The sequence below is a fragment of the Tachypleus tridentatus genome, chromosome 6, assembly GCF_004210375.1.
Source record: "Tachypleus tridentatus isolate NWPU-2018 chromosome 6, ASM421037v1, whole genome shotgun sequence".
Taxonomy (NCBI): Eukaryota; Metazoa; Arthropoda; class Merostomata; order Xiphosura; family Limulidae; genus Tachypleus; species Tachypleus tridentatus.
Window position 1 is genome coordinate 49,749,658 of NC_134830.1, and position 112,575 is coordinate 49,862,232.

General features: G+C 36.1%; 1 protein-coding gene across 1 annotated transcript; it reads left to right on the plus strand.

Moving 5' to 3' along the window:
- Positions 1-5,359: 5,359 nt before the first annotated feature.
- Positions 5,360-90,049, plus strand: LOC143252453 (dual oxidase-like). The gene is made up of 31 exons (XM_076504581.1): positions 5,360-5,724; positions 18,570-18,659; positions 26,275-26,436; positions 27,810-27,997; positions 35,538-35,742; positions 37,220-37,386; positions 45,812-45,872; positions 53,587-53,683; positions 55,174-55,252; positions 55,507-55,603; positions 57,374-57,546; positions 59,171-59,346; positions 60,347-60,465; positions 61,635-61,772; positions 64,928-65,032; positions 66,413-66,618; positions 67,045-67,230; positions 67,523-67,745; positions 69,750-70,022; positions 71,021-71,063; positions 71,305-71,468; positions 72,082-72,312; positions 74,839-74,932; positions 75,587-75,636; positions 77,910-78,070; positions 82,984-83,104; positions 83,470-83,699; positions 84,163-84,327; positions 84,694-84,849; positions 85,859-85,987; positions 89,794-90,049. Exons 1-31 carry the CDS (start codon positions 5,655-5,657, stop codon positions 89,917-89,919), a joined length of 4,485 nt encoding a protein of 1,494 aa, XP_076360696.1. The 5' UTR covers positions 5,360-5,654; the 3' UTR covers positions 89,920-90,049.
- Positions 90,050-112,575: the final 22,526 nt, after the last annotated feature.

Below are 112,575 nucleotides of genomic sequence, written 5' to 3' on the forward strand. Positions count from 1 at the left end.
TTAAATTAAATAAACAAAGACTATCATAAAATCTGTATCACTAAAGTAGAAAGAAAACATAGTACCTATATATTATACTTTCTTCCTTTCTTTGTTTCAAAGATAACAGTTAAAAATAATTTTACAACCAATAAACTTTACACTCGTGACATGGTCAGCGAGCACATTAAATTTATTCCTGAAAACAAGCAGATGTTAGATGAATGAAAAAAAACTTTTAATAATGAATTTTTCTATTTACAACACAACATTATCCTTTAAAAAGGAATTACAATAGACTAACATTAAAATAATCTTTCATATTTCAGTTTCTTTTCTAGGTAGAAGTATAACACAATCTGTATGCGAAAACGGCTCGTTTGGGTTGAGAAAATATTTTACGTAGAAGAGCGAACAACGTTTCGACCTTCTTCGGTCATTGTAAGGTTCACTGACTTGCATAAAAGGCCCGGCATGGCCAGGTGGGTTAAGGCGTTCGAATCGTAATCCGAGGGTCGCGGGTTTAAATCGCCGTCGCACCAAACATGCTCGTCCTTTCAGCCGTGGATGCGTTATATTGTGACAGTCAATCCCACTATTCGTTGGTAAAAGAGTAGCCCAAGAGTTGGCGGTGGGTGGTGATGACTAGCTGCCTTCCCTCTAGTCTTATACTGCTAAATTAGGGGTGGCTAGCGCAGATAGCCCTCGTGTAGCTTTGCGCGAATTTTAAGAACAAACAAAAAACAAAATAAACTTGCGTAAAAATATTATTTAAAAATGACAAATATACAATAACTCTTTAACACTAAACATATGAAAGAAAATACTGTTACATTGAATAACAACATTTACTTGATTGTTTATGTTAATATTGTAAAGTTAGCGTCATTTGTAAACGTTTCTCATAGTGAAGGCAATTTGTAGAAATAAACTCGTTTGTTATGCTTAGAATTATTCTTACCAGATAATGTAAAAGAAGCCACTGATAAAACAAACAGTGTTACAACAATGTGAACTAAATAATTTTAAAAGAGCCTGCCAATAAAACAACAACATTACAACAATATATTATATCAGCGTATCACATATCCAGCTAATTAAAATAATCTAATCTATATAAACGCCACTGCGTGTCACGTCACGTTTGATTTCTCGAAGTAGGAGGAGTTATGAAAGTCAAAATGTATTTATCCAGATCGAATTGTTCGGTTACTGTCTGCCTGTTACAAATTTAGTGACAGGGTGAAACGGGTCACGAGGGATGCAGAGAGACTTTATAAGTGTAGTGAGAATTGATGTGATAAGCCTAAAACAGAGATGTCGTGTGGGATCACCTAGCCCAGAGCCAAGTGTATACAATTTATCATGAAAGTATCTATTTAATTTTAAACTTAAACCGATTTTGAATGAAACTATTTTTGGTGTATTAGAAGCTGCTAAACTAACCGATATTTACCACTAATTATTCAATGGTTAATCTTTATTCACTTTGTCGAGAACGCTTTCACGATCCATTTTTGGTAATGATCAACGGTATACATCGTCGCTTAGCTACAAACTATTATGGGATGTGAAAGAGTATTTTAGCCATTTCTGGTTGTTATACAGTAGTTTTCAACTATTATGGGTTGTTTTAGAGTGGTTTCAATTATTATATGATATAATCTTTTAACTATTATAGGATGTTATACAGTAGTTTTTAACTATTTAGAGGTGTCTTTTGGTCTATACATTTCGTTTTATACTTCCAATACATAGACTAAAAACAATGTTAGGTTATATTTTGTTGCTATCAGCGTTACGTAAAAACCATTGTTAGAACATATGTGTGTTTACACATAGCAGAGCCACATCGGGCTATCTGTTGAATCCACCGAGGGGAATCGAACGCTTGATTTTAGCGTTGTAACTCCGTAGACTTACCGCTGTACCAGCGGGGGACGTGATATAACTTAGTATTACCAAAATGCACTGGCCTTTCTATGTATATTACAATCTGATTTTTACCTATAATCATTATATGAACACGTCACAATCCTAATTTTGATTGGCTCACAAAGGAATTTCCCAGTGTCTGACTGCCTAAACTGCGTTTTTCTGCCTCTTTGTTGGTCAAGCTTCATTTCATAATTTTTCTTTATATTTTAGTTAGCTATGAAATGTGAGGTTAGGGTATTCTATGGATGGGGATGGTAGTAGTCGCCAAGTTATTTTTAACCGGCAAAACGCTATTTACAAATAACTTCGTGATTTCCGGTGCTTATATAATGTTTATAACGTTAACCCTCGAATGATAATACCATAGCGTGACTACACGATTGTCAAAACTCTGTCCGTCACAAAACAATTAACTCTAATTGTAGTATTTTTGTAATTATAGTATTATCTTTAAAATCATATAACATTTTAAAACGTTGTTATATAGATTTATCCAAACATTGAATTATTTAACAACACAAATGCCACGCCATTTTCAATTCAAAAATGTGTTTACTTAAATACATTAACATTTTAGATATATACATATGCACATTTTATAAAAACTGAGCAAAACGTTTATACGTCATTTAACACACTGGTGTTTTTTGTTCTTATTGTTTGATCATTGTGTCATTTTAACTTAGATTGTAGCCAATCAACGCCAGGCTTATTACATAATTTAAGTCGTGTTGCCTCTAACACAAAGCTCCCTCAGGGGCACAGCAGTATGAGTACAGACTCACACCTCTAAAACCTGGTTTCGATACCTGTAGTGAGCAGAACACGGATACCCCATTACATAGCCCTACCCTTAATTCCAAACGCTTCAATACAAAGTTTGTGTTTCTATTATACTTCGTTTTATTTGTTTTCAGCATGGTTTTATCTAATGTTGTTTTATCTGTTTTCAGCATGATTTTATCTAGTGTTGTTTTATCTATTGTCAGCATGATTTTATCTAGTGTTGTTTGTTTCCAGCATGGTTTTATCTAGTGTTGTTTTATCTGTTTCCAGCATGGTTTTATCTAGTGTTCTTTTATTTCTTTCCAGAATGGTTTTATCTAGTGCTGTTTTATCTTTTTCCAGCATGGTTTTATCTAGTGCTGTTTTATCTGTTTCCAGCATGGTTTTATCTAGTGTTTAACCAATACTAATTTACGGGTTGTTTTACCATCTTTTATCATATGTTTGTATAGTTGTTCTATCACTTTAACCAGTACTAATTTACAGGTTGTTTTACCATCTTTTATCATATATTTGTATAGTTGTTCTATCACATTAACCAGTACTGATGTACTGGTTGTGTTACCATCTTTTGTCATATATTTGTATAGTTGTTCTATAACTTTAACCAGTACTGATGTACAGGTTGTTTTACCATCTTTTATCATATATTTGTATAGTTGTTCTATCACATTAACCAGTACTGATGTACTGGTTGTGTTACCATCTTTTGTCATATATTTGTATAGTTGGTCTATAACTTTAACCAGTACTGATGTACAGGTTGTGTTACCATCTTTTATCATATATTTGTATAGTTGTTCTATCACTTTAACCACTGCTGATGTACAGGTTGTGTTACCATCTTTTATCTATGTTTGTATAGTTGTTCTATCACTTTAACCAGTACTGAGGTACAGGTTGTGTTACCATCTTTTATCATATATTTGTATAGTTGTTCTATAACTTTAACCAATACTGATTCACGGGTTTTGTTACCATCTTTTATCTATGTTTGTATAGTTGTTCTATCACCTTCAATGATAGTGTTGTTTTACTAACTTACATACGGCCTTTTTTTAACAAATTTCAGTTCCATTATAATGTCATTAATCAATGTCAATGTTATATGATAGGATTCTTAATTGTCGAACTGTTTTTACGCCTAATTCAAAATGTTATTTGTGTACTAAGTTGTGTTGTGAGATGAGATGTAACTACAATATTTTATACCAGTTTTAAACACACGTTTTTTGTCAGTATTATTTTTCAAACTTAACTGTATTCTACTGTGTTTGATGAACCTTAGTCACAGTAGTACATATTAGTTTTCGATCTGATCAAACTACCTACATAAATCTAACTAACAGTAAGTAACCTGGTAACGAGTATAGCTAATAGTATACAGTTTTCTTACACTCTTTCTTAGATCACAATGTACTGTTTCATCAGTTGGGTATAATAGTAAGTAACCTGGTAACGAGTATAGCTAATAGTATACACTTTTCTTACACTCTTTCTTAGATCACAATGTACTGTTTCATCAGTTGGGTATAATAGTAAGTAACCTGGTAACGAGTATAGCTAATAGTATACAGTTTTCTTACACTCTTTCTTAGATCACAATGTACTGTTTCATCAGTTGGGTATAATCCACTATGCTTGTTTTAATTACTGATTTTTTGTATGTATTTCTGCACCCACGTTTATAGTATTATTTCAAATTTATTTAATCTGATGTTAGTTTATTAGTGATAATCGCATTATTTATCAACGTAATCATAATATCATTAATATTATCTACGATACGGTTTAAGAATCTTAGCTACCTTTATCGTTTAGCATTCTTAGCCGTACCGTTTGTTATATTATCTTTCTTAAAAATATTTTCCTATTAAAAATCTCAACGACAGTGATTTTTAATAGCCTTAATACCTGTATTAGCCTTACTTACAGTATTGTTTTATTTGCTTTAACGTGACATTATCTGTCTTAACAACTTTATTTATAGCAGCTTTAATTAATAATTGTGTTGTTAGTTTTAGCCATATTTGTAGTATTGTTTTATCTGTTTTAACCACCGATTTTTGTTAGCCTTAATAACGGTGTTATTAGTTTAGCCATATTTGTAGTATTGTTTTATCTGTTTTAACCACCGATTTTTGTTAGCCTTAATAACGGTGTTATTAGTTTAGCCCTACTTATCTGTCTTAACCGCTGTTTTTATTAGCCCTAATCAGTTAATGTTATGTTCTCTATCCGTATGAGAGGTCACTTCTTCCCATTCTAATAATGAATTGTTTCAAATCCTGCCGTTCACTGTTCAGAAACAGATAACAGGACCTGTGAAGGCGATAACAGTCCAATAAACCTGATTAATGTACTAAAGCTGGAACAATACATGAATCTGTTGATATATCCTTGCAGTCGAAGCTATGTAATCTACTAGCTTTTACTTTTGTTTGTAAAAAAAGTTTTTATTTTTATTTCCTATTGGAAATATAGTGTGATAAAAACATTATAGAGTCATTCACTCGTGCGATATAACAGGAAAAATATACTCATTCCCTCCAACTCCCCTATACGCGTACCTCTGATGAACCTGCCCGAATCTTTTTGTTTCACAGACCTACGGCGATAATGACGTCATAAGACCAGGTAACAGTATAAGACAAGGGTGAGTTGTAGTATGGGTCACATTAAGTAGGGACGACGGCTATTAGGATGTGTTAGTATAGTTCCATTTCTACAGAGTGTGTTATTGTCTAAGTGATATATTGATGACAATGTAACACAAATTCTCTTCAAAGGGTGTTTTTGTTTTCACGAGCCTAATACACTCTCTAGGCCAAAAAGAACCAGATCTTTTGAAATTCACAAGGCTAGTACCGTGTCTTGATAGTGGCGAAAAGTGAATATTGTTTGTTGAACTCGGAACGTCGTCTTGTTTTCAAGGTGTTCACTCCCGCAATATGGAAATGGTGTTAAAACTGCTACTTCTCTGGTTGTTCACAGAAGTTTTGATGGTTGCTACTGCTAAAGGTGAGTTTCTGTGTTGACTCGGTAACACTATTAATTAAAACTGAAAAGCTAATTACCCCACGAAATATGTTAACATAGTTCATTGTGATGTTATAAAACTTGTGTCTCTGACTGCTTTATTTCAAAAACTGTTGCTGGTTGGTTGAACTGTGAGTTTCTGGGTGTGTTGCTTTATTTTGTGCGTGTGCGTATGTATACATATTTTTATTATATTTTACCAATATATAGCTTACGGAGTGTGTATGTATATGTGTTTCATTGTTTTTATATTCGTATTCTCTGCCGTGTTTATGTTTGTATTTGATGTACTACACTCACAACAATGTTAAGAATTGCAATTATCGTTTTGCACGAGTTAAGTGCACAGAGGACGTTCGACAATGACGTCTGTAGACACTTTGGAAGCTCGGTCGTGATCGCTTACTATGTTGTTTGTACTTGGCCTACTTGTATTAGTTTTGTATTTGTTACACAAGGATTCAAGCTGCCGTGTCGTCGACACCACACTAGTCTATGTGGCATGCGACTTCCGCGTTCAGTGGTAGGACTGAATAACTTAGTGGTTAATAAATGATTTACGTATCTGTTTAAATAAGGTTTTTCCAGAGTTCAGAGGTGGCCATTGGTTTCATTTTTGCATGCTGGATTAAGACTAGTAAAAGTTTTAATGTTACGTAAGCTTTGACTGTCAGTAAACACAATATATAGTTCTTTACTTCCCACTAGTAGTAAGTACTTTAACGTACGTACGTTTCGGTAACATGTAATGAAACGTCACTGTTATCAACATTACTATTTATGGACTTGAGTAACAACAATGGTGAGTTATGGATTCGGCGAAACTAGTCAGTTGCAGCGAATCGGATAGTGAATAAAAGAACCTTATAACCAGTTAGTCCATTGACTGTAATAATATGTCACGTGCTTTCCAAACAACTAAATTATTAAACTCTAATATCGCAACCGGAATTCGCGCGCGTTTGTCTTAGCGCGCTACTTCAAAAATTAATACATTTTACGCATAGTAGCGACAACTCTACAACCATTATTAAACAATATATTAGAAACCTGCCAGATATATCATGTTAAAAAAATAACAACAATAAGCGTACCAAAAACTCCAATAACGTTTACAAGACAAACAAAACGTAAAAAAAAAAAAAATCCTCCAACACTTTACATGAATGGAACAATTCTCTAGACCATAATCTCTGGAATAGTCCTAGGTTTAACATCCGACAGGTAGTCAACGTAGGTGAAACGTACAAGTAATATATTAACACAAATTTGGAAGCTCGAAAGTTGTGTAAGAAGTATGACTGGTAAAAACCAAGAAACCACACTAGACAATATAAGAAAACAAAAATCTGTAAAACATATATAAGACCAATCATCAAATATGCATATCCAGCATGGTTACATATAGCACCTAAACACACAAATAGAATACAATCATTACAAAACTCACTAATAACTTACAACACATCGTCAAAATGTATACACAAATATACAAACCATAGCCGGTGGACACTTTCATAATTCTGTAAATTAAAAATCTGTGAGCTTCATCGCTACTACCTACATGAGGGAGTAGGCCTAAATACAGTTTTCAATGTACACTTCGGAAACGGACGTCTAATAAGGCCACCTGCCCCTAGATATAAAACTTACACAAGTTTTTGGACTAATATGATTACATTTAAGAAAGTTTTTTTTTTTTTTTTTTTACATGTAAAATATTTTTGTGTTACTTAACAAATAGTGAAATGTATATGTAAAAACTGCTGGTTTGGGTTGAGATTTTTTTTTTTGTAGAGGAGCGAACAACGTTTCGATCTTTTTCGGTCATCGTCAGGTTCACAAAGAAAGAAAGAGTTAACTGACCGATAGCTGACCACATGTTTGAAGGGGGTTGTGTAACTGAGTTTAGGAATGTAGAGGGCGTGCTTAGATGTTTGATTATATTTATTAATATAGGTATAAAGTTGTTCCTTTGTATTGATTTATTTTGGGTTTGAGTTGTTGTATAAGTAAGGCTTCTTTAGTTTTGCGTTTGTTTATGTTTGTTTCTTTATTTAGTATTTGGGTGTTTTCTATGGTTATGTTGTGTTTATTTGACTTACAGTGTTTGAAAACGTGTGAAGGTGACTTTTTGTTTTCTTTGAATCTGGTGTCCATTTTTCTACTTGTTTCTCCAAAATATAGAAATCGTGGCAGTTATTTACTTTAGTTAGTTGATTTTGCCTTTTGTCTAGGTGTGTGTGTATAATGTTTTCTACAGTTTATGGAGGAAACTTCTTGATGAAGTATTGTTTTATTTTGTCTGATGAGCATAGTTTAATGGCTGTGTTTATTTGGTTTCTTAGTATGTTGAGTTTTTGTTTTCTTTCATGTGCTGAGTCCCAAGGAATGTATAGTCCAGTATGAGTGATTTTTCGGTGGATTTCTGTTTTAAATTGTGTATCGGTTCTTGTAATTTTGAGGTTAAGATATGATATTTGATTGTTTTCTTCCTGTTCACATGTGAAGTTAATGTTGGGATGTATAGCGTTAACATTCTCATACACCAACATTATTTATAAAATACAATGTGATAATTGCCACGACTTCCATATTGGAGAAACAAGTAGAAAAATTGAAACCAGATTCAAAGAACACAAAAAGTCACCTTCACACGTTTTCAAACACTGCAAATCAAATAAACACAACATAACCATAGAAAACACTCAAATACTAAATAAAGAAACAAACATAAAAACTGGATTTCGATACCCGTAGTGGGCAGAGCACAGATAGCCCATCGTGTAGCTTTATGCTTAATTCAAAACAGCACCAACAAAACCTTAAGTTTTTAAACTTTAATCCTCTAGATGGTGCTTTATATTTCAGAAAGTTTTTTTTTTTTTTGTATTCTCGTAAATTGGTTTATCTTTAATCGTGAAATGAACGAAATTTCTAACAGTACCATCTTTTAAATCATTTAATCTGATTTGTTGTTCTCTATTTCGTTCTCACTTCTATGTAAACTAATCAAATACCAATAAAGACACTTGAAGTGTATAATTCTATAAGATAACACACAGTTTTTTGTTATTTTTACAATATTTCTTGATTTGATAAACTTTTATCGTTTTTACTTTTTTATAATGGCAATTGCAGTTATTTATGTTTTTATATTTAAAGTTTTTGGTTTGTTTTCAATATCTTGCACTATTTTATTTAAATCTTTCATTCATAATCCACCTAATAGTTACGTACCTGGTTTTCAACTAACCAGTATACGTTTTCTTCTACTGTTAAGAAATTTAAAACTAGTTTGTCTTGTCGAAGGTCACTCTCCGTGATTTAACATAACTACATACTTTAATAACTGAAATTTATGAGCAAACTGTAAGGTTGTCCTTGTTCTGGTGGACAACAGACGGGGGGGGGAAACTTGTCTATAGTGAACAAATATGTATGAACAAGAATTTTTATTCTAATGGACAATAAAGTTTGTAGTGTTTTCAGCTAATAAGGAGTGATTTATATTTATTGTGATATTATATAAGGAATGTGGTAGATATAATAAGTAAACGAAACTGTATTCGTTCTGAATTAACAATAAGAAGAGAGAAAATGTTGTTTTTTTTTTATTTTAGTGAATAATTTGGGAAGTATAGCTTTTATCGTGATGTGGATTGATGACGATGGTGGGGGAGGTCAGGGAATATATGTTAAGGTGAAAGAATAAATGTTTGTGTGTAATGTGGTTAAGTTGCCAAATTCATTGGCTTATAGGAAACATCTTAATAAACCGTTGGTACGTCAACATAACAGTTTCTACGTATTAAGAGAACTTGGCAAATAGAACTGTAGATATTATGAAATAATGTACTGTTTTTATTTTTTGAATTCCGCGCAAAGCTACACGAGGGATATCTGCGCTAGCTGTCCCTAATTTAGCAGTGTAAGACTAAAGGGAAGGCAGCTAGTCATCAACATCCACCGCCAACTCTTGGGCTACTCTTTAACAACGAAAAGTGGAATTGATCGTAACATTATGACGCCCCCACGGCTGAAAGGGCGAGCATCTTTGGTGTGATGGGGATTCGAACCTGCGACCCTCGGATTGCGAGGTCGAAACAATATATAAGGGATAACTGAGCAGAATGAAAATGTGTAACGCAATAAACATGTCGCTACTACGAGTTTTTTACGAGTACTTGTAACAGTCAGTGTTTAAATAGTATCTGTTTAAAATAAAATGTGGCTTAGGTTTCAGTTCTATAAACCGGCGTATTTTTGAAAAACAAGCAAATCGACTTGTGCAACACTACACGTACGTAGTGTGGTTTTACAAGCTTCCTGTCCTAACTATTTTCTAGAGTTTATAGACACCTCTATCACTTTGTGTCAATCTCTAGCTAGCTCGAAATTCACAGATGTGTTTGTTTGCGCCGGCGTATTATGCACTGAAACTAATTTGTAAAAACTAGTAAGACCAGATTATTTTAATACATACTATGATATCGGAATCTGTTACGTGGCAACAATGTTTGTCGCCAAGTAAAACGAATTTTGTCGAACGGAAAAGATGTTTGTTTATTTTGAAAGTTTTTTGTTTGTTTTGTGGTTTTTTTGTTTGCATGTTTTTTTTCTTTCCTGACAGTCCAAGGTAACTTGATAACTAACTTTCGCTGGCGATTTATTTGGTATTTTCAGTTTTGTTTTGACGACAATTCGTTCTCCTTATGGTACAGTTATTATCCAATGTCAGGTTGTGGATCCAAGAGTTAGGGGATTCGAGATGAGATGTCGTTGATGACGCTTGGCATTTTCAGTTGTGAGCACGCTGTATAAGGGTTAGTCGATTCCATTATGTTGTCGAAAGGGGTGGACAAAACCTTTGTGGCAGTGACTTTTTACTAACTGGCTGCTACAAGTGTTCAGACTTATGACCCTGAAATCCGGGGTTCGACTTCCCGAGTTAAATACATCATATAGCCCAATGCGGTTTTTTGATCTAAAACAAACGGACGTGGTCACTTATTTCACATGCCTTTTGACGTTTTTGTAAAATTTTGTAAACTAAAAGCGCGAAGTCACTTAACGAGTACAAGTTAAAACGAAACATTAACAAACTCCTCATGAGGATTAAATCAGTCGATAAATAACAAAAATAATTACAAAGACAAGTAGTTCATATTATCTTTGCTATTTAGAATAGAGTTAACTGTAAATTACATGGAGCCATCTAAAATACACAAATTGGTAAATATTGCGAAACTGTGACGTTTGAAGCTGCTTTTAATTTAGGCCTCAAACTAGTGACTTAAGAATTCGGGCTGTAGACGTGTTTTCACTTTCTTACATTTCGCACCAAACGTTTACGGATGGACGTGAAGTGCTATTCTAATATGTTACCGATATAAAATTCGGAACGGACGAACGAAAAATAAGTTGTTTCTACACGCATATTAGGCCTAATGGATTTCGGACTTTGGAATTAAACTTCAAAAATAGTAAATTAAATTAGGCTTAACAATGAGCATTTGGACTGGACGTCTAAATTTCTAAAACGGTTCGAAAGATACGCTGAAATCTGTTAACTTTGTGTTGTGTCGTGTTATCGAACCTTCTTGTACGAGGTGGTTAGTCCCAACATTCGCACAACTTTACTTAATAAACCTTCAGTATTTAGCTGACTCATCTTACCCTTGACAATCTGTACTTCGCTTTCTACTTGAAACTGATGGCGGCATCGTTCCTCTGTCTAATGTTCCATGTATGCTTACAAAGGATGTTTTGTAATCAAACCAAATTGGGGGGGGGGGGGGACATCCTATAATCTAAGAATGGTATCTCGGTAATTTTCTACTATGCCTTGCTAGGATTAGTTGATGTACTTAATTAATACATTACCTTGTTTGTTTTTAATTTCGTGCAAAGCTACTTGAGGGCTATCTGTGCTAGTCGTCCCTAATTTAACAGTGTAAGACTAGAGGGAAAGCAGCTAGTCATCATCACCCACCGCTAATTCTTGAGCTACTCTTTTACTAACGAATAGAGGAATTAACCGTCACATTATAACGCCCCCCACGGCTGAAAGGGCGAGCATATTTGTTATGGGGATTCGAACACGTGACCCTCGGATTACGAGTTAAGTGCCTTAACCACCTGGCTATGCCGGGACGGCACATTCGTTACCTTGTACTATTTGAATGCTTTTATGTGTTATATTGGTTATTGAATTGGAACGAAAGAAACGTTTGTGTAATTGTTTCTTATTTCGTTATTAGACATATTTGTCAGATTAATGCATTTTTAAATTAAATAAAACTCTACGTGAGTGAAGTAGGGGGTGTTCTGATGTAAATACTATGTGATGAGGATGAAAGGTATTTTGTAATTTTTTTTCAAAATGTTGCTGTATAAATTCAAATATATTACCGACAGAATGTTTTGTTGTTGTTTGTGATCCATGATTTCTCTACTTGTATATGTATATACGGTGCCTGTGAAGTAACACGGTTGTGATGTGTGTGTCAAACTGAAACCTATTATCTAACCACATAGTAACCTGTACCAAGCAGAGAATTCCGCCAACAGTCTTGCACGGCAGTTATTGATATATTAGGTGTAGTATTTGACTGGCGTTTGGAAGAAACTCTACTAGTTCTATGTGTAATGTAATAGTCAACCAACCAGTTCTTTGTTTGTTTTAATATACATAGACATAAGGAAATAACTTGCTTGCGCCTTTCAATCAATGTTGGTTCGATGAATTGTTTCAAACACTATAAAACTATTAGCTTCTTCGAAAAATAATGGCGAATTTTGATATCAATTTTAATCATTTATAGGGATAAAAACAGTGTTTGTTTGTTTTTTCTGGGGTTTTATACTTCATATATACCATTCATAACTACAGCTTTCTTATATTATTAGTGATTTTATTTTTTCTAAAACTTTTATTTCCAATTTTTCAAATTCTTACAATTAATGATAGAACAATTGTCGTATCATATTTTATTTTTATTTTGTGCGTGAATTCAAACTTGTTCACAATACATCGCAAATGGCTCGCAATATCAACCAAACATGGGGGCGAAGGAACCACCTCCAAATGTACAGTACCAGAGGTGGTTCCAAAAATTTCGTAATGGAGATATGAGTTTTAAAGAAAAGGAGGGCAGAGGACATTCTTCTGCTGTTTAAATCGACCAACTGAGAACATTAGTGGGAAGAAACCCGCGCCACACTGTTCGAGAAATGGGCCAAGAATTTGATGTTGGCATTTGCACAATTTCTAACTATCTTGAGCAAATTGGAAAAGCTCGACAAGTGGATTCCACACGAACTCGGTGAAAATAGGAACATTCGCCGTTTTGAACTGTGCTCTCTACTTATTTTGTGCAAGAGAAATGATCCGTTTCTTTATTGAATTGTCACCTGTGATGAAAAATGGATCCTTTACGACAACAAAGCGATCTTCGCTGTGGCTCAACCGTGACGAGGCTCTAAAACACTTCCCAAAGCCAAAGTTGAACCAACAGCTCTACGAACTGAGTTACAAGACAATGCCTCTCGTCCTAGACTTTTTCAAGTATCAGGACAACTTTTTACAGCCCCCCACTTGCACAGTGGTATGTCTGCAGACTTGCGTCGCTAAAATCCGGGTTTCGATACCTGTGATGGGCACAGCAAAGATAGCTCATTGTGAATCTAAAAAAATATTTTTTTACAGGACAAAAGATTCAACAACAGAGCAGCAACAGAGAATGGCTTTAAAGAATTGTTTAATTCTAGAACTTCAGAGTTTTATTTTCATGACATAAATAATTTTATTTCTTTTTGGCTAAAGTAGGTAGTTTCACAAGGTTCCTATTTTGATTGATAAAGTTTTTTTAATTTCTTCTTATTAAAGTTAAAATTTAAATCCGCCATTATTTTTCGAACCACCTACTAGTTTAAGGGTAAAAAATACTTCGATCTCTAAGCCTCTGGTATGTCCGATGACCAGTAAAGGTGTTTACCACGCTACTGTTTCCGTTGGGCATCTAACACTGTACCGCTAGAGGGCGATACAATCATAGTATGCTTTGTTTTAGATATCAAAAATGTGAACTTGTGAAACTGATGATATCAAGTGTGAAAAATCTCTATGTAATAAGCACAAGTATTTTCATGTAATTCTTTTAGTTTCATTTTTGTCAGATAATCTCCTGCTTATGTGTTTATATAACTGTTCTTATTGGTGGAATCTATTTGTTTGGAATCTGAATATTTCTTTTTAGGGTCGTTCATCTCGACAAGGCCTAAACTTGTGTATATACTTTTATTTTATCTTTTAAATATTGGAGTGTTGTAACAAAATTTGCAGATACTAGACTTCGCACTTTATTTAAAAAGTTTTTCTGTAGAATAGTATAAAAATGCAGTAGAACACTGTTTAAACTACGTTAAAATAAACCCTCGCGAATCTGTAGTTTTTGTTTGTTTGGAAATAAGCATAAAGGTACACAATGGGTTAGCTGTGCTCTGCCCACCACGGGTATCGAAACCCGGTTTCTAGCGGGATAAATTTTGTAAATCTACCGCTACAACATTTTCTTTGCACCAAGGGCAAAAATTACGTAGCTTAGCAACGCGTATTATTTTTTCTTGCTGAAATTTAGCCATAAGCTTTAGGTCTACAAACGTATGCCTTCAAGAATCATAACTTATATAAGTCATCTAAGCTATGTTTGTCCAAATTTGTCATCCCCCTGGTGGGCCAGTGATACATTTACGGAGTTACAACGGGGCTAAATACCCCTTCGTGGACACGATGCAGATAGCTTGTTTTATAGCTTTGAACTAACGTAAAACAACCAATTATTTTTCATTTGAACAGTGACACTTAAGTGGAAGACAAACTGAGGACTGGAGAACAAGCTTTTGAAACATCTAAAATGGTACTATTGTCGATTGAAGTCCGAGTTTCAGCTAGAACTTGCAGTACGATCCGAGCTGCACTGAAAGTGGTAGAGTACCAATGATCAAGGTGATGAGAATTATCCTACAAACTTTAAAGTCAAGGCCTTCGTACATACGCTAAAATCAAATAAAGGGAACGGCCAGGCATGGCCAAGTGTGTTAAGGCGTGCGACTCGTAATCTGAGGGTCGCGGGTTTGCATCCCCGTCGCGCCAAACATGCTCGCCATTTCAGCCGTGGGGGGTGTTATAATGTCACGGTCAATCCCACTATTCGTTGGTAAAAGAGTAGCCCAAGAGTTGGAGGTGGGTAGTAATGACTAGCTGCCTTCCCTCTAGTTTTACACTACTAAATTAGGGACGGCTAACACAGATAGCCCTCGAGTAGCTTTGCGCGAAATTCAAAATCAAACAAACAATAAAGGGAACAAATACGTCATAATGAGAACTCCAACCAGGGGTGTAGATCCTGGGGGGATGGGGGAGATACATCCCAAATTCATTTTAGGTGGGGGGTATGATGCATACAATCATCCCCCCCCCCTACAGTTTGTCTGTTGAAATGTTTTATTGCATTACAGGCCTACAAATTGTGTGTTTATTCTCGTGTTCTTACCAATCGAATTACATAATTAGGCCTAGATGTAGACTTTTTTCAGTAGCTGAAATGTACACCTTTTAATATAAGCGTACTTCTTAGCTTTTCAGTCTAAGCGATAGTTCGTAAGTATTGGTCAGTAAGCCTAAGTATACATGCAAGGCTTGCAAGTACTATCACAGAATCTACCTACGTCTTATACGTTGTGTAAGATTAAGTAAAATTTTCATCACAACAGATTGAACAGAGCATGAAATTCGAAAATATTACTCCCAAGCGTAAACTCCTGTGATCTAGATCTGGCAGGCCATTTGCAGCTTGTAAATGCATCAATCTCAAGTGTATATTGTGCGGTTTTCCTACGTCATTTGTTTTTATGCATGTCTAGCCGGTTTTATTGTCGAACGCCTTATTCTCCTTAGCTGCCCGCTGACCATAGTGTACGTTCAGTTTACAGTTAACGACAGGTTCGGGCCGCTCGGATCCAGACGCGCCCACCATCACCCCCCTTCGCTCCCTTTAGTCTGAGACTCGATTTTACTACAGGGCTCATTAGACTTGTGTTTGTGGCCCTTATTAATCCATGAAATTTCAGATTATCACCGCCCTCTAATAAAGTGCTAGTGCTTTACGGTAAAAGAACAATATATTCTCTTATCATAGATAGTTAAAATATTGTATTTTCCTGAATAATTAGAACACAAAAGGAACGATTTCAACGGCCTGAAGCCTTTACTCGAATTGTATTGCTAGTTTTTGTTTAGGTATTTTTATTTAATAGACGTGTTTATAGACATTATATCACAACGTGTTTGCCTTTTGATGAGCTTTAACAGGAATATAATATATTTGTAATTGTTTAAGTATTTTTCGAGGAACTTGCAATTACTTGTGTTTTAACTAGCACACATTATTGTCCCAGCGATGCCCAGGCGGTCAGTCGACTCGGTAGTCACTGTGAGGTTCGCGCATTCGACTTAAATTAAATACATTGCACAGTTCAGTCCTACTTCCATTCTGTTCTATCTTCGTTCGTTGTACGTTAAAGAGTTTTTCAATATATTTAGCCTGTTGAGTCGTCTGAGAAACAGATTCCAATTATGACAAGCAAGCGTCTGAAACTTTCCGATATTAGACAGTTCTGCAAGCCAGTTACTAGTACTACAAGTGACGATGTAGATAATCCAACAATCTCAAGCAAATGAGTAGAAATTTGCCATACAGGGGGAAATATCATGTTCATCAGAGGACGAGTCTGAAAATACTTGTGCAACTATTGCATATCATGAACTACCAGATAGTTGTGAAACAAGTTTGTGCAGTAATGAAAAATCTGACACTCCACAGATACAGTGTGGAAAGCCATATCATCCAGATGCACAACTAATACCACGACGGAAAGCAAAATCTCAAAATAACAACTTCTAGGGCTAGTGGGTTGATGAGTTCCCATGGCTGCACTTCGACAATCAGACTCAAAAAGTCATATGCTTTCATTGTACCAAGGTGGGAAATAGAGGCCTTTTTTACAGGGAAATTGGAGAGGCCAGTGGAGTATACCTTCATATTCACTGGATTTTGCAACTGGAAAAAGGCAAAACAGAAATTCAACGAACACCAATCCACCTCTCAGCACAGATTCACTATATCTCCAGAAGGTTCACTTGTTGTAACTCCAGTGACTATCCAGCTACATAATGGAAAAAAGAAGCAGCAGGAAGAATCCAAAAGAAGTTTAGCCAAAATATTCAGAAGTTTACGTTTCTTACTGCGTCAAGGTTTAGCATTACGTGGACATACTGATACTGAGGGGAACTTCCTGCAGTTCATGAAGCTCCTGGAAGAGGAATATCCTGAGTTGACGGCCTACTTGTCAAAGAAAACCACATTCACATCACCCCAGGCTCAGAATGAAATAATGTAGATGTTCTGCCATCAAATACTGAGGAACATAGCACACGAAGTGCAGCAAAGTAAAATCTTTGCATTAATGGTTGATGGCACTCAAAATATTACAGGTACTGAACAGGAAGCAATATGTGTACAATACGTAGATGAGAACCTTGACGTCCATGAGACATTTCTTGGTTTTACAGTGTTTCCAATACAACTGGTGAAACAATATCCTCGACTATACTTGATGTGCTGACTAGACATTGTCAGGATTAAGAGCACAAACTTATGATGGAGCCGCTAACATGAGTGGTGCGTACAGTGGATGCCAGGCAAAAATAAAAGAGAAGCAATCGTCAGTTTTGTTTTTTCACTGCAGAGTACACAAGGCTAATTTAATAATGTAACATGCAGTTGAAGCTTGTAAATGTGTTCGAGATTTTATCCAGTGGGACATGAACTTGGTGTCTTGTTTCAGAGGTCAGGCAAATACAATCTTTGAAAATATTGTATCGTCAGACAGCCACAATGGTCCAGTTAGATACATCCGCTCACTGTGTCCAACACGCTGGTTGTGCTGCCTATCTGCAATTACATGTGCTAATGATCACTACAGTGACATTGTTGATTCTTTTCTGAATTAGCAAATGAAAAATCAGATGTAGCAGTGAAAGCACGAGGTCTGGTGGACAGATTTGACAAAGGTAAGATTTTAGGATTGTTGATGGCTCAGCATCCATTAGCTGCATTAAAGGAACTAAACCGTACATTCCAAGCAAAATCAGCGACAGTATCTGGCATGATTGAAGCATCTGCAATGATAGTTGACCAATTGCGGGTATTGCGAACAGAGGAAAATTACAACAAGATATTTGATGAAGCTGAGAAAAAGGTAACTGCCCTAGATCTGGTGCCTATTGAACTACCACGCATGGTTCTTATCTAGTGCCTTCAACTCTTTTTGTATCTGAACCTAATAAACACTATAAGAAGCAAGTCTGGATTATCAGAACAGGTAGACCATTTGTATAAATGATTTTCTGTATAAACTTAACGTTGTTTTTGCCCATATGTTTTAAGTATAACTTCAATAGACTCATGATTCCTATCAGCTAACGATTTCAAGCGTCTGGCTGTACCAGCTGATGTTTTTGTGTCACTCGTAGTTTTCTTACCTTGTGACCTGCCAGTGGGTCAACAATAAGTCTGAGGACTTGGTCTTTAAAATCCAGGTTTATATTTCTAAGTTCCGATACCCCACTGTGGAGCTACATGTTAATAATAAAAAAACAACAAAAAACATAGTGTTACAAGAAACTGACAGGTGATATATAAACATCTAAAAGTGTGACACTGGTGCATTTAGGTTAACTTTTTTTCTTTTTTCTGTCTTAGATTTCCACGATCGGCGACTGGCCCACACCGAGAAGCAGCGTTACGACGGGTGGTATAACAACCTAGCACACCCAGCATGGGGGTCAATAGGTAAGTTACTCAACCATCTTGCATATGTTAGTCAAGCGTATTTCGTAGAAACGTGGCAGGGTAAATAATCAGAAACTACGAACGTCTTGAACAATAAAGATATATTGTTTATTTTTATGCCATTGTTAACAGGTACTGCAACCTTCCTCACCGTTCGTTTATTTAAGTCTTCATGTGGGATAGTTGTAAATCTACGGACATGAGAGATAGTATAACGCGTCTCTTCTTAAGCAACAACTCGTTTATTATTTTTCAAACTAAATGACTCATAATACGATACACGGCCACTACTACTTTTGAACTGTTAACCAAAGGAAAGGCAATAAATTAGCAACATCCGCCACCTACAGTGCTACTCTTTGCTGCAGTAACTATCATGGCAATAGTTAAGTGTTGAGCATGTTCAGTGACATCTCGCGGGATCGTAAACCTTAAACCTTCGCATACACAGCCCGACACGCTAACTGATAAACCAAACTTGGGTTTTACATAGTTGAGATGAACAGTTTTATTTCAAAATTCATAGAAAATTATTTTGTCAAGACACTTTTATACCTTTTTTAGATCAAACTATTAAAACCACTTTGTTCTAGCTTGTAACGAATTCCAAATGAAGACATTAAATTATTCAAACCCCCATCTCTAAACTTATTTTTTATTTGTTGAAACAAAGCAAACACAACATACAAAGTTAGACATCTATCTAGTCTTTTAATAACATCAAGATGATTAGGCCCTAGTAGTGACGTAATGATAATGGCGTCTGTAATTCTCCGTGATGGTGACTTGTCTACTTGATTGGTTGTAATTGTGGTGTATGTTTCAATCTTTTTTCGTGTTTTAAAAACATAAGTAATTGGCTCATAATACACTATATTACAGTCCGCTACACAAATATCTTACGGGGTCAATAATTATGGCTTCCTAACTGGAACTTCCAATAACTCTCACTGTTAAGTTTTAAAGTTATCCCTCTGAATAGAACAACTTACACATAGAAGGTTCATGACCACAACCCGTCATTAATAAACGGCCACAGTTGATAACATTGGCTTCTTATCAAAATAATCTCCCTTGTTGGTAATACTTTGTCAGAACAGGCCCCCTTTTTATATCAACCAAGTAACCAAGAGGGCATTGTTGTTACCTGACTCGTATGTGAACCTTCACCTCCACATCAGCCACTTGATGACGCCTGTAGGTGGAGTAGTTGTCCACTCTTCTCGAGGACCCCGGGGTTACTTTAAGACTCGTGATTGCCCTTTTATCCTATACCTGATGGGTATCTTCTGCTGCTGGTAATGTGTTAGTTCCTGCTTCAGAAATGGGTTGCATTGTTTCACAGTTGGGTTTCTTACTGCTCCAACAATTGCTACTGGCATATTTTACTAGTGTCTGTTGTCTTACTTGGTAGTAAAATAGCTTATTGACGTCCACCTGTGCATAACGGTGACCACAGGCGTGGCTCAGTTTTTCTGACTGATAATAAATTTTCTGGGCCTCCTGTGTTCTCCAAGAGATTCTTGTTCTCTGTGTAGCAACAAGGATATGACTGTCAAGGAACGTTGCAGCAGCTAAAGGTAGAAAATCCAGAAAAACTTCCTCTGGATCTAACCTCTATTCGTGCACCCACCTTTTTAACTCATCCTCTTCCAGGTCGTACGCCCATTGCCTTCGGAAGATAATCATTTCTATGTATGTATAGACTTCGGGTATTCACTGGAGTGTTGACAAGTCCTGTACTTCACCTACTCCGAACAAAAAATGACTTATACAATAATATTCTGGTCGTGGCACTAAGGTATGGCTGTGTTTATCTATTAGTCAGGAATAAAGAATTTGACATTGTAGAAAATTCACAACTGATCACCAATAACAAACATGTTTACTAACAGTACGAAACAGCATGGGGGGAGGACTGACAGAAAGGAATTATAACCGTTAATGTATCCTTCCGTTAGACCATTATGTCCCCACCGCCCTTAAGGTGAAAGGAAAATTAAAAACTTTAGTGTTGGATTTTAGTGTTTTTAAATTTATGTTAGCTCTCGCCTGTTTAAAATCCAGTTGGTGAATAAAGCCCGGGTCACACTCATAATCAGGAAATTGTAAGCATGTTTATTTATGTGATTCCTAGCGACCAAACTAAACCGAAAGAAAATGTGGAAGTCTCAGTTTCATATTAAATAACAGTTAAAAAAAAGGCGTGGAACCGTCCTTTGCCACAGTAGTGTCAGTTAAAAAAACAACAAAAATCGATTTGGAATCATTAGCCCCTTCGCTAGTACAGCGGTATATCTTCGAATTTACAACGCAAAATCAGGGGTTCGATTCCACTCGGTGGGCTCAGGAGATAGTCTGATGTGGCTTTGCTATACGAAAACACACACATGGAATCATTAGATAGTTTTAGAGTATAACGTTTTGAAGATTATTGTTGTATAGATGTCCATAAACCTGTTTCATTGTACATGGAGATCTCTGACGAAAATTAGGAACTGTTGAATAATTAATTTAAATTGTTATTTTGGCGTCGGAAATTTTTTGTGTTCGTCATTCCAAGTTTCCCTAGGTTGTCCTTCACTTTTTAAGTAAGTGAAGCCTTTCGTTAAGGAAATATTCATGATTTTTTATTTTATTTGTTTGAGGGTGTTTTTAAGACTTTTTTTTTTTTCACCTAAAGGTGCGTGGTTCGTGCGCCTAGTGGGTCAGCGGTAATGTACACATCTAAAATTTGGGGATCGATTCCCCGTTTTGTAACTAAGAAAGAAAATAGTCATTTCACAGATAAAAGCTCAATATCAGTATAGACCTAACGTTATGGTGGACAATGTTCGATTCCCTGTTCTGGAGGAGATAATGCCTTTATTTCTCACGTCATGATTGAAGGCACGTACTAGGGTTAGATAATAGCACGTCATGATTGAAGGCACGTACTAGGGTTGTAGGTAATGACTCTTATTTTTACTTGCTCGTGTGTTCAAAGTATAGATATGCTTTGTTAAAAGTTCCAGATGTAAGAACGGAACGGCATTTTAAGGTCAACAACTTCTATCTAGATTCATACAAGGACAGGAGTTGTTGTTATATTAAAAAACAAAAACTGGACTTGACGGGTGTGTGTGTATGTCTAGTAATTGTTCTTTCTGTAATTCAGCTTCGGTGTCTAATTATTGTGTGTGTTAGACTGTCCAAGTGTAACACCGAAGTATATTATAATGAAAATGTCTTTATAATCATATGTCTGTTCTAATAGTGTCCCCCTTTCGTTTCTTGTAATGTCCTTTCTATTACAAAGAGAATAGTACGGACAATGTTAACCTTCATTTTTTTTTTTTTTCCCCTACTTATTCAGCATTTATTTTTTGTTATTGTATTTGAAACTTGGTGTTATCGTGCTGGGCTGTGTATCGAAAGGTCCAAGCTTTTACCTGTGATGTAGCTGAACATGCTTCAATCAATGCAGATACTCGGTTCAAAAAGCCTGACAAAGTCAGTTTGTGCAACTAACTGGCTGGCTTCACTTTTATCAACTAAACAGCTATACATGAACTCTGGTTCTGACCTAACGCGAGATGCTTTTGGGTTGAATTTTAATTTCTTTTGCAGGTTTTGAGGACATTTGTGATACAGATTGTTGGTACACAATTTTTTTTTTCTCTTCACTTCTATGGTTTTGTTTTGACGCCTTTTAAGTATGGGGTCACAGGTTTTCTCTGTAGTAGAACTTGGAATTTGGAGCTGCTGGGTCTGGTTCGAATCCGGACAATACAACGAAATATTATTTTAAACTGTGGGTACGTTATTATAACAGTAATGGTCATTCTTTTAGCCTATATGATGATGTATTGCTGATTAATTACATTTACTTCCGGTCAGTAATTCAGCAACAAGAACAGTTAATCGTAACTTTCCTTCCCACAGGAGTGGATTATTCTATCATTAAGAGACTGGGATGGTTTATTTTGGTCATTCAGAACGGTCGTATTTAAAACTCCTTATATTTTAGGTGCTCATTAACGTCACCTGGATTTCTTGACTAGAAACATTTAGGTTTGTTTTACCCGGTCATAACTAGACAAATATCAATATGTTAATCAATGACGGGTCAGAAGGACGAATATCGGTTATCTTCCTAGTTAGGCCCGGCATGGCCAAGCGCGTTAAGGCGTGCGACTCGTAATCTGAGGGTCACGGGTTTGCATCCCCGTCGCGCCAAACATGCTCGCCCTTTCAGCCGTTGGGGGCGTTATAATGTGACCGTCAATCCCACTATTCATTGGTAAAAGAGTAGCTGTCTTCCCTCTAGTCTTACACTACTAAATTAGGGACGGCTAGCACAGATAGCCCTCGAGTAGCTTTGTGCGAAATTCAAAAAACAAACAAACATCTTCCTAGTTGTATAAACACTCCGGTAGGGAACGCTTCTCCGTAATGAGCAGATTAAATGTTTCCTTACAGGATCACAAAGGGCGACTTTACCGCACGTTCACAGGTGTTTACTCCCTTCCCCCCTCTTTATTTTCTTTATCTGCTATAATATCAAACTATATGGCTTTTGTTTCGATATTTCATGAACTGAAAACTAACGTCAATCTTCTAGCGGAAAGTTTTAAAAACAATAGATTAAGCTGAAATATGTGTCAGATGTTTCAGCCTGTTTGTTACTTTCTAAGAAAACGAACTATCTTTAGGCATCACAACAGATGGTGTTGACCTCTGTTTCGTTCTTACGTATTTGATAACGTAATAGATGCGACATTTCTGGAGAGACCCTTGTGGAATTCGATTTATTTTAAACCTAGTCATTGCATGGCTTTTCCTTGTCTTGGTCGTGTTGCATCGTACATTGTGGCAGAATATTTCTAATGAATTTTGCATACGAGTTCATAAACTTGCTAGTTAGCCTAACTCGGTTTGTGGATGATAAAAATGTGATTTAGATCAGTAACATTTTTGCAACATACTAATCCTACCGTAACAGACTGTTTCCAAACACTATGATAATTCGAAGGACTTAAAACCCTTGTGTAATGCGCATGCCGTTAAGTTACGGGTCAAACAACTCTACTTTAAGACTAGTTTTTTATGAGAACTATCTCGTGACGTCGTTTAGTTTCCTGGAAGTCGGGGAGTTATTGTTAGTTTTTTTTGTTTTGAGGACTTGGACTAGCATCCATTGCACTGGAAGACTGTAACTGTAACGTAACGATTATAAAATCGCGGGGAAAGAAGGCTTGCATGTTTGTTGCACTATCCGCCACTCGGTGCCACTGCCGAAACAAATAAATTTGGTTTGAAATAAAATCGTTTATTTTAATTTTTTCATTGGTAAACTTTACTCAGTAGTTAAATTAGGGACAGCTACAGGTAGTCTTAGTAACTTTATCAATAAACAAATGTTTACAGAATATCCGAAAGCCCTTTCAAACATGTTCGCCCTTTCAGTTGTGGGGGCGTTATAAGTGACGGTCAATCCCGCTATTCGTTGATAGATAGGTGGTGGTGATAACTAGTTGCCTTACACTCCTAAATTAGGGACGGCTAACGCGTATAGCCCTCGTGTAGCTTTGCGCGAAATTCAAACAAAAGCTAGAAAAAAAAAATCCTCAACTCGTGTTCTTCAGCATGAAGAACCTTGTTTTAGAGACCCAGACAAAGGATTTTTCTTTTTCGATCGTGGGGTTTGTCTAAATGTAAAAACGGTTTTTGTCATTTATTGAAATTCCTGTGCAGTACACTGAGTTACTTAATAAATTATTAACATAAAACTCGTTACTTTATAAGATCTTAAATTTTTGTCCCTTCACGTGTTCGTGTCACTGTTTTATGTCATTACTTAATTTGGTTAAAGTTTGCCTTATGTCATTTACTACACGTTATTCAGTGTAATTGCCAGGTATTTCATGCGTGTCTTGTAGTGTCAATACCCTCTCTCACAGGTTAACTCGCTCGTCATAAATGTGTGTGTGTTTTCTGATAGCAAAGCCACATCGAGCTATCTGCCGAGCTCACCAACTTGATGAATATACCAAACGTTGTATACTTGTTACTGTGTCAAACTTGTTTTCCTTTCCCATTCAAGTCGTCCTAAGAAACTGTAAATAATTCATGTCTTTAGAAGTGTACGTTTTGAAAGATTGCTGCAGTCCTAGAAAAGTTATTGTCTATTTCGAATTTATATTCTTCATATCTCGTGTTTCATTTCATACCCAATTATTATTGGGTAACAATTTTTTTTTTTTTTACAAGTCAAGCTATATCAGTAGGCCTAAAAAGGCAGTTTCTTGTGTGTTTATAATGAGTAACCTTTCTCATGAGTACACTGAAATGAGTGTCAACTGTCTGTCGGAGGAAAATCGGTAAAAAGGACATCGTTTCGAACTTCCTTCGTCTTCTACCTAAACAGTCTAATATGATCGACAAACTATTGTTGTATTTGGATTCACTTAGTCGGACATATTTGTAAACAACGGAGAGGGAAGCATTCGTTAAAAAATAAAAAATAAAAAAGCTCTGATTATGAATACAATACAATCTACGCCCACATAACTACTTCGCAGCGTGCGGAAAAAATTGGTATGGAGGGCCATGCGAAGGTTACATACACTTTTAGTATTTTATTTTGCATTTTTGGTCTCAATCGGCAGGGTTTACCACGATTTCGTTCCCTGTTGACGGCTATTTACGAGATTTTGTATGAAATCTGTTGGGTCCATGTGGATGTACATGCAATTTTTATGGGCGTTCTTATGAGTTACATGTCTTAAATTAACCTTTCTTTATCCATGAATTTACGTAACTTCTGTCCAGGGGACGGGTATTGCAACTAGTTATCAGTACATTTCGCTGTTTATCAAAGTAGTTTTAAATACGATTTTTTAAAGTATATAAATAAATCCAATCATTTTCGTCTTTTAGATTAGAGAAACGTACTCGTAGATGTGTGCGCACAAAGATATCCTTTTAAGTTCAGTCGGTTTCACTAAGTTACTGACATTTATGTTTGTACGGTTACATTATTAACATAATTAGAAGAAGAAAAAACTTGATTTTATGAGTCACTATTCTTAAGTTTCACTCGGTGTTTTCTATCTTTAGGATCACGTGCTTGATCCGAGTTATTTAGGGTAATAATGGAGTAATCTTAAATCAAATTTTCATTTGGTATTATGATCTCCCAACTTCTCTATCGTTTGTGATATGCGCTTGTGGTTCATCTGGTAAAAGTTTCAGTTTGAGACAAACTTAATTTTACTTATTTTTCCACATTCAGCTTCACGGTAATTAAGTTTATGTAACTTAACTTTGCGATGGGAAAATTAATTTCTTTTTTCTAGGTTGTGCATCCATTTCATCCACTCTTCGATCAACATTTTGTGAACATCAGGGTATTAACACAGTTTCAATCTCTTTTTGACTGCTGAAGAATGACCAAAAATAACCATTTTATTTGAAGATATTAAAAAAACAACAACTCTAACTTCGAGTAACATTCTTGTTAGATGGAAATTCTGACATTCGAAGATTCAAACTTTTATTGTTTTTCTCCCATGTTATGATCTGTCTGTTTATAATAGATCAAGTAAAAAAAAAGCCTTGTTTTGTTTTTTAGAGAGCCAATTGGTCAGAAAAGCACCACCATCATACGCTGACGGAGTCTACATGCTGGCTGGACAGGACAGGCCCAGTCCCAGGGCGGTCAGTCAGGCTTTGCTAAGGGGTGAGGATGGAAACCCTTCCTACCGTAATCTCACAGCATTGTTTACATTTTTCGGTAAGTTCAGTGTTCCTCTTCCTTTTAAAATCAAACTTTGGTGTCAGAAGTTAGAACTAAACACTCTCACCACTGACAGTGTTATAAAACAACTTGGTAACGAGAATACTGGATGTTGTAAGACCTCTTTTTCTACAAAAAGAAAAGGAAGAATAGACGTCTCTCACCAAGTGTTTCTTTTGTTAATTATTCTCCCAAAAAATTTCCATGGAAAAAGAACTACCATACGGAAAAATGGAATGTTCTGGAGCACCGAAAACTAAAGTGAAATCTAAAGTTAATGAAACATTGTATTACAGTAAAACCTTTCTCTAGAAGAACAAGGGGTAATATTAGTAAGAAAAACTAACTGAAAATGGCAAGTCTACTAACATCCAAGAAAGTACAGTATGTATAACAAACGAAATGATATGTTGAACAACATTTGAAACAACTGTTTTAGTTATGGATAAACAATATTATGTTTATTTCTAATATTTAATCTTTCCTTTTGAATGGCATTAAGCGCTACGTTAAACATCTCCACAATAGGACGTAGATATCGATTTAAACACGTGGCCCATGACAAGTCCAGATCTATTAAACGAAGCGAGTTTTATAATCAACTTGCGTTAATCATTATGTTTGAACTTTACAAAATGGTGCTTACGTTAAATTTTCAAGTATGTGGAGTTACTTCAGCGTGAAGCCACAAGTTCAATAATTTTATTGTGGTTTTAAATATAAGATGAAACAGAAAAACTCGTGCGATAAGTGACTAACTACTTAGAAACGAATCCAGTTTCTGTCGAGATTAAATACTAACTTTTCATCCAGTTTGTTAATGAACTTTCTTACAGCTAGTTTTACCTTTTTTGAATTTGGATTAAACATTACTTGGCACGTTCCAAAGACACGTACGTTATCAACAGACACGTCTTCTGCTCCAGTGATTTTAAGATAATTAATCATTGATTGATTTATCCGCTATATGGTAGGTTTCTTACATCGAATGGTCAATATAAATCGTGATTTCTTTGACAATGAGTATTATTAACATGGCAGCAAGAATTATTGAAATAATTTTAACAAGTTGACCATTACCTCTTCGCTACTAACTTCGTACGTTTCCCAATTCTCCCACAATTTGAGTTATAAATAATGTATTTGTGGGTATTTATCGAAAACTCTGGTACATAAGGACTGATAGGAAAAACGTCAACCGTACAGCAGCAGCAGAAACTGTGACGTCAGTTTACCAAACGTTTTTAAAATTACAATTTTTTTTTAACCACGCTACTTAACGGTTGTTAATCCGTAGCTGTTCATGAAATAATTAGTTCTACATACATTTGTTTTATAAGTCTCAGTCTGCTTGTTTGTTTTTATCGTAGGGCAAGTTGTTTCTTCGGAAATTTTGATGGCCAGTGAACCAGGCTGTCCGATCGAGTTTCACAAGATTGAGATAGCCAGATGTGATGAAATGTACGATAAAGAATGCAAAGGAGGAAAATACATGCCTTTCCACAGGGCTCTGTACGACACTAAAACCGGCCAGTCTCCGAACAATCCAAGAGAACAGGTAATTCGAGTGTTGTTAAAATTGCTTCTTCTGTCTCGCAGTAAAAACGTTCGTTGTTAATCTGTATTACAAGCATCACTCGTGTTGGGAAAACTCCCATACGATCGAAAGGTATTCATATTTTTTAGTATTTGTGCGAGATAGTAAGATGCCATTTGAATTGTTAGCGTAATGGAAAGCTTTAAGATGTGAGGTTCGATCCCCGTGGTGTAGGTCCTTCTATAACTCGCTGTGTATAGCTTTGCGCTGAAAATCAATATTATATTAAGGTATTCTAAATGTTTTGTATTAGGTAAACACTTAAAGCAATGTTAAATTTATTTGTTTACCTGTTAATTCGGTAAAAATTTTAAACGGATACTGAAAAGTTAAATGTTTTTATTAACGCTCTGAACGTATTGGTTTACATCAAGAATGGTTTACAAAGAACATACAATCAAACCAAATATTTCCTTCAGCTTCTGTTGAATGAGTAATTCAGAGTAAAAGTGAAGATTGTAATAACGTTTAATTTGCATGATATCTGCTATATTCGCAGCCGTCGAGACTCTTCGCTCCGATACCATAGGTGGGTTACGAGAGACGCAGTGTAGACGCCATTTGTATTATAAGACTGCATGAACAACCATTATGGTGTGAACTATATCTGGTTGAAGAGTAACCTAAGATTATCGGAATCAATAAATTTATTCCAAACAGTATCGTAATAAAATTGATTTTAATACAAGTTGTGGCCCTGTATATACATTTAACGGTATCTTTGTGATTCTAGACTTAACAAATACCAAAGAATCTCTTTTGTTTTGAAGTTCGCGGAAAGCTACTCGAGGGCTATCTACGCTAGCCGCCCTTCATTTAGCAGTGTAAGACTAGAGGGAAGGCAGCTAGTCATCACCACCACCTATCATCAACTCTTGGGCTACTCTTTTACCAACGAATAGTGGGATTGACCGTCACATTATAACGCTCCCGCGGCTGAAAGGGCGAGCATGTTTGGTGTGACGGGGATTCGAACCTGGGACCCTCAGATTAAGTCGAGTGCCTTAACCATCTGGCCATGAAGAGCCTCCAAATAATCTAAATTATAAACTCTAACAAATTTATTTAGCTATAAATATATTTTGCTCTTATAGGTGGGGCTTTTCCTAACAATTGTATTTGCTTCTCGAAGTTTGTTTTGATATTGGAGATGGCGCTATCCTAAAGAGGTAATGTTCAAAATTCACGGAAGATAATACATTATTGAAACTTGGTGATGTAAACTGTCTTTTTCAAATTCGGACGTGCAGAAAAACAGAACCAAAAGCACGTAATTTCTTCATTACATAAGCTCTAATATTTTATTAGTCACTAGTTTCATGTACGCTTAAATGATTATGAATTATTAAATAAGTAAACTTTTGTATCTTGAATAATTGGATGAAGATTGAATGATTTGGTTAAATTCGATTTCCAAGATGGAGTTGGTTAGTTTCGAATATGACAGCCTTATAGGTATGGGGTTTGTGATTTCAAATACTGATATAATGCTAGAATATTTTGCTGTTGTACGTTGTGTAACCCTCTGTATACGGTAGTCTTTTCTCTGCAGACGTGAGCGACTGAACGTGTCACTGTTAATAAGTTAACTACTGTTATAGCGCAACCCCTGACGTCTTGTCCGTGGCTCCATTTTAATAGCAATGGGCGGTTTATTTTTAGATACACTGCGTATTTGTGTTCTACATAAAACATTCCACCCCTCCTCCTCTTCAGGTTTTGAAGCACAAGGAATATTATCTAATCGTAATAGCTTATGTAAGAAGTTTGCTAGTGTGAACGTTGTTGACCTAAATAGTTACTTAACTGGGATGTCTGAAGTCATTACTACAATTCGGTCACCGAGTTAAAATATGGTGGTTTTGTCAACAAATTAAATGATTTAAATTCAAAAACAAACTTCTTTCATAGTGGAAGATTTAGGTCAAAGACTGATGATGCTGTTTAGCAAAAGTATTTTCTTTTGACCGTGAAAACGAAACACCTGTAATTTTTTTAAGAAGGGGAGAAGCTTTGTTTAAACTTCGTTTGTCGTTATTCCAACGTTTTGTCCATTCAACTTCTATTATTTCCCTTTCGTTGACTCGCTTTGTTTCTCGATGTTTCATCTGCTATTGTTGTTATGTTTTAGGTTTTGAATCAGTTTGTTATAAGACCTGTTTCTAATGCAAAATACTTTTATCACACTTCAGAATGTTCGAAGTAGATATAACAGTGTGAACAAGTAACTGTCATCTTCCTGATCAACGTCATGTTAGGCTATGGCTAATAATACTTCTTGTCTCTTTTTAAGAAAACATAATCGTAGCTAGTTAAAGAAACTAAGTTACTTCTGTATAATTATGTAAATACATTAATTATGACTAACTAGCTAAGTTGTCAAGATGCTGATTACAACTGGTGTTACAAATTATATAACTTTAACACTAAGATTTTCGCAACCGAGTTAACTTCTTATCTTTTGTTCAACAGTGGTAGGCTACCCCCCTTTTCTCAGAGGTGGTGTTATAGGAGCGAGAATCAATTCCTTTAGTCTGCCAGTGCCGGTAACACGCATTACTAACTTTTTTTTTTTTTTTCTTTCTCGTTTTTATTTCACAGTTACGGACTGCTGTAGCTGCACTTGGTCTCTAATCTGGTATACTGTCAGATAAGGTGCTGCTCTGGTAGGAAAATCATATCATATACCTGTTTAAAACAAAGTACTTGTAGATATTTACAGAACAAGGACGGTGAATTAATGTGGCCATAACTATGCGGGTCTGCAGTTTTCTTCTAATTCTACAAAACTGCTATAACTGGGATAACTCTAAGAGGATATTCATCTGTACGTCATGATATCTGAAGTCTGGACGGATAATACCAGAGAGATAATCTTAAAATAAATATAGCTTAATATGACAGTTGAGATATTTACTGTTCATGTGTAAATATGAAATAATCTTAAATGATGTAGCCAGAGTCGTTTTTATAACGATTACAGTAAACTTTAGTCATCTTGTTACATCTGACAAGCCTGCCATCTGGCACTGGATTTTGACTGTTTTTGTTTGTTTTTTGTATTAAATATTTTTAAATAGACTAGACTAATACCAACCCGAATATGTGTTGTTGAACTCGAGACTTTCTTTAGTTTCAAATCCAAACGAATTGATAACAATGTTGATGATTTAAACGTGATTATTTCATCTCTTAAAAACACCAAGTTACTCAACGCTCAAGGGTAACTAACATCTTGCACTGGGTTTTCTATTTGTATTTAATAACTTTATGTATATGTGTGTATTTTGCGGTAATGTAACCGTAAATAGACATCTGACGTTTTCTCTCGTGCCAAACAAACCGAGAAACGTGATCAGATATTTTATTCGGTTTGACATAAAACAATGTTGCATTTCTTTCACATATGTAATTAAATAACCGATTGGTAACCAGTTCGGTTACTTGTTATACAAGATATGGATCCAATATTTCATCAGTAGTCGGAAGAAATTTTCTAACATTCTTTGTCGACTGTTCTCTTTACACCAGAAAAAGTAAAACTTTTCACTCAATATGTGGTGGTTATCTTGCTGTATTAGTATTCCAAACATTAGGACAAAGTAAAGTTCCTTACTTGTTCAATGGGATGTTTCCTGTCACATACACCCAGATTCAGAACGTTTGCTTTTACTGAGGTTGTTTCAAGCAACTCCAAACGATGATTTTTTTTTTTTTAGGGACAAAATTGGATGTCAAGGTCTCTGGCTATGAGAGTCACAATAATTTTACCTAAGTGACTTTGTTAGGGAGATCGGAAAGACCTCTCGTGACGTTCGAACTGCCCTAGTAATCTTAGTTCAAGGCACTTTTATTACATAAATTGACTTTAATATCTACACACTAGAATTCCTCGTGGTGTTGAATATACTTCGTGCTATGTGATGTATTTTAAACGTATTACTCTAGATCACTTCGCGTCACCCGGGTTAAAGGCTTAGTTACATATCGGTGGTTTTCACCCAACTATTCTGGAAGCCATAACTCTGCGGCTGCATGCACGTCCACTGTTTCAACATAAGAAAACTAGGTTTTGGTTTCTGTTTTCTTTTCGTCCTGATTTTGTTTCTACTTTATTTTAAGAATCTTTAAAATGTTATTAATACGGACAAGTTATCACTGTACAAAATTGTCTAAATATAATTATAAGACAGTAACATCACTTCCATCAGCAGTCACACCCAAAAATGTCAAATAGTGCTTCACCGGATCTAATAAAGTTTTAATTATTCTAGACTCATTAAACAAGTACAGATCTTCATCAGTACTTCTTTGAAGTAATTTGACGAAAGTTAAATTTATAAATAACAAAATATTCCGTAAACTGCTGAATTACTTGGAAGTATGATGAATATTTTTCTACTTTTAATGGTGAATGTTCGTGACTTTTAGGATTCGATTTAACTCTGAAATCACTATGTGGAAGGAAAACAATTTTCGGATTCGAGGCATGAAGCGCACCGGTGAAATGTTATTCCAGATATTCTTGGTGTTACAGTCGCTGGTATATCCGCTAAGTGTTAACGTTTTTACCAGATTACACTCGAGGAAGACTATAATTGCTTTCTGAAACTTTCAAGTTTTACAGTAATAAGCCTCGGATATATTAACTTGTCTTTTTTATAATTTTACATATTTACAGGATATCTTAAAATGGAGATTTATCTACTCGTGGAATTATAGGAATATTGGTATTTTTAATATAACCTAATGTGCGCACGTGTTTTAAAAGGTCTACTGACCAGCGAGTCATCAGAACTCGCCATTGGAGAAGACATGAACCAAATAAAAGAATGGACTGTCGATTCTATGAAGCATCCTCATCTAAGAGTGCGAAGCATTTCCAGGAAATCTGGAATGTGAATCTTGGTATTTCCACTTCACAGCGCAGCACACTAACTTCTAGGCCGCATCTGTCATTCGGAATTATATACAATTTCGTAATTAATTGTATATTTCCATTAACACTTGCGCTCGAGTTAAGACAGTTTTGTTGTGCGCAGATAAGAGTTGGCAGTGGGTGCTGTTGAGTAGTTGCCCTCTGTAGTCTGTCTTTAAAACTAATTAAAGACAGCTATGCAAAGATAGCTCGTGCAACTTTGTACGAACATTCTACAGCGAATTATTTTATAAACAGAAACAAGTCTTCACATGCTCTCTTCATTCCAATTGTTTCGAATACAGAATACTGTATATTAAACTAACCACAAATCGTTGAGTCAAAAACTGAAGGCGTCGCACGCGCAACTCGGATGGCACCTGTCAGAGGATGAGAACCACACCCTAAACGTAACGGCGGTCAATATGTATTAAAAATGTTTTGTCCTCACAGGCGTTGACCGTATCCTGTAGTCAGTTTTAGTATTACGATATTCTTGTTCGTGCACCAGCTGTCTAGCGTTGTCATAGACGTGGACATTCTTTCTGTTAATCTTTGACACAAACCATATGGCACACTCACGTTCTAACCTACTTGTCGCTGTACAGTTTTACTTGCTTTACTTACATATTAAGTGGATAACAAGGAAATTACATAAAAATTACGCACCTGACATAATCTGTTAAAAATCTTCTACAATCTTGTGATGTTTCTTTCTTGTATTTTAATTTTCCACTTGTAAAACATTGTGTTCGTGTGGTTTAGATTTCGAGCAAAGCTACATGAAGGCTACCTGCGCTAGTTGTCCCCAATTTAGTAGTGTAAGACTAGAGGGAAGGCAGCTAGTCATCACCACCCACCGTCAACTTTTGGGCTACTATTTTACCAACGAATAGTGGGATTGACAGTCATATTATAACGCTCCTACAGCTGAAAGGGGGCGATCATGTTTGGTGTGAGGAGGATTCGAACCTGCAACCCTCAAATTACGAGTGGAGTGCCTTTAACTATGTGGCTATGCCGGGTCATTTGTGTTCATAACTAATAGAATTTAGTGACCCCTATGTCCTTAGTGTCCTAATATTAAAGTATTTTTAAAGAGTTTTTAGCTTTAAGAGAAATGTACGCATTATTTCTATTATTATATGAGGCATATTTATGTATGTTTGATTATATATATAAACCGAGGATAGAGGTGTAACAAGTTACCATAAGATGATGAATACCGTTTCGGTTAAAATATCTTTTAGTGTTTCTACTTTCAGGTATACTGATTTTATATCTCTAATAAAGAATCTCTGTCTCAACCAGAGGCGAATGAGTGCTTCTGGATAGCAAGTCAAGGTACAAAAAATCTAAATTGTTTCATCAGAGTGTTGGAAAGACCGGAAACTACTGTATCGAAATGTGTAGTCCATACGGTAGTAGGTCCGGCATGGCAAGGTGATTAAGGCACTCGACTCGTAATCTGAGGGTCCCGAGTTCGAATCCTCGTCACACCAAGCGTGCTTGCCCTTTCAGCCGTGTGGGTGTTATAATGTAATAGTCCATCCCACTATTCGTTGGTAAAAGAATAGCCCACGAGTTGGCTGCGGGTGGTGATGACTAGCTGCCTTCCCTCTCGTCTTACACTGCTGAATTAGGGACGGTTAGCGCAGATAGCTCTCGAATAGCTTTACGCGAAATTCAAAAATAAAACAAAATCGTACGGTAGTAATGTGTTTCACTCGGAAGCTATGGACAATTAGACATACATAGTTCAGTGGCCACATAGCCTTACGTGTTTTTAATTGTCAAATCATGTGACCTTTGTTCTTGATCTCGTGATCTAGTGGAAGGAGTATTGTCCACGAAATCTGTTTTTGAATGCACAGCATTTTATGTTTAATAGATGGAATGGCTGTGAATAAACATCGTGATTGCATCCACATGTTCCAAATGAAACATCTCGGAACCATATAGATAATAGAGAGAATAAACATTAGTGATAGTGACAACGTCCAGTTGCTGTCAGTGAGGTTTGGACGTATCTCCTGAACGAACAAGGCTCACGTAGTGGACTGTCGGTTATACAATAAGATGTACAATTTTGGGGTTTGTGTTGTTGATGTGATCAGTCAGATTTAAAATTTAAACTGTACCCGTGGTATCACACGTATTCTACATCTTATTCAAGTTTCACCAACATTTGATAAGTTTCATATGTTTACGTCCAGTTACTGCCACAAAAGGTACCTTTGGCCGAGGATGAGGTGTGTTGAAAGGTGGAACTAAATTCTGAGTTAGTGTGTTGGTGGAGAGAGTGTTTCTGGGACTTTTAATTTTATTCAGTGAGTGTGAATTTTTACCAAATGTTTTAGGTACATCTGAGAATTTTGACACAAGTGGCGTTCTCAGCGGATAAGAATTCTTAAAATAATTAGCTATCTATGTTCATAAAAATAGTTATTTTACAAAATACGTTAAAGAAGTTGGACATGCGCCCTGTTCCTGAAAGGTATAACTTTTTTTGTTGAGTTACTGTGAAGATAAATTTTATGAATTTGGGCACCTGAATGTTCACATAAGCGTATCCTCCTACAGGTGAATCTGGTGACTAGTTGGATTGACTGTAGTTTTGTGTACAGCACGAGCGAGGCGTGGGTTAACTCCATGAGGTCCTTCCAGAATGGGACTTTTCGGATGGACAGAAAAGCAAAGTTTCCTCCCAAGAACAAAGACAGGGTTCCTCTGATAAACTCTCCCCCAGCTCGATATTTGGGGATGTTAAACCCCGAAAGAATGTTCTGTAAGTTTTCATTTGTTATTGACGGATAAACGATTTTATTCCACAACGCTAATTATGGTGTGAGGGAACAAAATGTATGAGAACTTGTATAAAACTTTCAAAGGTTTTGTTTTTAAACATCTGCAAGGTTTTTAAATATTGTTTGAGTAAATTTATTGCAATTGTTATTGGGGAAAAAATTATTAGTGGTAGTGAGAAGATTATTCTATCAGTCTGTTGCATATAAAATATCTGATTTTTAAAGGAAAGTGTGAAAGAAGCATATATTTCTGTTTAATTTATTTAATAAAAATAAGTTCCTTGAACTCATTAAATTTCTGTCAACGAGTTGTAAGTTTATAAATGCCATCTTTAAAGAATTGGACGTCCTTTGATGTAATGAAGTTTTCGAAAGTACTTTAAATTAACCTTTGATTTGCAAATGTTTTTTCCCTTTAAAAATATTCAAATGTTTTTTTTTTTTTAAAACGTAATAATCCATAGGGTAAAGGTCTAGTTAATATGGTGGATAAGGTAAAGTTTCATACTGAAATTCATGTAGTTTTTAGACAGTAACAGATGAGACATGAGGTCGAGGATTATCATGAAGCAGTATTCGAGTTTCATATTAGTACATGAAATCTGACATCTATGCAACAACCTGATAATTTTGACTTTACAGTTACTCTATACCCAATACCGTCTCGTCCTTAAAGAAACTTAGGCAAAGACTACGAATACCAACGATGTAATAGCACGTATGGTGGTGATAAATGAGTTATTGGGGGATGGGGGGGCAGGGGAGGTACCTCCAACTTTAGCTTCCCCTGTATCTCCCGCTCCCAGCAAACAGTCTTTACTGTTACTTGGTTCACTTCTAAGTACTACAGCACGTGTGCCCACCTCCAATTTAATTCCTAGCCCACTTTATTCCCACTTCCCTCCAAAAGGGAAGAGGTTAGCGCCACCTCTGGGTAGTAAATAGGTGTTCCTCTTTTTACAATATATATAAAAAAATTAATATGGATTTATACTACGAACTCGATATTAAAATAGTGGATTTCTCTAATAGACTGTTTCTTTCATAAGAACAACCATTAGAACGTGTGTTTGTATAAATAACCGAGGGTGTGAATTGGCCCGCTTTTTCGTATCATCATCACCAGCTATAAAGAAGGGAACCGGTTATTTATCTTAATTATGTAAATTCTAAGTCTTATTTAAGAAGTACAGTAATCGTTATATTTGTAGTAGAAAAACATGTATGATAATAAATAGCGCCCTCTGGAGATTCACCTTTCCTTAATACAGTTTTTCCTTTCAGTATTGTTCTCCATCCTTCACTGTAGGACACCTTTGTAATAACAATACCTTTTCATATTTTAAGAGAACTTTTTAGAGGATTGAAGAAAGATATACAAAATTACTTTTAAAAATTGTACATTTTTGGTTGTCGCAAAGTTCTTATACCAAAATGTGTTTTTATCTCTGATTTTAGTACTAGGAGACCCACGAACTAATCAGAATCCAGCTCTCTTAGCCTTTGGAATCCTCTTCTTTCGTTACCATAACACTCTTGCTTTACAAATACAAAAAGAAAACCCTGATTGGTCTGATGAAGAGATCTTCCAAAGAGCACGAAGATGGGTCATAGCCAGCTTGCAGGTAATATTCTAGTCAATGTCGTTATTTAAATATTATTTCTTAAACACGTTGAAGTCACCATATGAAAGTTACATTTTATATAACATTGGTATCGCTGAAGTAGTTTAAGCCTTAGATTTCAAATTCAAGGTTTAGGTTTAAAGTCAGCTTGTAGGCCTTGAGAGTTGAGATTTACTCTTTATACATCGTTGGCATAGTTACGGTTAAAATTTTAATCGCTTACGTTCTATCTACTGAACCAAACTTATGATTTGTAATGCAAGTAAAAACTGACATAATGGAGTTGAAGTTTTTTAAAATCTTTTCAGAGATTAATATATCGGACACTTATAGAAATGCTTAAACTGGTTGAAAGAATACATTTTGTGACTAGATTTAGCTGGATAATGAGTCTGAGGGTCTATGGTTTGCGTCTTTTTGCTGTAAAATCGCACTTTAGGGCCGTGTTTTTGTTATATTAAAAAAGAAGTGAATAAAATAATAAAGGGGTGAAGTCCTACTTTTGATTTAGACTAACACGAGAGGTGGCGGTTCGAGAATATTCGACACAAAATAATTAGTACAAGCCTAATATTCCACCATTTATTGTCTCGGAAATTGTTTTGTTATTTTACCTTCAGAAATGTAATTATTTTTTGCTACACAAATAGTAAATAGGAACATTTAAGAATGTTGTGCAACAAAGACTAATCGCTGTTGATACCAGATATAATGACTAGCAATAACGTGATAGCCTCGTTCTAAACTTTTTTTTTTATACATTTCGATCTTAATTTAAACGATCCTTTACTATTTTTCGATAGCGATTAACATTTGTGTCTAGTGATTCATTCCTGAACTAGAGAGGAGATTGTTAATGACAGGAAATAATTTAGTTTTCGTTTTATATCAATTGGATAAAAACTGTCTACAACTCAAGTGACTCAAAATCGGAGAAAATTTTTTTCATTTAAGTTTTTTGTCCATTATTCACACAAGCGACTAGTTACAAATATGTGGAATGAACGCCTTTATAAACCTGATCATTTTTTCCACCAGCAAGAACTTCAAAATTTAGGCCATGTTCTAGATGTGCAATAGTTGTGATTCTTATAAATAATTGCACTTAATGTACGTAAAAGAACCATTTAAAGAAGGGTCCGGCAGGGCTAGATGGGTAAGGCACTCGACTCCTAATCTGAGAGGCGTGAGTTCGAATCCCTGTTACACCAAACATGCTCGCCCTATCAACCGTGTGAGTGTTATAATGTGTGGTCAATCCCATTATTCGTTAGTGAACGAGTAGCCCAAGAGTTAGCAGTGGGTGGTGATGACTAGCTACGTTTCCTCTAGTCTTACACTGCTAAACTATAGATGGCTAACGCAGAAAGAACAGTTTATTTTGTTCCTGAATTTAGGAACAAAACAAACTTATAAATAAAGGGTTAATCTATTGTATAAAACCTTTTATTTTGAACAACCGTTTTAACAATGATTTACAAGCAAGAGTCCAAGTTTTAACAGTCACTTAACGGTCACTTTCAAGGATATGTTTAATGGAACCAGCAGCAAGTGTTCTTTATATCACGGAACGCCACCTGTGTAATGTTTGTAAGTGCTTATGCTTATGAGAAGTCTTTCTATGAAAGTAACATTGCTCGTATGATGCTTCAAGGTGGTAAACGCTCCTAACAACAGGCCTAGTGAGGGAGAAAATCTCGGTCTAATGGAGAAAAAACCTTCTGATAAAACAGTCTTTGAAATCTAGTAATAAATAAGTTGAACTACAACCCAAATCGATTAACAGTTTGTCCATACATTAAAAAGAGGGATTAACCAACTTGGAGCAACACCCCCATTACCAAACAAACAAAAAAAAAACGTTTACCAGTTTCAGGTAGTAAAAATGTATTAAAGTATCCCAAAAATAGTGACAACTAGTTTTTCTAGCACAACTTATAATTGGTCACTTATTGACCAATACCTTGCTGCCATAATACGTTTCACCAGATCGTTTACTTGCCAGGTGGTTAGGCCGCTCGACTCGTAACCAGAAAGTCGCAGGTTCGAATTTACGTCGTACCAGAAATGCTCGCCTTTTCAGCCATGAAGACGTTATAATGTGACGGTCAATCCCACTATTCGTTGGTAAAGGAGTAGCCCAAGAGTTGGCGGTAGGTTGTGATGACTGGTTGTTTTCCCTTTAGTCTTGCACTACAAAATTAGAGACGGCTGGCGCAGATAGCCCTCGTGTAGCTTTGTGTGTAATTCAAACAAACCAACAATACTTCAGAGTTGTAAGCACGCTACCAATCGTTGTAGCGATACGAAAGCTGAATTGATTTGTAACCACATGTTAGGTGTAGTATATCAATTAACGGTGGTAGAAGAAAATAGGCCTCCACTTGCGGTTTAACAAACATTTTGTGTAATAACAAAAGTACAGTTATTGTTTAGTCCTTCTGTTTATTAAAATATCCCATTAACCACAACCCAAGTAAGGATTTGTTTTAATCTAGTCAGCTTATAGAAATTGCAAAAATGAATCTGGGAGTAACAGAAGTTTGGTCGAAAAAAGCAAATTAATCCAGGAACGTGGGAGAATATGATTTTGTTGTCGAGAATAGACCGAAAACAAACTAGTTGTAATGTTTACTAAAACTTTAGAACTGTGATAAATCTCGTTAGCCCTCGCTAAATAGTGAAATATGATTTCGAACTTGCAGATTAAGAACGATTTTGAAAACCTTGAGCTAATTTAACTGCTTTGGCTTTCCACTCGTTAGAAGAAAAAAATACAGCTATGTCAGTTTCACAAGGAAATTTGACAAATAAATATTTTAAATCCAGGTCGTAACTGGAACATTTAATTACTGTGCTAACCCTACATTAAAAAGTTGTTTTATTTGTGTGTATGAGTGTGTGCGCGCGCTAATACACGAATTGTTTTTAAGGCATTATATTAAAAAAAATAATTCATTCACGTTGGTAGGCTGCTGGTTTTGGTAAGCTTACGCACTTTAGTTTCTGTTGGATTTTTTTTTTTTTTAGAACTGTCCCTAGTACCTTTCTAATTACACTTAATAATAAAGGAAATGAATTAAAATTCGTTTTGATTAAGTTGGAGTGTGGCCTAACGAATTAATGATCTGACAGTCGCGAGTTTCAAACATGTCGCTTCAAATAGACGCTTCGCATTTCAAGTTGTTAGGTACGTTATTAGAATGACGGTCAGTTCTGCTTAACAACCAAACCAACCGAAATGATGATTGAAAAATATCCTAAGTAAGTCTTCGTAATAGTTCAAGATTCTATCTGGTAATTTCTGACCCATAAATTTCTGCATTATTACCTTTTATCTGTTTTATTACGAAATTAATTTATGCTAAAACGAACAATCGACCATAATAGAAAATCGTTCAACATTCTTGTAGTCCGTTAAATTATTTAGGACGTTACAAATTACGAGATTTCGTGTCGGAACAGAAAATGCAGTAAAATAATGGACCTTTTCTTTTTAGGAAACAAAAAACAAAAACTAAAGGATAAGATTTGTTTGTTTTTTTTAATTTCACGCAAAGCTACATGAGGGCTATCTGCACCAGCCGTCCCTAATTTAGCAGTGTAAGACCAGAGGGAAGGCAACTAGTCATCACCACCCACCGTCAATTTTTTTACCAACGAATAGTGGGATTGACCGTCACATTATAACGCCCTCACGGCTGAAAGGGCGAGTATGTTTGGTGTGACGGGGATTCGAACCCACGACCCTCAGATTACGAGTCGTGTGCCTTAACCACCTGGCTATACCGGGCCCAAAGGATAAGGTAAGCCCGGTATGGTTTACTTCCTGAACTTTACTGCATTTTACTTTATTTAACTTAAAAATACGATATTTAACAATTTCTGTAATCATTTTACCTTATTGTTTAATGAATAACAAAAAATATTTGTATTATTAGAACATTCACTTTTTAACATGTCTTTCTCAGATAACTTCTAAAGTCAGAGTTCATCCAGCTGTAAGTTTGACAACTTAAAAACTTTGATTTGGTATGAATCTGTATAGAACAATGATAACTTTTGACTGGTTAATTACCAAAACGAGACTAGCAGAGTTTATGGTTTTTCTAAGTTTATATATCTACTTTTGCGATATCTTAATTGCTGTATTTGTTTCCTGTCTTTTGAATATCGCATAAAACTACATGATGGCTATTTGCGCTAGCCATCTCTAACTTAGCAGTGAAAGGCTAGAGGGAAAGAAGCTACCCATTTTCACTCGCCGCCAACTCTTGAGGTACTATTCGACCAACATCACTTTAATACGCCCTGACGGCTGAAAGGGGCGAGTATGTTTGGTAGGTGCGGGGAATCGAACTCATGACCCTAATATTCGAGTTGAGTGCCCTCTAACCATATGACTATGCCAGGCCTAACTGCTCTCAAATATCAAATTTTGTTTGTTCAATAGGCCTAATGACGCTACGATAACATTGGATGTTTTCACGTGATATTCTTAACAACTTGGTAAAACTTCTAATTGGACAGTTATGAACCTTTTCTTTACTGTTGTCTCTGTATCTTTTAACATCGTTTCACGAAAACAAATACCTCGAACATCCAAATGTTTTTGTAAATCGTCCCTCTAAAAGAAACGTCTACATTCGGGAAGCGATAGTTTATTGTTTAGTAAATCGATTAGCGTTTTTGTTGTTTTTACACCTTTTCTTAGTGTTAACGAGAGAATGCCGTTGCCATGGGAGGCAGTAGTGTGATACCAGTAACTGTAAGCTTGAATGCATTTGATCCCGGCACTGTGCAGATAGCCAAACGTAAAGCTTTAAACACACAATGAAAGTGTCTAATGACCTTTGAAAGAAGGAGGTCTAACTGTTGGATCATGACCTAAATTTAATGGCGTTAGGCCCAGTTCTACTTATACATTCAGTTCCTTCATATATTGCTTATATAAAATAGTCTTCTTTCAGATGATAATAAGGAATATACTGTTACAATTTTCATTGATTGTGTAAAATAATTTATGTGACTTAAAAAAAAATGAGTAGCAAAGTTTCAATAATCGTTTATGTCATTGCTCTGAAGAGGGAGCTGTTTCTAAAGAGCATGAAACGTGACGTGTATCATTGTGAGCGTGAAACGTGACGTGTATCATTGTTTGGTTAGCGGACGTTCCTTCTGGCTTGAAAGATAGATAACCAACCACAGTCACGTACTTGATTCCTTCTATAATATAGTTAAAAGAGATGTGTATCTGTTACAATAATTTTATTTTATTGTACAACAAAAAGAATGCCTATTAACAGATTAACTAAAATTGATTTTTAATGTAATAAAGTCAAACCAGTACGAGTAAATTCACATCATATTTTGTTTCGCAGAAGTTTATTCAAGATCCCAGAAGAACCTTCCCATATTATAGAGAATAAAATGAGGCTGATTCGAAAGTAAACATATGGGGGTGGGGATAAAACATCTTTATACCCCCAGCAGACATGAGTGGCAGATCAATAATTGGCAGCGTTCAGTAGTTAAACGTTGTACACCACGTCGTCGTCTCGATAATTTTGAAGGTTCTGCCTCTTGTATCTACTGGAAATGTAAGGTTACAGTCGACAGAGACTACATCTAGGCCAAGTGGTTAGTTTGTTGGAATGCAAAATGGAAGGCCTGCTGGTCCAGTCTGCTCTACACGAACTACACTTTTTTAAGTGGCGGACGCGTCATAAAAGTTGTACTCAATCCATTACTCGTGTTTGATTGACGGCGGGTGCTGCTGATTGTTTTCCTTCTGGTCTGTCGCTCAACATTAGAATGATTCTACAGTATTCTAACGTGGCTGTTTTCATTAGTGTGGGTCAAGTTAACTCCAATGTTATCTATTACTATCTGTGATATCATTTATTGTTGGTTTTAACATATAAATCTTCTTCGTGCTTCGCCCGACATGCTCAGATAGTTAAGGCGCTAGATTCGCAATCTGAGGGTCTCAGGTTCGAATCCCCCACCTGACCTTTTAGTCATGGGGTTGTTATAGTGTGATGGTCAACCCCACTATCAGTTGGTAGAGAGTAGCCAAATAGTTAGTGATGGGTGGTGATAAATAGCTATCTTCCCTCTAGTCTTACACTGCTAAATTAGAGACGGCTAGCGCAGACATCACTCGTGTAGCTTTGCGCGAAACTCAAGTTTGTTTGGGCTACTCTTTTACGAATGAATAGTGGGATTGACCCTCACATTATAACGATCCCACGGCTGAAAAGGCGAGCATTTCTGGTGTGACGTAGATTTAAACCTGCGACTCTGGTTACGAGTCGAGCACCCTAACCATCTAGCAAGTATATATATATATATATATATATATATATATATATATACATATATTATGGTGGCAATGCTTTATAGTTTTTATTCAGCGGTGTTATTCCTAGCCATTATACATTCACCAGTGTTGTGTATAATCGTTATATATCGAGTTAATCCTCCTCACCTGAATTTACTGTCATACGTCATGCACTCCATGTTCAATTCCTACATGTACGTAAAGTCGCGACCAAATGCTTAACTATCTTACACAAGTGAGTACTGCTAGTTAAATCCGTGAGGCCTTCGCGGTCAGATTGCATACCTTTACAGTTGCCATACGTCGCTTGTATACAATAAACTTGTAACCCTGATGTGGAAGATAGATATAGAGGGTTTGTATTAATAACTGTGATAACGATTTCTTTTTAACCTGTTCTAAATCGTCAGCTCTATAGGGTTTCATTTGTTAAGCATTGTTTACCATCCAGTAGGCCACCTTAATCCACGTAAGACGTGATTTTAACTTGGTAAATAACCTAATCCAAGTCCGCCTTAAAACGCGACAATATAATGTTTAAAACACAAGCAGAAATGATAAATAAAACTGAAAACACTTTGTATAGTTTATTAGTTGATATGTTTCTCTTCTATACAACACATGCACAACGTAGATGTAGATCGCATTATAGAAAAAATTGGGCACAAAATACAATGTAATTAGATCCCTGATTCATTAACAATGTTTCCACTTTAATATAACGTTGCTCCAATACCAACCTGACTTACTATGTAACTTTTAAACTTGTCATATAAATATACAACATGGAGTATTTATTTTAAAAAAATTCTGCCATAGGAACAAATGAAGGTAATTTAATAAATGTAATTATAGAGATTGGATACCTACGCTGCCCGTACGGTGTACACAAAATGTCTCAAATTCTGAAAAAATCTAAAGAAAATGAGGAAATGTCCATTTTTCATAGAAGACTTTCTTCAAGTTTATATGGCCAAAACAGTGTTCAATCATTTTAACCTTCGTGAATTCCCAGACACAAATTTTCCATCGGGTCCGGCATGACCAGGTGGTTAAGACACTCGATTCGAATGTAATACGAGGGTCGCGGGTTCGAATCCCTGTCACACCAAACATTTTGGCCGTGGGGGCGTTTTAATGTGACAGTCAATCCAACTATTCGTTGGTAAAAGAGTAGCCCAAGAGCAGCGGCGTAGATTTTTTACACCCGATGGGGTGGATGATTTTTGCAACCACTTATGTAATATCTGATTACGTGAACCTGAAAGCTGTAAACATGCAGTAACAGAAATGTCTTGTTGTCACGATACTTGCATGTATACTTAGGCCTACTGACTGATACTTACGAACTATCGTTCAGATCGAAAAGCTTAGAAGCACGCCTATATTAAAGATGTACATTTCGGCTACTGAAAAGGCCTACATCTAGGTCTAATTATGTAATTCTATTGGTAAGAACACGAGAATCACAAGAACAAACACACAATTTGTAGGGCTGTGATGCAATAAAACAATTCAACAGACCAAACTGTAGGGGGGGATGATTGTATGCACCATACCCCCCACCTAAAATGAAGGGGGGATGTATACCCCCATCCTCCCAGGATCTACGCTCCTGCCCAAGAGTCAGTGGTGGGTGGTGATGACTAGTTGCTTTTTCTCTAGTTTTACACTGCAAAATTGGGGACGGCTAGAGCAGATAGCCCTTGTGTAGCTTGCGCGAAACTCGCAACAAACCAAACTTTCCATCGTTGGCTATTCTAGTTATTAACCTTTATTAAAATAATAAATAAATAGAAGGATATTGTTTTCTGGAAGTGTTTGCTTAGCTACTTTAGCTTTGATCATTGATCGCTTTTACCAACCGAATTCAGCCTGTTATCCCGGATTCTAAATGAATGTCGAAACACAACATAGTGCAGCCTCATGATACACACAAGTATTACAATATAGGCTTAACAACATTATAATGCATGTGGTAAGTATGACTATAGGCTTAACTCACTGAGTTATTTAATAATTACAGTGTTTGTTGTGAATATCACCAAGTGTCTCAATATATTGTTCTTCTGTTGTTTCCAGAACATAATTATGTACGAATTTTTACCTAGTTTGCTGGGAGAAGATGTATCGCAATATTCTGGTAAGAGGCTATGAATTGGTTTGTAAGAAACTCTCATTTAATCAAGCTAGTTTATTATGTTAATGATTTAAGTCCATGGTGGGTGGTCGTAAGGTCGTTATAAAATTGTATAACATATTGGGTTGTTAACCTTACCCATCCTGACGTTCTGAAGTGTCGAATTATTGTCATAGCAACCTTACCTGAAATAAAGGACTGTGAGAAAAGATGCCAAGTACAATATTTCTGTTGTGTAATTGAGTGATAATGTTGTCAACAGTCATTTTTAATTACTGAGTCCACCCGAAGTAGATGCTGTAGTGGCGTCCCCTAGTGTCATTTGTAGAAAACGTTGGAATGCCGCCCGATGCACAAAATAAAACTCAGAACTTTCTATTGGGTTTATAACGACAATATATTATACATTATTTCTGTACATGAATTAGTACGTTTCACTGAGTGTATTGTTTTCAAGTTGTATTGTGTTCAATATTTGTTAATGTATTGTGTATCAGATTATGCAGGTTGATTACTTAAGAAAATATTCGTGTAAGAATTAGTCATCTAGTAAAGACATTTAAGTGTAAATATAAGTTTGTGTGTATCTGATATTACATGTTGCTGTATACAAAGAATATCCTTATGTTGATTTTTCTCTACAGGTTTATTGCCTGTTTCTCTTTAAAGTATATAAATATATTTTAGTGAAAAGAAATCTATTTTAATGAGGTTAAATGAGCAAATTCTCAAGGAAGGACTGCGTTAAAAACAGAAAATCCAAATCTCTAACTAATTATTTGTTTATAACTTAAAAAACTACGCTGAAGATACATCGTCTGTCAGTCGTAACTGCCATTCGCCAATCTCACATAAGAAATAAGAATAGCAATAGATATAGAAATTAGGAGAGCGAGGTGTGGGTGTTCAAGCCCACAATGTCCCACATCCGTATCACTCTTTACCATATTGGGGGCTGGAATGTTAACTTAAAGAGGCAAGTTTTCAACTTACTTACCCCCAAATGGTAGTACCTTATTTTCTTATTTTATTTTCTTATTTTTATTTCAATTCCTCTCGGTGTGGATTCCTGTACGTGGTGAGAGGACCTCCCAGCGAATGTTCTGTTCTTTCAGGTTACCTCCTCTGGGATCTAAACATCCATCCACGTGTTTGCCGTGCGTGGCGACCCGTGAAGGGGAGGAGAGGATCTTGGTGGTTGAGGGGTCCAACCCTAACACACCACTTTGGCCTTCAATTCCTGTAGACGGGCGGCCTATGGGTGGCCCCCCCTGGGTTAATCGACTGGTCCACTTGAGCTAGAGTCAACCAAGTACCAGTGATGGAAGTTCTTAACGGGTGTTTTGGACATTGTAGCTGATGCTGGTGTTTGTGTATAGTGCTCACGAAACCCTGGCGTTGCTGCAGTGTCCTTGCTTGACATTGTAATACGTCCCGTCTTAGGGCTCCATGGTGGATGGGGTCAGTGGGTACCGAAATTTTCTTTTTTCCTATGGACTCTTCTAATAAAAATTTAAATACAATAGTGAAAAAGCAGTCAACAGGTAAACGTTCACGTCTTGAAGACTCTGATCAGCAATCTTCAACGTCTGTACCACCAGTTGTACCTCATTTTCTCATCCTACATTCTCTTTCAGAAAAACCTTTAGAGCAAATGCCCCCCTTTTTATTCAGAACGGACTGGAGGGACTTACTGGCTCTCCAAAGTCAGTAAAGAAACTTCAATCTGGAGACATATTGGTTGAAACATCCACATCTTAACACAGTGAACTCCTCTTGAATTCAAAGGCAGTTGAGGATATACCTATTGAGGTTAGACCTCATGCGACTTTGAATTCGTCATGAGGAGTTATTGTTGAGAGGAATTTGAAGAACGTCCCCGAGTCGGAGATTCTCGCTGGTTTCTCCACTTAAGGAGTTTCTGCAGTGAGGCGCATCTCCACTCTCAAAGATGGAGTTACACTGCTGACAGATATCCTCATTTTGACATTTACATCACCACGTGCACCTGCCACCCACCATCAAGGCAGGTTATCTAATTTGCAGGGTACGGCCATACATTCCAAACCCTCTCCGATGTTTCCAATGTCAGAGGTTCGGCCACTCAAAGACGTCATATCATGGTTCCCTGACATGTACTCGTTGTGGTGGCAAGGACCACGATACCTATGAGTGTGAAACGGACCCTCATTGCGTCAATTGCAATGGCTCTCACCTGTCCTACTTTCGTTCTTGCCCTAAATGGTTGGAGGAAATAGAGGTGCAGCGTTTGAAAACGACTCATAACATTAGTTATCCTGAGGCTCGGAAATTGCTGTCCACCACTTTATCTCGGACATATGCTGCTGCACTTCATTCCACAACTACAGTGGGAACGCAGACAGATCTCCCTGCGCCTCCTTTAGAATCGTTCTCAAGACAAATGAAAAGCCTTTTGACCTCCATGGTTAAAAAAGTTAATGAATCAACTTCTACACTCATCTCTGTTCCTCCCATACATTCCAACAAACCCCAGATCCACATCCTTTGGTTCCAGGTACAGGCATTTCTTCAGATACATCTTTTTCTCTAACCCCAAGATGCAAAGCAATCATTCGTTCGCGTTCTCAGTCACTGGAATCCCCTTCCAACAACAAAGACCTGCCTAATCGACTCAGGGCAGGATTCATGGAGGTCGGTAGACCTCTCCTGAATAAGGAAAGTAAGGAAAAAAAAGACGTGGTCGTAAACGGAAGAGTTTTCCAGCCACTACGCCTACGCGTCATTAAACATGGCCACCTTGATACAATGGAACTGTCGAGGTTTACGTTCTAATCTGGATGATATCAAAACACTGATTGCTTCCTACCATCTTGTATGTTTTTTTTTTTTACAGGACACGTTTCTAAAACCTGCTTATACAGTCACCTTTCGACAGTTTTCTCTGCACAGAAATGGCAGGCTGTGTGATGGACGAGTACATGGAGGGGTGGCACTGTTGGTTGATCAGCATGTGCCCACCTTGTCTTCGTCACCCAACACACCCTTGGAGGCTGTAGCTATTCCTGTTTCCTTGAGTCGTACCATCACTGTTTGTTCTCTCTACCTGTCGCGTGGAGTGGCATATGATCAATCAGACCTTATGCTCTCATTGAACAGTTGCCGTCTCCCTTTTTAATCCTGGGGGACTTTAATGGACATCATCCCCTCTGAAGAAGTACTGATACTGATAGGAGGGGTTGCTCTGTAGAGCATATGCTCCCTGATCCCAACCTTTCTCTTTTCAATATTGGTTTTTCTACTTATTTTCATGCACCTCGTCAGTCCTTTACTGCTATTGATCTCTCAGTTTGCTCCCCTTCATTTATTCTCCCGTTTTTCATGGAGGGTTGACAACTATCCACGAGGCAGTGATCATTTTCCTATAATTTTGAGAGAGACTGGTCTTGGTCGATGCCACCCAACCCGCGTTTCCCGGTGGAAGCTGGATCAGACAGACTGGTCCACTTTCACTGCTCTCGTGAGGCCTGGCATGGCCTAGCGCGTTAAGGCGTGCGCTTCGTAACCTGAGGGTCGCGGTTTCGCACCCGACTCGCCCTCCCAGCCGTGTGGGCGTTATAATGTGACGGTAAATCCCACTTTTCGTTGGTAAAAGAGTAGCCCAAGAGTTGGCGGTGGGTGGTGATGACTAGCTGCCTTCCCTCTAGTCTTACACTGCTAAATTAGGGACGGCTAGCACAGATAGCCCTCGAGTTGCTTTGTGCGAAATTCCAAAACAAACAAACAAATTCACTGCTCTCGCAGAACTTGATCCTGCCTTCGTCTGTCAGTCATCAATAGACGACTGTGTGGCAGCAGTAACTGACTGTATTGTAAAAGCAGCTGCTCAATGTATTCCTAAAATCTCGACACGTTTTCCACTATATCCTCGTCCGTGGTGGAATCCTGCCTGCCACATGGCACGGAAGGCTCAAAAACGGGTTTAGTATACTTTCTATTGATATCCCATACTTTCAAACTGCATCGCTTTCCAGCGGGCCCGTGCACATGCTAGGTGGGTAAGACATCAAAGCCAGAAGGAATCTTGGATTAAGTTCACGACTAGCATATCTTCTACCACCAGTTCCAAGGTCATATGGGACAGGGTTCGAAAGGTCAATGGGCACTACAATTCTGTCCCCCCTTGATCTTACTCTCTGATGGCCAAGAGGTAGCTGATGTCTGGAGCATCGCCGATACTCTAGGTGAAAGCTTTTGCCAGGTATCTAGCACTTCTGCTTGTTCCTCCACCTTCTTGTCCATCAAGACTCGGGTGTAGCGTTCACCTCTTTCCTTTCGAACTAACTGTCTCTTTGACTATAATCGTCCCTTTACACTGGTGGAACTGAAAATGGCCCTTCATTGGTCTGGCAGAACATCTGTTGGACCAGATAGTGTACACTGTGACATGCTGCGCCATCTATCTGCTGCTTCTCTTGATATTTTTTTAATTGTTTTTAACCGGATCTGGCAGGAGAATGTTTTTCCTAATGCCTGACGCCAGGCTATTATCTTTCTCTAAGCCTGAGAAAGATCCCAAGATTCCTTCAAACTACCGTCCAATTGCTTTGACGAGCTGTTTCTGAAATACTTTAGAGAGGATGATTTAATGCTCGTTTTGTTTGGTTCCTCGAATCAAACCTCCTCTCGCCCACCCAGTGTGGGTTCTGACGACAGCACTCCACCATGGACCACCTGATTCGACTTGAAACATCAGTCAGAGAAGCCTTTTTCAAACGACAACATCTTGTATTAATATTCTTCGACATTGAGAAAGCTTATGACACAACAAGGAGGAATGGCATTTTGCGAGACTTCCATATATGTGGGTTAAGTGGCCATTTACCCATGTTTACGAAACATTTTTTAACAGACAGGAGATTCCAACTTCGTGTGGGTTCGACACTTTCCCGTTATTTTCTACAGGAACTTGGGGTCCCTCAGGGCTGTGTTTTGAGTGTCACTTTTCAGTATAAAGATTAATGCCCTCACTGAACAACTCCCTCTCACTGTTGCAAACGGGCTCTATGTCGACAACTGACGAGAGATGTGAAATTCCTCGATCGTGTACTGAAGTGGACCATAGCAAATGGCTTTAATTTCTCTCTCTCTAAAATCATTTGCATGCACTTTTGCCACCAACGGGGTATTCACCCTGATCCTGAACTCCGTATCAATGAAGTTTCGCTGCCTGTGGTCCCTGAGACCAAGTTCTTGGAGCTTATCTTTGACCGTAAGCTGACCTTTATATCACATTTAAAGCAGCTACGGGTCAAATGCACAAGAGCACTGAACATTCTTCGTGCCCTCTCTACCACCAGTTGGGGAGCGGATCCCTGTTCTATGTTAAAGATATATATCGTGCTTTTATTTGATCGAAACTCGACTATGGATCAATGGTCTCTGGCTCTGCCAGACCCTCGGCCTTAAAGATCCTGGATCCCATTCATCATCAAGGACTTCGATTCTGCACTGGGGCTTTCTGCACCTCTATACATAGAATCTCATGAACCTTCTTTGCACCTTCGCTGTTTGCAACTGCTTTTTACTATATTATTTGAAACTTCATTCGTTACCAAAGCATTCCATCTGGGGTTGTGTTTTCCTTCCTCAGTGGGCCATACCTTTTCAGAACAGACGATCTGCCATTGCTTCTTTTGGCCTTCTCGTTCATGTGCAATTGGATGAATTGGGTCTGTCCTTGGATAACATTGCATAATCCACTGGTCAGCCCATCCCACCATGGCTTATTACAGACCCCAAATGTGACCTTTCCTTAAGCCATCTGAGAAAAGCAATTACTCCTGATTGGAAGTACCATCTTTTATTTACTGAACATCTTTTGAACAATCTTTCCATTCCAATTTATATGGATGGTTCCAAATCAGGTGACTCTGTGGGCTCTGCCATTGTTTGTTGCGGTTCGGTGGTTGCGTACAGAATCCCCTCTACTGCTTCTGTGTTCACTGCTGAACTGTACGCCATTTCTCTTGCCCTGGATCACATAGAAGCTAAGCAGTACTCCAACTGCACTATTTATACTGACTTGTTTAGTTCTCTACTGGCCCTGGAATTGCTTCACGTTAGTTTACACCCTGTTCTCACTGATATTCAAAACCAACTGGCCCATTTCTCTTTAACATACTTCTATCCAGTTTTTCTGGATATCTGGCCACGTTGGTGCTCATTCCCATGAATACCATAGATAAATCTGTCTGCTCTGGCACTATCACCACTGTGCTTATTCCATACATGGACTGTGGTCCTATATTCAAGGCTCGGTTCCGTTTCAGCTGGCAGTCAATTTGGAGTGAGCAACGCGAAAACAAGCTTTTCCAAATAAAACCCTATATTGCACTTTGGCCGTCTTGCTTCAGTAAGGATCGGAAGGAGGAAGTTGCTCTGACTTGACTACGCAATGGTCACAGTTTTTTAACTTATCGTTTTCTTTTTTCTGGAACTGATGCACCAGTGTGTAGTCTGTGTAACACTCAAATCACTATCAGCCACATTTTACTTTCTTGTCGTTGTTCTGACTCTCAGCGACGGCACCATTTTAAACATGTTCTGTCCCAAGGTTTGTCCCTTAAGTTAGACAGTGTTATTGGTGATGGTGACACTGTCCACCTTGATAAAGTTTTTAGTTTTTTAAAGGCCATTAAGTTTTTTAATTCATACATTACACCTTTTTTAATGTGGTTCCCTTTTAAGAATCACAGTCTCTCTAGTTCGATTTAAAATTAGAAAATGGCCGTAACTTTAAATAACTCGACACCAGGACTTGAAAGGCCAACTTCAAGTGACTAACGCTGCTGTTTGAACTATCCGTTAGTCGTCCTGGCGAGTTATTATTACAATTTTGCTACATGTCTTTTTAACACTTTTATTACTTTACCCTATGATAATGGCTGTAATGACACATAACCCGAACCAGACCTGGAAAGGCCAACTTCAGGTGACTGACGATGTTTCTTGTACTTACCTGTTAGTCTTCCTGGCGGGTTATGATAATTACCATTATGCTACGGAAAGTCTTTTACATCTTTTACTCCAGTTTCTCTCTTAACATTGTAGACTAGATGTCAACATTGGTTTTATGCTATTTATGTTTTTCAATGCTGTTTTGTTTTACCTTCATTTCCTTTTATGAATTTTACTACACTTACTTTTATCTTTTTACCGGACGTTTGACGCAGATAGCCTAGCTGTTTTGTGCCATAAAACACTAAATCATTCAAACAACCAATTTTTATTTCAATTAAAGTGAAGGGTTGATTATAGATGTGGGACGTTGTGGATTTCAGCACCCACATCTCGCTTTTCTAATTTCTATATCTATCGCGATTTTTATTTCTTATGTGAGACTGGTAAATGGAGGTTAAGACTGACATACGATGTATCCCCACCGTAAGGTGGGTCCTACTTGCGCAGTAATCTCCAGAACCTAGGGTACATTTTATAATCTCACATTATTATAGCATGTAATACTCTGGGATGTTTTCAACTAATGCAGCGTTTTTTGTTTAATTCATTTTCGTTTTGGCTTGTTGTTTAAGTTATATACTTCTATGTAAGATTTGAATATTTTACACACCACAGAAATACTTATAAAATCATTTATTACATTTTATCTAAAATACAAGGTGATTACGAGTGAAATGTTATCTCTGATAACGAAGTGTACTTGTTTTTAATTCAGGTTATAAGCCTGATATACATCCAGGAATTAGTCATGTATTCCAGTCTGCAGCCTTTCGTTTTGGCCACACCATGATACCACCCGGTATTTACCGTAGGTATGTTTATCGTTTATGGAATGACTGCTATTAGTGCTTTTCAAGTAGTTGTTGTTTGTATCATTTCATATTTAATTGGCTGAACCTATGGAGAATCTAACAGTAAATTAGGTTCAGAATCTGTGTTAACACGTTGGGTCCCACACGACCCACCGGCGAGTCAAGCTCTATTTTCCTTTTAAAGGGCCACTTATTGGTGAGACACAACGGCTATATATACTCTTCCTAAAATAAAGTAATTGTTAAATGACTAGTGGGATCTTGGAAAGTATCGGCAAAATAGGCTTAGGAGCCAATGTATTATATGTGATGTTGTGTCTGATAAACTGAAGGGAAGAAGGAAAGATAATTTATGTACCGTGAAATATTTTACTTTTCGTCAACCAAGGAAAATACGGGTAAGGTTATGTTTGGTACGTGTTTGTGCTGGAAAAGTTTGGCGCGGGTTATAGTTTTGTTTTGTGTGTGTGCGTGCATCGTTTATGGCAGTAAGCAAGATTTGATTATATTAACTTAGCCCTGTAAGCTATACTTCTAACTTTGATTTGGATGTTAGCTATGATCAAACAAAATCCATGAATATTTTGAAATATTAATGATCTAAGTACTTTATGAAGTACCTAGAAACTTACTTGTCTGCAGACGTAAATACGAGATCATAGTTGGTTTAAGAGTAGAGAATGAATATTGACTCAGTCAGGTTAGTGAAATGCGAGTGTATTCCGTACGTTCAAGTTATTTGGTCGATCATTTTAACGTTATCCCTGGTACCATTAGCAAGGTATTTACGCCTCGACGTAAACTTAGGATTACAAGTTACAGGTCTTCAAACTTGTAGAAACGCTAAGGAAGAAATAAACTTTATTGTTACGTAGGCCGGTCTTCGAATATTTTTACCAAATAATTTAAAGGAATCAATACAACAAATGAATATTATTGCAAAAGATAAGTTAGTTGTAAAAAAACAACATGAACTATAAAGTGAATTTGCTTTTGATAGTGGTATTAGTTACGCACACAGACATGTGCTCTTACGTAATACAGCGTTCAGTGTCTAGTTCCATTACATTAATTAATCTTGACCAGAAATCTAAAAACCACACCAGTAAGTCACACAGTGAATGTTAAGAGTTATTAATTGTTTTACTTTGTATATTTCCCTACACCCATTTCTTTAAACATCTTGAGAAAAATTACGTTGTAGCCCAACGTGGCTTCGCTCTAAAACAAACATGCCGTCGTGCGACCTCTAATTTAAGGTGATTATTAGAGGAACAGACATTTCTCAAGTTCTGTAAAACAGACTAGTGAAAAGTAAACATTTCTACAAAAAAAAAAAAAAAAAGATGTGTCGCGGAACAAAACTCATTTTCAGAGATCGAACTAAGGCTCGAACGAAACAACCATATCAAACACAATTGCACGTAAAATATTATCTTCGGTTTACATTTTATCTCTAAGCCTAATCTTCATGTTAACTTATTTTTCAGAGACGGTCAATGTAATTTCAAGAAGAACCAGAATGGCTATCCTGCAATTCGCCTATGCTCCAGTTGGTGGGAATCTGACGTAAGTTGTTCTCCTGTTTCTTATTGGTTAATAAATTAATAAAATTGGCTTAATTTATTTAGATATCATCCTGGGGGGGGATGTCTAATTCTACTACTTTACGCATCTTTCAATTAAGTGTTACTAAACTTGTCCTTTTTTTTCGTAAGGAGGAGATCCAATGCAGATAAATATTTAAACTCAAGTTTCTATGTGGTCAAGCTGTCAGTTCCAATATCAGCTATATGTGTTAAAGATGGTGTTTTGTTGAATAGGAGATCCTACCAGAAGCTGGTGTAGAAGAGATCTTGTTAGGCCTAGCGTCTCAGATTAGTGAACGTGAAGACCCAGTTTTGTGTTCGGATATACGAGGTAAGAGTTAGATGTTTTAATCCAGCGGACCCTAGTGTACAGTAAATATATTAACATTAGTAATATTTTTTACAAGAAAACTTAAGTATCCCAACGATTTTAATACAGTTTTCATCTGCCGCTAAGTAAACATTTAGTTCCATGCTTAAGAACTAAAGATAACGCCACTGGCGAGATCAACTTGTGAAACACAAGTCTTCCAACTAGAAATATTAGACTTATTCCACGAGGTGAATATTGTTAGAATTTTCCCTAAGGAAAATCAAGCGTTCGAATCGGTATAAGATCCTCTTTTTCAATACGTAGTTGGAAATATTCATATCCAACTAGTTTTATTTTGTGTATTAAAGTTTCCACAAGTAGATTAGTTACATAAAAAAAAATTTTAAACTACAAAACTCTGATTCGATAATTTTTAAACAGCTTAACAGTAAAAGTGAAAACATTGTATAAAATGTTTTTTTTTTTTTTTTTAGTTTATGTTTATACTGAGCAACGGTATGTTGGTGGTTACTTACATTTGAAACAGAAAACTAAACATTGATTTACACTCGTTCAATATCTGTTAAAGGTGGTATTAATTAATACGTCTTTAAAGTGTGGTATTTATAACAATAGGCCCCCGACAAAAATTACTTTCATGGAATGTGAATGATCTACACAATTTTCGTCTGGTTCAGTACTTTTCATAGTTTTATAGATGACATTCAAACGTTCTGTATTTATTAAAATGTATGAAATATCAACAGCTTGTCAAATGACATCAGTGTTTTCGCACAATGACGCAAGTGTTTAATTTAGAGGTGACGACAATTAATAGTGAAATAGACAATTTTTAGACCTAAGAACTGTAAATGATTACCGTTACAATTCAATCTACTGCCATCCCAGTTCTAGCCTTTTTGTTTTATATTTTTGAGGTGTGGTCTCTGAAACCAAGATATATTTTGTTATTTTATATACTTTTATAGATTTATTTTCTACAAGTTTTGTAATCCTTCTTACCTTTATCATGCTATCCAGTAGTTTGTTTACCTTGAGCAAACCACACACTCGGACATTTTCGATTTCTTAATAATACACCTTTCTTTACTCAGGATTGGTCAACTCTCACGGCTATCTCGTTAACATTTCTTGCGCACGTGATGTGTACATGTTTTTCATAGTTATTACTCTACAGTTTATGTTTTTTTTTTTTCTTCTGAAGAAAATCGTTCGAATATTGTTTGTTCTTGTTTTGTTTTTTTAGTCCACCGTATGTAATACATCGTAATACTGTAATGTAACATCATTACAGTCACGTACAAATTATATATACAGTAAAATTAACATGTCTTAGCATTACTGGCTACAATAGTCAATATGTACTTTACTAAATTCAGTTGATTTGGTAGCATCCAAATCTCATTTCAGACTTTACGCTTAACTGTAGCTCGAATTTAATTATAAAAATGTGTGAAGGTAAACAAGTAAGCTGTCTAGATATATTGAGATGGATATAAGTACGTACTTTATAGAATACAACAAAGATAACGCCTTATTTATAAACCTGCACTTCAGGTGTACATAGAGAACAGCTGTGGTGAACTCTGGATCTTTCTCTGTTGACCAATCTAATCAACTTTTTCATATTTAACTTGCTAAATCTCGCCAGTTTCCTCCAATTATTGATTTAGTTAGATATTGGTTATTTATTATAACGGCAGATTGTTTATAGTAACATCTACAATCATCTCGTAACCTTGAAGCTGTCCTTGCATATCTTTACAGATAAACTTTTCGGTCCGATGGAATTCACCCGCAGGGATCTGGGGGCGTTGAATATCATGAGGGGTCGAGACAGTGGCCTCCCAGACTATAATACCGTACGCAAGTGTTACCACCTCCCTATGATATCAAACTGGACTGATATCAACAAGAAGATCTATAGTAAACAACCCGAGGTAATTAGGGTTAGCATGTTATATAGTAGCGTTTGAGTTCCAAATTGATTTTATCGAAATGCTGTTTTATGGGCGAGCAAGGTTTCCCGCTTTTTAGGCCATTCTTTTTCTATTATTCTGTTTTATCTCTCTTGCTGGAAGTACCACTCAATTTTCTTTCTTAATATAACCCGAAACCTAGACCATCTCGACGAATACAAGGCATATAGCACCTTCCATCAGGCAAGCTAAAGTACTGCATTCACAGAGTGTATCTAATGTATACACGCCATCAAGTGGTTCACTTCTTGAAGTTACCACCAGATACAGTACACATAAACTCTAGTCTCATTGTTCCTGAGATATCATACCACACACAGTGATTGATTTATCAAGCTTCTAGGGTTAAAATACAATGGTAAGCATGATGTTAACATTACCATCAGTGCAGTGTCAAGGTTGCATTCACGTTAACCCTCGTCTCGTTCAAGTCCAATCTTGAAGATATACTAAACTAAACCTTGCTAGCTCTCTTTTATTTAATAGTGTAAGCTTATAATCATTATTCTTCATGATTGCATCTTTTTCTACCATGCTTATTTATTTATTACGTAGTATGTGATAAACAATGCATATGGGGCCGACTCGCGATGTTCGTGACGTGTTCAAGTTAGATGACGTTACGGGAGATGGACGTACTACACCAAAACACGATCTCACTTGTTTGGTTTGTACAACAAAGTCGCACGATAGGACAGCTATCTGTGCCGTTCTGATGATAAAATCGAATAGTATTCAAATAATGATTTTATTTAACAAGGTCAACGTAAAACATTCCCAGTGTAACGATTTCAAATTACCCCCGTTTTCAAGTTACCCCCCGGTAATATGAAATCTTTCTGAGAGTACCGGGGGAGTAACATGAAATCGATTTTAAATTATCCCCTCTTCTAACGCCAAAATGACAAACATAATGATTGCTTTTAATATATTTAGTGCGTGTCGAGTACGTATTTAAGTACATGATAATAGGCAAAAGGCCTATTATTTCTTTTATTAAAATTGATGATTTATATAAGATAGAAGGTATTTTAAGGGCTCGTCCTCGCCAGACCACAAGGTCTACATGCTGTCTTCATTCAATATATTGTAATTTATACATATTAATTTTTTATATTTCTTTATGCGCACTGAAATAAAAATGTGATTTGATAGCATGAGATATAGAACATGATAAATATTCGAATTTTTACATTATTATTAATGTGTTAATTTCATTTGCACACACTGAGTGCGATAAAAACGTCTAGCATCTTAACAAACCGTTAAAACGAGTCTATTGGGAAGGAGGGTATTTTGAAATCAAGGGGGGTAAGATGAAATCGATTTTGTTCTACCCCCCGGTAATATGAAAACGAATTCAAATTACCGGGGGGTAACATTTACAGGGAGTAGTTTGAAATCGTTACACCGGTACTCTAAACAATACATTAAAACATCTGCTATTTTTTAAATACCATTTAGGTTATACAACAGTGTTTTTTAAGATATTAACATATATTTTATAGGTGTTTTGATAATGCTTTTCTGTCTGTAATTGACCAACGCCAAACACCAATTCTAATGTCCCGTACTTGCTATATAGTTGTTTGACAGACTGGCAAGTTTGTATGGCAGTGTCAACAATATTGACCTGTATGTGGGGGGCATGCTCGAGACTGAGGATGGAAGACCCGGACGCCTTTTTCGTGAGATTATCAGACATCAGTTTGAGAGACTGCGAGACGCCGATCGTTTTTGGTTTGAATATGATGGAAATGGGTAAGTAAATTTTGTTCATAACGGACTATGGTCGTGCAAGTAATGGCGTAAATAGTGTCTCGATCTTTTTGACATGTCTGCCAGCTCTTATCGGCCTGAAGATACTTGATATTGAATGAAAACCCTTTTCGTCACAGAATAAAGCAGATGACATGGTTGTCGTATTACATTCATTTTTATCTTCGCTAATAAATTCTCATTATTAATGTATAATATGATCACTTGGAGGTTAGGGCGCTCGACTTGTAGTCTGAGGGTAGCAGGTTCGAATCCCCCATCTGACTTTTCAGTCGTGGGGGTATTATAATGCGACGGTAATCAATCCCACTAGCCCAAGAATTGGCGGTGGGTGGTGATGACTAGGTGCCTTCCCTCTAGTCTTATACTGTTAAATTAGGGACGGCTAGCGCAGATAGCTCTCGTCTAGTTTTGCATGATGTTTAAAAATCAAACATTGAAATGATCACTTGGTCCATCCTGGGATCAAAACGACCTGCTTAATGGTTCATTGGTTTTACTTAATCACGTGTAAGAGTTAATTGGAGTTAAAGAAATAAATATTTATAATAAACGGTTCGTTCTTAAAGTAAATAATTAATTTTGTATTTAGTGGGAATCTCGAGCTCTGTTATGATCTATAATAACTTTAATCACAATTACAGGTGATCAACTTAACCTAGTTTACACTAAAACAGTTGTTTAAACCAATGTACACAATGTAGTAGTTGTCGAGACACTATGACATCTGTTGCTTCCCAGTTGGCTCAGCGAGCCCCAGCAATGTGCAAAAGGTCTCATCGGCAATAGATATGGCAAATGTAATGTAGTTAACATATTATTGCGTACTTATTTATAATGTGGGTAGAGCTGCATAAGCAGACGAAATTTAGAGATTTTGAATGAAAATTTAATATCAAAATTATCAAATAAAATGTCGTTTTTATAAGTTACTTTTAATACAGACTTGTTAAGTTTTGGTTTGTATGGATCCCAACAACAGGATCTTCACAGCTCAAGAAATCGAAAAGATCCGGAAGATCCATCTATACGATATTATCATAGCTGCGACTGAAATCCAACCTGGAGAAATCCAAGAAAACGTTTTCTTTTGGAAATCAGGTTTATTACCATTTTTGTTTTTTAAGTGACCGCAATGCTTAGTCATCGGCAGTTTTCTAATAAACATCTTACTGTTAATAATGGTAGGCAAACAACTAATATACAAACCTTAGTACTGACCATACCTGAAGACATAACAATGTTATGTAGAAACATTGTAGTATGTTACACCATCAATAAAACTTTTTTCTGCTTATAAATCGTTGTTTACCTACCTGTTATTAGTAGAATCTGCTTCCTCACTTAAATATCTTACGGTTCAATAATATTAAATCTAAGTCCAGAAGTTTGATCTTTCTTAATACAGTAACAGACGTATCGTTCTATGTGTCTGAACGAAGTTAACTTAACACTGATGGTTAATGTGTTATTTTCGTTGTAGTTTTGAGCTTCTAGGTTTTGTTCTTGTGTTTATTGTACAACAGCTGTTATTTAGAAATATCCAAGTAACATTGAACACATGGTTGTTACACATACTATAGCTATTTTTATAGTTGCCTGAAATTTAACACTCCTACGAAAAGTGGGGCCTAATAGGCTCCAGAGCAACTTGAAAGGTTATTAATATTAGTCTAATAAATTTGTATTTAAATGAAATTGCCATTTCATTTGATTTCATTTCATTAAATATCATTTAAATTTCATTTAAATACAAAATTATTAGCCTAATATTAATAACCTTTCAAGTTGCTCTGGGGCCTATTAGGCCCCACTTTTCGTAGGAGTGTTAAGTACCCAAAGTGTGAATATTTTTTGATTTTTTTGTCTGTGATTCAATTCGATAGATGGCGCAACATTGTTTATTTCTGTCACACACGCTACGTCCATTACAGTAAGAATACTATGTTAGTAATGTACACTGGTTTAGCAATATTTATTTGCCGAGCTGTTGTAATGTTACTTGACAATACAAATGTAAGTTTCTTATTGCGAGAAAAAGTAGCATTAGACACTCTAGTAATTTTTTTTTAGTGAAGTTGCAACTGCTAGTTTTATCCCAATTGTGAATTTTCTGTTGAGTTCTCTTCCACTTAATAATTAATAAATCTTAAATACGAACAATTTCCATTTCTAATAAAGCTAATCACGTTAGAATATCTAAGTGTTTTAAAAATAATTGAAATTTTATTTACTTAGATTTGTAATTTTTTTTTCTCTTCTTGCCTTAGGAGACCCTTGTCCACAACCAATGCAACTAAACAATACAGTTTTAGAACCTTGCATAATTCTTGAAGGATATGATTATTTCCATGGCAACGAAGTTGCATACATCTATTCTTGTCTTACGCTGGCTTTTATCCCCATAAGTGAGTATAAGCAGGGCTGTTTTCTGTTCTTTTTAAAATGCAAAACCTGAAAATGTATAGCGAGTTTAAAACTGAGGTATGTTATTTGAAAGCTGCCAATATTTTTTAAATAAAAACCCTATTTATTTTATAATATTGTGGAACATTATACAAATACTGAATAGTTATAAGGACAATAGATTTGGTGCCCGATGTAGTGAGTGGCCGGGTTCTGTTTCTCAAGGCTAAAGGTCACTAGCTAGTAGTATGGGTACGAAAAACGTAGAAGTTTCTAGATAATTATCGTAATATACATGAAAACAAAATTCTTATTCAAAGATTGAACTACGATAATTCAATAAATTTGTCACTGAGTATGAGATTGGAAAAAGAATTGAAACTTCATTTGTTTACAAATTACAATAAACTCTCCAAGTGTACAACTGTAACTTTACCATGACGATTGGTTAGAATACGGAGTCACCTTCGTACAGTACGGTATTCCTCGATACGTTTTACAGGTCCTTTCATTGTCCCTTTCTAATGTGAATAAATGAAATATTACGCCATAACACACATTCATTTTACGGGTTTTAGCATATTGTTTGTAATTAGGCCTAAATCAGTTGGTGTATGTTCACTACACTTCGAAAAAATGTTGTTTTCAAGGTTCTCCTGCAACGTCATGCATAAACAGCAAACTTCTTCATAACTAGGCAACAATCAAGTTTAAATATTTCGTAGCAGGTGATGCGCTGTTGGTCAATCACGGTGAAGAATTCATGCTAGGGGGCAGAATAACAATTTCCAAATGTTCTTTTATTGGTCTATTGTTGTTATTGTGAAACTACAGTATATTCGATGTCAGTACAACAGTTAATGTGGACATTAAAAAAATTGGATATTGTTGGCACTGCTTATAAGGACAAAGAATAAAACATCAAAAATAGTTGAACTTTCTAAAACATCTGAAATTAATTCTGACTTTTATTTCTGAATCGTCTGTAAAATAACTGTCTAAAGTACGATATTATTGGTTAAGCGCAATTTTTTTTTCTCTTACCCAATGATAAACTGACTAAAAATGTATCTTTTGGTAACTTGTTCTTTGTTGCCTTGGCGACATCACTGGAACCAGTACGCTACTGACGTCAGACTTGTGTTTTAAGCTGTAGCTTAACTGTGTATGTGTGTGTAAAAAAAAAAAAAAAAAGAGAGTTTGTATCTGACTAGTGGAAAGGCGGCTACTAAACAGCGCCACCGCACTCGGCTACTTGTAACTAACCAAATAGGGGGATATGATCAACTCCATTCTGGTGTATAAACGCAAACGAACTTGGCAGGGGTTTAGTTTAGAAAGAGAGAAGTCTGAAGAGTACACCGACAAAACCCACTTCATGGCCTGGGCGCCGAAACATCTACCCAGACCGTGCCCGGAAGCAGCTGGGAAGAAAATCATGGTTATTAATGGATATTGAATGAAAAATAAAACTATTGGATTGTAGCAATAGTATACATGTTGGTTGACTGGTAACTAGGAAAACTGCTAGCTGCGGTCTAGTAGAACAGGTATGAACTTCAGGTTGAACTTGCGTTCACACCTGATGGAGGAAAACGTGAGCATTGTGGTGAATCGACTGGTGAATTCATCAGTCTGGGGTGCTTTGTTTCTTGTAATTTTTGTTTGTGTATTCTAAGTGATTGTGGTCTGTTTCTCTGTTTGAACTGACGCGTCGATAGTTTTCATGTGAATGGTCCGAGTCTGGCTGGTGGTTGTATTCCGTGAAACTGGAACTGATGTCTGGCAGGAAATATCATCTTCCTTGGACTGTTAAGTCTTAACGTGTTGTGGACTGGCTGTTTTTGTGTAGTTTTCCGTTGAAAGTTGTCCGTTGATTGTCCATGTCGTCTGGGCACTTTGTTTGACCACGAGTTAAAGGGTCGACGATGTGGGCGTTCGACTATAAAGTGAAATATGTGATAGTAACACCCGTGACGCAAAATATAGCCAGCACTGTACTTCGATATTGTCACTATCTTCATGAAGTACGTAGGTAGGTTGGTGTGTCTGGAGAAAATTCGATGTACGGCATGTAGCTTGGTCTGGATTTAAGATTCTATGGCTTGTTTGATTTCTTCTTGTTGTATGGTTGGGTCGAGAAAAGGCTGACAGGACTTTTAGTTGGTGAACAACTTACTTTAATTTCAGTGTTCCATGGTTGGCATAGATAAACTTGATCAGCAGGAGTAGCGGACTGGATGAGAATTCGGGTTCTGGAAAGTTCGATGGTTGCCCCTGGCTTGGCTTGGACGATGAACGTGGCGCCTTATAGCGGCGTGAGGTGTGAAGGTAAACCGTCGACAATTACCGGCGATACCGGCAGTATAACTGACGTAGCTGATCCTTGCGTCTTGAACAGTATAATGGCAGAGATATCGGCACGTCTTGCTCACTCTGTTACTAGCGTGGAAGTCCTCCATCTTGTTCTGTGACTAGCGTGGAAGTTTTCCATCTTGTTCTGTGACGAGCGTGGACTTTCTGGTCTATCCCTGACCTCAAAGTTTATAACGCGTTTCACGAGAACGGTATGCAACCATGAAGTCTCAAGTTCACAGCTACTTTAGTTAGACTGTGTAAATTTAAAAATATGTAACAAATACGGAAGTGAACACACATTTAAGGTATTTTCTGTATAACGAGTCGTAACTCTTCTTTATAAACCATCGACTGCTTCTGTGTACCAAATCGCGACTTCCCCTTCCCCATAACCAATTACCAGTCTTGAGTAATTATTCTCCATGATAAGCCTCGTGTAGGTACGTAATTGTATTGAAACTCTTACCATCTAGGTTTAAGAGCCGAAATAACCAGACAATCGTGTAACCATTATCTAATATGAAATGCCTGAATTGGTTCAGCAAGAATATAAAAGTAACGCCACTCAGTAAAACTATGGTTTAAGTTGATGTATAACGTAAAGTGTTTAAAGTGTCTGACTTTTACACCTTCGTTATTCGTACCTCTTCATCTATCACTGGTAAACTCGACTGAAACAATACAATATTAAGTTTAGTAAATAATTTAGAAAGCAAAGTAAATTGTGAATGAAACACTTAGAAACACAAGTCACTAACTCTTATACGTGTGTTTCATGTGGTATTTATTTATTTTTTAGTTTGTGTGGGATTAGGATACGGTGTTGTTAAACTACAGAACAGGACAAGGAGGAGGATCCGTTCTAAGATGGCCACAGAAACCAGCAGGAGCGGAGACAAACTGTGTAAGTCTATGGGATTTTTTATAGACTTAAGGCTTAACAGTAAATACAACATACATTGTATATTTCAAAGTAACCAGTGTTTTAAAGTGTATTTCTCCGTGTACTGTGTATGTTGTTAAAATCCTCTAGTATTTTTGAAGCATCGTGTACTCCTTACCTGTATATGTAACAGAATTATTGTACTTCTGTGTCTTTTTATTATTGAGAACAAATTTTACATAGTTCCTTGTCTCAAGAAGGACATTTTGTTTATTATTATTATAAATTATTGTTACATTGTATACTTCACTTAGAACATGAAAATGAAAGAAAAACTCGGCCATAAAACAGAAATGTTCTATGTAGTATTACAGTTACTTTTCATCAAAGGTTTGGATGTGGTGTGTCTCCTGGTGACACAAAACAGAAATGTTCTATGTAGTATTATAGTTACTTTTCATCAAAGGTTTGGATGTGATGTGTCTCCTGGTGACACAAAACAGACATGTTCTATGTAGTATTATAGTTACTTTTCATCAAAGGTTTGGATGTGATGTGTCTCCTGGTGACACAAAACAGAAATGTTCTATGTAGTATTACAGTTACTTTTCATCAAAGGTTTGGATGTGATGTGTCTCCTGGTGACACAAAACAGACATGTTCTATGTAGTATTATAGTTACTTTTCATCAAAGGTTTGATGTGATGTGTCTCCTGGTGACACAAAACAGACATGTTCTATGTAGTATTATAGTTACTTTTCATCAAAGGTTTGATGTGATGTGTCTCCTGGTGATACAAAACAGACATGTTCTATGTAGTATTATAGTTACTTTTCATCAAAGGTTTGATGTGATGTGTCTCCTGGTGATACAAAACAGACATGTTCTATGTAGTATTATAGTAACTTTTCATCAAAGGTTTGATGTGATGTGTCTCCTGGTGACACAAAACAGACATGTTCTATGTAGTATTATAGTTACTTTTCATCAAAGGTTTGGATGTGATGTGTCTCCTGGTGACACAAAACAGACATGTTCTATGTAGTATTATAGTTACTTTTCATCAAAGGTTTGGATGTGATGTGTCTCCTGGTGACACAAAACAGACATGTTCTATGTAGTATTATAGTTACTTTTCATCAAAGGTTTGATGTGATGTGTCTCCTGGTGACACAAAACAGACATGTTCTATGTAGTATTATAGTTACTTTTCATCAAAGGTTTGGATGTGATGTGTCTCCTGGTGATACAAAACATAAATGTTCTATGTAGTATTATAGTTACTTTTCATCAAAGGTTTGGATGTGGTGTGTCTCCTGGTGATACATCTTTGTCTTGATGTGGTGTGTAGAATTGAAGGCGCTCATCCTTATTATATAAATTTGTTTCTTCTCGTATAGATGTCAAAGAATGGCTTCATCAGAACCACAAGCGATGTTCTAAAGTAAAGATAGGACCCGATGAAGCTATTTACACTCTCAACCGGAAGGGCGAAACGTTAAGGAAAGTAGACTTTAAATGGGTCAACTCTCTGGTTGTGAAAGTTACCCAAGACACAAAGAAGAAACCCATGGTATTAGTACGTTCACCAAGGGACCACGATTTGGTATGTTATTTTGTTTGACACATAGTAACAAGAGATTTTACTTCCAAAAGAAAAAAAAAAACAAACACCTCTAATAGGACAATAAAATCTATCTATTTTTAAATTAGAAAAATGAACACATAGAAAAACAAAAAAATTTATACTCTCCTGAAATGCGTATTTCTAACTTAAACCAAATATAACACCACTTTAATACAAAGTAGGCTTAGCACCAGTTTAGTCTGCCATCATCGAGTGCAGAGAAAACTTACTGGTGAATTAAGCTTACTTTTTACAGTGTGTGTGTGTTTATGTTCCCATACATCCAGAAGTCTTTTCAAAGTAGCACCACTAGATAGTAAATATTGCATAAAATGTTTGAGACACTTGTATATTATAAAAGTGGGGACATTTGTAGATTTTCATGAGTGTTTATTTTAATGTTAGGTGATACAGTTTGAGAATAAACAGCTGAGACAGAAGTTTCTTAGCAAACTGGAAAACTTTTTGTTAAGTCGCAAGAAAACTCTGGAAATCATCCAGTCCACCAGAGACGTGATGTTAGCTAATGCTGAAACGAAAGAGAAACGGCAGAAACGTCTGGAACACTTTTTTCGCGAGGCTTACGCCCTGGTAGGTACTTGAAAGATATTGGAGGAGTATATCAGTCTTTTGTAATGTGATATATTGTTTACGGTGCTGTATTGGCGTAATGATTAGCTTAGAATAGTAAACTTCTAGACAGTGAGTGAAACAGCACATTTTTTTAAAAGGCTAACAAACCCTGTTTTGTTGTTCATAAGGATATCCTAACATTAATTAGATCAATATTGTCTGTATAGAGTTTATCAGTTGATTTGTTTCGTAACTAGAAAACTCGCAGTTCCTAGTCCCAGTTTCACAGATTGTTGTGTTTAATAATTAGACCTTTGGTTTAAAACCTGGTGAGAAAAGGAAGTTAGAAGACGTCAGCAATGACGTCATCATGGTGATGAGGACGTCACTGTCCAAGAAGGAGTTTGCTGAAGCTCTTGGTATGAAACCGGACTCGCTGTTTGTTAAACAGATGTTTAACTGTGTCGATAAGGACAAAGATGGAAGAATAAGTTTCCAGGAATTCCTCGATACTGTCGTCTTATTTTCTAGAGGTAAGACATTCAGTTTGTTTTTAAAAGATGTTTTAAACTCGGTGAGGTAGAAGGTGTGTAGTGTAACAGGCCCACTGTGTAATGGTCAGGCATGGCCAGGTGGTTATGACACTTGATACCTGTTATGTGCTTTAAGATAAAATGTGTTCTTTTCTACAATTGAGTTTTCTTTTATTATCACAGTGTTCCATTCTTTTCTTTGTTCTATTAAGGTTTTTGGTGTATTTTGATTTAAAACTTATAGCTAATTATCACTTCTTTTATATTTTTTAACACATTTTACACCTGTTGTTGTAATTTTTTAGCAAGGTATCTTGCAATGTTTTTTCTTTTTTTTTTTTTCCATATGCTAATTACTTAACTAGTGTTTCATTTACTGTATCACTATAATGGTAGTAACAAAGATACCTGTTAGGTGCTTTGTTAAGATGAAGTGTATTCTTTTCTACAAGTTTTCTTTTTTATCACAAGTGTTCCATTGTTTTCTTTTGTTTTATTAATGTTTTTCGTGTAATTTGATTTAGATACTTACCGCTAACCAATTCTTCTTTTATATTTTCTAATTCATTTTATACCTGTTGATGTAATTTTTTAACAAGGTGGTATCTTGCAATGTTTTCTCTCCATATGCTAATTACTTAACTAGTGTTTTATTTCATGTATTTCTGTTTATATTTATATTTCTGTTTATACCCTCTTTGAGGTGGGATGAATAAAGAGAAAAAAAAAACTTGACTCGTAATCCGAGGGTCGCGGGTTCGAATCCCCATCACACAAATATGCTTGCCCTTTCAGCCGTGGGGGCGTTATGACGTTTCTGTGAATCCCACTATTCTTTGATAAAAGAGTAGCCCAAGAGTTGGCGGTGATAGACTAGCTGCCTTCCCTCTAGTCTTGCACCACTAACTTAGGGACTGCTAGCGTAGATAACCCTCGTGTAGCTTTGCGCAACATTTCAACCAAACCACTGTATGACTGTTCAAGTTAATATCGTTTTGTTAGTAATAGAGGTGGTCCTGATAAAGCAAGCACGGTCCACGTATGTTTTGTAAACTCGTACTTAAAGTCATGTAAAGTTTATTGATATTTAAACCCCAAACTAAGTTATTAAATACATTTACTTGTAAACGGTAATAAGAATAATAATTTCATGAGACGTTTATGAACCGCCTTTTAGAATGTTTGTTTATTTTGAAACGAGGAATGATAACCAACACACGATTAAATAGGTTTTTGAACAAAAGCAGTTGAAGTTTGATTCGACCACGTCAGTTGGTTTTGTCAAGAACTGGTAAAGAGGCAGTTACTCACTGGATACTATTCAGTGAAAAGCACAGGTTAGTTTACGGTCAGTGAACTTTGCATCAGACCCACAGTTCTTCTGATGATATTAATACAGTTGACGTGAACAGAATTTGGACATACTGGACTTTTTTCTCACTGCAGTAAGAAGCTGATGAAATTATTGTTTGTCTAAACTGGTTTTCATCCGTTTCATAACGGTGTTGTGGGGCGTTGACAATGACAGAAAAACGTTAGGTTAACCTTTTTGTTTTTTACAACTAACACAACTGGGCTTTCAGTACGTAGCAACACATCAGCCTAACGATTATAAAAACCCTTTGTTCTGCATGTGCTGAGCTTAAAGATTGCATAAGGGATACAAGTAATACAGTTCTAGAAGTCTGTGCTGTTCGGTGATTGGCAGTTTGAAAGAAATGAAAAGTCAGCACAGATTAGTTGGAGGTAGTGTAAACAAAAACTAGTGTTCAGCGGTGACGAGAAAACAGTTGTAGAGAAAAATATATGTGTAACTATTATAGAGATTTTTGCAATGTGCGAACTGTTGTCGTGTGTGTTAAAAAACAAAACACTAGTGTATTTCATTACGTCCTGAAATTTGCAAAAAATTGTTCTGATAAAAAGATATTTAAATGTCAGACCCAAAGCAGACTGTGTGTGTGTGTGTGACATTCAAATACAGATCGGATGATATTTATGCAGGTAAAACTGAAGACAAACTCCGAATCATCTTTGATATGTGCGACAATGATGGGAATGGCGTCATCGATAAAAGAGAGCTGACAAAAATGCTGCGCTCCCTGGTGGACATTGCGAAAACCAATTCGTTGAGAGAGCAGCAGGTGATGGACCTGATTAGTGGTATGTTCGCTGCAGCGGGCCTGGAAGACAAGGAAGAACTAAACTATGACGACTTCAAGGTCATGATGCGGGAATACAAGGGGGACTTCATTGCTATTGGGCTGGACTGTAAAGGTAACCAAATAAGAAAATTAATATAAATTTAAATTCTAGTACCTAACGCGAGGCTAAACTATTTTTACAAACTACTTTTGTTAGTTTGCATGTTCTCTGTCTCGTACCTTATGTTCTGATTTTCAGTTAATTCGTTTGATAGGCAACTTTTTGTTTGGTGCTGGTTCGTCGTTCATTTGTTTATTTGTTTTTAATTTCAAAATTTAAATTTTCAACTTTTCATTATTGTACTTCGTAACGTTTAAAAATGCACATAGTGCTGCCATCTAGCACAAGAACAAGAAACTGTCTTCCGAATTTTGTTGTTGTTCGCATGTTTTCAAAGTTGTAATTCACGTGGAACCTTTTCTAGAGAAAATATTCGATTTTAATCACCAATGAGGCTGGTGGGACTTGGCGGTAAACACTATTACACCATTTTCTATCGGACAGATTAGAAACTTTAACTGTCAACTTCTACGCTTCTGCTGGAAGACGTTGCCCGCAGAGCACTGCTGTTTGTGCTTCCATGTCTTAGATAAGGATGTCTTTATTCATTTTTATATCAAAAAGCGGTAGAAGTCTCTAGCAATATATTCAGTAGTATATTAAACTTTTTAACGCTCACTTTAAACCATTAACCCTAAAGGAATGTTATAAAGTATCTATCTTACACGGGAATTTGAGTCCTCTATTCTAATCCATGATTTATCACTGCGGTTCGTCCTTAAGTGCCCCATGGGTATGGGTTACTTCATTCTTAACAAGTACTGAAAAATGTTAGAAGGGTGTTTTCAAGTGTCACAATCTCTAAAACTATCAGACGACAAATGTGTCACAACTGCAATCGATTTTAAGAGTTTAATTTCCACAACAAAGGCGATGTGTTCAATTTTACAAGTACACCCTGAATATAAATATAGACATCCAATACTTTTAAACTCTCGATTAACTACTTATTTAACTATAAAACCAGCAGATATACTGAGACACTATTTTTTGGTTCTCTTCCAAAACAGGAGCCAAACAGAATTTCTTGGATACATCCACGAACGTCGCCAGGTGCAGTATATTATATTTATTATAAAATCATTTATTTCATGAATTCGATTTATTAAAATGGAGTCGTTGCTTATTAATACTGTGCCTAGTGTTTGACTGACGAACTAAAGCTATCGATTATTCTCTGTTGTATCAGATAAATTACTTTTTATCTTCCCAACCAGATAGAACTAATTATGTATCCTGCTTTTCTAAGCCTATAACATAATTACAGTTAATTTACTGGTTTAATTATCGTCAGAATGACGAGTTTCCAGATCAACCAGCCGCCAGAAGAACCCCCGAACTGTCTACAACAGAAATGGAATCATGTCGTCACGTACCTGGAGGAGAACCGACAACACTTGTTTTATTTCTTTATCTTCTCGGTTATAAACGTCGTTCTGTTCATGGAAAGATTTATCTGTAAGTACTAGTCAGCTTGTTTTGTTTCGTTTTTCTGTTGTTAAGTGCACGATGGGCTGTCTGTGTTCTGCTCACATCGGGTATCGAAACTCGATTTATAGCGTTTCAGCTCTCGTATTTTCCGTTGAATCATTCTTGATTTAATTGTTCGACGTTGTTAATGAATGAACTTACTTCACTGAGAATGTTATTTCTGTTGCTAACGTCTACACCTGAGTGCTTTTAATTATATAGGGTGCACCAAACGTTGGTCGCCATGAGCTTTGGTGTCTGTGCACCTTTATAAAATACACCAAAGATGTCCGTCCTTAAAATCGATAAGGTACTGACGTTCAGTTCTTATGAATGCATACGTTTGTTATGCACCAGATCTGCGAAGGTGTTAGTGACTTTTGGACTACCGTGATCAACCATGACTGGTTTACAGGATAACGGAATTCAGCCATTTTGATTCTTTTCTTATCACTTGGGTTAGTTCATTGTATGATTGTCTACATTATTATATGAAATAATTCATAAAATAAACGTAAGCGTTAATATTATAGTGATTCCTATTTCTGTTTCCTCTCACAACAATGGTTCGAGACTTGTACTGTTTCTTTACTCTTAACAGTTTATACCTATATGGCTGAACACATGGACTTGAGACACGTCATGGGGATGGGCATCGCTTTCACTCGGGCCTCAGCAGCTTCCTTGTCCTTCTGCTACTCCCTGCTGTTGCTGACCATGTGTCGAAACTTAATCACAAAACTCCGGGAACTGCCTATCCATCAGTACATTCCATTAGATTCCCACGTCCAGTTCCACAAGATTGTAGCCATGACAGCCTTATTCTTTACACGTAAGAAACTAATAAATATCAAACAGACGTAAAAAACTACTTTATTTAAGTCCTAATGTTTTGTGTGATTCCTAAGCGATCTAAATTACGTGATTATTGTTACTTACGTTAACAATTTGATGTACTTGTTAGTATATGGAATGTCTTTATTTTGACATATTGTTTATTATAAACTTATTGAAATATTTTTTTATATCACGGGCCTAATATATGTATCTAAAACTATTCCAAATCTCCCAAGCTTGCAGTCTTGTGATGTATTTTTGGGATGATAGCCGAAAATATCGCCAACAGTTATTGGTTAAGTGTATTTTAACATTTAAGTAGAAACATAAAAAAGTGTATTTGTATGCTTGTTTATTTCTCTTTATTTTCAGTATATAGCTTGCTCTTATTTGACATTTTTAATAACGAAAATGTATATATTTGTTGGATCAAATCAGTGTTTGGAATATGAACCGTCACATTAACAGATCACTGACACCATGATTTTAGTGCCTCGTGTTTTTTTATAATTACATTTTTGACACTTCTATTCGCTTTTGTTATAGAAATGCAAGCCCTTTATAAAACCTGATTCCGTTAGACGAATGCGGTCCAATGTGTATACCATAAGATGTCGTCAATTGTGGCTTTACAAAAACACGTTTTAACAAAAAATCGCTAAATAACTAGCAAGTAAAAAAACGTAACGGGCTCGGCATGGCCAGGTGGTTAAGGCACTCGACTTGTAATCCGCGGGTCGCGTGTTCGATCCCCGTCACATCAAACAAGCCATGCCCTCTCAACCGTAGGAGCGTTATTATGTGACGTTCAATCTCAATATTAGATGGTGCAAGAGTAGCCCAAGAGTTGGCGGTGTGTGGTGATGACTAGCTACCTTTCCTCTAGTCTTACACTGCTGAATTAGGGACGGCTAGCGCACATAGTCCTCGAGTAGATTTGCTTGAAATTCAAAAACAAACAAATCGTTTCGAATAATTAGTTTTACTTTTTTATATTAAATGTAGTGTCGCCATCTAGTGACAAACTAGGTTTCTTTAGAACCACCAACGTAAATTTTTTGAATGATGCAACCTCATCAGATTCTAAATTAACATCACCTGGAATGATTAAGCAACTTGTTTAATATTTCTATTGTTTCTAAGTAGCTTTGCGCGAAATTCGAAACAAACCAAAAAACGCAAAGTGTCCTCCACAAAAAAAAACAAAAACAAAAAAACTTAACTTTTGCAAAGTATTAAAAGATGGCGCTCTAAACATATTATACAGAATATTACATGACATATTTACCCCGTCTATTCTCAATTAACTTTCACTCCTAGTTAAAGTATGTATCGGTGACTCTTGTTGCTAGCTCAATACTGTTTTTTCAACCAAACCGCAACCTGAACTTGTCGGGTAACCTGCCGGCCTTGTGGCATCACCATGAATGATGTTAAGAATAAATTCTTCAGTGAATTGATTGTAAAAACAAACAACAATACTGGTTTCTATGTAAAATAAGTTGGTGATAATATTAAATGTCAGTTTTATAATAATGAATTAATCTAAGTTAGATAAACACTTCATAAACGAAGTAGGACTTAATATATCTAATTGATTTCTCCATGTTTTATGTGCACGAAAATCACTTCAACAAAGCCGTCTACAGGAAACAAAGTGTAAATATATTTCCACGCAGTAACTGTTAACATCTTTATTTTAGAAGTGTCGTGTGCACGAAACTCTTAACTGATTTAATAAAAAAAAAAAAAAGGTATTTCATTCGCTTACTATAACGTGCATGATGATGAACCAAGTGTCACAAAAAAAAACTGTCAAGTATTTAAACCGAAATTAACTAATTTGTTCAACCAAACAGTTTAATACGAGTGAACCAAATAACTGCCTATGGTGAGATCGTCTGTGTCTAACGACTTCCCACACTCCTTGTTAAAGAATAGCTGTTTTAAAAGGGAATAAGTTAAACCAGACACAGAACAAACCGTAACATAAAAATTAACGAAATTTGGGGAAAGACTGTTTCTCCCGCACATTTCTTTCCTTTGTCTTGTGGTCGTGTTTTATACAAAATAATGGTTACGTTAGAAGGACCTGTGGACAACTGCTGTGTTAGTTGAACAACCTTTCTTTAGAGTTGCATATTCACACAACCAACCACTGAACTAACTTTAACCAGCTGAAATTCATTATTGGACTCAAATTCTTCCATCAACCCAACAAAATATTTAATAATTGGGAAGGCGTGTTTAATAACATATTTTCATTTGAACCAGACGTGTTAGGGGTCTTATGTTGTTGCTTTTTCTTTTTTCAAACGAGTCAATACGACTTAGTGACCATTGACCCCCTCGGGGTGTCCGTTTTAAACCCGATCATAGAAGACTTTTACTGTATTCCTTGAAAGACAAGTTTAACCTATATCATTATTATATGTATATTTACTTATTTGTCCACTATTATTGGTTTCTTACACCTTTTGTATAATAGTATTTTATGTTTCTAACCTTATTATTCTTTCAGTAATTCACACTGTCGGCCATTGTATCAACTTCTACCACGTTTCCACACAACCAGTGGAACATCTTCGATGCCTGACCAAAGAGATTCAGTTTGAGTAAGTCTTGACCTTCAGTCGGTAACTTCTCTACTAATGATTTCACAGTGTGATGAAAGTGAATTTCTGAAGAGTGACTTAACACAAGTTTTTGCACGTAGTTTCACAATGTATGGAAAATAAAACTCGCGCGTTTTATCGTTTTGCTCTTTTATAACAAAAATTTATGCACTGAAGCAAGGTGTATGGTAGCCAACCATTCTAGTGGGAAAAGTGGTCATTTATAGCAAATAAGGTACTTTGTTTAATTTAGGTAAAAGGAAAACATACGCAACGTTTAATTTGTATGTGTAACTATCAGGATTGCTTAAAGAAAATATTAAGTTTTATATACGTAAATCGATGTAAAAGAAACAAGTATCCCTCTAAACCTCACGTTATGGACTAAACAACACTAATGGACCATTATACCTTTTTAAAACTAACGGATACAATGAACTTGGATGTAACGATAACAATTGACGGCTGTCTGTGAATGTCGCGTTGTGTATGTTGTACTGCTTAATAATTGCATTTGATAAGACTATAGGAACTTTAGCCTGTCTGTCTGTCTGTATGTTTAGGACACTTTAACGCTATGTTTTATGACCTAACCAACTAGTATGTGTTAACTTTATAAGGTGAAACCTAACTTTTGTTTTCTATAATTTACAGTTCTGATTTCAAACCAACCATAGCGTTCTGGCTCTTCCAAACTATTACTGGTAAGATATATATCGGATAATTTTCGTGATCCATCTCTTTTTTTTGTTATCATTAAAACAGTAGCTTCATAAGTGTACAGCGTGATTCAGAGGTAAGGGAAATAAATATTAGCGGTGAGGTGTTGTGGGTCAACCCTGTGACAATATCATTGTTGTAATTCAAGGTCAGGGCCTCCAAGAGGTTTTATAGTATGCACTTTTGCAAGTTATAGTTTTGGTGTGTGGTGTAGTCAAGTTTAAAAAATTTTAAACCTAAAACTACCATAATCGGTACAGTCAGTCACGAATACAGATGACTTGAACCTTCTTTTAACCGTATTATGAAGTGGTGAAAGACGGATGGTAGGTATGTTTAAAATAGTTTTTTTTTGTAGTGGCTGCTATGCTTGAACTACCTGCGAGACACTTGTGTGTAAATGAGCCTGTAGTACACAGCCGATAACACATTTCCCGTCATCTGATGTCGAGGATAATTGTGATAGCATCCATTATAGCAACACCCCGTGTAGTAGGGTCATGGTGTTAAAATGTTCATCCAGTGGAAACCTTTGAAATTAAGTTCCGTAATGATGCTTGTCTGCTGCCTTATGTAGAGAACTCTATTGGGATACGTTTATAAATGTTTGATTCTTTCAAAGGTGCAACAACCTACTTACGAGCTTGAATCTCCCATCTAAAGTTTGTGTATCATTGACATCATGAACGTATGATAGTCACAGGGCAAGGACTATGCCATCTCATTCGAAACCATAATAGTGGTGTTCCTGAATGAATTTCAGAATCTATCGGTGTGTACATCGTTTCTTTAATATATTTATCGTATATTGTTTAAACTGTACATATTTAATATTTGAACTTTGTGTGCGAAAGAACAGCGGTATTGTTGTTTTGAATCGCTACACATTGTCACGGAAGAACATGGCGTATGTTCAATGAAAAATATTAGGGAAACTACATTGTTGTTGTTAACAACGGTAAACATTGTTCTGCAAATCTGCGGTGACAATGTAAAGAAAGCTGAACAACATTCTTACGTAATACTGGATCTAAAGAAACCTATAGCAATAGACTCGATTTAAAATAATCAAGAGATTATTAAATATTCCAGTTGTTTATGCAATTTTCGTCACGAGGCTGACTTTTCGTAATAAATAACCATATTGGTGGAGACGGCAGTGCATCATGTTTTATAAATAGTACAAATAGTAATACAGATATAAAGGTTTTCGATATTTTTAAACCAACCATAGCGTTCTAGTACTCCATAAAAAGAAAAACAATACTCGATTCTCGCAAAAACGTTTTTTAAAATCCTATTCTTTGCATGTGAAATAAATTGGTTCGTCATGGACAGGTGGTTAGGGACGCTCGATTCATAGTCCGAGAGTCACGGTTTCGAATCCTCGTCACAACCAAACATGCTCGCCCTTTCAGCCGTGGGGGCGTTATAATGTGACGGTCAATCCCAATATTCGTTGGTAAAAGAGTAGCCCAAGGGTTGGCGGAGGGTGGTAATGACTAGTTGCCTTCTCAAGTCTTACACTGCTAAATTAGGGACGGATAGCACAGATAGCCTTCGAGTAGCTTTGTGCGAAATTCCGAAACAAACAAACAAAGAAATCGTCACAACTAAACATACTCACCCTTTCAATCGTTCAATTGTAGGGACGTAATAAAGTGACAGTCAATCCCACTACTTGGTGGTAAGTGTAGCCCAAGAGTAGGTTTTAAATTGTTAAATTAGGGACGGTTAACGCAGATAGCCATCGTATAGCTTTGTGCGAAACTCGAAAAACAAATCGATACAGTGAATTACAAACGTTAAATTATCCCATTGTTTTAGTTGTTTCGTCACTGTAATCTACCTACGTTGCATTAACACGAAAATATTGCTGAAAAACAGGGACAAATATATTCTATTTTTGTTTTATTAGAAACTTGTTAATTTTATAAACTTGGTGAGCAGCAGGTTTTTGTTTAAACTTCAATAATATTTATCTATCTTTAGAAGGGAAAAAAATGTATGTACATATTTTCAACTGATTTCTCTTTGTGAACATTTTTTCTTACTAGTTTACGTTACAACTAGTTTTTAATAACTTGTAAATGTTGTTTTATTGACTTATAAACGTTAATTGCTTTTGTTCAGAGATTGCCAGAACTTCCAACACCTTTTTAAAATGCTTAATTATGAAAGATGTTATATAGAGGGCCTCAAATTAACCCGTAAATAAAATATATTTGTCCAAACTAAATTGTCTATTTCTCTATAGGTATCACTGGTATCTTGCTGTTTGCAGTCGTATGTGTCATCTATATATTTGCTCACCCGAGAATACGACAGAAGGCGTACATGTACTTCTGGGGAACTCACAGCCTATACGTCCTTCTTTATATTTTGTGTATCCTTCACGGCCTAGCGAGACTAACCGGGGTAAGACCCTCTCTTTTCGAACATCCTCTGTCCTATTAAATTCACTCGGTTTTATCAAGTTTCATAAACTTCTAAGTTACTGATTATATGTCACCTTCCGGTCTAGTTTTGCAGTTTTTCAAACTAACTAGGGCAAGGTTGATAGTCATATTTTGGTACAGACGTGTCTTTGTCAGTTTAGTAATGCTAATTAGGGCAAGGTTGATAACGTCATATTCTGGTATACGGACGTTTTTATAAGGAAACCAAAAATGGAGAAAATTCGTACCACAAAAAGATTGTAAACGGTAAGTTTTAATGTCCACAACATAAGTAGACGGGACGTTCTTCCTGTGGTTATGTGAAAGTTTTTTGAAGCAAAAATGAGAAATACCAGAATCTAGTGAGATAAATGACAATTATTTGTTTGTAAGAACTTGTAATTAGAATACTGATTAACTGCGCCTCTCAATTGTAACAATGACTCTTTTAAACCGTAAACCAACAGATGCTGTTGAAGTTACTTTATCTTTCCCGTTTGTTTATGAATATGTCAGCACCTTCTTTTTATTCAATTACTGAAGGTGTGTTGACAAATCAGCATTATTTTTATACCAGTCTTTAACCAATCACCACAAACTTCGGTTGTTATTCTTTATTTTCAATAATAATACTACAAAAAACACTACCGTAGAAATGTCCTAAAACTTCAGTGTGTATATATCAACAAAGAGAAATGTGGGTCAAACTTGAACATTAGATTTACAAGTATTTATTGTCCAGTTTCACTTACACTCTTATTATCTCAACCAATAGCTGGAAGGTTTTTAAATGAAGTATATTAATCTCATTATGTAATGAAACCATGACTACCATATAACAGCAATTTGAAAGTCTGTCGGATGTAATTACTGTATCCACCCATGTCTTGACCAGTGTCAACATTCTTTCCCATTTGTGTTATTTTCAGTTACCAATGATTTCCTGTAACAGTGAAAGTATATTTTCTGAGTAGCTGAAGATTTGACAGGATATTTACTGTAAGAGTTATATAATATGACTAACTTGACAGAGATTGAACACAAATATAGTCACAACAAACAATCTTTCTTCAGACAAAAATAATAAAATGTTTCTCTTGCCTTCATTGGAGAGTTAAGTCTTAAACAGTATTTAGTTTATTCAGATTAGATCGTAAACATGGCTCACTTCAGTGATATCCTGTTATAGGCTGAATAAATCTCTCCTTAGATAGTTAACTCATTAATGTGAGACTTATCATAGTGACTAGTGTTATCCACGTGACCAGTTGTTCTAGTTGAATATGAAAGATATATTTTTCACTAATAGTAACTAACTTCACGTAGTACAGTTATCCTTACTGTACGGAGACAGGAGGTGCTTTCTCAGTGAATGACTTGGAAGAATAGGTAAGTGGAACACAGTTACCTAACAACTTTCTTCAGCAAGTATCATTTGGAAACTTCACATACTTTCACAAATAAGAAATACTGAAACTTCTACATAGTATGATTATATATACTACACTTTCTCTCTTCCCCTTTTACTTCAGGTTTATTTATCCTCAAGCCAACGTTAACCTTAAAGTCAATAAGGTTTACAAATGCATGTTGGTGAAGGAGTGACGTAAACTTTTCCCTCTGTAAAATTTTGCATGCAACACCAGCTACACAAACCTTTAATAACAAAAAATTCAGTTGTTACACTGAAATAAATGCTAACATTGATTTTAAATGAAGCATTTTGAGAATAAAAAGCAGGCACTTGGTGGGTGATAATAAATCTCTGAAGGGCTTAGGGCTAGTCCTTCAGAGGATATGACAATATTCCTAGCATCTGATTTATAGCCAACAAATTCATCTTAATCCATTCATTTCACTGATCTGAGAACAAGGATAGCTTCAGGTGTTTTGGGACAGCTGTAGGGTTCATGTCTTCACTGTCTCTGAACAAGAACTATGGGCATTATGATGTCCTTAATGTGTCTTGTCTTGTAATTTGAACCTCCAAGTTAACCTGAATCACTACAACTGACCAGTTGAAAAATAGGATAGCCAAAAGAGTTGAGCATAAAAAAATTGATTATACAGAGTTTGTTTGACCTCACGTTTTTAATTACAAGTTTTTAGCTAGGTCTGTTTGCTTTTAAAATTCTGTTACCATCTAGGTAAATGTAACTACATTTCAAACACAGTGATTTACCTATCACCTTGCTCAAGTAACATTCGTACAGCTTTGGATGCTCTCATGCTCCATCATCCATTGATACAGTAATATGTGTGAGGAATTACAATAATAGAAACCTGGTTTCGATACCCGTGGTGGGTAGAGCACAGGTAGCCCATTGTGAAGCTTTGTGCTTAACTATGAACAACCATGCTTCCATCTGGTTGTTACACAAACATATCAATAAGATTAGAAATGAGATTTCAGGAGTGAAGAAACTGGTTCATATGCACATGAACTGCCCATAACTAGTGGACCCATAACTCTTGATCAGGAGGTTCAACTAACACTTACATTGTTTCTCCTTATGGTTTAGTACTGCTTGGCTGTAATTTACAAAATTTAACATCATTATGTACTTTTCCACTTTCAGCTGTACACATTGACTGTATTGTAACAATGTTCAGTAAATCTGTAATTGTAAGATATCTCATTCTACACAACTGAAAGTAACGTCATAACCAAATAAAAATAGTTGGCTCCATTATTTCTTATACCAGTAATTTCATCCACTCCATAACTGTCTCAGTTTGATCAAATCAAAGTATCTTGCATCAGATTTAAAGAAAAACTAAGTTGTTTTTTTTCCCCCAAACGTGTAAGAGTTTACCTGTTGCTCAACGATTTTTATAAAAATCCACTACCTGTTCAACATTTGTACCCAGCTGGTACAGTGGTAAGTATGGATTTACAATGCTAAAATCAGGGTTTGATTCTCCTCAGTTGATACAGCAGGTAGCCCGGTGTGGCTCTGCTATAAGAAAACACACTTTTTTAAATGCTCTTCCACTAGTATTAAAGAAGAAAAACAGGAACACTGTTCCTGATAGATAGTAGTACCTATCGAGCCATTAAACACTGTTAACTTTGACATGGTTTTAAAGGATTTGGTTTACATTTTACTGCCATGTACATTTGTCTTAACAATTACGTTCTTTGTGTAGGTGATTTATTCGCCTTATAGACGATTAAAGAATGGTTTTTATGTAATGTTCATGCATGAGAATGTACGTATGTACTCTCGTATATTCCATTACACCTTTTCACATATACTGTACTCGCTCACCAGCTCACTTGCAAGTTATTTCGGGTAACTGTCTACAGGTTACATCTCCTAATAATTTTTTATTTTTGTGACTATCATTTGGCTACATCTTGAAAGATATCTAAATAACAGTTGCTCAGTATCTGTGAAAACAAGGGCTGCAACAGCCCTATCTTTCTCCAACTTCTATGAACTGTCTTCAGTTGTGCTAACTGTTGATGTGTCCTGTACACTCGATCTAGTTATCCTAACTTATGGTAATTTTCTGGTAATCGTAAAATGCACTCCCTACATTTTGTTGGTGATGGCGTCGACCAACACTTTACTCAACTTTAACAGTTTGGTGTTGAATTTGTTCTATTTTAATACAGAGGAAGTAGCAAACACACGCTGTGATTATAGATTAAATACAGAGGAAGTAGCAAACACACGCTGTGATTATAGATTAAATACAGAGGAAGTAGCAAACACACGCTGTGATTATAGATTAAATACAGAGGAAGTAGCAAACACACGCTGTGATTATAGATTAAATACAGAGGAAGTAGCAAACACACGCTGTGATTATAGATTAAATACAGAGGAAGTAGCAAACACACGCTGTGATTATAGATTAAATACAGAGGAAGTAGCAAACACACGCTGTGATTATAGATTAAATACAGAGGAAGTAGCAAACACACGCTGTGATTATAGATTAAATACAGAGGAAGTAGCAAACACGCTGTGATTATAGCTTAAATACAGATGAAGTATCAAACACACGCTGTGATTATAGAGTAAATCAACTGTTTGAAAATCTTTCATCTTTCGTTACCACATCTAATGAAACCCATGTTACGACCAGTTTTAAAACCAAGTAATACTTGATAAAGAATTCCACCAAATAAACTTTTTTAGGAGTGTAAGTAACCAACATAGATGTAAATTTTTAATTTGTCTCGAGGATAAACTCTGGGGCATGTAATGCTAAAAAAAAAAAAAAATTGATACCAGCAGTGGACACAGTACAGGTAGCCCTTTGTATAAGTTTATGGTTAAAATTTAAACATTTATTTGTATGACTTGATCTTGAAAGTGAATAGTTTTTTAAACTAACTCCAGTATTAGTTTTGTGTTAGCATGTTTATCTTCAGGTTGGAAGATCCAAAGATGGAATTTGTGGAAAACATTTCAGTTAGTCACTAAAATATATACACTGTGTAAATGGTTGATGCCGGTTGTTCCCAGTGTAGTCAATAGTTCCAAATGAAGGCTTTTCGTGGTCAGTTAATCCATGATAGTAAAGAACAAATAACTTCACTCCACATACCATACACTATTTGTAAAATCTTAAAGTTCTAACTTTGGTAACTATTGGTGCATCGGTTTATGCAATTAAACTCTTGTATTTTCATGTTTGTACTTAACTGTTCTAAGTAGTTATATAGTAAGCAGTCACAGGTACAACACAGTACCTGTGTTACTAAAACTATAGTTGTGCTAGTACTTATGCCTTACGATTCCCTAGATAAACATTAAAAAAAAGAAAGTGATTCTACGATAAACGTCTTATTTGTTGCTAATAGTATTATTCTTACCGAATGCAGTAAGATTGGTATAAAGTTTTTTATTTGATGTACAAATTATTTTGTTTCTTCAGAACCCCCGGTTTTGGATGTTCTTCCTTGGTCCAGCAATTATTTACATATTGGACAAGGTTGTTAGTTTACAGACAAAATTTATGGAGCTAGATATCATGGAAACAGAGCTGCTCCCATCAGGTGCGTCACTTGTTATATTCTATTTTCTTCCTCATTCGTCTGTTGAACGATTACAATGTCTGGTTGTTTGTTGTTGTTAAACCATAAACCAAGTAAATTTAATTTACACCCTCAGTTCTTCTGCAGGTCCGATCTAACAACAACAATGCTGGTATGTTTAATTATATTTCAACTTATTGTTTTTGCCGTTATCGTTGTTAAATATTGTAGATATTTTTATTGTCGTTAATAGGCCCAAAACTTGTGATAACTTGTATTTTTAGATAGTTTTAGACTTTATTAAAAAGTAATCGGATAGAGTAAAACTTTATGTATATGTGATTAAAGGGAAAGTTTAAGTGAATCTTTTGTATCTGTGACTTCAGATGTGACTAAAGTCAAGTTTTCTCGGCCACCTAACTTCAAGTATCTGTCAGGCCAGTGGGTTAGGCTTAGTTGTACGGGCTTTAGGCCAAATGAGTTTCACTCGTTGACTCTGACCTCTGCTCCACATGAAAACTGTCTATCCGTACACGTGAAAGCTCAGGGACCTTGGACATGGAAATTGAGAAATTACTTCGATCCAAGCAACTTGCACGAGACGACACTTCCCAAGGTATTTGTAAAATAATTGTAATTATCTAAGACGTCCAAATAGGGGGCATGTAAGTGTATAGTAATTATAAAGATATTCGCCCATTTCAAACGAACAAAACTGGATAGTGATAGTAACCATACATATCGAACAATGGAAAACTTCTATCGTTTGTACAGAGCCAAAGACAAAAACTACACAATGGCCTGTCTGTGTTTTGTCCACAACAAGTATAGAAACCCGATATTTAGCATTACAAGATTCTAGACTTACTGCTTATCCACCAGGGGGGGGTGAACTATGTTGTATTGGCACCATAGAAAATAAGTGTACTAATAAATCGATAATTTGTTGTTGTTTGTTTTTCATAAACCTCAGTTGATCAAGAGAGACTGCCTGGTATTACAACAATGCATTTTATGATTTATTGACCTTGTTTGATGCTCTCTAACCTAATTATTGGTTTTATTGTTTTCCCTCAAAGATTCGACTGGAAGGGCCGTTCGGGGGAGGCAACCAGGACTGGTATAAATTTGAGGTTGCTGTCATGGTTGGTGGGGGTATAGGTGTTACCCCTTATGCGTCTATTTTAAATGATCTAGTTTTCGGCACGTCTACCAACAGGTACTCGGGGGTTGCCTGCAAAAAGGCAAGTAATTAAAGTTTGGTTTTTAAAATGACACATTTTTAATGTTTGGAATATTGGTAACAGATTTGTTCTGGAGCTTCAAAACGTTTATTTGTGAAACGACTCCTGTTAAAATATTTACAACAAAGTGAGCACTTCGTGTTGCACTTTCGAACGAACAATCTGTTTCGAACATTCATAACTGAAATAACTTTAAACTTTAACTACAAAAAAACTGTTTGTTGAGCAGGAATTAAACGTTTATTTTTAGTTATAAGAACTTCTGGTTTACAGAAGAGGGAATTTCCAAAACTAATATGAGAACAAAAATGTTTGAGTACATACTTGAAGATCGGTAAATGTAAACTATTGCTGTTTTATGTATAGGTGTACTTTCTGTGGATTTGCCCTTCCCACCGTCACTTTGAGTGGTTTATTGACGTCCTCAGGGACGTAGAGAGGAAAGACGTAACCAATGTATTGGAGGTTCATATCTTTATAACCCAGTTTTTCCACAAGTTTGATCTAAGAACCACGATGCTGGTATGTTTAATTCTATCTCATCTTGATACTGTTCTAAGGTGTGTTTTTACTCGATTGTTGTGTTGCTATTGTTTCATATTTTTATGTTAATAATAGGACTAAAACCTATAATGGGTCATGTCGACCGAATATGTTGTTGTTGTTACATTCGTTTAAATCCGTCTTTTCGTTTCGGATTCAAAATCGGAAGTGTAAAAATAAATAAATAAAAAGTACATTTTACAAGTTGCTGCTCAAGAGGTCTTTAGTACATTACCAAAATACGTCAGTTGGGCTGTAACACCTAAGCGATACGATACTCTGTAACGTTATATATATATATATATGATACTTTTAAAAATTATCGTTTAAACGTAATAGACCAGGTATGAAGAAATAAGGGGAAGGGGAGTAATTTATAATACCATCTTCCGGCTTTCTTTTGTTCTTTTTGAAATAATTAACTGTCTTTCGTAGCAGTTGTATTAGCTGTTTACTCTATAACCCAGTGTTTTTTTATTACCAACAATGCTTGGTGTTGTTGTTTTTTTTAACAATACCTGTATGTTTATGTTAACAGAAACTCAATAGAATACTATTTTTATTGTTTGTAATTATTTATTTTAAAACAGTGTTTCTCAGTCCGATTTGCTAGACGACCCCCACATCTAGGATCTGATTGTCGCCACCTCCACTATATGTACAAAGATTTAAAAAGTTCTCGATGTTTTTCAGCGCAATGCGTCGTAGTTCGTTACAAACATGATGCGTGCACCTCGAGGACTAAATGTTGACTTGCCACAGGTAGCTTTTGACCCCCCCCCCCTCCGGAAACTTGCTTACAACCCCGCAGTTTGAGAAACTGTTTTAACTCTATTGATGGTGTTAAATATATGAAATGTAAACCACTGACTATTGTTACAATAGGATATAATAATATTTTAATGTTTTTAGGTAGTATAATATTCCACGTATTACAAAGATTTCAACCAGTAGTTTTATTTATGTTAAATGTTAATTATTTTTTTAGTACATCTGTGAGAATCATTTCCAGCGAATCTCCAACTCCAGCATGTTCACGGGTTTGAAGGCTGTCAACCACTTTGGTCGACCCGATATGACAGCCTTTCTTAAATTTGTACAAAAACAACACTCTTACGTAAGTACTATCCCTGGAGAGAGAAATGTTCTCCAACTACCAAATACATTAGTCGTAATTTCCAGTAAATTCTCCAACATTTAGTGTCTGAAGTAATTTTTTTTTTCAAAGCTGCAGAGGTCAGCACTTGTCTGACTCGATACAATTGAACGACGAACTAACTAATGTATCTGAACTATCTTTGTGTTGTTTCACTATTGTTCGTTATATATTGTTTCTCTGTGGTGTGAGGTACGGCATGGCCAGGTGGTTAAGGCACTCGACTCGTAATCCGAGGGTCGCGGGTTCGAATTTCTGTCACAACAAACATGCTTGCCCCTTTTGCCCTTTCATTTTAAATGAAACAGCGTTAGAAGTTAATTGTTATTAATAACTATAGTAATTCACAATAAATAAAATCAATGAATTGGTAACAATAATAATGGCATGTTTTTAAGTAAACAGAAGGAATCCTCTTGTTTATTTATATTTATTCATTGTTTTACTATTAACAGAAACCATTTTGTAAAATGATAAGTTTTGGTTCATGTTATGTAACATAAACAAATAAAAAAACAAGGAAAGGAAAATAAACATATTTTACTGTTAGTGAGACTTTTGCTGCTGCACCAACAGTGACAGATATTTTGTATCAGGCTTGTGTTTGGTTATGTTGAAAGATATGCATGCAGCACTAGTTTCATCAACAAGTCTGTTCCTGTAATTACACTTTACAGAGTTCATCACTGAAAGTGATGACTCACATAAATTTGTTGATGAAAATACTGTTAATACTGCCATTGTGACATTTGTCAGACAGTCAAAAGTTTAAGGAATAGATTTCCAGTTTCAGAACCTTATTTTCTGCGTTATTTCAGTCACTAACCGATCTCTTTCAATATTTTCTAATTTAGCTCTTAAGTCGACAAATTTTTGCCTCCAAATTGAGCTGCTCTGTAAATCAATCGGCTAAAATTATCCACGTCAATCCACTACAAAATTTCCAAATTCAGTTTGTCTGATGTTGTTACACTGACTTTATACTTTATGAATTTTGTAGTTTCTTCAAATAACCTGAACTTATTAAAGCTTAAAGAAACTTGTTCAGAAGTTAAATACAAATCTCGAACATCGTTAATTTACAAGCTCCAAATGTATATTTTCTCAAGCGTATTTTTTGTTGGTTTTTTAGGTTTGAGAAACATCACATTAAACATCCCATTAAACATTTCCAGTTTCATTTCAAAAGCTTTTATCAAACATAACATCAAGTGTTTTGTCAGATGCAGTTTGGTGTTCAAGTCACTTAAACGTGAGGAGAAATCTGTAAAAAACAACAACAAACAAACAAAGAAAAACATGAGTCTATAAATCCACATAACATCAGATAATTCTTGATAATAAAATTTTTCATTTGTCAAAAACAGATGAATTTCATTCAAACACTCGACAAATCGTTTAAGAACAGAACCTCTACTTAGCCAACGAACATTGTCGTACATACATTGTGTACACCGAATTCGCCTCTCGCAGTAAATTCTGGAATTTTTTTTCAAAGTATGCACAAAAAATAAAATTAACTACGTTGGTTACAATTTCTATCACTTTTTCAAGCTACTTAAGTCTGGCTTTTGTACACGAAGCCTTCTCGTGTATAATACAATGAAAGCCTACCAGTGTATGTCAAACAGATTTACAAAACTTGCTTCTTTACCAATCATGCTAGGTGCACCATCAGTTGTCATGGAAATTATTTTTGAAAGGTTTACCTGTCGATTGGATAATTCGTTTACTACTGCCTTACATATTTGAGCCCCTGTGGTATGTTCAGGTAACGTTACCAAGTTAACCAGTTCTTTGTAAATTTCATCACCCCTACAAAATCGAGTAATAATGGCTAGTCTAGCTGATGATGTACCATCAGTGTTCTCATCAGGACAAATGGGAAGGAATTTATATGAACCAGTATCTTTTGTTGGCTGTTCTGGTATGTTTGTTTCCATCTTTTAATAGTCTATCATGTATCTACTCACTGGCAATTCCTTAATGCACTGACTTTTTTTTCTGGAAAACCGTCAAAAAGGAAAGGAGTAAATTCAAACCATGATTTTTTAATATACTCCCTATCACTAAGTGGTTTTACATGTTAAGCAATTATCCTTGAAATATTAAAACTAGCAGCAATTAAGTTGGAACTATCTGAAACAACTTTCATGAAAACATTTGACTGCACGTTGTTGTTGCTGAAATGTGTTATTTTTGTTCTTGCTCACTCTTATCACAAAGCCATTTATGAACAGTTTCATAATGTCACTTTACACACGAAGTCCTGCACACCACTGTTTCAGAACATAAGATACATAATGCTTTATCACCCTTTTTGATCATGACAAATCTTTCAGTCTACGATTCTATAAAATCTCCGCTGCTGCTCCTTCCATTTGAACGTTTTTGTTTCATTGCTGGTTGAGTTGACAAGCTGAAAAGGGTAAATAAAATTTAAAAATATCTCGCCACTTAAATACGAAAAGTTAACTTACCGTAACATAACAGTAAATGAAAAGTTATTTTATTGATATAAAGATAAATCTATAATTAACTAACTGATGGAAAATTATACGCGTGTCATGCCAAATAACATAATTTTAACAATATAATTCATATATTTACTGCGAAAAAATAAACGCACATTTACCGATATAATCATTAAGTATCTAGTATTCACTCAGGCAACAGAAGAAAAGTAAAAGTAGAGCGAAGCCAATATTAACAGCTTACTTTTATTTTTATTCAAATACTTATGTGTACACTGGGTCTATGAGGAATTCTAAACGTGTCATTTAATGTCGCATGTTTCCGCAACCGCAAAGCTGGCGCCAAGAGGGTGTGAGCGTCTCCTGTGAACGTTTCTCACAGCTTCCGGGTTGGAAAAAATCATTCGCTGCTGCATTTAGAAATAATGATATATTATTTATTTATCTCTTTATTATGGGTTAGTGTTAGGGTTTAAAGAATCGAGAAGCGGCACCGCATGCCGCGTTCCAGCAAAATTTGTTTCACGTGTCACCTTGGGCACGCGTGTCATAGGTTCGCCATCAGTAACCTAGAGATTATCTTCTACCCGCTAGTACAGCGGTTTGTCTCCGGATTTATAACGCTAAAATCAGGAGTTCGATTTCCCTCGGTGGGCTGAGCAGATAGCCCTTTGTGGCTTTGCTATAAGAAAAACACCCAAAACACCATCTTCTCCCTATTTTAACTATAGATGTTTCAGCAATTCCTGGTAGTTATGTTCTCGCTATTTCAACTCGTGGAATAACCAAATGACTTGTGTACTATGTTAGAAACAACTCCATTATGTTCTCTTTAGAATATTTGCTTTTCATTCTGATTGTCTTCTAACATGGAGCTCCTTTATATCCTGTGCGCTTTTTATTTTTTAATTTGTTTTATGTTCAGTATCTCAGCTAAGTCTGTTTTAATTATGCAAAACATTTTCTGCCATTCTTTCTATTATTATAACCTTTTTTGTTTTTAGATGTATAGCTATTGTGCGTTAACACAGAGTTCTAACTTTTTCTGAAATTCAATGAAATTTTAATCCAGTGCACTGTATATAAATACAGTATCACACATACAAAACTTGTGGGTTTCCATTTTCATAAAGTTAATACTACTTCATAAGCTACTGAACTTGCAGAAGTGTTCTTATAATAAAGTATTTTTAAAGTGAATGTTAAAATATTGTAAGTAGAATCTGTTAGAATAACTGTTGCTGCTTGTGGGTTATGTAGTTAGTAAAGATAATTTAATTTCTATCATTTCAGATGAGTAAAGTCGGCGTTTTCAGCTGTGGGCCTACAGCGTTGACAAAAACAATTAGTAAATCTATCGAAACTGTTAACAAATCTCGTAAGTTACCGTATTTCATGCACCATTTCGAGAACTTCTAGCTGCATGCCATCTGGTGGTGACCCAACTGCAGGATATACGAAAAGACTCGAATGTTGTTTAATATAATATTTTCTTACCGACTTGAATAAATTCCTTTGAAAAGTGTAAATAAAACGTTTTATAAACAGTTGTGAGAAATCTTTATAATTACTGTAAAAACACGTTCAGATTCCTTTTTTCTCAGTGTATCTAAAATAATTACTTCATTATATGCTGTTTACTAATTGTTTTTTTTTCCTGAATTTGATACGACTGAATATTGTTCTATTTGTGTGTTTTTTCTACCTGAATTGGACACGGCTGAATATTGTTTTGTTTTAGAGAAACGGGCAACTGGCAAAGAAAAACAAACTGCGTGGCCACATAGTTCCTCTCCTATGCATCTCCGATTTAAGAAAAACTTACCAATCAACTTTTATTTTCCTAGAAGTTTCAAAATTCTTTTAAGTATAAAAAGATCATCAGACTAATATAATATTACTTATATTGAAAGTCTTCACTTTCAATTAGAATGTACAACTCGTATCTGGGGATGTAACGAGTTAAGTCAGATTACTACTTCCAGTTCCAAAAGTTACTTTTCGCTACTTTGGTTTGCATTCTGTTAATTAATTAATATTTTATCCGATATATGTACATATGCTACACGCCACCTACCTCTTTTTCGTGCTATGTGTATAATATAGTTACGGTCAATCCAACTATTCGATGGTAAACTAGTAGCCCAACAGTTGGCGGTGTGTGGTGATGATTAGCTGCCTTCCCTCTAATCTTTGTGTGAAATTCAAACCAAAGGTGAGCTGCTCTTCCTTCAAGTAATGCATCTTCTTTACATAACTCCCTCAGTTTTCAGATTGCCGTGTTGAAAGGACGAAATCCTTACAGTTTAAAGAAAACCACCTTCGGTTACTGGTTGGCTGATGAATTAGTTCCTTCTGTCTCGATATGACAACGGAGTGGATGGTTACCAGTGTCATTAGCGTAGGAGTATATCTGGGTGTATTAACTTGCATACAATACTCGGACACTTTGTTTATTAATGAACAAGAGGTCCACAAGTTAATACTATCAACAGGTGGCACATACAATTTAAAGTTTAAGGAAGAATCTTGAACAAGAAAAGAGCCGTGATGGGCCGATTCCTGGCCTGCATTGTTGCCAGACATTCTTTTAAGTTTTGATTTTCTTTTTGGGTCGTATGAAGTACTTCGTCTTTAGGGTAAACGTGGACTAATATGAGAACAGTACGTGAATGGATCACTAATCCACTATCTCCTGTGATATACTGATCAACACAAGGATAGAAATCGAATATTGACTCAGTATTGTGAGGACTGCAAACTGAGTACGACGTGTAAGGATGTACTGGTAGCAAATGGCAAAAACAAAAACAAAACTGGCCTTCACTCATCGCAAGCCGTAAGTTAAAATCTGTTACTGGCTTGTCGTGATTTAATTTTATAATACATTGCATAATGTTCGAACACTGCATATGCAACTTGCCAATTTTTAATACTAACATCATTTCATGTGTGATATTCAGACCTGGCGTAGCGTAGGTGTTATACGGTAATTCACTTTATAAAACCAACTATACTTGTATTTAAATTTTATCATGTACCACAAACCTTGGGAAGAAAGTTTATTATGACTCAGGTTAGGTAACCTTCCTCTGCGAGTGATTTAGTGCATCTATACTGCACAATGGAGAACATCGATTACTGGAGTCATAAGTCCACTACAATGGTCCAATTCCATTATTCGTTCAGATAATACTAGTCCAATAGATGATGCTAAGTGTTCTTGGCCAGCTACATTCCTTCTAGTCTATCGTATCAAAGTTAGGGACAACTATTTGCAGATATCCCTTTGCGTAGCTTTGCGCAAACGTTCTATAAAAAAATGCTGTCAGAAGTCGTACGATTAAAACTCGTTGTTTGAAGAACATTTGGTTCATAAATAATAGAGTAAAATTGACAGTACCAGATCTGCACCCAGTTTATAACAACACCCGCTTGTGTAAGTAGAAAATACTTCCTACTATTAAAAGTGTCATTTTTAGGTTGACATGATTGGTCGGAAACATTTTGGTACATTCTGAATGTTATTCACTCTTATGGTAAACAAAGAACTCAAGTTCTGAAAAGACTTTAACCCATACCATCAAACCATCTTCAACTATTTACATGATCAGAAACAAGAAAGGCCCAGCATGGCCACGTGGTTAAGGCGCTCGATTCGAATTCCGAGGGTCACAGGTTCGAATCCCTGTCACACCAAACGTGCTCGCCTTTTCAGCCGTGGGGGCGTTATAATGTTACGGTCAATCCAACTATTCGTTGGTAAAAGAGTTGGCAGTGGGTGATGATGACTAGCTACCTTCCCTCTAGTCTTAAACTGCTAAATTGGGGGCGGCTAGCGCAGACAACCCTCGTATAGCTTTGCACGAAATTGAAAAACAAAGAAACAAAGGTAAACTGTTTAGTGTATTTCTTAGTATGTTTAATATATAAGCAAACGGACAAAAGTCACGTGTATGGTACATATTTTCTGTAGGTTGACATAGCTACTTTAAGTATATTACATTTTGTTAACCTTAAATAATACTTTGCAATATGGATCGAAATATCGTATCAACCGAATTCTATTTCTTAATGATAGTTTAAATTTCGTTAGTTATAAAAACACCTTAGGTATGAAAAAGGTGCGGAAAAAAAAAAACCAGAAAAACAGCGTGCAATGATGGTAGGTTGAACTAAAATCGCGGCCTAAAACAGTGTTTACTTCCTTTATAGTAAGGCTATGGAATTTAAATAAACAGTTTCTTATCTAGTTTGAGTTTCATTAGTAAGAATATGTATGTCTAATAGAACAATACATCAGAATTTTTCTTGTCATTAATCACGAAGCTATACAATGGTCTGTATTGAAACCCAGTTAAAATCATATACTGTCTTAATTTAGGTACTTGAATTTATAATGTACAAATTTACTCTCGCTCCCAGCAAATCAAAGACATAATTATTAAATTGAATGTATAACCATTATTGCATACGTAGATTTTTCTTTCTTAAGGGAAAATACCCCTTATTGTTTTAGGGTTTTTCCACCTTGTTTAATATTTTGTATAAATTTATCGAAACCTTAAAAAAATAATAATGTTGTGATGACGCAGTTTATACCACGTTCACGGTCTTTCTTCTTGATTGTCATTAGCCCCGATTTCAATAATAAACCGATTAATAAGAATCAAGATAACTATTTAACACGTGTCAAGGGTGATATGGTTATTGTCTTACAAGAGCTATTCTTAATTTTTCAATATATTTCGTACACTGGCATCTCGAGTGATGTTTACCGATTGTTGTTACATCATCAGAGACGTCATTATATGAATGTATGGAAGAAACTCTGATGGACTTGAAGTTATAACAATGAAATACAGCGTCTCGCTTTCATTAGTCTAAATTTTACACAGAAGGTTGAGTACATTATATTAAAACAAGTCTGAATATGCAATGCAGTGACTCTTTTTGACAACCACAATGGATATAAAATGACGGTGCAACGATATGTACCAAAGCTATATTTTAACTTTCTTTGGATATGTCAGAAGTGTGATAACACCAAAAATCCTAAATTATTGTTTATTAAAGTTATCTAATTGTTTTTTACGATGCAACATATTCATACACTTAGATTATAAAAAATATGTTGAGATCGGAGAGTTAGAATTTAAGACATGGATAATCTTTTTGCTAAATGGCGCTAGAAAACATAGAATAGAAATCTAAAGCTTGTATCCAAGTTGTGGTAAGCAAAGTGTAGCATTTTGTAACATACCAATCACGTTGCTGTGCATTGCGTCTACGAGTTTCTTTGCGATCGTACCGTTCAGTTGGGCGTTACAAAATGATCATCCTTGTCGAACAGATTGACTATGGAAAGCATAGGAGAAGAATGATGTGGTTTGAGCGTGACGAGTATTTTGCTATAGAAACTACGTTGCAGGGTTATTTTCAGTATGTACGGTCGTCGGAGAAAGCAGAGCCAAACGTGACGTGGACTGTAACGATGTGGTGAGGCAGCAAAATGATTTTTATGTAACTTACTCATCTCTATACAAATTCAGGGAATTCGAGAACTTAAAGTTTTCCCAAGGTACACCACATGCAGCTTGTCCACTAAAGCACGACAGTATAAATAAAGTGACCCCTCACACAACGTCTTTGTAAACTTATCTAATGATTGTACTATTGTTATTCATTTTTCATAGTTTTGTAAGCTTAAAACGTATCTGATGTAATATGTTCAAAAGACAAACTTTAAGGTTTTATAATTAATTTCTTTTTCTTGTTGGTTTTGTTTTTGTTAGTTAATTCTAAATTTGTTACGCGTTTTCAAGGATAATGTTATTTATTAGAAATTTCGCGTGGGGGCGCTACAGCATCGAAAATTTTACAGATCCTCGGGCTCAATAAATCTAATTCCATAATTCGTTTTTAGTATTCAATGATCGTAAGACAGTTTGTTTCTTACAACCAATGTTTAAGCACATATTTGAATACTTAATACTATTACGTGGGCATGCGTAGTTTATTCATGATACTGTGATGTTCCAGAAACGCTTTCGTATCACTTTCAACTGGTTTGAATTTGCTCGAGCTGGTTTTACAAGCGACTGGTTATAAATGTATTTCTGACTTCAAAATGCTACAGATGGATATCTGTGCACAGTTGTCCCTCATTTTAAACTGATGGGATGGAGGGGGGAATCCCCTTCCCCAAACGAACGGTAGAAAGAAGGAAATTACTCAGTAGCACATCTTGTTAAATCTGGTAGAAAAATGGGGGATTTACTGTCACTCTTAGAACGCATCCGAGACTCCAAAGTGAGGAGCGTGTTTTTGCAACTATGGTGATCTTTTTGTGGTTCGGGATTTTTTTTGTGGTTTCTTGAGTTAAAACTAACTTCAATGTTTGGTAAAAATTTGTTATTAACTACAATTTCACCCAGTAAAGATTAGTAATTTAACATTGTCAATATTTACCTTCTAGAAGCGTTTGATGTGTCAACAGAGCATAAAATATATGTTATGTTTGATCGCTATGGTTAATACGTCACGTGCACAAGTTTCTTTGCAGAACGAACCACTTGTATAACAACGTGGCTGACATGATTTCCAGGAGAAACAGTTAAGTTATAACAAGGAACCATACTTAAAATGTATGTAAAACAAGAAAAATGTATTGCAAACATAACTGGATAAATTTACAGTAAATGTGTGTCGATGGGTTAGGCAAATGTTGATTTTGAATGTTCATATGTGGGTAATTAGTCTTAAAAAATCACATGAGACACACACGCGAAGAGAGAGAATTTGTATTGAGTTTCAAACATAGCTACACGAGGCCTAACAACGCGAGCCGTCTTTAATTTAGTAATGATAGACGAAAGACAATGCAGTTTGTCAACATCACCCGCTGTCAGTGCTCGGGCTTCACTTTCACCAACGAACAGATGGATCGAACATCACATTATAACATTCCCGTGGCTGAAAGGACGAGTGTGTTCTGTGACGGAGATCCGAACCTGCGACTCACATATGGCAAGTGGAGAGTGTTAACCTCCAGGTGTTGTATGTTCGCTAAAGTCTTATGACTATGAACATGTGTTTACTTGAGATTATTATATTTTTCCAGTTCATTAGAAAAAACATTTCACGATAGTGTTGTCTGAATTTAATTAGTTATAACATAGTGTATTAACCAGCTATATGTAATGTGTCACTTAAACACAATCTCGTCGAACAAATCTCTTTCTAAAGTAACCATCGGCAGATATAAACGAGCATGTATATTTAAAGATATAGCCAGAAGTCGACACCAGGTAGCGTACAGCTATCATACAGAGGGCATGGGGGCTTGTCTGTTTGTTTGGGATTAAGCAAAAAGCTACACGTTTGGGTATCTGTGCTCTGCCCACCATATCAAAACCCGGTTTCAAGCGGTGTGAAAGCGTAAACATACTGTTTTGCCACTGGGGGCGCACAGTGGAGATATGAGAAGGTTCCAGCTCTTCTCCTAACGGAAGGGGTATGGAAATCCTAGTCGCTATACATAAATACAGACAGTTGGTGAGTTTCAAGCGTGTGAGGAGGGAAGGGGGGTATGTTGGAAAAAGCAACAACCTAAAACAACCAGGTAACCAGGGTCGTTCAGGGGGATTTCCCCGGAGATAACTTATTAAATTTCATTAGTGACAGGTTTAGGTAAATTTCCCTTACCACCTCATAGTTTTCTTGCTCAACTTAACAAAACCACCTTTCTTACTGCAACCATGGGCACCGACCAATCAGAAAACAGATTTTTTAAAATTACTTCCTCGGTAGATAATGCAGTAACGCTATTGGAAGTTTTGTTGCGTGATAAACTTGATATGAACTCTAGTTACCGACTTGTTTTTATATTTTCTGCCACTTGTGAAATCAAACTATTGTATCGTATTGTTAGTTATAACACTGTAATTAACTGAATAAAAGTTTTGTGTTCACAATACATAGATAACATTCCACCCTCTCCAGTAATTAATGGAACAAATGAAAATATTAACGGTACTTCTGTTTGTGTGTGCACGAGTCATATTTTATTAAAATACTTGCCATTGATATTGTTGTGGTGGAAATACCGTTACCAAGGTGACGAAAAGTAGTTGTTATTCAGTATACTTGTCATAACACATTAGCGTGAGGCTGATATCATACTTTAGCACTACACTTTTTATCTTATCCCTTGGAAGTTCCCTAAGGGACTATATTAAGAAAGTAGAGTTTAAAAGTATGATACGTCTAATATTAATGTCTTGTGACAAATACAATTACGTGAATCAGTGGAGCGCGCTAACAAAAGGTCTTTACAATAATAGTCCAACCAAGTGATACTTTACTGACATTTACCAGTGGATCGCCAATCATTACAAAGCTATACATTTAAACGCATTTAAAACTTCTACAATTACTATAACCTGAAATATGCCGCCTATCGCTTATCTACATTTGTACGAGACATTAGAGGTCACGAAAACCGATGTCGTGAAATGAGTTGTTGCTTTACAAAAGGCCACTTTCCTATACATTCTTTCTTCTTTCGGCACTGTCACCTGAAATTAATTTATTCCTGCCAGTGAACAGCTATGAATCTTTTAAAAACAAAAAAGTTATTTATTAAAACCAGCAACCATGTGTAAGGTCATTTTGTCAACTTTGTATATATATCGAACCACACTGTGGTCATTAGAAGGAGATGAGAGGGTCAGGTTTTTTCGAACCTTTTCTTCCCTCCTCGATTGACTTATAATGTAAAGACAAATACTATATTATACTATAAGCAAGTTGCTGTACATAGAAATATCTTGGCTAACTCCCTAATTTAGTAGTGATAGATTTGAAGGAAGGCAACTAATCAACAACACCCACCACCAACTCTTGGGCTACTTGTTTATCGATGAATAATGATATTGATTGAAACATTATAACGCCCGTCACGAATGAAAAGGTGATTGATTGATTGATTGATTTAGTGTTTTATGGCACAAAGCAGCGAGGCTATCTGCGCCAGACATTCGGTAAAAATGTAAAAAAAAAAATAAATAAATAAATGTAGTAACAGACATAAATGGAACTGAAGGTAAAACAAAAAAGTATAAAACCAATGTTGACACCTAGTCTACAATGTTAAGATAAAAGGTAGAGTATAAGAAGTTGTAAGGTATTTACTCTAGCAAAAAGGTAATGATCATAACCCGCCAGGAAGACTAACAGGTAAGTTCAAGAACCACCGTCAATCACCTGAAGTTGGCCTTTCCAGTCCTGGTTCTGGGTTATGTGTCATAGCAGCTATTATCAAAATGTAAAAGAAAGTAAAAGTTTTAAAAGACACTCCGCAAAATCGTAATAATGAGTAGCCAAATGTCCAGTAAAAGGATAAAGTCAAGTAAATGGAGTAAAATTTGTAGAAGTAATTGAAGATAAAAGCAAAACGGCAATTAAGACAGAAAATGGCGTAAAAACCAATGTTGACATCCAGTCAACAAAGTTGTAAAGAACTACCTGTAGCAGAATGGTAATGATCGTAACCCGCCAGGAAGACTAACAAGTAAGTATAAAAACCACCGTCAGTCACCTGAAGTTGGTCTTTCCAGTCCTGGTTCCGGGTTATGAGTCAATATGGCCAGTACTAAAAGTTAATTAGTAAAAGTGTGAAATGATATGCAGTAAAGTATAATAACAACTCGCCAGGATGACTAACGAGTAGTTCAAACAGGAGCGTTAGTCACCTGAAGTTGGCCTTTCCAGTCCTGGTGTCGAGTTATTTAATGTTCTGGCTATTGTCCAATGTCAAATTGAATGAGAGAGATTAAAACTGTAAAAAAGGAACCACAATTAAAAGGTGTAATGAATAAACATGCAACACTTAAATGAGATTAAAAGGTTAATGGCCATTAAAAAATTAAAACATTATCAAGGTGGACAGAGTCACCATCACCAATAACTCTGTCCAATGTTACAGATTGACCCTGGGAAAAAATATGTTTAAAATATTGCCATCGTTGAGAATTGTAACGATGGCAAGAAAGTAAAATGTGGCTGATAGTGATTTGAGTGTTACACAAATTACACATTGGTGCATCAGTTCCAGATAAAAGAAAATGATGAGTTAAAAACTGTGACCAATGCGTAGCCTAGTGAGAACAACTTCCTCCTTCCGAACTTTACGGAAGCTAGATGGCCAAAGTCCAATTTTGGGTTTGATTTGAAAAAGTTTGTTGTCACGTTGCTCACTCCAAGTGGACTGCCAGCTGGCACGGAGCCGACCCTTGAAGATAACACCATAGTCCATGTACGGAATAGGCATAGGGTGATGGTGCTGAAGCAGACATATTTAGCTGCCATGTCTGCAAGCTCGTTCCCGCGAATACCAACATGGCCTGGTATCCAGAAAACTGGATTGAAGTAGCTGCTAATGAGAAACGGGCCAGTCGGTTACGAATATCAGCGAGAATAGGATGTGAGCCAACGTGTAGCGATTCCAAGGCAAGTATAGAACTAAGCGAATCAGTATAAATAGTGCAGTTGGAGTACTGCTCAGCTGCAATATGATCCAGGGCAAGAGATATGGCATACAGTTCAGCAGTGAACACAGAAGCTGTAGAAGGGATTCTGCGTGCAACTACTGATCCATAGCAAACCATAGCAGAGCCCACTGAATTACCTGATTTGGAACCATCTGTATAAATAGGAACTGAATGATTGTTTGAAAGATATTCATTGAATAAAAGACGGTACTTCCAATCTGGAGTATCTGCCTTTTAGGTGACTGAAAGAAAGGTCACATTTGGGGGCTGTAATAAGCCATGGTGGGATGGGCCGACCTGTGGAACATGCAATATTATCAAGGACAGACCCAATTCATCCAATTGCTTCCGGATGCGAAGGCCAAACGGAGCAATGACAGATCGTCTGTTCTGAAAAAGTACTGCCCACCGAGGAAGGAAAACACATTTCCAGGTGGGATGCTTTGGTAAGGAATGAAGTATATTGTAAAGATAGTTGCAAACGGCGAAGGTGTAGAGAAGGTTCATGAGATTCAATGTATATACTTTGAACTGGAGAGGTACGGAAAGCCCCAGTGCAGAGTCGAAGTCCTTGGTGATGAACGGGGTCCAGCATCTTTAAGGCTGAGGGTCTGGCAGAGCCATAGACCATTGATCCATAATCGAGTTTCGATCTAATAAGAGCACGATATACCTTTAACATTGAACAGCGATCTGCCCCCCAACTGGTAGAAGAGAGAACACGGAGGATGTTCAGTGCTCTTGTGCATTTGACCCGAAGCTGCTTTAAGTGTGGTATAAAGGTCAGTTTACGATCAAAGATAAGCCCCAAGAACTTGGTCTCCGGGACAACTGGCAGCAAAACTCCACCGATATGAAGTTCAGGATCAGGGTGAATACCCCGTCGACGGCAAAAGTGCATGCACACAGTTTTGGAGAGAGAGAAATTAAAGCTGTTCGCCATAGTCCACTTCCGCACACAATTGAGGGCGGTTTGTAGTTGCCGCTCAATATATCTCATGTTTGACGACTGACATGAGATGTGAAAGTCATCGACATACAGCCCATTCGCAACAGTGAGAGGGAGTTGTTCAGTGATGGCATTTATCTTTATGAAAAGGTGATAATGTTCGATGACGGGGATTTGAACCCGCAGATTCTGAGCCGAACGCAGCTGACCACCAGGCCTCAACATTTTGGAAACATAAGAAATTAAGATGGTAATCGAATGTTTATGTAAGCTTTGAAAGGGAAACCCCCATTCTAAACGGGCAGCAACTGTATAAATAAATGGATAGAAATCACTTCCTAGGTGATGTGAGGTCTTGTAGACGAAGTTACAAAATCCGTTGAGGTCCAGAGGGAGATTCTGTGTAGTCCATTTCCACATTAGGTTAGGTTTCATGACGATATGTGCACGGTAGGGACGAGAGGTAACATAGCTCACTAAATACAACAACCAAACAACCTTCTTTAAGAGATCTGGGATCTTTTATCCCATAAATAAGGAAATTCAGGGCACTGTTTTACTTGTCCAAACCAGTACATCCACCTCGGAAGATATCATAATCTCCCCAACATTGTGAGATATCTAACCTTAATTGTTTTTTTTGTTTTTTTTTAATTTCGCGCAAAGCTATATGAGGGCTATCTGTGCTAGTCGTTCCTACTTTAGCAGTGTAAGACTGGAGGGACGGCAACTAGTCATCATCACCCACTGCCAACTCTTGGGCTACTCTTTTACCAAAGAATAGTGAGATTGGCCGTCACATTATACGCTCCCACGTCTGACAGGGCGAGCATGTTCGCTATGACGGGGATTAAAACCCGAGACCTTAGATTGCGAATCGATCGCTACTTGGCAGGACATTATCCATCCTTAAACCTTATTCTGTATTCAGTATAACACTGTCCGTACAGAGTTATAAGAATATCATGTGCATGGCAGTTACGTTTTTGTCATCTGTAGCCGGGTTAGTCAAGGACGTACAACATGGACAGAATATAAATATGTTCTTAAAATAGTCTTTCTGTGATATATTTGCATATGGTATTAAACAAGATATGGGATCTCTTCTAAAAGTCAAATCTACGGCCTTTTGACCTTTAAGTTTACTCTCCCCTCTGTTAAAAAGCATCGTTGTCTGTTTGTAATTTTCCTTTCAGTTTTGTTTTTTTTGTAATCTAGTTTGCCTCCCTCCCGTTAGCGTCATTTGTGTGTTAGTAAATTGGTTTTAGTTATTTGTTGTAACCCTGAATCACAACCAACCACTAACTTTTGCGTCTGGTGACGCCTACAATAGGGGTAAGGTGTGTCGTTTTCTTAGTACAAACTTTCACAATTTAAACTCCACATTTTGGCGTTGTGAGTTCATAAACTTATTTTGGACACCCCCGAAGGGACAAAAATAAAAGTAGCCAGTTTAATTGTTTCTTAGAAAGTAAATTTCAGTTTATTTTCGGCCCAGTATGGCTAAGTGTGTTAAGGCGTTCGACTCGTAATCCGAGGGTCACGGGTTCGAATCCCGGTCACAACAAACATGCTCGCCCTTTCAGTCGTGGGGGCGTTATAACGGGACGGTTAATCCCACTATTCGTTGGTAAAAGAATAGCCCAAGAGTTGGCGGTGGGTGGTGATGATTAGCTGTCTTCCCTCTAGTTTTACACTGCTAAATTAAGGACGGCTAGCGCAGATAGCCCTCGAGTAGCTTTGCGCGAAATAAAAAAAAAAGTTTATTTTTTCTTTTAATTCTCTCGGACTTCTAAACAACCAGTCTGTGGCCCCAAGTATTGTTTTAAATTTGCCCATAACTGACGACTACGGACCTTTATCGCTTTTAAATTTGCCCATAATTGACGACTCAGGGCTTTTAGTTTCTTTATTGTGGATGGAGGTTCCGACTACAAAATATCGTACTGGGCTAAACTGATAAAATAGTGGGACGACTTTCATGTCGTCACTATTATCGGCATGCAGAATCAAGCGTCAGTTTTTTTTTTCAACATAATATAATAATTAGTATGAAGAAAATAAAGCAACGGGATGAAAGTTATTGGAGGAATGTGGTTAGAGAAGAGCCAATCACAAGTAAGGTCGTATAGCAAAGGTAGTTTACCTTGTTTAAACTGCTTTTGTTATACACCTTACTCAACTTCTTTCTTTTAATAAACGAGGAAATTCCCAGAAATATAACACACAGAGACATGTTTCGTCTGGGGCAGCATCTCGTCCAGTGCACTGTTCTCTCAAGGACAGACAAATCTATCGCAACGCACGACTATATGTTCTTCAAACAGGCTTTCCAACGACTTATTGTCTTGATTTTCAGTGATGACGAGAAACCCACTTGTTGAGAAATTTATATGCAAAAACGGCTCGTTTGGGCTGAGAAAACACTTTTACATAGAAGAGCGAACAACGTTTCGACCTTCTTCCTGACGATGACCGAAGAAGGTCGAAACGTTGTTCGCTCTTCTATGTAAAAGTGTTTTCTCAGCCCAAACGAGCCGTTTTTGCATATAAATGTCTTGATTTTAGTAGAGAAAATGTGATTCACGACGATGAAAATCTAAATCATCAAAAGATTTTCAACCTGTTTTTTCATCAATATCAAATACTAAAATAATTATAAACCCAATAAGGCACTGACAAGTACTTTTATTCACTGACATGGTTATGAGTAATACTGGAATACTGACATGGTTAACTAAATCACTGGCGTGGTCATATAAACAATACTGGAATACTAACATGGTTAACTAAATCACTGGTGTGGTCATATAAACAATACTGGAATACTAACATGGTTAAGTAACTCACTCACATACCTTATTTCATTACGCTGACCCAGAGATCGCACGTGAAAGGCACTTCGACAACGTACCTCTTTTAAAAGTCAAAAACTTTCCAAGAAGAATACATAATACTTTTTAAATCACTCAAAAACAGTGAAATAGGTACTGAGATAAAATCCTACTTATTTTAAACAGGAATATCATATGTCTAGACAACAAGGTCTTAATTTTTACGAAACTAGTTCAAAATTATTTCTGTGTTGCAATTATTTGTTGCATAACAACAAAATATTAAGGCCAGTGTAATATGGAACATTTAGTAAGTCCCCATCAAGCATAAGTGGGCAGAAATTTTCATAAATGTTCGTTCATTTTCAACAAAAATAAAGTTTAAAAGAACAACAAACAATTCGAGCTTTATAAGTAGGCTAGGAATGACCTGATGGTTAGAACAATCAATTCTCAATCTGCGGGTCTCAGGTTCTAATCCTGTTACCGAACGTGCTCGTAGTTTAAGCCATGGGGCGCATTATTATGTTTCCATCAAACCCATTATCTGTTTGTAAACGAGCAGCCCAACAGTTGGCGGTGAATGTTGTTGAGTAACTGCCTTCCCTCTAATCCCTTACTTCTAACTAGCCTTCGTGTAGCTTATTACTATTTAATTAAAGATCATGAGTTGGAAAATCCTTTATTAATATTTGTTTGCTTTTATCGGCCATGATTAATTGATACCGTTTATTGGTGTCCTTGTTTAACAATACGATAGACTGAGGCGTTATTGTCTACGTCATGAAATATTAATGTCATTCATGTAATTACGAAACTTCACACGCTGATCCTGTCGTTTTATTCGTACAAGAAATTAGCTTGAGCTGCAGCTTAGTAAAAATAGCATGAAGTGATTTAGTCTGATCAAAAGCACGTGCGTCATGAAACAAGTACGATAGGTTTTCAAAGTAAGGGGGCCATGAACAACAAAGAGTCACCAGTCTTAGTTACAGCTTCTCATATTCCTTCCTGCAGTGACCTACACTCATAAATAGGTCATCCAGAACCATCCGGTTATAACACGTTTATTCCAAATAACAAAAATGTGTAGAAAATCCTGTAGCACAAACCCTAACAAAAAGGAAGGAAAAAAGAAAAGAAGAAAGTATTGCTTAATGACGTATTATTGAATAGTGAAAAGAAAATCCAGAACGGGTGTTTAGAGATTTACTTAAGTTATAAATTGCTTAAAGGCATACTTACACGTTTGTTTTAAGTCAGTTACTAATGTGTGTTTTTCATATAGCAAAGCCACATCGGGCTATCTGCTGAGTCCACCGAGGGGAATAGAACCACTGATTTTAGAGTTGTAAATTTAACATTGTCGATTCTAGATAATTGTAGAATACGAAATTATATGAATGAGTAACTAGTTTGCAGTAATTGTATGCTTTCTTCTCGTCAGATAACCAAATATACAAACAGATAACTAGATAGTGGCTACATCGCAGCTCAACAAAATTAAAAAAAAAGAAGATAAGTTAACAAATGTAAATAATCCTTGTTTGACTATAAGTCTATTAGTGACTATGAGTCTTTTATTGAAGGGTTCGTTTAAATCGTCCAATGTGAATAGTTTAAAGCCCAACCCATGTAAACGAAACATATTAATTTATTTTTTCCCTAGCGTCTTTTATAAACTTTTTTTCACGCACACAATTGTAGACCACGTTTACAAATGACGCTATCTGCACTACACTAATATGAATAAAAACTTGTAACACTTCACGGCTAAATAGAAAATCAAACACTAAATAATTCGCTCAACCGGCTGAAAACTCCTCTGTTATTTTGACATAGCCACAAAATTCAGGGGCGTAGATCCTGGGGGATGGGTGGGATACATCCCCCTTCATTTTAGGTGGGGGTATGGTGCATACAATCATCCCCCCTACAATTTGGTCTGTTGAATTGTTTTATTGCATCACAGGCCTACAAATTGTGCGTTTGTTCTTGTGATTCTCGTGTTCTTACCAATCGAATTACATAATTAGCCCTAGATGTAGGCTTTTTCAGTAGCCGAAATGTACATCTTTAATATAGGCGTGCTTCTTAGCTTTTCGATCTAAGCGATAGTTCCGTAAGTATCAGTCAGTGACAGCCTAAAATCCTAACAGCCTAAGTATACATGCAAGTATCGTGGCAACAAGATTACTCTGTGACTGCATGTTTACAGCTTTCAGATTCACGTAATCAGAGATTACCAATTTGCAAATTGAACAGGCCACATAAGTGGTTGCAAAAGCCATCCCCCTCCCATCGGGTATAAAAATCTACGCCCCTGGCCACAATCTTTATAAAAATATCGTATTTATAATCTACCCTTCAATATTTTGTTCATTTGTTTGTTGAAAAACGCAAAGCCACGCAATGAATTACTTATGTTGTACTCACCACGGGCACCGAAACACGGTTCGTAGCGTTATAACCTCTCAGACTTACCACTGAAACACTGGAAGGGGTTGGGGGAAGGGCTTGAATATACTAGGTAACCAGGCGTCAAATCTCTTAGAACTTTCTAGGCCTATTCCTATTCCTACATCATCATTGTGGTTCGCAACTCCCTCTAGCTAACAAATACATTACCACGTTATTATTATAAGCATAATATTTAAAAGCACTAAATTGTTTTTAGTGTTTATAATAGTATTTTATCTTATTTTTTTTTGAAATAGCAATCTTTTAATAAGAAAATCTACTTTTTTTATAACGTGTGTACGATAGACATAAGCTTAAAATAATTAATACTTGAAATCCCCATAATTACAGAAGTAAGGGAAAACCAAGACATTTATTTATCTGTTATATAAAATAAACAAGATTAACCGTCTTATTCAAAAAACATAAAAAGAAATATTGCTTAGCAACTTAATACCTTTGCTTCAGGTGTGTAACCTGAAATCTCAGCCCTAGATACCACTTCAAGTCCAGCCAAGAAAGACGTGGCTAAAAGAAGAGATCATAAAATGATACAGTGTCAGGGATAAAGTAAGTGGACATCTCAAAATAGTTCATAGTGAATTATGTCTCTTTCTTCATCCAGAGGAATTTTATCTGATCGACAGGAGACTCGTAAAAATGTAAGTCATCTTATTCACAGTAATTACGTGAAGCAGAAAACTAGAAAATCTGACTAAACATGAAAATAGTTCAAATCTAGCGGTTGGTTACTATTTAAAGTTCCATCCTAAGCTAGTAAACCTTTCTAAATCTGAGTTCACAGAGACTGCATCTCATCTACTAATTAAAGGTTTAAAATATTGTTTCCCAAAAGCGGGTTAAATGTATAAGAATTTGAAAATCTCAGATAATGAATCCGACTCTGTAACAATGAATGTATGCTCTAAAACCATTTAGACTTCTTCCAAGGGTTGTGCTAAAAATGGAGATGAGACGGCCAAGCAGGTGATATCTGTGAAATCTAAAATTTAAAAAATATATAACTTAGTAATCACAAAAGCTGATAAGTATAATACGAGTGTTGTATACTTGAAAAACAACTTTTTTATTCCAACAATTTTACGATCGTAAACATAGACCCCACCATAACTTTTAACAACAGCGTAAAGTTAATTAATAAACTTCAAACTAAGTCATTATGAAGCCTCGCCCGCCACGTGTGTATGGATGTCTCAAACTACACAAAACGAATATCCCTATCAGACCTGTTGTTTCCTATACTAGTGATCCTATTTACAAAATAACACACAAAGCTCAAAATACATTTTAAAATCTAACTGGTTTTAAACCTCAGTTTGGTATATATATAAAACAACAACAACGCTCTGGATCTTGTAGAAAAATTAAAAAAAATAGAAAAATCGATTAACGCCAAATTGTTTTTTAATGTTCGTAGTCCGTTCATCAATACACCTGTTAACGAATGTAAATAGATTTTTAGTGGTTTATTGGATAAATAAAAAAGTTAGCCCTCTTGAACCCCAATAATTAAAAACAGTAATTGTTCCAAATGACAAGTAAAAGAAATGGCTTAATATGAGCTACATTGGGAAACCATCTGATAAAATATATAACACACTGAACAAATGAATGTACAGACTGGCTTTTTACTGTAAAATCTATTTAGGAAAAATGTTGTGTAACAACAAAGGCAGAAGTAAAAAGGTACAGCAAGAGTGTTGATTACCAATTAATGTGTCAAGTCTGTAACAGTGTATATGTAGGTCAAACAGGACGTTTCATAGAAACAAGAAATGTTTGTTTGTTTTTTAATTTCGAGCAAAGCTACTCGAGGGCTATCTGCGCTAGCCGTCCCTAATTTAGCAGTGTAAGACTAGAGGGAAGGTAACTAGTCACCACCACCCACCACCAACTCTTGGGCTACTTTTTTACCAACGAATAGTGGGATTGACCGTAACATTATAACGCCCCCACGGCTGAAAGGGCAAAGCATGTTTGGTGCGATCGAGATTCGAACCCGCGACCCTCGGATTACGAGTCGAACGCTTTAACACGCTTGGCCATGCCGGGCCTAAACGAGAAATAAAGAACATTCTAGAAGCTGAAAATTGATTCAACCTTTTCATTCCACCTTACTGAAACCAAACACCAATTTGACCTCCCCCCCAAAAAAGCAAAATTTTACATATTTGAGAAAATGGTGAAAACAAGCAAACAAACTAGACAGTCTGGAAATTCTAGAAATAAATAGAAGACTGAAAACAAATTCAGGAAAACGTTCTAAACAACCAAACAAACGTAAGATCCTCCCACGTGTCTCAAGGTTAATGTCAAGGTAACTTTCAGTAATTTGTTTAAACTGTATAGACCCTACTATAAACATTTCAATCTGTACCTGATGATGTCTTTACTGGGGAAACTAGAGTCGTAATAAATAAAACGTACAATTATATTATTTTCCTCAGTTTTTTAATACAATTTTAATATGACTTGAAAAACTAAATGTTGAAAAAAGATAGAAAGAAATATCACGTATTTTAAGAAGTGCTGCATTCATATCTTTGTTTCTAAGTTCTTGTCCCGTGTTGTTAGTTGAAAATATGACCCTTTAACGAGCAAGTCTCTGTTAACCCTAAACTGTACACGAGAACACACAATCACTAGTACACCAGGAACGGTTATTGATAATTTCCATCTGCTCAGTTGCCGGTATAGTTTATAAACATACCGATGACGATCTTTCAACGTGCTCACCTTTCAGCCATAGGGATCTTATAATGTCACGATAAATCCCATTATTTTCGTAAATAGTTACCCACAAACTGGCTGGAGTTAACGAACTGTCTTTTCTCTAGAAGGTATTGGTTATATACAATAATGATGTGTAGAATAACATCACGATGTGGTGACTGTTGGTTATATACAATCATGGTGTATAGAACAACATGAAGGTGTGTTAGCTGTTGGTCATATATAATCATTGTGGGTGTAACAACACTAAGGTGTGGTTACTGTTGGTTATTTATAATCATGGTGTGTAGAAAAACATCAAGGTGTGGTAACTGTTAGTTATATATAACCATGGTGTGAAGAACAACATGAAGGTTTGGTAAATCTTTGTTATATGTGATAAAGGTGTGTAGAACAACATGAAACTGTGATAACTGTTCGTGATATATAATCATGGTGTTTAAACAACATGAAGGTGTAGTAACTGTTGGTTATATATAATAATTGTGTGGAGAACGACATGAAGGTGTGGTATTTGTTATACATAATAATTGTGTGTTGAACGACATGAAGGTGTGGTAATTGTTCTATATAATCATGGTGTGTAGAACAGCATGAGAATGTAGTAACTGTTGGTTATATATAATAATTGTGTGGAGAAAAAAATGACGATGTTGTAATTGTTATATATAATCATGGTGTGTAGAAGAAGATGAAGGTGTGGTAATGTTGTTTATGTATAATAATGGTGCGTTGAACGACCTGAAGGTGTGGTAATTGTTGTTTATGTATAATAATGGTGTGTACAAGATGTACTACATGTTGTGTATTTCTTCTAGTGGTGTGTGGAAGGTTTAATCAGTGTTCGTTGCCCCCCCCAGTGGCTCAGCGGTATGTCTACGGGCTTACAACGCTAAAACCGGGCTTCGATACCCGTGGTGGGCAGAGCACAGATAGCCCATTGTGTAGCTTTGTGCTTAATTCAAAACAACAGTGTTCGTTATTTCTTCTAGTGGTAAAATACATTAGGTTATGGCATGTGTGATATAGTCGTCTATAGAACATATCTTACTGTTTGTTTTATGTTTATCAGGCGTACTTTTTAAGTAATCTCACCTCATTTCCCACGTGCTGGAATGGTTTGATGTTACTGGTTTTATATTTCATAGGATTCTTTTATTATAAAGGTTTCAAACTGTAATTATTTTTGTAGAATAGACATGTTAAACAGTAATCTCCATATTCACTCTGTAGGATAGAAAGAAAAAAAAGACAGTTTTAAAAACTAAAATTATGAATTTGTTAGTTGTAGGTAAAGAAGAGAAAAGAAAGAAAACTGACCTGGAAAATAAGAAACGAAACAACACAATGTCTAATGTTTGTCGGCAAAAGACAGCAGACGAAGTGAGAGAATGAGTGCCATTATTAGTAAGTAATACCCTGTCATAGTATGTGCTGTAGAACGGTAAGCAGATTAAAGAAAACAAACGAAAAGACGCCATCTATTAAAGTTGTTAAAAACTCTGAAGAAACAGTCGTCCACTTAATTCGAACTCTTGAAATGAGTTTATATATATTAATGTTGAAGACAAGAGGAGGTAACTTTTATTATATTAATTTTGTTCTAAGAAACGTTCTTCACTTGAGTGTTATAATAAAGTGTAAATTTCCTATAAAAATAAAGGATTTGAACATAAAAGGATTGTTTTAGGGTTTATTTTACAAATTTCACGCAAATATATCATAAGGCTGTCTGCGCCTAGACGTCCCTAATTTTGAACTGACAGACTAAAGGGAAGGCAACTAGAGCACCTCCCGCCGACTCTGTTAATTACTTTTGTGTAATCCTAGGATTTGAACATGTTTATTCCAGATACTTTTCTTAGTATATGTTTTTTTTTTATCGCAAAGCCACATGGGGCTATCTGATGAGTCCACCGAGGGGAATCGAACCCCCGACTTTAGCGTTGTAAATTCGTAGATATAGTGCTGTACCAGCGGCGGACCCTCCCTTAGTAATCCAACATATCTAATTAAACAAAGTAAGTTTCCTTCTTTATACGACCTTGACTTCACGACTATGTAGAGATGTTAGAAAACTTCATCTTAAAACAGGACTGTGGGTGAACAAAATAAAACTAGAATTGTGCAAACAGTATCCCAAGATATCTTCATGTGAATGTAAAATGCAGAATTTAAAATATCATTACATTAAAATGATTTTTAAATGTCACAATACCGTTTTAATTACGTTTTCAAGGAAGGTATTGTAGATATATGTCGACATACTTTCATGGGGATGTTTTATCAGCAACATGATCACGTTTAGTTTGATAAGGTTTGTAATTTGAATTTCTCGTCAAGCCACATGAGAGATATCTGCGCCAGGTGTCCCCAGTTTAGCAGTTTAAGGCTAGAGGGAGGGCTACCCTTTTACCAATGAATAGTGGGTTGACTGTAACTTCATAACGCCACTACTGCCGAAAGGGCGAGTATGTTTGGTGTGACGGGAATTCAAACCCACAACCCTCAGATTAAGAGAGCCGAGCGCCACCTGGCCATGCGGGACTGATAAGAACGACTGGGTTTAAAGTGTTCGGTGGTTTTATACATTTTTTACTTGTAGACATAAAATTTGATACATTGTTAGCCGTGAACAGTGTTGGAAATAACAGATTGTTATATGTGGAAATCGACAATAATGCATTGTTACTGTAATATGCTCTCGTGTGGATATTGCACTGCGTTGCCGTATCAATGAATATTTATTTATAAGTAAAGTAGCAGGCATATAATTAAGCTACACACACATCATAGGAGGTTAAAGCACACGACTCGTAATTCGAGGGCCGCAGGTTCGAATCCCCGTCGCACCAAACATGCTCGCCCTAGCACCCGTGCGGGCGTTATAATGTTACGGTTAATCCCACTATTCATTGGTAAAAGAGCAATCGAAGAGTTGGTGATGACTAGCTGCCTTTCCTCTAGCCTTACACTGCTAAATTACAGATGGCTAGCGCAAATAGATCTTCTGTAGCTTTGCGCGAATTTCAAAAAACAAACACGTCATTGATATAAACGCCAGCTAGTGGCAAAAAGTACGAAATACACAAAATTATATTTATCTTATTCTTTACTTTATCACAAGCCCCTCGATGAGAAAGAGACAAGCTTATGGATTTACAATTCTAAAATCCGAGGTTCGATTCCCCACGGTGAAAACAGTAGGTAACTCAATGTGACTTTAATACAAACTGTTTTCCTACGATTTGTTTTTCATCATTTTATCAACGTCAAACAAATGATAGATACTTTAAAATAATTCAACTTACTAAACCAGTGTTTAGTAGGAGGTTTATATATCTAATATTGTTATTGGGTTGAGGAATAATTCGTGAGCATTTTTTCAAGTTAAACAAATATATTCATAAATGAAACGCTTTCGCAAAATATTTCATGTCATTTGGTAGATAATTTTTTGCTCTAATAGATGGTGTGTTTGATTTTCATATGTCTTTAATTTTTGCTTTCATTTTCATCTCATTAAATGGAATGTCAAGTGGACAAAATCGAGCATTTTCGACACCATCTGCTTTTCGCATTTAATTTCTTGCAATTTCGTTTAAAACAATGCATACTATATACCTAGGTATTACATGAAATAAAGTATCATAATAAATGTTTTGGGCGTAATGTGTTCATGCATTGAAGTATTGTATAGTCTTGCATGTAATGCTTGAATGAAATTATTTAAAAACGCTCACGAATTATTCCTCAACCTAATAAAATGTGACGCAACTTTAAATACGCATAAAGCCATACATTCCAATCTCTATTCTTTTAAGATGTTTGCTACGATAGTATTGCCATCTGTTGACAAAACCTTTTAATCTAGACGTTCATAGAATCAGGAGATTGCAACTTCGCAAAACAAAATAAAATAGTTTTTGAGTTATAAAAATACAATTTTATATTAACAAGCTGCAAGAGTATACAGTATTTATTAACTACTTCGTAGTTTACCTGTTTGTTTGTGTCGTCAAGATAATCTAATTTAGTGATAACTAAAAACCCCTTGAAGTAAAAATGTACAAAACGATGTTTCAACCTTCTAAAAATGTCTTCAGAATACATGATTTAATTTACACATTTTAAATTTTGTTAAAGTCACGACGCGGTTAATTTGAAAACGTTATTTTCCATTAAAATATAATTGCACTAACATACTAGTAATTCATAACAGTACTGAACTATTTTTTTGCATCATTTTCAAAGGCACAAGTTGTAGGTCAATTTACACTGCGAGTTCTAAATATTTTCACACTGAAACACCTTTAACCCTAAACACAATATTTAACCCTAAATAAAATATGTATTAGTTTCCGTGCATTTCCAGATTATTAGCTGTACTTTAGATAGGCACAGAAGGCACACGATAATGTTGTGCACTGTTACTTCTCTTTAACGTTTTTCTCATTTTGGAAAACGTGCCTGAAAATGTCGAGGACACTTTATATCACCATGTTGTGCTTTTCTGGTTTACTCT

What these genes read in the sequence shown, in the direction of transcription:
- LOC143252453 (XM_076504581.1), top strand. Translation starts at nt 5,655, where the DNA reads ATGGAAATGGTGTTAAAACTGCTACTTCTCTGGTTGTTCACAGAAGTT. An exon ending in TTCGCGAGGCTTACGCCCTG is followed by an intron (nt 67,231 to 67,522) that starts GTAGGTACTTGA and finishes TTTAATAATTAG; the next exon opens with ACCTTTGGTTTAAAACCTGG. An exon ending in ACATCCACGAACGTCGCCAG is followed by an intron (nt 71,064 to 71,304) that starts GTGCAGTATATT and finishes AATTATCGTCAG; the next exon opens with AATGACGAGTTTCCAGATCA.